A 144,179-nucleotide genomic window follows, 5' to 3' on the forward strand; every position below is an offset into this window, starting at 1 on the left:
TTAAAATGAGTCATGTCAATCTACTTGTTTTTCCAAGATTATACCATGTAGGCCTCGTAGTGATCAATAAGCACCTTTGGTACATATCTCATTTGCTGGGAAGGACTGTTGACACGGACAAAGTTCTAAAGTGGCAGGAGGGAAGGTAAACATGTACTGCCACAGATTCAGATAAATGGTTAAAGCGCTGGTCCCAGTGCTGGGCACGTTTTCAAGTCCCTGGAAGGAGTGGGGGAGCATGGGCCTAGGGAGCAGACCCAAGGAAATGGAACATAATCTACTGAGTGTTTATTGTGGGTCTGGTGCCTTATACGACTATATTTAAACAATAGTATTCTTATTTCTTGAATAAGAAATTAAGACTCGGGATCACACTGGGTACGACACTGCCCACCGTACTAGGTAGCCACCTAAAAGGGGCGCCTGGAAGACTCAAGTTCTGGAAAAGGCCAGGAACACCTCATGCAGTCTGCCTAAAGGCCATAAAGCTGCTGACAGCACTGGCGAGGGTGAACCGAGACCAGTGCCCGGGCAGCCTCCTGGCCCAGTAGCTGTATGAGGTTGAGAGCATCATGGAACTCAAGGGCAGACACAAGGACGACATGCAGCTGCTGGACCAGCAGAGACACCAGGATGCAAGTGTGCCGATGAAGCACGTCCAGTGAGAAGTGGGAATTGGCAATGAATTGGGGCCTTTTCTTCTATTGAGTCTAGGAATGAACTTTTTCAATGACCCAGGCCAGGCAATCAGAAATCACATGCAGCTCTTGAGGCGTATTTCTGAGGCAGACCTAGAGGACCTAGATTTGCCCTGCCAAGCCAGGGCCCGTCCATAGAGACCTGAGAAGCCAGCCGAAAACAGCACCTGGGAGCCTCAAGTTCTGGGGAAGCCTGGGAACATACCACGTCGCCTGTCTGTAGGGTACAGGATGGAGGAGTCTGGACTGCTTTGCAAGGGCATGGCTTACTAGGCGGCAGGAATATCCTTTGCTAAGAAACACATGGGAGACTTGACCAATCAGCCTTGCAAGGGCTGATTCCAGCATGCTGACTGTCAGTAAGAGACACTCGGAGTCATGTTTGTTACAGAAGCCTGGGACTTCAGGAACTAGGCAGACCTGAAGTGCTTGGATTGCCCTGCCATGTTGGAAACAGGAAAAAACCGAAAATTTGAACAGACCAATTACCAGTAATGAAATTGAATCAGTAACCACAAACGCCTGAGAAACAGAAGTCCAGGGCCAGATGACGTCACAGGCAAATTCTACCAAACGTTTAAAGAAGGGTTAATATCTATTTGTTTTTGGTTTTCATTTTTTGAGATAATACCTATTTGAAGTACGAGAGCTAGGTTCTTGTTTCACAGAGTTGAAAAATTAATCTCCTGGACAAAGGAGAGTGAGCAAAGCAATCTTATTAAGTAAGGATACAGACAAAGCTCTCAGGAGTAGGAGGATCCCTCCAGGTTTGTCCACGTAGGACTCCACTGACAGGCTTTTATCTAAAATTGACCAGGGAGCTTGTGGCCTTAACATCCTTGTGACGTCTCAGCCTGAGTAAGGTCTGGCGATAACATCTTGAATGGCTTACTTCTACTTTCAGGTCTGGTTATTCTTTGTTGTGCACAATATGACTGCCATAAAAAGACCCCACCTCCAATGCCCAGGGCAAGGTGGTCTGATTTGTACCCTTATCTCTGATTTCACTGTGCCTCAGCATTTCTGGGGTTTTGAGTGAGCCTGACCATATGGCCCCTACCCAGCCCTGCCTGCCCCTTACTCATATTCTCCTCAAACTATTCCAAAAAATAGAAGAAGAGAAACTTTCAAATTTATTCTATGAGGCCAGTATTACACTGATACCAATACCAGATAAAAACACCACAACCATGACAGATTGTGGACTCTGAGAAACAAATAGAGGGTTTCAGAGGGGAAGGGTGTGGGGGATGGGTTGGCCTGGTGGTGGGTATTAAGGAGGGCACATATTGCATATTACGTGTTACACGTAAACAATGGATCTTGGATCACTGCATCAAAAACTAACGATGTGTTGTATGGTGATTAACACAACACGATCAAAATTAAAAAAAAAAACACGATAAAAGAGAACTCTAGGCCAATATCTCTGATGAACATGGATGCCAAAATCATCAACAAAATACTAGCAAACTGAATCTAACAATACATTTTAAAAAATCATACAACACAATCAAGTGGGATTTATTTCCAGGATTTAAGAGTCATTTAATGTTTGCAAATTAATCAACATGATACATCACATTAACAAAAGAAAGGATAAAAGCCATGCAATCATTACAACAAATGCAGAAAAATCACTTGGCAAACTACAACATTCATTTATGATACAATCCCACAACAAAGTAGGTTTGCAGGGAACATACCTCGTTGTAATAAAGGCCTATTATCGGGAAAAAGACAAGGATGTCCACTCTCACCAATAATGAAGCAGGAGACAGAGAAATTAAGAAAACAATCCCATTTACCACTGCACCAAAAATAATAAAATACTTAGAGGAAACCTAACCAAAGAGGTAAAAGACCTATACTCTGAAAACTATAAAATGGTGATGAAACAAATTGAAGATGACACAAAGAAATGGAAAAACATTCCATGCTCATGGATTAGAAGAGCAAATATTGCTAAAATGTCTATACTATGCAAAACAATATATACATTTAAAGTAATCCCTATTAAACAGCATTTTTCACAGAACTAGAACAAACCATCCCAGAATTTGGATGGAACCACAAAGGATCCCAAATAGTCAAAGCAATCTTGAAAAGGAAAAACAAAACTGGAGGTATCACAATTCCAGAATTCAAGTTATATTACACAGCTGTAGTAATCAAGATATGATAAGACTGGCACACAAATAGACACACAGATCAATGGAACATAATAGAAAACTCAGAAATGAAAACCACAATTATGTGGTCAATTAATCTTCTACAAAGGAGGACAGAATATGCAATGGGAAAAGAGTATCCTTGACAAATGGTGTTGGGAAAATTGGACAGCTGTATGCAAAAGAATGAAACTGGACCAGTCTCTTGCACCATACATAAAAATGGACTCAAAATGGATTAAAGACCTAAATATGAGACCTGAAGCCATAAAAATTCTAGAAGAGAGAACAAGCAGTAATTTCTCTAACATCGGCCATAGCAACATTTTTCTAGATATGTCTCCTGAGGCAAGGGAAATAAAAGCAAAAATGAACTATTGGGACTATGTCAAAATAAAACTTCCCTTCATAGTGAAGGAAACAATGAACAAAACTAAAAGGAAACCTACTGAATGGGAGAAGACATTTGCAATGACATACCTGACAAAGAGATAGCATCCAAAATATATAAAGAACTGATAAAACTCAACAACCCAAAAAACAAATAGTCCAATAAAAAATGGGCAGAAGACATAAAGAGACATTTCTCTAAAGAATATATCTAAATAACCAACAGACACATGAAAATATGCTGAATATCACTCATTATTAGGGAAACGCAAATCAAAACTACAATGAGATCTCACCTCACACCTGTTAGAACGGCTAAAATGAAAAACACAAGAACAACAGGTATTGGCAAAAACATGGAGGAAAATGAACTCCTATACACTGCTAGTGGAATGTAAACTGGTACAGCCACTGTGGACAACAGTAGGGAGGTTCCTCAAAAAATTAAGAATAGAACTAAACTGTGATCCACTAATCACACAACTGGGTATTTATCCAAAAAATTCAAAAACACTAATTTGAAGAGATAAATGCATCCCTCTGTTTATTGCAACATTATTTACAATAGCCAAATTATGGAAGCAACCTGAGCGTCCATCAACTGACGAATGGATAAAGAAACATGGTGTACATATATGCAATAGAATATTCTTCAGCCATAAAAAAGAATGAAATCTTGCTACATGAATGGAGCTAGAGTATAATGTTAAGCAAAATAAGTCAGAGAAAACAAATACTGTATGATTTCACTTGTGTGGAATTTAAGAAAGAAAACAAAACAAACAAAGGGAAAGAAAGAGAGAAACCAAGAAACAGACTCTAGGGAACCAGCAGACAGTTATCAGAGCGTGGTGGGGGGCGGATGTGAAACAGGTGAAGGCGATGAAGAGTACAGTCGTCATGACGAGCACGGAGTACTGTACTGAATTGTCGAATCTCTCGATTGTCTCCCAAAACTAATATAATACTGATATAATAATATAAACTAATAGAGTACCACATGTTACCTATATTGGAATTCAAATTTAAAAAGATATTTGAAAAATGATCAATAATGACCAGAAACTCGGGGTCATATAATGTGCTCATGGACTCATGGGTAGAAATCCAGGTTTGACTTTGGAGCCCACAGCGCTCAAGAGCGAGTACAGAAAACTGAGGCGTCAGCATTCCTGAACAGTGTCACTTCCACCTAACACCCAGTTTGGAAGGTAGGGGAAGAAACAGGCACTTACTGATTAAATAAAAAGTCTAAGAAAAACGTGAAAGCCGAAAGTTTTGGAAATGTTTTGGAGATCACTGGTTACTACTTGAACAGTTCCCATCCCGAGTTGCCTTATTTGTATATGGAGGGTTTGGACCAGATAGTATCTAAGACTGACAGTCCATTGTGTGATTGTGCTACCCATATATTCTTATTTCTGGTTTCCTAGACAAAATATATATATATTTTTATTTAATACTAATTAATTAATAATTACTATATATGTATATCAAGTGAGAAAGATTTATCTGCCTGAAAAATAATGATAAATCTGTTCTTGTTTAGCTTTAGGACATGTTGGCTAGGGATAAAGAATATAGATCATGTGTGATGATCTATAACTAGGGTCAACAAATGAAAAATTATCTTTGGCAGGTTTTCATTACTTTTTTAGGTCCTCTAAACAGTGCTAATGCTCAGCAGCTCTTCCGTTGCGCATTCTTAGAGCTGCGTCCTTGAGCTCTTATTCTGAGCCTTATTCAGCCTTACTCTAAAGCCTTACTCGGGACAATTAGAACTGGACCTATTACTCTAGGGATGGCCAACACTTCGGATGAGAGATGCCAGACTGTCACCCACTACAGATCTTACTAAGGGATCACTGCCTCGTTTCACCACTCAGTGCCACAAGAAGGCCACTATTAATTGATTGCAGATGACACTTAAAAAAAAAAAAAGGAACCATTGCATGTGTGCTGAAATAATTCCTCTTTTTATTAAAATAATGGACAAAATTTACATCCTATTTGAATTCTCATCTCAGAGTAAAAGATTCCTGGAAACATAAAATGATGTTAAGTCCTTTATCAGTGACTGAAGGCAGAATTTCAGACCAGAGGAAAAACAAGTAGTGAGGATTATTTAAGCAAAGGCAAGGGGATGGGTTTCCTGGTAAGACTAGAAAAACAGCACAGAACTTGTTCCCTACGAGAGTGAAATCTTTATCCTGACCTTTAAGAGGAAACATGGAAGGTATACAAGACACAGTGATGATGTTTAATGAATATTATTTCACCACAAACCAAATTCTTATCTGAGTCATAGAAACAGAGTTGGAAGGAACCTTAGAAAGACCAGGACTAGATTCCTGGATCCCACAGAAAACCTGGACGGGGATTGCTCATGCCTGTGCAGTTTGACACTCATTGCTGTACCATGAGGCCCACCCCGCTTAGAGTTATCATTAATACTAGAAAATTCTTCTTGCACTGAATTCTGGTATGGTCTAGTCATTGGTTTGAGTTCTAAGCAATACAGAGTGATGTGCCCTCATTCCAAATCCTCTCTTTTAAGGCAAAATACATCTTTTTAATAAACCGTTCCTCCCCTTCCTTTTCCCACATCAAGTTGATTACATGCTTTTTAATAGTTTGTTCTCTGGAATATCAGTAGAGAGTTGTAGGGTAAGTTCCTCTGTGATTATAGAGTCTTATAGTTGAAGGCTATTATTAAGTATCTAGCATTTACCTGAGTGAGTATGCATACTGAGGCCATGGAAAGGGAGGGATGAAGTCACTGGCAGTTCATAAAAGACACTTGAAGAAAGGGTGCTGGGCACCTGGGTGGCACAGTCAGTTAAGCCTCTGCCTTCAGCTCAGGTCATGATCTCAGGGTCCTGAGACTGAGCCCTGCATCGGGTTCTCTGCTCAGCGGGGACTCTGCTTCTCTCTCTCCCTCTGTGCGTGCTCTCTCTCGCTCTCTCTTGCTTCCTCTCAAGTAAATAAATAAAATCATTTTTTTAAAAAGGTATTTATTGTCTCCCTGTACAATATGGAACTGATATCATTTTAACCCAGCAGATTCCTGGGCCTCTTGTTTCGTATCTGTTGTGTCTAGCCCAGTATTGGACACATAGCTGAATCCACTATTAGGTACCAAACTGAATTACCTAACTGGGCGCTGATTCACTTCTGTTTGTTAAACTTACTATCCAATATCTAAGTGAAACTTTCTTCCTGTTCTCCTCATTAATAAATGGAAATGTTTGGCAAAATGGCAAAAGGACAAAATAACTTCCCAAAATAAACATCTATTATCTGCTGGCCATGGCATTGGGTACTTTGTATAGTAATTCAATGCATTTCTCTAAAGCCTTTGTGAGGTGGAGATTATTCTCCCACATTATACAAAGAAATGAAGGTCTCCGATTATAGGGAACTTGTCAGAGGCCGTACAGGAAGTTACCGGCCGCAGGAATTTGATGCCCCACCCCCGCCAGTACTTCCCCTACAACTTCCGCTTAGGTTGTAGTGCCAGTGTGCTCCCACAGCAGGGGACTTCTTCTATCCCTATGACATCATATGTCATTGCTTGTTTACTATCCTTCCCCCTGCCACGGGGAACCATCTCTGATCACCTCATATTTGTATGTGCAGTGTCTGACACACAGTAGGAATCTAATAATAAATATTTGTTGATGAAATAAAGGAAAATCCCAAAGACTACACCATAAATGCTGTGCTAAAAGAACTCTGTGACTATTCCCCTGCATTATCTCTTAAATGGTCATCATCTTCCATTCCAGATTTTGAAGCACTAAAAACTTTGGAAGTTTAGAAAACAGTCAGGATAATCGGGCCACAACCCCATGACCAACCTTCCTTTCCCGCTTCCTAGTTCCCCCAGCTCCCTCTCCCTAGACATCACCGACGAGCACTTACATCTCCAATATTAACAAAAATCCCGGCTTGGAAGAGTAAGACAAAAGAGCCACTGTTGCTGATGCCTTAGGTGCTCCTCCCTCTCTGTGAATGACATCAACATCCACCCTAGGACATCGGGTGTACAGAGGTCAAGAATACTGGTCTGGGATTAGAGGAGTCAAATGCAAACCCTGGTTCTGCCACTTACCAGTTGTATGACATTGAACAGATGACTCTACAAACAGTTCCTGCTTGTAAAATGGGAATTAAAATGAGATCTACTTCAAGGGCACCTGGGCGGCACAGTCAGGTAAGTATCTGACTCCTGGTTTTGGTTCAGGCCATGATCTCGGGGTCATGAGATCAAGCCCCACATTGGGCTCTGTGCTCAGCGGAGTGTCTGCTTGAGGAGTCTCCCTCTCCCTCTCCCTCTGCCCCTCCCACCTGTGCTCACTCTCTCTCTCTCTCAAATAAATAAATAAATAAATATTTTTAAGGTAAGCTATCTACTTCATACAGTTGTTAGGGTTCCATGCATTAAAAAGTACTTTGAATGACGTTTTGTACATTGAAAACATTCAGTGGTAGTGGGGGATGCTGGGAGCAGGAGGGCTGCCTGGCCTTAGCTCCCCATGCCCTGTCCAGCAGCAGCAAGAACAGGCATCTGTGAGGCGTCCGCCCACACCACTGCTGCTGCCCAGCCCCACCTTCCCTGGAGCAGTGTACATCTGCCAAGGAACCCATGATGCTGATGGGACAAATACATCCTGATTGACTGATTTTGTTATCAAGCTGACGCACGACATCAGTCTTTGAGACATAACTTTATGATGTTGTTTATTGCTCGCTACAATAAAATGATTTCAGTAAAGGTTACAGAAGAATCTTTTCACCGCGTTCTTCTCAGAAAACAAGACCCACCGCAGGAAAGATAGGAAGCAGGGAAGTCGGTGTTCCTCTCTTTTCCCCACAACCTGGGAAGCAAAAATAGTATTTAATGCAACACACGAATGTGAAATCGTATAACTTGGGTGATGCGAAGTCATGTATATAGAAAAGTATGGGTGGTAAGGATGTTGTGCTTCTCGTAGACCCAAACCTGGACTACTGTGGTGGTCCAGGCCTCTCTTCTCAGATGCTGAACATCATTTGTTCCTAAAGTTTGTGTACGTGTCTTACCTAAACTGCGGAGAAGAGAGCACCTTTTACATAGTTTTGTGAAATCACAAACATCTCGCTTTTCACTTAGGAACACACTGGTGTGGCAAGACTCTTAGGCCAGGTTACTGAGGCCTCTCTGCCCATCACCAGCCCTCTCCTCCTCCTGTGAATGGAATATTCACAGATTTCCATTGCCTTTCCACTCTGGTCCAGACCGCTGAGTGCGGAAGCAGAGAGGCAGAGGAGAGCCAAAGGGACTCCTCGGAAAGCTGCTTGAACATCAAGAGAAGTGCTGCCACGAAACAGGCCACACAGAGTGGTCGAGACCGAGGGATGGGAGAGGACCCAGACGGGCGCGTGAGGTACAAGGCACGTGGAATGTGCTAGAAACAGACACTGAAGCACCAGAAGGGAAAAGCCCGAGTGACCACACCAGCCACATGTACATTTGGCACTTGACTCAGCGGGGATTACCTTTGTTGGGTTTTATTTTGTGCTTCTCAAGCAGCCTGGCTTTTGGCCGCCACCTTGGGCCCCTGAGAGAGGAAAAAAAAGAAACAAAAACACATAGAAGAATTTAAGACATGATTATTTAAATTTGGAGACACATGTTGCCTTGAAATTTGGGAAGAAAAATTAAAGCAGCCCCATCTTGTAGAAGGGGAGGATTCAATGAACACCCTTTCTTCCAGTGCAGTTTACGGACTGCCAGGGACCTCATCCCTCCCTTTCCATGACCTCAATGTACATACACACTCTGGTAAATGCTAGATACTGATTAATAACCTCAAATTACATTAAAAATATTTGTAAAAGCTAATAATTTGAAACACACACACACACACACACACACACAATCCCCATAGACTAAACACTCCCTTGGAAAAAGTAGAGGGCTATCCACCAGAATGAAGACTGGGTGTGAGTGTGCGTGTCTGTGACCAGGCAGGCAGGATACGAGGGGTCCGAGTTTGCGTGTGTGCACGCGCATTGTGAGTCTGGGGTAGAGTGGGAGTTGCTGGGAATGAAAAGGTGAGAAAGGAAGCTGGAAATCAGTGAAGAGCTACTTCCAAGCATTCACCTGTACCTGAGAATCCACCTGTACCTGGGGCTGGCATTCACCTGTACCTGAGAATCCACCACAAGCTGGCAAGACACACCTGTCCCTGGAGTGAGAACCCTCGGGGAGGGCGTCTCCTCTCTTCCCCCTCACGGCATGCAGCCCCCACCAACGCCTCACTTCACACACATGCATGTTCACCTGAGGGACGCTGCGGCAGGGCCCATGAAGGTGAGCCTGCCACCCCTGGAGAGATTTCGCAAACACCCTTCGTGCTCCCATCCAAGAATACTGGATGAATTTCAGGGGAAAAGAAACGGAACTACCTCTTCATGAAAGCAGGTTTCAGGGTCCTCAGCTTTGCAACATTTTGCCACCACGTCCGTGAAGTCTGAGAGCAACGGCCGCAGCACTGCTTCTGGAAGTTCAGGCCCTCGCTTCACTACATTCACTAGGAACCTGTGGCCCAGAGATGCCAAACACAATTAATTCAAGACTCCTTTCTTAAGCTCCTCTTCCCCAAAACGCTTGTCACAATTTCACATGTCTTAGGGGGGACTTGACTTGGGGGGGAGTACAAAAGTTAAAATAGTCCACTTCGAAGGAGTCTCCTGAAGCTCTCCTGTTCAACTTGTGGGATGGATTTCACGCTAACATTCTTCAGAGGGGGAGATCATTGTAAACAAAAATGATATAAAAAATGTGAACATAAACTACATCTTTCTTATGTGCAGTCCTGTGGGTTATGTGATTACTTTTGGTCTTTCTAGAAAATTCATTTTCAAAACAACCTCTATTCCCTTTTCCTCAGTAGCTGAATGCTGTTTCCACTGCACCTGATACAGATACTACCTAAATCCCCCTTTGAAGTCTTACTCTTTTGCATTTATAACATTGCCTGAGAAGACAAAAGTGAAATTCTTGTCCCTTTTAGGTCTCTCATTTTTTTTCAAACAGTAAGCAAGATTCTCAGGGAAAATATCTATGATATTCCCTCAAGAAAGTCCAGCTCATTATGAACTTGCCTATGAGCCTTTTTGCTGGCTTCCCTCAGTCACCTTTTCAAATCACAATGTACTGGACACTCCATGCCTAGGAAAAGAAAAGACTAGCGAGGTATTGACTTTCCAGCAACAGCCATGAAAAGGCCCTGGTGTTTTTCTGGATTGGAGAGAGTGGGCAATTTGATGGCAGTAACAGGATTAGAACACCAAAATCCGATGTATTACAGTATGCCTTCTCATTAACACATGATATGCCTTCAGGCTGAAGAAAAAGGTGAATGGAAGAGAATGTTTATACCTGTCCTTCTTGCTTTGGAGCTCCTCATTATGAGACTGACATAAGTCTGTATGAAAGACAAATAAATCCTGAGGCGTAGATGGAGGTCTATACGTTTTATCAGCTTCCAATCCCTCAAAGCAGGGTCTTCTGAAGGCAAAGTTGGTTTTACAACAGTGGTCCACATCTGGGTTGATGTTCCGATTTTCATTTAGTCCACATAACTCTCCAAGAACTAAATCCATCTGTCCGAGTGAAAGTCGGAATTTAGATAAGAGTTTAAAACTTGAATAGAGTTTTGAAATATGGTTAGAAAAAACATTAGATTGTTGTAAGATGACTGTTAACTCAGAAAAACCCACGCACTTGTAAGCATGATACTACGTACAAAGTAGAAGCTTGCGTTACAACAAAATTTCAAGCCATTGTAATGTAAGTGCTATAGGTTAATTTCTTGCTAGCACATATACAAATCTGTAATTATGAGTCCTAGAGAGCTTCAGATCAGCCAGCTGAAAGTGGCAGCCAAACACAGTGGCCCTTTGATTTATTCCTTTCCTAGGGTGTTCCAGGTTATCCTCCAAGATAATCTCCACCGCAGCCCTGAAGAGATACATCCAAGTTGTGATTGGGCAGAAGTATCAATTCTCTTACTGAGCAGGTGGGACAAGACTGAATTTGTAACATTAAAATTACAAAATTTCTTATATCATTCTGAAACTTTTGCGCTAACAATTTACAAATAACAAATTAGTAATAAGAAGTAAGAGGAGTGCCTGGGTGGTTCAGTCGGTTGAGGTTGAGCGTCTGACTCTTGATTTTTTTAAAAAGATATTTATTTATTTATTTGACAGAGATCACAAGTAGGCAGAGAGGCAGGCAGAGATAGAGGGGGAAGCAGGCTCCCTGCCGAACAGAGAGCCCGACGCGGGGCTCGATCCCAGGACCCTGGGATCATGACCTGAGCTGAAGGCAGAGGCTTAACTCACTGAGCCACCCAGGTGCCCCCTGACTCTAGATTTTGACTCAGGTCGTGACCTCTGGGTTTTGAGATCAAGCCATGCATCAGGCTCTATGCTCAGCCTGCTGCTCCCTCTCTTTCTGCTCCTTCCCTTGCTCTCTCTCTCTCTCTCCTCATCTCTCTCTGTCTCTCAAAAATTTAAAAAAAAATAATAATAAAGATGATTTGCAGAACCCCCAAGAAAATATTTAATACATTCTCCTTTGCTTTTTAGGATTGTGACGCAGTGAGGCCCTTAAAAACTTTGACATTCCTTGCTCAACAATGTTGAAAACCATGAAGAAAGGCATGTAACTGCTTATTTGCTATAGATCAATGAGTACGGTACAGCAGATGTCTTTTTTTTTTTTTTTTTAAGGAATAGTTAGGTAGATGGGCCATGCTCACCAAATTGTCAACACAGGCAAACTCTTCACTCAGTGTGCAGCAGGTGGCCAGAGCTGTCACCATTTCCTTGCCAAGGAAGGTCAGTTCTTCAGTGGAGAGCTGGGGAGCTATCTTTGTGAGTTTGATAAGGTAGCTGAAAGAACATTTGTCTGTTTGGTTCTAAACAAACACAGATACCCATTTTCCCTTGTCTAACTACTTGAAACCCTAACTCTTCAAGGCTAGGGACAACCAAGGTAAGGACAACGTGAACCTCGGCTTTCTTATAAAATAGCGGAGAACTGTCTCTTCCCTCCCTATTCCCCACACCCTGTCTCCTAGATTCTGCTTTTTTGGTTTCCTCCTAATTTCATGGTAATCTCAGAAATTTTCAAATTTTCTCATCCTGTCTTACCTGGGAGCATAGGAACTCCTGGACTAGGTTGTAAAATATCTTGGTTAGTATGTAAAATTCTGCTTGAAATCCCTTGCATAGTAAATAATATTTTAAAGGGAGAATTTAATTAATAGATCCATGTTGGAAAATGATAATCTAAGGTGAAGGAAACTTATATCTTTAATGGGCTGAGTTTGAGTTCTCAGCCAACAGCCAGATTGCAGAAACAGTTATTTTTTAAGCTCTGTTTTGTTTCCAAGATGTTTGGTTTAAACACACACTATATTACCCTGGTAATTCATTAAGAAAATCCAGAATAAACTGTGTATCAGTCATGAATGCTCAACAAGAGCACTAAAAAACAAATATTAACATGTTAAATAAATCCAAAATTATTCCTATAAGCTCAATAAGCTGGGTCTAAAATCTGGGCAAACCATCTTTTCCTTGGGAAATTGCAACAACCTGAAGTTTGCTCTTTCCCCCACCTTCCTAAATGGGGCAGAATCCAGGGAGTCTGGCGAGGTATTGACAAAAGCAAGTCCAAGTGAAAACTAAAACGTTAGAGAATCAATTTTCTGGAATCTTGTATTTCTTTCATTTCTAGCCTCATTCTATGGCAGCTTGATGCACATTCTTGACTTCTGTGTTTTCATTCTTCCCCAGTCGATGGATTTGCCCAGAACTAAAAGGCTGAGCTGAATTTTTGACACTTTGTGGCACTGTTTATCTTACTTATTCTTGTCACAAGTGTTAACCAACTTGAACAAGCAACTTACTAGTATTTCAAGTCATCTTTCCCCAAATTCTGGAAATGTTCACATTCTCGCTGTACTATCTTGAGGCTTTTCTCAGTTGTTTCATTGAATTTGTATTCCTAAAAACAAGAACAATCATAATTATGAACATTTTCTCTAAAATTTAATCATAAGCTTCATGTCAACTTGTCAAATAGCTTTTATTTGTATAGTAGTTTGAAACTATCATTACCATATATTGTTTACTAAATGGAGAGTAGTTTTCTTTATCAGTTAAGAATTTAAATCTTTTCAACTATAAATGTAGAGATGGCTTTTATTAAATTTTGAAGCTCCAAATTTTTCATTATGATCCTGTACATTTTTTAGAGCTTTCCAGCTTGCAAAGTGTAACTCAAATCTTATGCTGACAATGATCACATCTGATAATCACTTTCATGAGGCCAGAGTAGTCTCTCATCTTTACATATAGGAAATCAGCCTTATGAAGTCAAATGTCTTGCCTAGAATGACCCAGCTGGTCGATATTGCTACAGAACCTTTTTAATCATATTTATCTTTATTTCATGTCTTCTTTTCCATCATTTAGAATTGGAACTTAAAACCCCCAATAATTGTCTTCAAATATTTGACAAACTCCAACTCCTCAGCATAAAATTGGATATCTACTGAGCGGCAACCAGAAAGAAAACTACACACCAGTAAATGGGTGTGTGGGACATACTGCACCTCCATATAAAAAGAGAATTTTCTAGCACTATGATTCATTTAAGGGTCAGGAACAGATAGTGGCAGAGCTAGTCTGAAAGTCAAGTTCTTTTGCTTCATTGCTCAAATATGAATGGGTGTAAACTGGCTTTTATGGTAAGTGGAAGCAATTTTTTAAATAAAGCAAAAGCAATACATATCAAATGAATGGGAAATAAATCAGAAATGTCAAATAATTAATTTATCTAATACATTAGGGATGCTTATGAGTTGACACTAAAACACACTAAATTCAATTGGAAAATGGACAATGGGCATGACAACTTTTCACAAGAAATTTATAACTACAATAGCTAAAATCACATGGGAAAAACCTATGTTAATTATGGCTATTTCTCAGTGACACTATCAAAGCTTTCACTTTTATCTTTATAACTTCTGATACTTTCCTAATCATCTTTGACAATCATTTATTACTTTTACAATCATTAAAAAATTCTATATGGCTTAATAAAATGCAGAGTACATAAATAAAGATCTAAATGTAAAATAAAGAATCGGAAGATTTCTTCTTTTTGCATCAACCCACAGAATTAGTAGCTCAAAACATTGTGCAGAAACCTAACACATTATCAGTCTTCCCAAGGATCAGCCTGCACCGAATTTGAGTACATTCAAATGGGTCAATTACATCTCCTACTCCCTAGACTAGAATAAATCTTTGATGTCAGTTATGAAGTGTTTGTTGTTAGGCTTTGGTTTGTCCCGTTCTGTGAGCCCAGAACGGTGGAACCTACTGCATGGCGGTAACAGTCGGGAGGGTTTTCTGTGCGGCAACACTCCTTCAGAAGATTCTCATACACCCCAGCAATTCTTAAAAGTTCCGGTACAGAGAGTTCCAGATGCCTCCTTGAGTGTTCATAAAGAAACCTGCGATGTGTACAAGGTTTCTTGCATTAGACCTTAGAGAAAGAACAAAATATCAAATCTTGCTATCTCTTAAGCTAGTCTGATCTTATAACACTGAGTCTGCTTTCAAACGCTAATTTCCTCCTCCTGTTTGCTCAGGGAGTGATTTCAGAGGATATTTTGACTACAGGACATCATTTTACAAAGGTTCTCTTCTGTAGTATATTTTAAACCAACCGTGCCTTTACTTGAGAGGATAGAATGATGAGTTATTCTGAGTTAATTATTGGGAAGATCTATGTGTAAAACATCGGAAATAGTATATCATGCCACCAATACTTGAGAAAGTACATAGCGGGTTGGGAACTGCATTCAAACCTCCAACTTGAGATGGTGGAAATGTAGCTTGCTCCCCACTCCAGGGCCATCTTGGGGAGAGACTGGGAAGCAGTTCTGCCTGGAACTTCATCCCACCACTTCTCAAATACGGGACTCCCCACCCCTGGAGCTCCAAGTCATTGGCAGTGGTTTCCATGGCCTCAGTGAGAAGCTCCAAGGACACAGGCTGTGTGATTTGGGGAGAAATGAGAAATCAAGTGGAAAGAGGCTAACACTTATTAAGCCCTTAGTAGGTGCTAGCACTGGATCGAGTTTTGGGGCATAAGAGATAAAGAAATGCTCCCTACCCTCTGAAAACACTTTTCTCTTTAACTGCACTTAGTCTTCAAGATCAGTACTAATTTTTAGCTCAAGAAAGGAAGTCTCAGACTGGGGAAGCACCTTGCTATTAATGGGAAGTGTAATATGTGAACCCAGGTCTAGTAGGATGCTTACTTCATTCTTCTCTAAACCAAGCTGACTCTCTTTGCAGGAGAGGGGTATCTTCTCTAAGCACCAAGCTGTGCTCTTTACAATCGTCTTCATAATAAAATCTTATGGGGGCTCCTGGGTGGCTCAGTTGGCTAAGCGTCAGACTTTGGTTCCGTGATCCCAGGGTCCTGGGATTAAGCCCCCCATGGGGATCCTTGTTCAGCAGAGAGTCTGCTACTCCCTCTCCCTCTGCCCCAAGCCCTGCTCACTCTCTTTCTCACTCTCTCTTTCTCTCAAATAAATAAATAAAATCTTTTTTAAAAAATCGTATTTACCCATCCATTCAAAATAAGTTGTAATACCTCACAAAATTTCTCAATTCCAGGGAAGTCTGCATCCCTTTTTGGTTCGCAGGCTTTGATTCTCTGATTAATCTTGGTGTTTCTAACATTGTCTCTTCTGCTTCCCCACCTGCCGTCTCAATCCTATTGGTGTGATATATTCCCAGACCCTAACACAACTGCATTTACCCTTCAGAGAATCAAGGGCTATTCTTAAAATCTGATATAAGCCATGAACCTTTCTACAGGAATAAAATAAAATAATAAAAAAAACTTCCAACAAAAATTCCTAGAAGCGTACCCTAGCCTGGAAGTTCCATTGTGATTGTGTATCAAGTGCACCATTGTGATCTTGCGTCAAATGCTGCACCTGAAAACTCTGTCTCTGGCTCAGAATGCTTCGGGTTGCTCTGTGATTTCTCCTCAAACACTATGTTGTAACATGATGGTGATGATGATGATGACGATGGTGATGATGATTTATAAAAAAAATTGCTTCCATTCGGTGAGCTCATGTGCCAGATAGAAGTGAGACACGCTACCTCTAACATTTTGTTCAGTTTGAGTTAATAACCGAACTCATGAGAAACAATAGGACACAGTGGCTGGGTTCTAAGAACAAGAGTCTGGAGCCAGGCAGCTCACGTTTGAATCCTGGCCCCACCACATATTATCGGTGTCACTTGGGAGCAAGTTACTTAACTTCTGCATTTCCATCTCCTTACCTGTAAAATGAGGAGAATAAAAGCATCCTAACAACAGAGGGTTGTTTCAAAAATTAAATTGGTTAGTAGATGAAAAGCATTTAACATTTGGTAAATTTTCCCTAATCTCCATCCTCCAGAGCTCCGGGTTCACATACAAAATTGTCTCATGATACTTGGGACCACATGGATGGAGCTGGAGGGTATTGTGTCAAATGAAATAAGTCAGACTGAGAAAGACAAATACCATATGATTCCACTCATAAGTGGAATCTAAAAAAAGAAAAAAAGGACTACAAACAAATGAATAAACAAAAAGTGGAATTAGACGTATAAATACACAGGACAAACTGATGGCTGTTGGAGTCAGGAGGGATGAGCAAAATAGGTGAAGGGGAGTGGGAGCTACAGGCTTCCAGTTATGGCATGAATCCGTCATGAGAATAAAAGGCATGGCACAGGGAATCTAGTGACCGGTATTGTAATAACGGTGTGCAGGATCCGAGGACAGCTGCACTTGGTGACGAGCCTCGTATAATGTGTAAACTTGTCAAACCACTACGGTGTGCACCTGAAACTAATGTAACATTGTGTGTCAACTATACTCAAGTAAACAGAAATTGTTTCACAGCCTTCCCAGTTGCTTACTTTTTGTGTACCTCAGAGTCAGTGCCATCAGATCCAAACATATTCTCTTTCCACAAAACCTTCAACCCATACTTCCCATCTCATTGAATCTGAAAACTACTTACCCAACCACCTAAGCCCCAAACTGGGATTCATTCCAGATGAAGTTTCTAAAAGACAAAAGTGATTTTGTCCTTCCTTATTCTTCAGGGAAAGCCCTCAGTGGCATCTCGTCACTTAGCACGCCTGCATGATCTGACCGCATGTACCTCTAACTACCCTCCTCTCTCACTGCAAATACCCCACACAAAGTCACAAACTCACCAAGTGGTTTTATACTTCTATCCATGATCTCTCCCTTCTGTCTAGATTACCAAAATGTCTTTAAACACCTCTTCCCTATCTAGCCTTTCCATGTTTCCCAGGTAGAACTGACCACTTCCTCCTCTGTCTTTACGTTATGGATTACACAGTGCTCTCAGAAATAAAAGGACGTGTCGTGCACTCATTTATTTATAAGTCTGTCTCTTTCCCCATGTCATTCCCTGTTGATGAAAGCTTACTGTGGATAAAAGCCCCGTCTAACCTCGTATAGTGCTTGGATTAGGTTTCATTACCAATAAGCTTGGAATGAATGAATATTCTTATATGAATTTTATGTATGATGATTAACTTGTTCTAGTGACCCAACCAGGTCTCAAATCCTGTCCCTTTGGCTCCAAGTCCACTAGATTTCCTTGAATAGTTGTGGAGTGACCTACCATGGCATTTCAGCCCACAAATTCCTAGACCAGACCTCCTCTGGTCAAATCCTTACTCAGCCAGCTTTTAGCTGTGACCCTTCAACAACCGACTTAGCTGTTCGGTACCTTCATTTACTTATCTGAAACAATGGGGGAACTCGCACTGGTGTCACGTGACTGTTGTGAGAACTCAAACAGATCATCCACATCGAGTATCGAGCCTATTGTCTGGCACATATCAAGTACTCAATAAATGTTAGCCATCCCAGGAATCACACAGTTGCATCTCCTTAAAATCAGGTGAAAATACCATAGTCTGTAACCATCATTTTTTAAAATTATGTGGTACCCAATGATTTGAATGGTTCCCCATTCCTTTCACCCAAATTAGCCAAAATAGGTCAAATCATAAGTTTCTGTTTGCCTTAGAAATTTCAGTATAGATTTATGTTACTCAGCCATGAAGATCGTTTGATTAGCATCTCGCTCTTCACACACATTTTCGCTTTCAGTAAATTTCGCTTCTCTTAGACCTAAGTCCTCTGGTCTATTGTCTTTATTCGAGGCAATGATGCACTCGCCACGCTCTGGTATTTTCTTTTTGCAGCACTCTTTGATTTTGCTGGAGATGGAATCTTGTTTGGAGCAAATATGGCTCATAACCTTGCTCTGTATGACAGAAGAATGAAAAATTACTTTATTCTCATCATTCCTTCAGGGCTGGATTTTCCTTCATAATGAAATGATTGCATACACAACCAACTGTGAACCTCACATCTGGATTTGCATCAACACACAAAATTATTCATCAGATAATTGGAAAGTAGTATTTAAATTTTGTCTTAATGTAATACACATGAAGTTTTCACAGGAAGGCAAGTTTTATTGCTGAAGATTTTAAATGATATAATAATGAAAATAGACTCTCCTATAAATTCCCATTTTATTGTTAAATATTAATCTTTTAAATACTTCACTCCAATACCCTGATATATTGGCATTTTAAATTCTGTGTTATTTCTTTCCTTTTAAATGAAGACCACCAAAAACATGTGACTAGAACATCTATAATCCTAGATGTCTTTTCTCGTGCCCTGGAACTATATGGCCAAGCACATAGCAGAAACTCAATAAGTATTTCCTAAGTGAATAACTACTTATAAGTGAATGACAAAATGATTAACAAATGGACTATCAGAGCAACTACCAGATGGTGACTCTCAAACATAAGAAGCTATCCTACTCACAGTTACCATTTCCCCATGGTTATTATTAACCTGAAGCTGTTCAAATTGCAAAATGATATACAAAACAAAAACACTTACTGTATCCTCTCTCCGCTCTTCAGCCTAATTCTGACCTCCATGGCAAATGGTGGGAATAGGAGAAGGTGAAGTTTTCTTATTTACACATTAGTTGGATAATTTTTTAAAAGCTGATCTGCCCCCTCATCTCTTCTCCAGACTCCCCGAGATGAGTTTGCATATTTTCCTCCTTCCTGTTCCACTTTCACATGTACTATGTTGAGTTTCAGAAAACACTAATCTATTCCAGGCCTCTCTGACTTTGCCTAAGCTGGTCTGCCTCTTCTTCTGGTGAACACTGAGGATGAAGGATGGGATAAAGCTCTGGGTTGAAGCAAAAAAACGGGATGTGGTATGTCACACCACGTTTCCAACAGACCAGGTAGAACCAGGAAGATGATCCTTGCAAATAGATATACATTTTACTGAAGGCCATCACTCTTCTGGGAAGCACATCTCTTTAATGTCTGGAATTCACTTCTGTTTTAAACAAACTACAATTTAATAACTCTTATTTCCCCATGAGGGCATTATAAAGAGATATCAAGGTCATCATACGATCTCTTAGTTTCAGCTCCAAGCTTCACAGAAAAATCCTCCATTATATTCTAATTCAGTATATAACATTTAATATTATAAACCACACATTTCCATAGCCAAACAATACAAAAATACTGAATGAGGTTGTTTTTAGTTGAAGTCCGATTAAGGACAAAATAATCTTTGGGGACATCTGTTGTCCACTGCTTGAAATAAAATGTATATCTCTTCATATTCTAAAAATCAAATTAACATACAGATTTGCTGTGAATTTAAAAAAGTAAAACTAATTAAAAGTCACTAAGAAAAAGTCTCATTTCAACTAAGAAGGCAAGATTTTTCTCATTTCTGTTCAAAGATTTACTTATTTATTAATTTATTTAACAGCTGCAGGGAGAGAAAGAGAGGGAGGGAGAGAGAGCAGGAGGAGGGAAGAGAGAGAGGGAGATAAGCAGACTCCTTGCTGAGTGGGGAGCCCGGGGCAGGGCTTGATCCCAGGACTCTAAGGTTGTGACCTGAGCCGAAATTAAGAGTTGGAAGCTTAACTGACTGAGCCAGCCAGGCACCCCAGAAGGTGAGATATTTTTAATGAAATTGTGTTACTTTTGTGTGCATGAACAACTTAAAGTAAGTCGATGATATATTTACCAGTATATGCCCTTAGAAAATCACTTTAAGGAATAATGTAAGAGTTATTTTAAATTAACATCTCCACTTATTTGACAGGACTTCTCTGAAATTGCTTGAGGAAACTCAGAGAAAGCAGTTCTTAAAAATATGATGGTAAAAACTGTTCTCTGAGTTTTACTACTTAATGCTGAATATCTCTAAAAGAAGATGTGCAATAGTAAAGAAAACTTCAATCTGCCTTAAGTGATTCTAAATTCCTAAAGTTTTATGGCAAGTACATTTAACTGTGTAAAATAAAATCTGTTGAGCAATCTCACAATAACCCCATGTAGAAAAAACCCTCAAAGTTTTATGTGAGATTATTTGTTAATATTTTATTTTTTATTTTATTTATTTTATGTTATTATTTAACAATGTATTAACATTCTTTCTTAACATGTATTTATTTATTTGAGAGAGAAAGCAGGGGAAAGGGGCAGTGGGAGAGGGAAAGAGAGACTCCTCAAGCAGAACCCTGCTGATCAGGAAGCCCAAAGCTGGATGGCAGGGGGTAAGGGGAGGGGGTAAATCCCTGGACCCTGAGACCATGATCTGAGCCTCTGAACTGACTGAGCCACCCAAGCATCCCTTATGAGCATTCTTGTTTTGTGTGGTAAATGAAGTAGCCACATATCAGGGCAACTTCAGAATTTAAAAAAAAAAAATGGCTCCCCCAAATCACCATTTGCACTTGGCTCCAGAAAATATTTACCCTGTCACGGATACACTGTACAGCATCCCCTTCACAGCATCCATCGTAGTTGGAAGAAACATCTTCTAGGAGGGAGATAAGTTCCTTAAATTCAATCTTGGGAAACTTTTGACTAAGTATAGCAACATTTCTGGAAAAAGAATTGATAAACCACTAAAACAACTCGAACAGCAAGTAAGGTAAGGGGGACTTCTTTGCTGGCAAAATATAAACAGCTGCAGTGAGAATTGGAACCCTTGTTTTATTCACAGATATCTGTACCAAAGAGCTGTTCATGTGTGGCACAGCCTGCAGGATCACTGAGCATCTCTGAGGCTGATATTTTGAGTCCTAGACCAAGAGCAGGATAAAAAGTCCTGAGATATATATTTGCCTTCATAATTTCTTAGAGCAAAACACACTTTTGTCAGGATCACAGCTTCCTGCTGTGAGCCCATGGCAGAGATAGATAACCCATCCCAGAACTCTTTCCTGTTGATCTATTTGAGATCCCGGAGTTTTTCTCAAAGCATTGCAATTATAGCACCATTACTAATTGGTCAAGATGAGCACTGGAGATAAAATGTATCCTTTTAAGGTTGTCTCCGAGTCATTAAAGTCAAAGATTGGGGGTACATCCCATCAAAGCACTTGGAGGTTTTAAAACCCTCGTTGGGAACTCCCAGACCAATTCAGATTCCCAACGAATCAAAGAATATCTCAGAAGTAACCCTCTTTCTCCCTAAAGTCTCTCCACCTCCCAGGTCTTCTCTCTTTCGGATCTAATGTCCTGGTTCTAGGTTACCCATGTGGACTGAGAATTCCCTCAACACCCGTGGAGAAGAATAAAAATGAAAATCATCAAAAATTGTACAAAAATGGGACACAGAGGAGAAAATATAAGAAAAGACAAGATTCATATTAAAACTCACATCAATCCTAAGACTTGCGGTCCAAACTTCATAAATGCCCCACAAACATTTTTTTGAAAAGAAGATGATGCTTTTAAATATTGTATGACAGGTTCTGCCTGAAGGAGAAAATTCCATTAAAAGAAAATTCCATTAAAGCAAAAACAAAATCCCACTATTCTCTTATTTCTTAACTATATCTTAACCAAATTTTCAAAATTAGCTCAGAAACAGAAAAATCTATGGGATTTTTATCCTAATACCTTTATATATCAAAAGACACATGCATTTGTGGCACATTATAAAGTTAGGCCTGCCTTCCTGACAACTGAATTATGCTCGGTAGGAAGGTAAGTGGTACACTGTGCTGTGAGTTTGTCCATCTAATGAGATGATTAAATTTTATGGATACCCAAAAGAGTTTGTCCAGAATAAAAGATAAATGCCATTTTTAGCCGACATATTCACTCACTAGGGCTCTCTTCCAATTTACAAGGAAGACAATGCTAGAAGAAAAACCCTGGCAATAGGCGATTGTCTTTCAAGGGTCTCAAGTATTAAGAAATTTAGACCAGCAGCAGGTGGACAAAGGGTTGAAATGTGGCAAGAAAATGGCTGATAAATGGGAACATCCCTTTGCTATAATTTGAGTTTAACTAAGGATCTACAGTGTGGGGTGACTCCTCATCATTTTAATGAAATAAATGCAATACTCACCTTTGTCCGAAAGCAATTAGCTTTGTCTTGTTCTTCACAACAAGTTTTAGTCATCTCCTCAAAACGAGCAGCAACAGTTAGAAGCGTAGGGGCAAAAACAAAGGGGTTCCTTCTGGAAACTTCATAGACATAACTAGAAAAGAAAAAAGAGGGAAGGAGGGAAAGGGCTTTAAAGCAGGAAAGAAATTTTTTTAAAAATGGTAGACAAGGAGTGGGAAGAAAAGGGAAGGGAATGAAAAGATAGGAAAAGACGAGAAGATCAAGTTAAAAAACCAAAAGAGGAAGGACTTCAATATAAGGAGGAAGAGGAAGCCTTTAATATAAGGCAGGATTATCCACTCTCTAGTAAAAGTTTTGCCAATTAAGTTGCCAACCCCCAAATGAGAGTGATGATTACAGTTTCCATCTGGAACACTGAACTAGGGCTGCTACCATACAGTCTGTAGCTTTTCCTACCACATTCAAAGAATAGCTACCTGTGCACATGCCATCTGAGATTTGGGGACTTTATTGACTTATGTTCAAATCCACTTGTACTTTAAGTTTCAGTGAGCATACCAGCTTTCCAGAAAAAGTCTCTGCTTCTGTAATTACTGCACCATTCCAAACAGATTCTTTATAGACTCCCATTGATTTAATGTTTACCATCAGTAAAAGTTGTACCTTCCCTTTGGGAAAAGTAGATCATTTCCTCCAGGAACAATCTGGCACCATGCACACACTCTGTTCTAGGGCTTACCGCATTCGGAAAATATGCATCTTTATTGAAAGGAACTGGAAAGTAGATTTCATATCTTATTCATGTTTATATCCTCAACACTGAACACATAATGTGACCCACAATGCACACTGAATGAATTAATCCATCAATGAAACTAGCTATGTTCCTTTGGAAGAGATACTGGACTCGGCCTAAGAATAATTCTTCAGTTAGGTAATTCTACTGCTAAAAGAAAACTTACTTGTTTAGAAAAGATTCTCTGTTATTTTTATAAGTCTGGCATTTCTCTTCAGGATCCAGGGTAGGGAGAGGAGGCAGAAATCCTACATCAGCTTTCTTATTATGGAAGAAACAAAGTTTTCTTTCCAAGTCAACCTTACTGCAGCAGTGTGAAAAATTGTGTTTTTGTGGCAGTCCCTCCAGAGCACATATATTTTCCAATAAAACATCATTCTGGACAATGGAAAAGTAAAAGACATCTTTTATTCATTGTAAAGTTTTTCGGCCTTCTGGGATGACACAGTGACTACAATGAGTGATGAGTGTCACCCTTCAGGAGAGAGATTCCAATTTCCCCAGTATTACCAATAAAGCATTGTTACCCACACCTGTGACAACCATCCCACCCTTTGGGGAACTTTTTCTACCCCATCCTGGCTCCCTTTAATCTCTTACCCCTTCTTTGCTACTTACATTTCCCTTATATGACAGCTTTTTCCCTTTTCTCTCAAGGTGAGAAGGTCAGGGTGTGACTGTGTTGGTGAAGTATTAGCAGTAGTGTTTCATAATAGTCTTCTAGAAGTGCAGATAGTGGGGGACTTGGGGGGCTCAGTCCATGAAGCATCTGCTTTTGGTTCAGGTCATGATCCCAGAGTTCCAGGATCTAGCCCCATGTTGGGCTCCCTGCTCAGCAAAGAGCCTACTTCTCCCTCTACCTACTCCCGCTCTCCCTCTCTCTCTCTAAAATAAATAAATAAAATCTTAAAAAAAAATTAAAATGCAGATGGTGACTCTATTTGGTAGTGGCCCAGAAAAGAGGATGTGAAAACTGAGCATATATGGAGACAGGCAGCTAAGGAGGGCACCTCTGTACTTCTGTGCACGTTGTCAGACTCTTCGCTGCCTCCCTGCCTGTACACCCATGTAGTGGACTGCAACCTCATAGTCAGTTCCTCCTGTGCACCATGGTACGGAATTGCATCTCTCCAAGGAAAGTGTCTTATCTTAAATCCCAAAGTCAGGCAAAAAAAAAAAAATGTGGGGGCATAGAGCATCTCTTTCTTTTAATAGTTCAATCCAAAAATTCTCTGTGTAACAAATAAGCGTATTTGTTTAAGAAATGCAAACAATTTACTTACAGCTGATTTGGAACACATTAGGAGAGTCCTGTCACCCAAGCATTTATCTCGATATTCCGTCATGGCGTTTACCAACACTTCTACTTCTTCAAAGGAGGCCTCCTGAATATGTTGAGCGAATTCTATGATCGTGCTACAAGAGTCCACACAGAGTACACGATGACCACCTGTAGAATTTCCACTTCGGTCCAACAAAAACTCATAGAAACATTCACTTGCTGACCAGACTCGGGAAATTATCAAAGTGTGAGGGCTACAAATTTTACAGTTTCTTGACAATTTAGATGCCTCATCTGAATTTTATGAGTGATACTGTATTTACTTTTTTTTCTATTTATTTATTTTTTTATTTATTTTCAGCATAACAGTATTCATTATTTTTGCACCACACCCAGTGCTCCATGCAAGCCATGCCCTCTATAATACCCACCACCTGGTACCCCAACCTCCCACCCCCCGCCCCTTCAAAACCCTCAGATTGTTTTTCAGAGTCCATAGTCTCTCATGGTTCACCTCTCCTTCCAATAAATATAGCTTCTCTTTAATGGAATTACTTTTGAGAAGCATTAACATTTCTGGAATATATCAGAGAAGATCATGTAAACACCATCATCATCAGAAATAGTTTAAGGAAACTCACATATATCCAACATTCTCCTCTATAAATTTCTGGGTGATACTGACATCATCTGAAAAGCAAAGATATATAGGTTATTATGTATCCTGGTATTTGAGGATTTTCCCACCAAATAACCATACGTGATGTCTACATTTACAAAGTATAAAATAGAAAACTAACTGTAGAAAGTAATTTGGCATACTTAGCAAGGAGAGAAGTCCTATGAACCAAATTTGAGATCTTTATCATAGATTACTATATACTCAAGAGATATTCATTAAGTTGAATTGGCTTGAATTAGTCTCAAACAGGCCAGACTCCAGATTTGTCACTGATGGCTCCCCAGTATAAATGTCAAGTCCAAGTACCATTTTCATACTAAGTACTTATCACGTATGAGTAGGAAAGAAGTATGAAGATTAACCGAGACATGATGCACTGTTACTACAGGGTCCAACAAGAGATGCCATCATGTGCTAGTAGTCAGTATAGTTTATAGTGTTAGTTAGACACAGATATTTAGATAATCTCTGGTCTAGGCTAAAATCACTGATTCCCTGCCAAGGAGCATATATTAATCAGAGCACACTTATATTTGTCCACGTAGACTACTTTTAAGGAGTCTCTACTTTTGCAAGGTATTGTGCTAGACAATATGAGGCAATCAGTGATAAATAAGACATCTTCTAAGTATTCTCATAGTGCAAGATACTTATGAACATGACTATAATCAAATTTAGAATGTACATGACATTCTGAAGGAATATGGGTAAGTTTATGACAGGTATGCCTTATGATGCTTGGATGAGAAACCAGAAAAAGATTATAGCAAGAGCAGCATAGGAGTTGAGTCTGAAAAAATGTACAAGATTTCAGCCAGTAGAGAAATAAGGAGGTTCATCTCTTTGTGTGGAGAGAATAATGTGAGAGAAATTACAAAGGTAAGAAATCTTGGGGTGTATTTAGAGAAAGTCAATTAATCCACTTTCATGAGAGAGTGGGTCATAAAGAAGAGTGGAAACTAGGATAGAAGGGACTTGGATCCATATTTTGGGGGTCTTTCATATAAAGCCCAGGAGTTTGGGCTTCAATTAGAAGCTATGAAGAGCCACTGAAAATGTTTATATAGAATATTAATATGATTATTTCTTTTTTTAATTGAAAATCATTAACATACAGTGTTATATTAGTTTCAGGCATATAACATATTGATTTGACAATTATATATGTTACTGTGCTTGCCACAATAAATAGAGTCACCATCAGTCACCCATACAGCATTATTACCATATTATTGACTATATTCTTGTGTTGTGCTTTTCATCTCCATGACTTATTTATTTTATGACTGAAGTTTGTACCTCTTAATCCCTTTTATTTATTTCACCCATTCCTTCACCCACATCTCTTTGGCAACCACCAGTTTGTTCTCTGTATTTATGAGTCTGGGTTTTTTGTTTATTTTTGTAGGAGAAGAATCCATGAAACAAGATGGGATAGGGAGGGAGACAAACCATAAGTGACTCTTATTTTTGTATTTTATATTCTACATTAAAGTGAAATCATATGAAGTTTGGCTTTCTCAGTCGGACTAATTTCACATAGCAAAATACCCTCAAGGTCCATCCATGTTGTCACAAATGGCAAGATCTCATTATTTTTCATGGCTGAGTAATTCTCCATGTTTAAACACCACATCTTTATGCATTCCTCTATTGATGGACACGTGAGTTGCTTTTATATTTTGGCCATTGCAAATAATGTTGCAATAAATATAGGGATACATATATCTCTTCAAATTAGTATTTCATTTTCCTTGGGTAAATACCCAGTAGTGGCATTACTGGATCATATGGTATTTTAAATTTTTCAAGGAACCTCCATACACTGTTTTCCACAGTGACTCTGCCAATTTACATTCCCACTGATAATGTATCAGTGTTTATTTTTATCCATATCCTCGCCAACACTTACTAATTTCTTATCTAATTCATATGCAACCACGAAAGACCCTGAATAGCCAAAGCAATCTTGAGAAAGAAGAACAACTGGACATATCACAATCCAGATTTCAAGATATACTACAAAGTTGTGGTAATCAAAATAGTGTGGTACTGGCACAAAACAGACATACAGATCAATGGAACAGAATTGAAAGCCCAAAAATAAACCCATGTTTATATGGTCACATATAATACGTGACAAAGAAGGCAATAATATAGGGAAAAGAAAGCCTCTTCAATAAATGGTGTTGGGAAAACTGGACACTACATGCAAAAGAAAGAAACTGGACCTCTTTCTAACATCACACACAAAAGTAAACTCAAATGGAATAAAGACCCAAGCTATAAAATCCCTAGAAGAAAACATAGGCAGTAATCTCTCTGACATCAGGCTTAGTAACATTTTTCTAGCTATATCTCTGAAGGCAAGGGAAGCAAAAACAAAAATAAACTATTGAGACTATATCAAAATAATAACTTTTATACAGAAAAGTAAACCACGAACAAGATTAAAAGGCAGCCTACTGAATGGGAGAAGCTACTTGCAAATGACATATTCAGTAAGGAGTTAATATCCAAAATACATAAAGAGCTTATACAACTCAATACCATAAAACTCCCTTGCAGCCCAAGTAAAAAAATGGGCAGTGAATCTGCATAGACATTTTTCCCAAGAAGACATACAGATGTCAACAGATGCATGAAGATTTCCAACATCATTAGTCATCAGGGGAAACACAAATCAAAACCACGATGAGGTATCACCTAATATGATTATTTCTATATGCTAAGAAATACTGGCCAGGTAGTGGTATATCTAATATGCAGGGAATTAGAACTAGACACAGTGCCTGACAAAGAGAAAGTGACAAGAACTATTTGCCAAATAGATGGGTGGGAGAAGGAATGGTTGGATAGGGGGAAAAAAGCCCATTAGGGGACTTCTCCAATTGTTTTCTTAAGAAATCAGCAAGACACAAATTTTGTTAGGAGTAATGGAAATGTAAAAGAAAGCATAGATAAAAAATATATTGGAGAGACAAAAATCTACAGGGAATTTGAAGAAGTCATTACAAGGGGCAAAGAAGAAGAATTCAAAAATGACCATTCTTTCAGCCCCGTGACTGGTCTCACTAGCAGGCACTGTGGGGTATGAAATTAAGTCAGACACAGATCACATCTTCAGGGCACTGAGATGCTTATGGAACTTTTGTGCAAGTTACCAAAAAGTCCTCCTCTACACAACCGAAGTTCAAAATATTCTCCCTTTGGGAAGAAAACATATATAATTTTTCTTCCCTAGGCTGACACTGTCTTGGCCAGATTTATCAGTATGTACAAACTTTAGGATATCTATAAAATATATAAATATTTTGATATTTATATGTAATATAAAAGGGTCTTGCATAGGTTTTTACCACCTAGTTGGGAGATACATTGGACAACCAAAGAATATAGAAAAATCCCAACTCATATCTTGTGTCCCACTGTTAACATACACTAAATACATTTGTAAGAAATACTAGTATTTTCAAATCCAAATTATATATCCCAGCAACACTTTCTATACTGCCATAAAGCTGGTGACCATGTGCTGGATGGGATAACCACTATCTCTGTCCATAGATTGGGTAACATGACCATGAAAATACAAAATTTGCAAAGGTTACTTCAGGATATGTGACCAGTATATATAAGCTCATGAGAGTGGGGGGAAAGTGAAAAATGAAATGGAAATAAAGCAAGGTTAAAAAATAAGAAATTATCCCAACCTAGACATTCCTTAACTAATACACAAGTAAATTTCTTACCTACATCTTGAGGCTGTGTGGGTAGGGTTAGGGATTCAGGCACAAAGAACAGGAAAACAACAAAACCTGTAAGTTTTAACTGTTTCATTTTTTTTTTTTTAGAAATCACATTCACAAAAGAAAGTAATGTAACTGAGGAAGATCAAGTTTTTATATTATTCTTTGACAGTATTAGTAAAAAAGTAACCTGTTTAACCTATTTCTCATATACCTCATGTTGGATTTTTATTTGATCACCTGCAGATTTTTTTTGCTAATTATTAACTAAGAAAAAAATTATCTCTGTGTTTTACTGGAAAAATCTATCGAGTTAGAAAAAAAGTCCACAGGTTAAGTATGCACAATACCTAATCAAATAGACAACCCCCCCCAAAAAAATCTTAAAACTTTGCAAATGCTAAAGTAAAAGGGACTAGAACAAATAATTCAGCAAAGAGAAAGCACACCTAGAAAGATGCTAGGTTTCATTAGAAATCAAATCAAAGGAAGTTAAATTTCAAAAGTATACTTTTTATATACCTGATAGAATTAGAAAAAAGAAAATAATTAAGATATCTAATTCTAGAAAATGTATAGTAAAACAAGTCTCAAATAATCAAAGCTTTTGGAAAAGCAGATTATCATAAGGACCAATAGTCTTGAAAATATTCATATTATTTGAGTCAATCATTCAAATTCTGAAAATCTACACTAAGAATATAATCCTAAGTATGGAAATATTTGTAAGTACACCTAGTAAAAGGACATGAGAACAGAAGTAACCAAGTATTAAGGAGTTTACTTTGTGTCCACATTTTGAGTTCTAAACACGGTTCTCTAAGGATTCTGAGCTTCTCAGAAAAATAAATAATTCCAGAGCTGGGACATGAAAAATAGAAGATGAGCTGAGAACATGGTGCCAGAAACTAAGGAAGTACTCAGAAATTGATGGGGTCATATGCCAAAAAGTTAAAAGCCAATGGGACAATTTGACATCATAAATAATGACAAGAGTACATTATAACCCATTATGTTTTTGAAAAAGTTTTTTAAGAGTTTTTGGATCTATATCCATCCAAAATTAAAAGAAAAGTAGGGAAAGGAAAAAGATCTTCTCTATAGAAGAATGCCAACTAATAAATGTAGCTAGAAACAAAGCATCATAGTTCATAACACCATCGTGTACAGTCAGCAGTGATACAGGTATGCTGGGGGTTATTATTAGTCTTTGTAACTAACAAATATAAAGAATGTTAATAACAGGGGAAATATTTGCTACATAATATTTGGAGAAAGAGTAGAAACTAAAATTGTTTATGTTATGTGTAGACGGTGGTAATGTGAATAGACCTATTACACCAAAAGAAAGGGAGAGAGAGAGAAGAGACTGGAGAGAGAGAGAGAAGACAGAGTATGTTATGGGCAATCAAGAGAGAAAGATACAACCGTTTCAAATAGTATCTATACACTAGGATAATTCCAAATAGATCAGACGTCCAAATGTAAAAAGGAAGAGCAAGCAAACATAAAAGTACTGGAAGAAACACAATCGAAGTGGGAACATTTTTTCTATGATGCGAAATCCAGAAACAGTAATGAGTTCAACTACATAAAAAGAAATTTCAAGATTTTACATGGAAAAATGCTAAGCAAAGTCAAGTCAGAGGAAAAACCAACAAATGATGGCTGCGATCTATCATACCAGGAGCTCTGGGAATTTGAGGAGGCGAGAAGAAAGACCAACAATCTGATAGAAAAGTAGTAAAATTATCTGAGCAAATAATACACAAGAAGAAAAAAACTAAAAGATTTTAAACATGAAAAAAGATTCTCCTAATAAGAGAAATCACATCTGGGGCGCCTGGGTGGCTCAGTGTGAAGCCTCTGCCTTCAGCTCAGGTAATGATTTCAGGGTCCTGGGATCAAGCCCCACATCAGGCTCTCTGCTCAGCTAAAACTGGGGATATAGTTCCAGTCATCCATTGCCCGTGAGAATGCAAAATGGTGGCAAAGATCTACAGAGAAGAATTTGGCAGTATCTAGAAATACATGCATTTGTCCCCTGAACCAACAAATTTTCTAGTAGGTACTTATCCTAAAAATACACTGCTAATATTTCTAAATGACCGAAGCACTAGGTTAGTCATCGTGGCACTATATGTAATAGCAAAAGATTGGAAATAATTCAAATCCCCATCAATAGAAGTTCAGTTAATAGACTATAACATATCCACACAAAGAAATTCTATGAAACTGTTTAAAAGCACTGAAAAAAAAAAAAAACCTTATGCATCATATGGGGTGATTGCCAAGATTATATTTTTAAGTGAAAAAAGTAAGGTATAGAACAATATAAGGACAGGCGCCTGGGTGGCTCAGTGGGTTAAGCCTCTGCCTTCGGCTCAGGTCATGGTCTCAAAGTCCTGGGATCGAGCCCCGCATCAGGCTCTCTGATCAGCTGGAAGCCTGCTTCCCTCCCTCTCTGCCTGCCTCTGTCTACTTGTGATCTCTCTCTCTGTCAAATAAATAAATCGAATCTTTAAAAAAAGAACAATATAAGGAATGTGTTATGTCTCATATCACCAAGATAGAATGGTGTCATAAGAACATATTTAAATACATACTTGCTTAGATATTAAAAATAAAGAACAGAATGACTAGACTAAGAATTAAGAAAAGCTGTTATCTGTTTGAGGAAGGGAAAAAGTGAGACTAGGTTAGAAGGCATGTCTAAGTCAATTCAGACAACTATAATGAAATGCCATAAACTGGGTTGCTTACACACAACAGAATTACATTTCTCACACATCTGGAGGCTGTGGTCTGCACCAGGGCACCAGTGTGGTGCGGTTCTGGTGAGAGCTCGCACAGGCTGCAGACTGCTGACTTCCGCTAGTATCCTCATGTGACAGAAAGAGGGTTATCAGGGTAACACTGGTCCCACAGACTGAACTGGAAAATATTCTCTTCTCTTAATTTTCTGGAAGCATTTGTGTAGAATTATTATTATTTCTTCCTGAAATGTTTAGTAGAATTCACCAGTGAAGCCTAAAGTTTTCCTTGTGGGAATAACCTTATTTTAACTATATTTCCATTGCTTTAATAGCCATGGCCATAATTAGATTCTCTGGTTTTTCTTGACTAAGCTTTGTTAGTTTGGTAGTTCATGGAATTTTCCCATTTCCTCTAAGTTGTCAAAGTTATTGGCAAAATATTTTTCAAAGTAACCCTTATCATTTTAATTTCTAAGGTGATGTCTCCTCTCTCATTCCCAATATTGGTAATTTGTCTGTGGTCTTTTTTTCCCCCCTGATAAATCTGGTGAGAAGTCTATCAACATTATTAATCTTCTCAAAGAACCAACATGAGATTTCATTTATTTTTATGTATATTTTGTGTTTTCTATTTTGTTGATTTCTGTTTGGATCTTTATCATTTCCTTTCTTCAACTTACTCTTACTTTGTTTTAATTTGGTTCCTTTTTTTTAGTTTCTGAAGGTGGAAGCTGGGTTCACTGTTTGAATCTTCCTTTTTTTTGTAATTAATGTGTTATAAAGTTCCTTTAAGCACTGTTCTACTGGCATCCCACAAATTCTGCTATGTTGCTAATTTTCATTTAAAGTATTTTTATTTTTATTCATTCATTTATTTATGTATTTATTTTATTTGACGGAGAGAGATCGCAAGTAGGCAGAGAGACAGGTAGGGGTTGCGGGGGAGCAGGCTTCCTGATGAGCAGATATCCCAATGCAAGTCTCGATCCCAGGACCCTGAGATCATGACCTGAGCTGAAGACAGAGGCTTTAGCCCACTGAGCCACCCAGGTGCCCAGTTCAAAGTATTTTAAAATGCCCTTTTTATTTTTCCCTTGATTCTTTCCACAGTTTGGTGACCGTGGCCATTGCTGCTATAAACACTGGGGTACAGATGGCCCTTCTTTTCACTACAGCTGTATCTTTGGGGTAAATACCCAGTAGTGCAATGGCAGGGTCATAGGGAAGTTCTATTGTTAATTTCTTGAGGAATCTCCACACTGTTCTCCAAAGTGGCTGCACCAACTTGCATTCCCACCAATAGTGTAAGAAGGTTCCCCTTTCTCCACATCCTCTCCAAAACATGTTGTTTCCTGTCTTGTTAATTTTGGCCATTCTAACTGGTATAAGGTGGTATCTCAATGTGGTTTTAATTTGAATCTCCCTGATGGCTAGTGATGATGAACATTTTTTCATGTGTCTGATAGCCATTTCTATGTCTTCATTGGAGAAGTGTCTGTTCATATCTTCTGCCCATTTTTTGATATGATTGTCTGTTTTGTGTGTGTTGAGTTTGAGGAGTTCTTTATAGATTCTGGATATCAACCTTTTGTCTGTACTGTCATTTGCAAATATCTTCTCCCATTCCGTGGGTTGCCTCTCTGTTTTTTTGACTGTTTCCTTTGTTGTGCAGAAGCTTTTGATCTTGATGAAGTCCCCAAAGTTGATCTTCGCTTTTGTTTCCCTTTGATTTGTGAGTTCCTTAGAAATGTATTATTTAGTTCATGTACATTCTGGGATTTCCAGAGACCTTACTATTATTCATTATCAATTTAATCCCATACTATCGCGCAATTCTCTGGAATCTCTCAACTCTTTGAAAGCAGCATCACAGGGAGAAGACAAATTTATTTTATGGAAATCCACCAGTGCTGGGGGATTGGGGGGTGGAGGAAAGAAGCTGGAAGAGCTAATTCAGGCTAGTCTATATCCACCTCTTTTCAATAGTTTGTCATCCGAACATTTTGGTCCTATCCTGATATTATGCTGTGGACACCAGGCAATCTGGGCTACTGCTTCGATTTATGGCAATGGGGCAAGTGACAGTCTTCTTTGCAATTTAGCATATAGATAAGAGCACAAGTTAAAATCTACCCCTTCCCCCAAACCCTCTTACAGTGTTTGTGGGAACGCAAACTGGTGAAGCCACTCAGGAAAACAATATGGATTTTCCTTAAAAAGTTAAAAATAGAACTACCCTACAACCCAGCAATTTCACTACTGGGCATTTACCTAAAGGATACAAAATAATGATTCAAAGGGGTACATGCACCCCAATGTTTATAGCAGCATTATCAACAATAGCCAAACCATGGAAAGACCCCAAAAGTCATTGACTGACAAATGGAAAAAGAAAAAGAAGTTCTTACATATATATATGTGTAACAGCTTATATATATATATATATATATATATATATGTAAATTCAGTCAGAGAAAGACAAATACCATATGATTTCCCACATATGTGGAATTTAAGAAACAAAACAAATGAACATGGACGGTGTGGGGGGTGGTAGGGAGAGAGAAACTGAGTCTTAACTCTAGAGAACAAACTGATGGTCACCAGAGGGGAGGTGGATGGGGAATGAGTGAAATAGATGTTGGGGATGAAGGAGGGCACTTGTGATGAGCACTGGGTGTTGTATGGACATGTTCAATCACTAAATTCTACCCCTGAAATTAATATGATGCTGTATGTTAACTAACTGGAATGTAAATAAAAACATGAAGAATAAAGAAGGAAAATCTATCCCCCTGCCCCGCCATCTCCTACCCACCTTCTTTAAAGCCAGTTGCCCTCGACTGCTACACACACCAGATCTTAAAAGTCTCTAACTTCCTCAGTGGTTTCTCATGTTTTTATATTAATTTCTCAGACCTATGTTTCTCCTTCCCAGTGTGAACTTTAGAAGATGGAGCTAGCAGCCCCTCTAGTTCACCATGTTACTTAAAAAAAAAAAAAAAAATACAGCCCGTGGCATGTGAGATTCATGCACATATTCAGCAAATATTTATACAATGTTTACTATGTTCCCAGCCCTGTTCTGTGTGCTGAGGATAACAGAAGTGAACAAAACAGACTAAAGTCCCTCTCCTCAAGGATTACACTAGTGGGGACAGACAGAAAATAAACAAGTAAAATCTGGTGCATGTCAGTTGGTGATGAGTGATGTGGAAGCTAGGTAAAGGGGTAGAGCTTAAAATAGGTCAGTCAAAGCAGACATCATCCAGCAGATGATAACGAGTTGAAGTCCAAGTTGGTGATGGAGTGAGCCCCACATATCCGAGGGCAGTTTTCTAAGCAAGAATAATCACAAGGGCAAAGTTCTGACCAGGAATTGAATTGGTGACTTGAAGAACAGTGAAGAAACAGGTCATCGTGCCTGAGCAAAAAGACCCAATGGAAAAGGGGAAGGAGAAGAGGTCAGAAAGGTATCACCATGTACGGTCAGTGCACAGACTTTGCATTTTACTCTGAGTGAAATAGGAGAACACTAGAGGTTTTAAGCGGAAAAGTGGTATAATATACTTAGGTGTAAAGGATCATTTCAATTACTATGTTGAGACCAGAGCTGGGAGTGGGTCAAGGGTACTTGAGAGAAGAGCAGTTAGGAAGCTATTGCAAGAATCCATGTGTGGTATTATTGTGGCTTACGCTAAGGGTCTGGAGAAAGTCTAATTTTGGATATACTGTGAAGGTAGAACCAACAAGCTTTGCTACAGGTTTTGCTGTAGGGGTGATATGGAAAAAGAAATCATAGATGACTCTAACGTTTCTAGCTTGAGCAAAAAGAAGAATGGACAAGATAGAAGGAGACACAAATTTGGGACGAGATAGAGTTCAGTCTAGAATGTGTTATGTTTGAATTGTCTCTTCATTATCATCATGAAGATGCCAGGGAGAAAGTGACACATGAGCCTGGAAAGAAAAAAAGAAATTGGGTGCCTGGGTGGCTCAGTGGGTTAAGCTTCTGCCTTCGGCTGAGGTCATGATCTTAGGGTCCTGGGATCAAGCCCCACACTGGGCTTTCTGCTCAGCAGGGAGCCTGCTTCCCCCTTTCTCTCTCTGCCTGCCTCTCTGCCTAGTTGTGATTTCTCTCTCTGTCAAACAAATAAATAAAATCTTTTAAAAAAAAGAAAGGAAGAAATCCAGGGTGGGGATATAAATATGTGTTGTCAACATCTAGATGGTATTAATGCACCAAGTCCAGATGAGATTGCCCAGAGAAGGAATTTAATCAGGAGAGTTGCTCTGGGGCACTCCAACATTTAGAGGTCGAAGAGTTGCAGAATATGTCGTGAAGACCAAGGAGACGCAGCCAATAAGACTGGGAGAAAATACGGATGCCAAGTAGGTAAATGTTTCAAGGATAAAGGAGTGATTAAGTGTGTCAAATTGTGCTGGGAGAAACCAAGTGAGCTAAGGGCTGAGAACTGACCGCTGCATTTTGCAACATGGAATTCTTCGTAACCTTGACTATGCACGTTTCTACTTTATGGTTTGCCCAACTTGTTTTTCCAATGAAACAGAAATGCTCTAAAATTTCCGCTTGCTATTGTATCTGTGATACTTTGTCCTTGTGTTTCCAATCATTTTTTTCCTTTATATATGTCAATGAAATGTCATTTGGCTCATAAAATTTCCTAAGAATTTTATCTTCATTGAACTTTCCTCTTAATAATAAAAAAAATTTCCTGTTTAAAGCTTTTCTTTGAATTCTACTTTTCTTTGAATTCTATCTTATTGTGAACTCTTAGTTAATACCTTTTAGAACTACACCAAAATCAGACAAGGTCCACAAATGTTACAACAGAATTGGAAGAAGAGTGTAAAGTACAAAGCAATTGAGTGAGAACTGAAAACTCGTTTTATTGTTCTAGAGCAATTGTTTTTTCTTGGAGAAGAGGCCAAAGCATGAATATAATTTTTAGATTTCTATTCAGAGCTGCTATGATAAGCAGCCTCCCTGCTGATGGGCTAATCTTCTTGCACCACTTACTGATCTTGACCCTCTGCTTCCCACCACAACCTCCCCCACCACCCCCCAATAGTACTCCTCATCCTCTGTATCTCATGAGTTATCTTGCTACAAGCTAACCATGGTGACTCTTCTCTGCTTAGACATCACTTCGGTTGGACAAAAACTCATGAGAATCTTCTCAGTCCTACAGTTCATGTATCTTGCTTCATCTTCTGTATCTATACCCTTCTTACCCACCCAGTACTATCCTGAAACCATTCATTGTGTTTTGTCCTACACTATGTTTTCCTCTCTAAAATATTGGACTTCTTCTTTACATTAACTGATGAAGGCTCACTCATCTTCCAAGACTCTTCTTAAAAGTCTGCCTGTCTCAGTGTGAACCTTTCCTCAGGCAGAATTGGCCTCATCTACCCATTGATTTGTCCCACAATTTGTTGCCATCTCTATGGTGACCATAATCTTGTTGCATTGCTATTAGTTGCTTCCTTCTCTGCTGGAGCACCTGGAGGATAGTGATTGCACCCAGAACAGGACCTGATACCCCATGAGTGCTTAGTATATACTTGTGAACTAAGAAAAATCAACTGCTAAATATATTAATAATATTTAATCAAGACAACTGCAATAAAAACTTACATTTTAGTCTGTGAATAGACAACTGAAAAAGAGTGAAAAAAAGTAGATTTTAAGTAGTATCATTCCTGATGGATCCCATAAAATCATAATACTTTCTTTTTTCATCTCCAGTGTATCTGTTTAAATACACAAGTGGTCATTTAATGAACAAAGTGCCCTGGCATCACAGTGCTTAATTTGAACTTTTTTTTTAGTGCACCGGGGAATCTAACCTTGAGGGTTGTAAGTCTACCCTTGAGTGGCTTTAATCTTCCACAACAACCAAGACCCAATGCTTACTTATCAGAATCTGCTTCAGATAATGGTATACATAACTATTTTTAAAAGCCACCTATAAATTTCCATAAATAAGCACACTAGGAAAAAGGAAACATTTGGAGATACTTTATTTATATGATAGAGAAATCTCACATTAAAGTCTTGATCATTTCATTAATTCACAAAAAGGACTATCTCAGATAAAATTAAAGGAAAAGATTCACACCAAACCATAAGGACTTATTTTGTCTCCTTTTCTTCCCCCTGAAATATGAACAAAAATATGTTAAATTCTAACTCAATAAATGGGCACAGAAGGTAACCGGTTCTATTATTTTACATCAGAGAAATACTAAATAGAAGGGAAGGTCTTCTGATGGCATTCTCTGAAAACTTAGAAACAACCCAAGAGAATTTTGAGGTTGTTGAGTCACTGATTTACCATTATGGATGCAACTTTGCTCTGGTGTTTTTAACATAAACTTTTTGTTGAATCGCATTTATTTTTAAGAAAAGAATTTAACAGTGGGTCTTAGGACATATTTCACTATGGACCAATATTTTGGGAGAATGCTCACTCTATTTATCCTTGTCTGAACTTTTTGTTACCTGAAGTAATTTAAACTCCCAAAGCAGCACGAGTCTTTGAAATCAGTTTTGGACCCTGAAAATTAAAAATGAATAAAAGTCATCAAACAAAGAGGTGAAGGACTGTGTCAGGTATACAGGTAACTCTCCATTATCCAGGGGTGAATTCAAGTACATCTCTGATGCCAACAAGCTGGGACAATGGAGTCAGAGAAAAAAAATCCATTCATACTACAGCAGAGAGAGTTTGTTCTAACAATGCCATTCTCCAAATTGTAACCAATCGCCACCACAACCTTCCTCCACTAGTCAGTCATGGAAGTTGGAAGGTTTGCAGACAAAGTACAGTCACCACGGGTTAATGGTCTCTATACCTACGTGAATGTCTTCTCTCGTCAAGAAACATTTATCCGAAATGGTTTACATCAAACTTCTTTTACCAGTTTTGTCTTATCTGATTTAGTTACCTGTGTTCCATCCCCTTCTACTAAAAACACAGCCACACTGGTAAATGTACACTTGGCAAAAAACGCAGTATCACAGGATATCTTTTGAAATTATAAAGATGCTGCGCCCCAGGTGGCTTAGTGGTTTAAGTGTCTGCCTTCAGCTCAGGTCATGACGTCAGGGTCCTGGGATCAAGCCCCCATTGGTGGGGGGGAAGGGTGTCCCTGCTCAGTGGGGAGCCTGCTTCTCCCTCTCCCTCTGCAGCTCCCCCTGCTTGTGGGCTCTTTCTCTCAAATTAATAAATAAAATCTTTTTAAAAAATAAATAAAATTATAATGATGCTATATTCAAATATATTTAGTAATATAAACCTAAATGTACCAATTACAAATCCAGTTAAAATTGTTAAATGATAAGCTTAAGATAATTCCTAATCACTAGTCTGTTGGAATACCAAGGCATACTCCTAAATGAGTTCAAAATGTTTTTTATAAAAAAATTTCCCCAATACCTTGTTTGCACAATTATTTTGCTATTAAATCCTTTTAATCCATTTAGCTGAATTGATCAGTTTTAGGCCAGAGACTGTCTAAATTATCATCAGTTAATTATATGTTCACTTTATAGTTTCCTCTACCAGGAAACAAATCAAACTTACTAATTCTCTTAACATATTTGAAAATTACACTTATTTCTAATATTTAGTGAGAAAATTGGAATTATTTCTTACATAGCACAAAATCCTTCAATCTACTTCTTAATAAATTAAAATCCTCTGGCATTATTTTCAAGGTCTAGATTAGTGAACTATTCTTTTCATTATGTATTACAGAAAACACACTAACAAGGATTTCAAGTGTGAAAATGACCTGCACATACCTCGTCCTCAAAGCAGGCATCCTGCTCTTGGCCTTGGCAGCACTTTTCCAGTAGAGCAGAGAAATCTGCAATGACAGCCTCAAGTTGTTCTTCTGTTATTTGTGGCTTTTGCTTCACAAGGTTAATGAGAAATCTGTAATTTAAACAAAAGAGAAATCTGTTATGCAAAGGCACTTTTCTAAAGCCTTCCTAGTGCAAGGAAATTTTCCTAGTGCAAATTTTCCTAGTGGAAAATTTTTAGAGCCCTTGTGACCCTTCACCACAAACCCTCATCCCATCAACCCCTACCAGACTTACAAGTTATACTATGTCCAATGCTTCATCAGAAAGACAGAGGCTAGAAATAAGCAGGTGCTCCACTGCTCTGGGTTTGTGCAGATTGTAGGTGAAACATGATTTTATAGTTGTACCATACTTAGATGTAGTAAGACATGGTCTTTTTCTTACTTGTCTCCTTTCCAGTTCTCCACTCTAAAGAACATCTTGTCTATACTCAAAAGCCCAGATCTCCAAACTCCTGCCATCCATAATTATCACACCCTTAACTAAGCATTGGCTCCACCAAACACCTACACTACTCAATTAGCAACACCTTCATGTGGGAATTAATGTTGACCAGGGAATAGGGAAGACTTGTCAGAGGAGGCAGCATCCTTACGGTACCTTAGAACATGACATAGGTTGTGACAGCGGGAAAGGGAAGAACAAGATCTCCGAAATGAAGGGAGAACAAGTGAGTATTAAAATGCATGGGAATTGGAGAACATAAGTTGCATTGACTTGGATTACCATTACCATTACAGAATGCCTCCCACAATGAACTGAAATGTGCATTTCATCTCACAACACCCATACTTTATGGTTGAATCAAATATTATGCTTATTCTCTTCAAAAAGTAAACAGAGTGGGGAAAAAAAAAAGAGAGTCAGTGGTGTTTTTCCAGTGTTTTGGAATGGAAGTACCCAAACTTACTGCCAAGACATATCCTAATCTCCAAAATAGATTGCCTGCTTTCCCTCAGTCCCAACACATAAAACAACAAGAGTTACAATGGAGACTATTTTTACAAACAAAAAATCGCCTGCCCTTGTGAATTTTTCCAGATCTATGTTCCAAGGAGGCTGTGAAGACACTGAAACAGAACTATTTTAAAAACCACCTTCAGTGTTTTGAGGCAGTAATGTTCTCCTAAGAAGCCCAAGATTGTCGGGTGTGTAAGATAGAAATCTCAACTACTATTTCATGTCATTGGTCTTCTCCATGCTAGCAAACGATGATTTCTTACTGTTGCTTCATTGTCTGCAGTGCTACACCCTGAGCTTGGCACAGATCCTTATGGAAGATGAACTTATCAGCAGAGAAGGGTGAAGGGGTGTATGTTTCGTCCACCACTAAGCTGCTGAAACACGGCCTCCTGTTGGCGTATGAAGAAGTGCAGCACTGGCCGACACCAGGGTTTACAGGAGTCTCCTCATGCCTGATGCACAATTGTCCAATAATAAGATCAGCCTGGTTGGGAGAATGCGAAAGAAGACAGCAAGGCGATTCAACATTAGCCACTAAGTGACTCCGGTTTCCAGAGAAGCATTGCAATTTTTAATGCGCAGTAATATATAATTAATATTACAGAAAAATTTGTTATCTATGGAGGGTCATGTGTTGCCACATTGCGGATTCATTTTTACCCGTCTGTTTGGTATCAACCTCACCGTTCAGAGGCAGGTATTCCCAAGGTAACGTTGGAGATATCCCTTTCACATAGTTGTCGGCTGTTTGAAATGCATTTCCAATTACGTACCTACTTCCAAAGGGGAAACAATTATCTGCCCTGACCCAAGAAATCAATACATGGCTTAAATATTTCATGTATATCTAGCTGAGCGTTCCATCTTATTTTGGGGATCCAGAGACTTGCTTTCTGAAGGGAAGAATTGAGCAAGCCTAGCCTGTCCGCATACATACATATATATCCACATGCATGCATATGGCTAATATATAATCTTAACTGAAAAAATGTAAGTCTGGGGTGCTGGGTGGCTCAGTCAGTTAAGTGTCTGACTCTTGATATTGGCTCAGGTCATGATCTCAGGGTCATGAGATCATCCTGGACTCCGTGATCAGTGGGGAGTCTCTTTTGAAGATTCTGTCTCTCCCTCTCCACCTGCCCCTTTCCTGCCTTCGCACGCACACTCACTGTCTCTCTCAAATAAATAAATAAATCTTCAAAAAAAAAAAAAAGAAGGAAAAGAAAAGAAAGAAGGCTAAAGCGTGTTTGTGTGTGTGTGTGTGTGTCTTTTAGGGCTTTCCTAATGTAGACTCCTCCTACCTTCCACACTTCAGAGATATTTCTTAAACACCTAGCAATAACTCGGAATAACGCAAGATGTTTTGTGTGCACACTGTGTTTCAGGCCAGTGCTGAACGAGTTACAAGGATTACCTCATTTAAGACAGTCATCCTATGTGGGTGGTACGATTCTTATTCCTAAATGTCAGCTGAAAAAGCTCAAGCCTAGAGATAAAACTCGCTTTCCAGAGTGACACTACTAACAAGTGGTGCAAGTGGGAAGCGGGTGTGGGCAGGAGGCTTCCAGAACCGACACTTCTGATCGGTTACAACATCCTGTGTCCCTGCAGCCTCTCAACGTGTGGAATTCAATAAATGATAAAGAAGGTGCTGAATCACAGGGATCTTTTTACTCCTCACTTTTGGTGGAAAATTCCGAGACATGATGACTAGCTAGCAAGTAATTCCTCAGCATCAGAAAGAGGAAAAGGGCAACAATAAATGTACAATTGTATTCGCCATTGTGATTTTAAGGGAAAAAATAATGAAAGAAAATTCAGCCTGCAATCTTATGTATGATGCCAGTGACACTAGAAAGTCATGCTACTATTCAGAAGGACTTTCCCTGTTCTATACTCTTTACCTTGTTAAAGGGGGGGAAATACCCCTAATGTAATAAGATGATATTACAAAAGGCAAACATATAGGTATGGCTGAAAATAAAGTGACTAATTTTCATCTCTCTGAAGTGAAGCTTTCATTTTTTTAACCCAATTCACATTTTTTTTCACTGTGTCCATTAGACTGAACTCAGGGCTCATGGGTGCAAAGCGGCGTAACTGAGATATATGTGTGAACTGGATGTAAGGGGTTAACAGCACAGCAGCAGCAGAGGTGTATGAGACCGGCAAGGAAACTCTGAAGAAGGTATGGCCTTGGGTGCTGGAGCTTGGGCTATGGAAAGACGTGCATATGCATCCAAATATCAGACCCACCATTTCCTATCTGGGAGAGCTTGTCCTAACATAACTTCTTTGAGCCTCATTGTCTTTATCTATAAAGTGAAGATGGTAATGAGGCATATCAAAAGGGAGTATTATAATCATTAAATGAGATAATACTTTAAAAAAAAAAAAAGTACAGCATGGGTCTTTAGTGTAATCCTGAAAAATTTCTATGTTATTAGGGTGAAGTAACGGTCTCCGTGTTGGTTTAGGAAAGGTGACGGTGAGAGGCAGGGCCTCAAGGTGTAGGGGAGTTTGAAATCCAATAGACTCACTCCTCGGCTTTCCTTTTCTTCTTCTTAGTCGTCTTCTTTTTCTTAACAGGAGAGTATTTAGTGAACCAAAAGAAGAAATCACAAACGGGATGACGTGTTGGTTGTTCTGTCTCTCTTGTCCATAAAGCTTGCTGGAACAGTGTTGGGTACACTGGCTGCATGCCCACCGGCCCTTCTAGAGGGACAGGAAGGCTGGCCACACGCCCGCTGTTCAGAGCTGAGTGACAGCCTCTCCACCTGAACGAGTTGAACTAGTGTGGAAAAGCCTTCTCCACAGCAGTTTTTACCATTTCCTCTAAGTGGGAATCCCGAGACTGTTTCAAGCCAAATGGGGCAGAAACGGGACTAAGCGAAACACTCACCGCTCCTTCGCCACAAGCCAACTGTTTGTCCTCATTAAGTTGGCAACAAGTCGCTGCTGCCGTTGCCATTTTTCTGGTAAGGGCCATCAGCTCAGGTGGGGTCAGCTGAGGGGCCTTCTTTGTGTACGCAACAAGAAACCTGGAAGAAGCATTTTTCATCAAATCCTGAGTCATTCGTGAGTTTTGGGGCTGCTCACTCCTCCAACACCCTTTTTGGTATCAGAAGCCCTGAAATCAGCTCATTTGTTTTATGCACATGATACTAAAACCACCTTTCAAGATGCATTTACTCTAACACCACCACGGCACTGCTTTTCGACCAACATATCTCAATGTGAAAACAGACTCGGGATGGTAGGCTGACTTCCGCTGCCGACGTCAAAGCTTCAGTGATTTTAATTTTGATCTACTCCTTGTTTCAACAATGGCAGACTCCAAAATCTGCACCACTGGGGGAAGCCAAAGCCAGTACCAAAGATCATTCACAAGTCATTCTTTTTCCTCCCTAAAAGAGGGAAATGGGGGTGCCCACCTCCTCCCAAGGGAAACTGGGTGATCAGAGTACACTGATTTTCCATCTGAAAAGGGGCCTGAAATTAGAGTAGTGTTGGGTGACTAATCAGGTTGGTATTTCCCTCACTAGCTCATCATTTTAAATCACGAAAAATACTGTTTAAAAGAACTTACGCATTTTGTAAGTAATATTCTCCTAGTTTCTGGAAGAGGCCACAGCTTCTCTTTGCCAATGCTTGGCTTTCTTGGATATATTTCTCTAATTCTTCTTCCTGAAAATACCAGCATTATTACATACTTTTTTTCTCTTCCTAGACACAAAACTTTGTATGTAAAAATGAATCAGTAACATTGTTTTATTATGACACCAACCTTAGAAAAAAGTAATTTCAGACATTTTTTTAAATACTGAAGATAATGAAGTATGAATTGTGAGAATTAAAACAAATGGACTTTGGGGAGATTAAAACTTTGTGAATCACACAGAATTCAATCTTTGGATAAAGGACTACAGCTCTTTCTGTACAAATTCCTGCTCAACAATGAATATTAGTTTTATTCTGTGTGTCAAGGAAATTTTGGTTACCATTTTTACTTCTAAAGTAGACCACTAGTTGTTTACTACTATTTAATAACTACTTAATATCTAGATGACTACTAAATAGAATAGGTAGCTACTAGTTAATACCTAGATGCTTTCAAACAAAAAGCATTTTTGATGGGTAACCTCCATGAAGTTTTTCAGACTTTTCTTAAAGCTAGAGCAATTTACCCCTTTATCCCGGCAATCAAGAGGGTTTTCAGACTGGGAGCACTTCTCCAATAATTCCTGGTATCCTTTAGCAACTCTCAGAATAACTGGGACCGCAAGTTTCGTATGTCTTCTTGAATATTCATAAGTAAATCTGAAATATGTGTGAAAAATTTCCTGTTACTGGAATTATGAGAATTTATTCCCATGTTATATGGAATGCAAAAGTGAAAATTCAAATACATAAACCTGGAAGTCAAATTATCACTTGTACTATACGCATGGTAAAACCATTAATACAAATAACAACCCCTCCAATTGTTCTAAAATGGTATTTGGTTTTCTTCTGCATTCTTTTCCTGGGTTTTTCAATTATGAACTTCACAGTCATTCATTCAACAAATATTTTTTCCAGCACCTACTCTATGTAAGTGTTTCTCCAGGCAGTAAGGATTCAATAATGAATAAGATAAAATGCCTGACCACTCAAAAGCATACCTTATAGGGAGACAAAAGCAATCTTTTCTTAAACAAGAAATAGGTCATCAAATTCAGGTGGTGATAAATCAGTGAAAAGAAATGAAGGAAGATACGATAGAGGGGGAAAGTGACTCCTGATTGACAGCATTGTTTAGGAAATGTCACTTTGGGCCTCTCTTTCGGAACAGAACCCTAGGTGAGGGAAACCACATAAGGATCTGGGGAAAGATCATTCTCAGCTGAGAAAATTTCTACTGCAAAGAACCTTTCTAAGTGAAGAACAATTTCTGTTAAACAATTAGCGTTGGATGTGCAGGTGGGTCAATTTAAAAATAATTCTTGGATTTACTAATTGTATTTCCAAGTTATAGAAGTAAGTCATATTAATTCTGCCACCAATAAATCGTCAATGCAGCTTTCTTCAATCTGGACTTTGCTCTTGTGTGCGTAATTTTACTGAGCAGTGCAAACAATGTGTGAATGTCCAGTCTGAAAGCAACGATAGAGTGATATCCTTAGGGAATATTAAAAAGAAAATTGGGCCTTTTTTCATTATCACATTAGAAGCAGACTCTTAAATTTATAAAGGCCTTTGGTGATCACTGAGCATCATATCTTTAGAGTTGCACAAATCCCTCCTCTGATGATGTCCATAGACACACACTGTACACTAAAGGACAATGTCTTAACTTGACGGTTTGCTTCCCTTAAAGGCAAATAGAATGGGAACACGTCCTATCAGTTACAGTGATACAATCAACCACTATGCTGCAAGTGTCTCAACATATGTTTTGATTTTCTTACAAAAATAAAACATACATTAAATAAATAGCAAATAAACTATTCTAATGAAAGCCCTTCTACCTATCACTGAGTTACACTTTGAGGGAAAGTTCTTAAAATATGCCCAATGAAAAAGCACATTCTTCACCATGAGCCCTTCTTATCACAAAACATTTATATCATATTTGGTAGCTCAGTGGTGGTCTTCATATGAGTAATCCATACGAAGATGGCACGACAATGCTTCTGATGCCAGAGAAATTGATACAAAATAAAATATAACTTCAGGTAATTACAGCAACAGTGAAAGTTTCATCGGTATAGGATAGATCCCATTTCCTTGTTCCCTACTTACCTGCTTAAATATATTTTGGCTCAGAACATTCTAGCATCAACCTCACATACTAAGCTCAAAAACCATAGCCATCATTCCCCATTTCAGCCACCCAAAGCTGTCAGCTACATCCTAATCTTTACTTATGTGAACATACATTTACAGAGTGTGTTACCTTGCCATGAAAAGATCTTTTTCCCTTGAAGAAAATTGGTTGAAATCTCTCTCTCCTAAAAACCTATTTAGATTTGGAGATAAGCCTTCAGGTTTGTCATCATTTTCTGCATGAATTATGCATTGACCAAGTTCAAGTATGGGCAATTTGCAGCATTCTGCTATTTTGCTTGACAGAATATCTTGTTGAGAACATATGTAGGACATAATTTTTTCCTGTAATAGGAAAAATAAAGTATAAGTTTTAAAGGTTTATTCTTTAATGCAGGACCTCAGGGCCAGTTTTAGAAAGGAAGGAAAGGAGGGAGGTTGGGAGGGAGGTTGGGAGGGAGGAGAGAAAGGAGAGGTGGGAGGGGAAGGAAAGAAATAAGGAAGGAATAGAAAAAAAGGCATTCTACCTTGTCTCCCATTTTAGTGCTTTTTCACCCTAGTTTGCCTTTCCTCACTCCTTTTCACCTAACCCTTTTTTTCGATTCTTCTTTTCATAGTTATCAGCTAAAACCTATTTTATTGTATTAGGAAGATTTTTAAAACAAGAGAGAAATATCCTCTTCAAACTGGATGACATGCACGTTGGTGTATATCTTCTATTCCTATTGAGATTTGCTACTGGACAACGTTTGCGGTCAACGTCCTAATAATACGGAGAGCAAACTTTCTGCTCATTGCAACAGAATGGTCTGCAGTGACCCGCTGTGACCTCCAGAGGGCAGGCTATAGATAATGAAATGGCAGCTCATCTAGGGGGCCGGAAGGAAGCAGAGTGGCCACATAACTGTCAGGGGACTAAAATGCTATGTATTCTCAATAAGGACAATTAGAAAGCATTATTCAGTCATTAAAATCAATTTACATGCCGTACTGAAATTAATTTTTCCATCTTAAAGGAAAAGGGTGGTTATGAGCTCCAAAAATGGAAAAATAATTTTTAAGTGCCTATAGAGATAATAGTAAAACTGTCAACTAAAACCAAGAAAACTAACTTCAAACAAAAACAAAAGAGTTCTTTTTATGGTGCCTGCTATGCAGGTAGAAACTTCTAAAAAGAAAAATAAATGAAATTGGAAATTTGTCTTTGGGACTATTCCCCCGTTCCGCATACCAGGATCTCTGCCCAGGCTCGGACACTGTCCCCTTGGGGCCTCTCACAGCCTCAGCTTCTGGATGCCTTCCAGGACTCTTTCAGCCAAACTGTGGAAGGACCAGCTGAAATAAGCATTTTATCCTCACATTTGACCTTTTGGAAACCATGTTCAAGCCCAGAATTTCAAGCCATTTGAATATCTAAGAGCAATGATTTTAAACTTTCTTGGAGAAGAAGGTATCCCACCAGGGACTGGAGAGGGAGTAATCTGGGGATAGACAGGCCTCTGGCACAGTAGGTAAGAAGCCCAAGATTGGCCCAAAATAGATGAAAGCCACACTGCTTAGTTGGTGACCAACTATGGCATGCTCAAGGGTTCTGTGTTGGAGGGCTTGGGGCTTTGGTTTTTAATTCTCCTAGAGCCCTCTATCCCTACTTGTCTTTGGCATGTTTAGCTTTGTGCCTTGTAGAACAGTTTCTTGTGTTCTTTTTGTTTCTTGTGCTCCTTTGCTGTATTCACAGAATAGATCTATCTATCTGATGGATATAAAAGAGCCCCTTCCATGTGCCAGGCATCCTGCTCTCAGCCTGTGGAGATAACAGTAAACAGAAGACAGTCCCTATGCGTCTCATCTCTACCAGACTAGAAACTCCCTGAGCGCGTGCCTTCCTAACAAGTGTTCTTCACAGCGTCTAGCACACAGAAAGGATTCAATATGTATTTTTCAAGTGAAATAACAAGTGGATGGAAAAACAAATTTGTTGTGAATGAAGAGTCTGTCCCTCCCCCACCCCAAGATCCTATGTGGAGTTTACAGTCTACCTCAGAAGGAGGAAGGAAGGAGCACTGATCAGCTCACAGGAGGAAAACATCGCTTACGTGAAGGTAGAAGATGGTTTCAGTGTCACTACCAAGAAGTCTACCTTTCCTCAGCCACCGGGTTACCCTACCCTGGGACCGGCTCAGACAGCTTTCTCCCATCTAGAATGACAGTCAAGGAAGGAAGAGGAAGTGGAATCATCTCAGGAGGCAAGACTCTTTACCCCATCCTGCAGACATTCCAGCACATTTCCTCTGCAACATTCCTCATGTATGTGGGCCACATCCAGGACCAGTTTCTGAATTTCAGTAAAATTCGCTTTGGAAAACTTTTGACTCAGTTTTGTAACCGTTCTAAAGGAGGGAAGGAAATGGAAGTCAATCCTGGTTATCTACCAACATTACATAATAGAGTATTAGTGTAGTTGCTGCTCCCAAGAGAAAGAACTGAAGTGCTCTGGCTATCTCAAAAGAAAAGGTAAAGGGGTCTAAGTCCTGTCAGTTCCAGCCCGATCTTTCATGGCAATTGCTTTCAAAATTGACCTGTCCCCACAAGTAGTTTGGACATGATTTATTTGTCTTTAACACCTTTTCTGTGAATCTAGAGGAAATCTATCTTTCCACTGTTCATCCACGACGCTGGGTGTTTGGAGTTACCATCGTGAGTTGGCAGGAAAAAAATAAAAGGACAGACAATTAAAAAAATAGAAAATTCCATGAGAATAACAATCATTTTTTACTTAGGAGAAAAAAAAAATTTTGTGGGAATACAGGAAAGGGTGTATATGGGCAAATCAATGAAGTAAGACAAGAAAGTACAGCAGACTAAACATCCAGACATGTCAACATGCCAAGCCACGTCATGTGGCCCAAAAGGGATGTTAGAAGTAAAAAGTCTTGTAACTTCTACATATTTCCTTAAATTTTAAGAGATCTCTAGATGAAGGAAGCAACTGTAGTGTTGCTGCTTCTGACAAGGGTAGATTTTCTTTATGAATGAATAACATTTAAAGGTAATCACTTATGGATAGTGATTATAATATTGTAATTTATGTTTTATTAGTAAGATAAACTGAAAGCAATTTATGAATCAATTCATGAATCAATCTAATAGCATTGGAAGGTATTTAAAGCAACATCTGACCTATTCCAAGCAAAAAAATTTCAGTCTTGGAACTAACTCCATGACTACAAACCTTAATCTAGATCTCCACTGTGTATAATATGCTTAAATGCATAATTTACCAAGCAAAGAAACAAATAAACTTTGAATGCATGGACTTAATACTCTTCCATTGACATTTCAGATATTTTCCCCAACTAGAAATGTCTCATCATAAAAGCTGAAGCACTTGAAGCCAGTTATGTAGTATCAAATTTTCTAGTGGCCACATTAAAAGGTAAAAAAGGAAACAGTTAAATCCATCTTAATAATATTTTTGACCCCACTATGTCAGAAATAATACCAATTCAACCGACAATTTCATTCCTCTGTGGAAGCTAAAAAATAAAACAAATGAGTAACAGAATCAGACCTACAGACATAGAGAACAAACTGACGGCTGCCAGAGAAACGGGGCATGAACACGAGCAACTTGAGTGCAGGGAGTAGGAGACACGGGCTTCCACTTATGGGATGAAAAAGTCATGGGAATAAAAGGCACAGCAGAAGGAGTACAGTCAATGATATTGTGATGGTGTTGTCTGGTGGCAGATGGTAGCAACACTTGTGAGTATACCACAACTTACGGAGAATGTGAATCACTATGCTGTATACCTGAACTATTATAACATTGCGTGTCAACTACATCGGAATCAAAAAATTCTTTAAAAAAATTTCAGTATGCAATTAGCATAGAAACCTATCAAGAAGATATTAAATGTTCTCTTTCTCATACGAAGTCTTTAAAATCTGGTATGTCTTTGCCACCTGGAGCACACACAGTTCCTTATTCACTGCGTGGGAGCTGAATACAGGGAGCGGCAGCCGTGCCGTGTAGCGCAGCCTAAACCATTGGTGATTCTGATTCTGAAACACCTGATGTCAAAGTCTCAACTGTCCGCATACAGACAATCCAAGATCACTGGCCTAGCAGACAAATAGGTGTAAGGAAAATAAATCCCAATCAGGACCTAGAAAACTGGGTTCTGCTGACAGGCAGTGTGGGCTTGAGTAAAGGGCTCTAATCTCCCTGGGTCCCAGTTTAGTCATATGTAAAAATGAAGCAGCTGAACTAGATGATTAACTGTTTGGGTTTTGTTTTTTTTTTTTTTTAATTCCTCTTTATCCTACACCAGAGATTGAATATGAGATAGGGGTCAATTAAGTAGACTTTAACAAGTGTTAAGCAGTAAAGCAGGATTGGAAGGAGACTTGTGGAGGACACCTGCTGTGCCCGGAGAGGCGGGTGGGGTTTGGAAGGGAGGTGGGACAGCATGGTAGTGGGGGCTAAAGTAGATGACTGTCATGTGAAGACATAGGGAAGGGATGCTTGGGCTGAGTTATCATAAAATCTCTTTTTTTTTTCTGAGAAAGGGTAATTTTTCAGGTGCCTGGGTGGCTCAGCTCAAGTCATGATCCCAGGATCTTGGGATCGAGCCCACATCGGGCTCTCTGCTCAGCGGGGAGCCTGCTTCCTCCTCTCTCTCTGCCTGCCTCTCTGCCTACTTGTGATCTCTTTTATGTCAAATAAATAATTAAAATCTTTAAAAAAAAAAGTGTTAAGCAGCAAGTCCGTGGGTTAGCTTCCTTCCAATCCTGGGGTTTCATAATCCTAAACCATGAGCTCTTATCAAAGGAACTTTCATTCTCTACCCCGGTGATAAAGAGAAAAATGAGCTTAAACAGCAAAATGGTAGTTTTGCAGATCTCACCTTCTTCCCTAGATACAGCTTAAACTTACATGGCTCGGAAGGTTCGGGGTCCAAAATTTTTCATCACTGCACATATATGTTGATTTACCAAACTGTTGTCTCTTAATTCTTTTGTAATCAATGCTGTCTAGATACAGAAGAAACGAGGTGTTAGGAAAGGATGTATTTTCCTTCACAGGTGCTGATAATTAGAAAAACAACCTATACAGGTAAACCATCAAACCATAAGAAATTTTTACTAAAATTTAAATGTGATACATTTTTATGGACCTTTCTTCATTCTTTCTTGTAGATTGGTTTATATACATCAAAGCCAGACAGATGAATTTAGAAGACCTTAAAACAAGGACATTATATCTTTCTTACTTGGGATAATGAGTGAACATCTGTACTTTTAAATGAATTGAAACCTGATAATTTCTTAAACATTTATCACCAAAAAAAAAAAAAAAAAAAAAAAAGGTCACAGCCTGACATTCTGGGAATAGTCACAGTTCTTAGGAAGTTTTCTTATTAGACTTCTGGTGGCAAGTGATTAATTGTGGGTGTTATTCTAGCTCTCAAACTTAAGCTACTCACTTCTCTAAACCTAAGTTTCCTTTGGTTAGATAATGATATTTACACCTCAGATTTGTCCTGGGGATCAAAAGAAATAATGAGTGATAAAGTATTTGTCATAGTTTTCTTCTTTCCTCTGTCCTTTTGTGCCTCCTTTTCTCTTCCTGCTGATTCTACCCAATCTTTTACCTCCTATTCCTCTCTCTTTCATTTATGTTACCAGCCATGCACACCCCTGTCTTCTTTTATCTCCAGCCCCCCAAACCCATGTCTTTTGTCTTGTAATAATTATTGGTCAAAAGAATGAATACAAAACAGCAAGTCCAGCTGTTTTAGCCCAAAGAACATCAGACTGCTGAAATATGCTTGATTCTGAAGATGGTATTGTGCATGCAAAGCATATTCCATTTTTAACTTTGTTTGGTTTTAATGAGTCATAGACAGATTAAAGTATTGCTTCAGATATCTGTACAAATAGAATACCTTTGTTTGGAAGCATTCTACTGCATTTTCAGCTTTGCAGCAAGCTGGAATTATTTTGCCATAGTGGTCAGCCAAAGAAAGAATCGTGGGTGCATACAGAAAGGGGTGCCTTCTTGCTATCTCATAGATGTACCTATGAAACAAAAAAATGCTGTAAGATTTGCAAACATATTTTTTTTTAAAAAACTACTAGAACTGGACTCTGGAATTTGTTTAAAGAGTCAAAAAACAGTCATAATTTTTTCCATGTGCTGACAAAAATTTTACTTACTACAGATCCCCAGGGGGAGAAACACTCTGACCACCAATACTATATTTTATCATGAGAATCAAATAGGCAGAAATGCTGACTATAATTCCTATCAAGGTGTCCATTTCAATAAACACACTCACACATGTTTGGGGGTCAGGAAATCCAGACCACCACTAAGTAAAACAGAAAAGTGGAGTCTTTTTTTTCTCCTCAGTACAGAATGGAATCATCCACGGTGACAGTCTCCATAGCAGAGATGGTCTAAGGGCAGGCTCTCTAGTTCTCTGGCTCAGATGTATAAGACAGATGTGATGGAGAGTTCAATATAGGATTCCCCAACAGAGAACCTGAGATCGAGTCCCTGCTTGGGAATGCACTAGCACTGTGCCCTCGGCCCTCAGTTCGAATTATCTTAACTTTCTAAACTTCAGTTTTCTCATCTGCAAAATGGGAGGAAGAAGAATGATGGGAAAGAGGACAGGAGACTTCAAAGGCAGGCCATGAGCATTAATCTGATCAGACATGCCAAGAACCCATGGTCCTGTAACATCTTAACTGCTTGGTAATTGCTAGCCATGCTTCTGTACCTTAAACCTTCCTAGAGCTCTAAATTGTTTTATTTACAGGAAATTTGGTAAACATGAAACACCAAATATTTGACTCCAGAAGGAGTCACTTTGTGTGGTACTAAAATATTCTTGGGTGAGCTAAAATGGAGAGATTAAATGGGGTTAAAAAAAAAAAAAAAGGTTCATCTCAAGATACTAAGGGCACAACTGGTGGGTCTGGTGTGTGGTCTCTACCACTTCTACCAGGCGTGCTATGGAAACAAAGTTGCACTGAAAATGGCTCCCCTAATTGCCCAGGGCCTCGGCAAATGCAACACTATTACCACTTCTCCGTGGTTTAGAGTACTTCCATAAATTGCAGAAATATAGATTCTGCTTGATACTGCTCTCCTACAGAAGTTTTAATCTACCTTTAAATGGGATCTTTACCTGTTCATGAACATATCTCTGCTTTCTTCATATGCTTTACAACTGGTGACAGGTTCTGGAACTTGGAGGGGCGGGATGGATGCTGGCGCAGCCTTTTTGTGTGCTAGTAAACAGTTCTGTCTCTCCTCGTCACTTTGGCTGCAGCAATCTGAAAGTCCGTATTTTTCAGAAATTTCCTTCTCATGGCAAATTTTTTCCAGAAAGACAGACAGCTAGAAGAAAGATTAGAATTTTTTATTTGTTTCTTAAATGTATCTATTTTAAAGAGAGAGTGACAGAAAGAGCTCATGAGTGGAGGTAGGAGCCGAAGGAGAGGGAGGACCACACTTCCTGGGAAATGGGGCTGGATGTGGGGCTGGATGTGGGGTTGGACATGGGGTTTGACATGGGGTTTGACGTGGGGTTCGAGCCCAGGACTCTGGGATCATGATCTGAGCCAAAGGCAGATGCTTAACTGACTGAGCTACCCAGGCACCCCAAGAAAGGTTTGCTTTTAAGGAAGGCAACTGAGTTTACCGTGAAATTCTGTAAAACACGTATTTCTAATATCCCAGATCAGAATTACAGACTAAAAAAACAATTCCCTATACAAATCCCAGTATGTTTAATCTTAACCTATGAGAAATTCCTTTCATGCCTTTTGGGAAATGGAATTTTAGTTTTCAACCTTGAGAAATACATATGACTGTTAGATAAAATTACTTTCTCTTAAAAAGAAAAAGGCCATACAATATTTTATTTTCCCCCAAAAAAAATGAAATAGTTCTTCCCTTTTATATTACAAGCAGTTTGCCTCCATGATGTCTATAAGCTTTTTTAAAAACACATAAACCACTTTTTTTGTTGCTTTAATTTTACCAAAATCAGATGATGGCATCAAGAGTCTAAAGAATGCCTCTGAGAGGGAGGCTGGGTGGCTTAGTCTGTTAGGCAACTGCCTTTCTCTAAGGTCATGATTTTGGAGTCCCGGGATCAAGTCCCACATTGGGCTGCCTGCTTGGTGGGGAGTCTGCTTCTCCCTCTGACCCTCTTTTCTCTCTCTCTCATTCTCTCTCAAATAAATAAATAAAATCTTAAAACAAACAAAAAAGAATGCCTCTGAGAAATACATGTTTCATTCTTCTCAGGAAATTTTTATTTGGCTTTTATTAACTGCTAAAATTTAAGGAACCCTAGAAATTTTAAGTAAGATTTTCAATTCCCAATCCACATAAAAATTATGCCTTTAAGTTTATAATGATAAATCACCAACCGGTAACATCATTGTGAACCTCTCATTGGATGTAAAATTGCAATATGGAATGTATTTTGCTTAATTCATATATATTTTTAGATTAGCAAGACAAGACAAAAAATAGAGATGCAAAACAAGGAGCTTTACTAAGTTATTAATTTCAGAGTTGGAAAGTATTCTGTATCTTTTAAAGGGCATCTCCTCTGCAGTATTCCAGATATATTGACTTTTGGCCATTCATCAACCCCACCATGATAGAAAATTCTTTGGCCTTTTATTCCATAAGTGGCTAACTCTAATCATTATTAAGTTCCTAGTTTTTCCCACTGAGATAAAGTAAACAATCATAACTATGATTTATTGATCTTCTACATTAAGATACACTAAAAAAAAAAACTATTCATTGTTTAACTAAAATTCAAAGTTAATTGAGTTCCATATTTTGTTATTCTCGTTTGCTAATTCTGGCAGTCTTCAGTATGTACTATGCTGCTCACAGAGTGTAACGAACCCACGAAGTGTGGCTGTTTGGAGCTCGATGACCTAGTTTAAATCCTCGCTCTCGTCTCCCTTAAAAATGTTGCCTAACCTCTCTGTATCTCAGCTTCCTCAACCAGAAGAATAGCATTTACCTGCTGGGATTATTTTAACGATTCAATGAATTCATATTTGTAGGCGAAGTGGATACTCGACCAGTGAGCCCAGCAAGGGTCTCTCGGCTCACTGGCCTTCGACTGATTCATCCGGGCTGTGCTTAAGGTCATAAACTATTTTTATTATCAATAGCTATGTCACACTCTCTAGAATAATGCCTGTCACGTTGTGTGAGTAATAAAAACTAACTTCTACTATTATTACGTCTATTTTTATGACAACCCTGAAATGGAAGCTATTATTATTCTTTATTTTATAGATAATGCAACTAAATCTCTGAGAAGTTAAGTAACATGTTCATGGTCACCGAGATACTGAAATTTCAGAACCTTAGCTCTTAGTCCCTGTGCTTCTATTGTCTCTTTACAACAGGTACCCACTCTTTTCTGCCCTCCTTAGCAATTCACAGTTAATTCGACTCCTCCTTCATGTAACAGCTCCTCAAATATTTAAATATGTTTCTCATTCCACCCCTGAGTCGGCTCCTCTGCCTGCTAAACTTTGGTCAAATGTCATGGTGGGATTTTACTACTACTACTACTACTAGTAGTATTGGTATTAGTATTAGTATTATTAGTATTCACTCACCTGGCCTTCTAAACAACCTACAGGCTGCTCACTGCCAGTCGATTTCTCAATTACAGTCAGTGTATCTTTCACCATTTTGCTTACATCTTTGTAAGTGGCTTCTTGAACAAACTGAGCAAAAAATATGGTAGCTCTGAAACAAATTACATAAGAATACTTAAGAAACAGAAATGTCAAGCTGCTTTTTCTCAAGAGTAGTTTTTGTTTTGGTTTTCTGTTAAGTGACCCGTGTAGGGGGGAACTTTTGCTAAAAATTTATGTGAAATTAGGTTCTAGTCATCCAGAAAGAAATGTCCATCGTCTGGCTTCCTTGACCCCAAAATATACACATATCCATTAAAAAATCAAAGTGGAATTGCAGGAGCACTGAGTGTTAGATGCAAACAATGAATCATGGGAACACTACATCAAAAACTAGTGATGTACTGTACGGTGACTAACATAATGCAATTAAAAAAAAATCAATGTGGAATTCCCATAATAGTGGTTCCTGCTTTTGTGGTCACCCACTGCAATGTACCTATAACTCAGGGCATCTATATTCTATAGTTCCTTTTAAATTTAAGCAAAGAATTTGTCATTAGACCTCTGCATATAACTACTCCCAGTCTGAGCAAGATCTGATCCAAGGTGGTGTTCCTAAATTGATTCAAAGAATGGTTTTAACAGGTTTCTGGGCGCAAGTAGTAGCAATAACATACTATTTCAAATTCCTTATTAGAAACTTCAGTAGTGTGGAATAGACAGCAATCAAAAGAAAAACACACTCTCTACAAATAATAGAAAGTATCTGCTACTAAGATTTATATAGTATTCAGAATAGAGACTATTGTAATATCCTCTCATTGGTATTCATTTATATATATATGGTGGTTACCACTGGTATGATACTCATCTTGAGTTGCTAGGATCTGATTTGGTTTTTCCCAGGGAATTTCAAGGAATCAAGGTTACTATCTAAGGCGTGGACCAACAGCTCAACCTCTTCAAAATCAATTTGATATTCAGTATAAGAAATGTCTTCAATTTGTTTTTATATCTTTTAGAACTCATAGGGCTATCCAGCTTCATTTAATTACCTCACTAAAATTATCATTAGTTCATATTTGAAGTGCATTTATATGAGCAAAACTTACAGGTCGACTAAATTCACCTCTGCAGAACATTGGGAATAATCCAAGATGGAAGCTGAAAGGCAAGACAGACTCCATGAGAAATGGCATTTTCAACCGCAAGCAGGAAAACGATGGTTATTTCGCAGAAATGTGTGTGTTTAAGTTAGAACTATGCAATTCTGGAACAATTTAGAACTATACAATTTTGTATTTCAGTTAAAACTATACAATTTCAGAACAATGCAACTGAGATGATATCAAGGAGCATCTATCCAAACACCTTCATTTTTAACTTGAGAAAACTAGGAGACCAAGGAATGGCTAAGTTAACAAGAATAATTGATGATAGAGTTACCACTAAAATCCAGTTGTTTGGTTTCCTCCTGTACTGTGGTGTTCTAATCAGCTTGGAAATCAAAGGATTAAAAATACATTTCAGTCCTCCTTTTGAACGTGGTTACACCATAGTTCGCTTGCCTATTTATATCACAGTCACACCATTTTTTTCTTTAGTCTAATAATGGTCCATTTTTCTGAAGTGAAGAATTAAGATATTACTTACTTTATCAGTCTGAGGAGGTTTTATATGTGAAGGAATCAGAATTATAGCCTCATATATAAAGTTAGAGATATAATATAGATACATATATTTCAAAGTTAATGTGTATACCAATTAAATAAATGATATAATGTACAAAATATTAATTCCATGTGGACTATATAAGCCATTCAGAGGTAACGTTAAACACCGCTGTGATTTTGTAAACCTCTTGTAAAGTCACAAGTTTATCATTCATTTAAAGATGTTTATCATTAAATATTTTTCCTTTGTGTGGAACAGTAAATATAAATAAATCATGACAAATGAATAAATGAAAAATTAAGAACTTTGATAAAGGGAAAGAACAAAAAAGAAAACACAAAATATCTTACCTATTCCATATGCATTTCTATGCACTGTTCTGGATTCAGAAAAATTTAGTAGGAAAATTAAAGGAATTGTTACCACCCACTTCATGGTTGCTATTTTGTTGTTGGCAATGATGGGGGGAGTATGTTGAAAATCATGCTGTAATTCTTTTATACCCTTCTCAAGCAATGCCTGTTAATTAGTAATCTTTTGTTAGTGTATGGGGATATCTGTTACTTTATTTCCTTAGGTTGCAAATGGGACAACTTGTCGATAATTAACAGCCCAGGGATTATTTGCATTTTATGTTCAAGGACACAGACTTCTTTTGGGAGGGAAAAAAGAGAAAAACTTGCAAATTCATCCTATTTTGCAAATATAACAAGTACTCTTCTCGATCTACAGCATATTTAAAGAAATATTTTTCCTAAATTGCACAATTATTAATTTCTTTCAAATTAAAAAGTTAGTGAAGCCATAAAGACTCCAGACTTTATATGAAATTCAACTAAATGCATTCATTCATTTAAAGAATATTCAGTGAATACCTGTCATATGCCAGGCACAGGACACTGTATTTGACCAATTCAAATTTCAATGAAGAATACATTGCTTGATTATTACGTTTAGCTCAAAAATCCTTTTCACCCGATTTTATGTCAGCAAGGTCCCATTTTTAGTATACTGTGTATGGCTTAACAGAAAACTTTGAGCACACACTCTGATGAACCAAGCCCTGTAATAATTTTGTTACAAAATAGTCTTGCATGTATATCCAAATGGAAGTGGATCAGTTGCACTGTTCATTCAGCAGCTCAAAATGACGATGTTAATACTAAGGAGCACTTACAAAAGCTGCCTGATTCTAGGAGTCTTTCCTTCCCGTCTGCTGTCATGGCTCTTCATCTTAGCAGTAAATTTAGAGAAACTTTTAAAATCTCTGTTGCCTAGACTACACATACACCAATTTAATCAGTACGTTTGGAGGTGAGACCTACACATCAGTATTTTCTAAAACTTCACAGATTATTCACTCTTCCAAAATTAAGATGACAAAAAAATAATGAACTTCAGGCAAAAATAAATAATAAGGTGTCTTCTTTGAGTGCAGTAATGCGAAGCCATCAACCTTTTGTGGAAGAATATTTAATGATATGGACCTAGGCTCATATTAATGTCGCCAAATTAAAAAAAAAAACAGGAAAAAGATATCAAATAATCCCATTTTTTGTAATTCTCCTGTCCTTTCCCCTGCTTCAAAAAAAGTGTAGAAGACAGAAATAGTAGATCACAAATTTCAACACTGGGTTTCTCTAAGTAGTAGAATTACAAGTGAATTTCTCTTTCTCACTCTTTCTTTCGAAACTTGTCCTATTAAAAGTTGATTATATAATTTAAAAATAAAGTTTCAAAAATTGAGTGTATTTCTTAAAAGTAAATTATATTGCGTAAGTCAAAGAAAGACAAATACTATATGATTTCACTCATACGTGGAATTTAAGAAGCAAAACAAACAATCAAAAGGAAAATTAGAAGAAAGAGGCAAACCAAGAAACTGACTCTTAATTATAGACAACAAACTGATGGTCACCAGTGAGGAAGTGAGTGGGAAGATGGATAAAATAGGTAGTAGTTGAGAATTAAGGAGGGTACTTGTTCCACTGAGCACTGAGTGATGTGTGGAAGTGATGCATCACTAAATTGTACACCGAAACTAGTATTATACTGTATGTTAACTATCTGAAATTTAAATTAAAAAACTTTAAAAAATAAAATTTACTGCAATTCATTAGGGCAAACATGTAGGCAAAGGTTTATCAATGCCTTTTTATATAAACTTCTAGCACTTCCAGGAGCTACAATGATTTAACATAGCATGGATAAGTTCTTCATTGCTGGTTAAGTAATTCCCATTCGTTTGATAGTTTTTGTTTATTTTCTGCTACACCTTGCCACCTTAGGTTTTTGTCTCCTAAGGAACACACTGCCAGGAACAAACCATTTTCCTTCCTCTGTAGTGAGAGGTGTGGCTGACCTTGTCTGCCCACTTAAGTATGAATGGGTCACTACTCTCCCATTATCCCATGAAGAGGGCTCATTACTCAAATATATGAAAGAAACAGCATTAATTATGAGGAACTGAACCCATTTTATGGATCAGACTGTAAACAGTGTTGCTGAGCAGGGGCAAAAACATCCCAAAGCCTTTCACAGTGCCTGGTTCATAATCAACCCTTAATAACATTTACTGAGCGAATGCTGAATGTGTATGTTCAAAGATAGGAATTGAAGGTAGAGGAAGAGGTTGCATTTGGCAAATCTCAGATTCTATAAGCTCTGTTATCTTTGTGACTTGATGAACCATATTTCAAGTTTTATGCTAATGTATAGATATAATCTGCAAGCCTGGACACTCTAATCTCCTCCTTTCATCAAAAGATTAGAGGGGTCATATGCAAAACTCCTGGCAAGTAGTAGGCATTTACTAAAGCGTGATTACTTCAATATAATAAATCGACACATAGACACACCGCTACAAATAATATGTACACATCAAGCCAAGATATATTCTACCAGCCACCCACTCATCAGGACTGACGAGACTAGAGCAGGGCTGACAACCTTGCTGTCAGTCCAGGTCCTATTGGAATCTTTCCTCTGATAAGGAGCTGGTTTTGTGCCATCCTTCCATCTCCATCCACACTTCCTTACGGAGCAGGTCGCTGCCATTCCCTGCCCTGGGATCAGAAAGGCAGGAAAGTGTCACTGTTAGACAAGCAAGTTCAGGCACCTGGTTTGAATTTTTTCCCTACCCCTTAGCCCAGCACGACTTCAGTGAGCTATCAAATTCTTCTGAGCTTTACTTTCGTCATCTATAAAATGAAGGTAATGATCATACCTCCTTCATGACTGATGAGAATTAAATAAATTAATGAGTGTACATGGCTCAGAATAGGGTCTTGTACCAAGTAGCACTTAATAAATGGAAGTTTTATGTATTCATTCAAAAAGTTGAAGTCTGTATACCAGACACTGCTCTTTGATGGGAATCAGCAGAATTTCTCACTGGGCGTAAAGAGCAAGGACTCTTTCTGTTAGCCTGTTCCCTAGGAGATGAACCTAGGGTGGCCACATGTAGCAGAAAATGAAAGGAAACCATCAAATGAATGGGAATTTTACTTGACAAGTAACAGACATCATCCCTGCTCTCATGGAGCTACACCTACTAGGAGAGACGGACCATTATGTCAGCAATCACAACGAGGTGATGATACAGTGATGGACGGGGTGAAAAGAGGAACAGCTGACATTTTTCAGGGAGGTGAAGGAAGGCTTTGCAGAATAAGTAAACTCTCAGTGGAGACCAGTAGAAAAAAAAGGAGGTGGGCCAAATAAAGGGAAGGAAGAATGTCCCGGACAAATGTAAAAAGCAGTGCAAAGGCCCAGAGGTAAGAGCATGGCATATTTAAGAAACTAGAGAAATGCAATTTCAGAGAAATACAAAGATTTAAAGATAGGGAAACTTACCCTGTAAAGGGAATTTCTCGCACAACTTGCAAGGTCCCATCTCAAAGACCTTTTAAATCAAGTTTACACCTCATCCCAAGGGAATGGCAGACAAAAGAGGGAACTGATAAAAATCACGTTTGTGTTTTGCAACCATCTCTCTTGTTATAAAAGGGAACAAGTTCATGAAGGAGACCACTTACGAAGCTTTTGCAATAAAGTGGTCCAGGAAGTAGCCTGGACAAGAGTAGTGCTAATGGAAAATGACAGTTGTGGGTAGAGTCCAGTAATATGAGTGAGACAAATCCACAGGGACTTACTTATTGAGCAAACATACAGTTTGGGATACACTGTGCTTAAGACAGAGTGGCCAGTTTACTCAAAAAAGTCAGGGTTTTGCCCTGTTGACTTAGTGTAATTATTAAGCAGAACACCTTGGTTTTGCATGTGGAAGTGTCTTTAAGACCTCCAGGTGGAGAAGTTGATGCACAGGTGAATAGCGCTCCTTGTCCTTTGGGACAAGATCAAGGCTGGAGATGGAGATTCAGGAATCATCAACTTGCAGACGGTCGTTGCAGCCACGTGACTGGAGGAGAAAGAGAGATCACAGTGAAAAGAGGTACCCTGAGGAACACCAGATTTTAAGAGACAACAAGAAAGAAGAGCTTTGAACCATAGTTTGCCTACTAACTGCAAACAACCCTTGATCTATATGTGTCATGGCTCAAAGTGTAGCCCTAAGTACACATTTCAGGTCAAACGCTTTTCCGTTGCTGACCCTGTTTAGTTTTTCATAAATCTACGAAAATGAAAATGCCCTAAAGTAACATAACATGGTAAAGTCAATTTTGGTATCAGACAGATTCTAATCTCGGCTGTGCCAGTTAATTATTTGTCATATAACAGTAGACAAATAATTTCTGATTCTTAGTTTTCTATTTAATGAAATGATAATGTCTCCCCTGAATTTTTATATATAGATGAAATAATGTATTTAAAGTATCTGATACCTAAAGACATTTTTTTCAATAACAATAATTATTATCATGATTACACGGTTGTTACGAGTATTAAATATTAGATGGGCTCTTCATCCAAGCAGTTAAGCTGTACATGTGGTTACTAGAAAAATGCCTGCCCCTCAGACAATACCAGACGTGTTATTCTTCTAGGATCTGTTTTGATCTTTGTTGGTTTGAGTGGGTAGTTGCTTGAAAGTTTGTTTTTCTTCTTTTATCTTTTATGTCACTTACCCTCCTCATCGATGCCTATTAAACCTTTACCCATCCTTTAAGGTCTGTATCAAATAATTTTCCATGAATGTATACCTGATTACTCCCTAACTGGAAAAGAATCCTCTTGGGGCACCAGGGTGGCTCCGTCAGTTAAGCTCTGCCTTTGGCTCAGGTCATGATCCCAGGGTCCTGGGTTCGAGTCCCTTATCGGGCTCCCTACTCCATGAGGAGCCTGCTTATCCCTCTCCCACGCCCTCTGCTTGTGTTCCCTCTCTTTCTGTGTGTCTCTCTCTGTCAAATAAATAAAATCTAAAATAAATAAATAAATGATAAAATCTTTAAAAAAAAAAAAACCCTCTCACCTTTGACAACTTCTAACTCCCTTTAGATTGTTTTCATATGGGACTTCTTTGACCTACTATCATGTTTGTAAGCTTATGCGATTCTTCCCAGATAGATGACTTCTTGGATTCAAGGACTCCTCTCTGTCACTCCTACAATGCTTAGCACGCTGGCACAAAGCAGAAGCTTTGTAAGGAGGAAATGCATGGCGCTGAGTTAGATGCTGCGGCCAGGATTTATGCACTAAATCAGGGATTTATGCCCTCAGTCATTCATTTGACTCAAATACACTTCTCATGCTGGCATTTGTATTTTCTCTGATACTTAGCGTCCAGAAGCCCTGGGACAGATCTGCGAGGAGAACATCACCTAGGGTCTTGTGTGGAAGCTGATGAGTCTTGTTGCAAGTCCTGTAGCTTAAAGCAAACTCCACAAAGCAGAGGTGACCCACATTCCAGTAGGATGAATGTTTTCAAAGACCTCCAGCCCAACTGGGCCCTCCTGTCCCTTCATATTTAATTACATTTAGCCTCATGCTGATTCCACCTACAGCAGGCCACCAGAATCGCCACCATCACCCACCGTCCCCTCCCCATCCCCTCGCAGTTTTCTAAGAATCCAAGAGTGGGGAGGACAGCTTGCATTTATCCTCCACTGTTAAATTTTCTGTACCTGGGCTTTATCTTCTATCCTATACATGTCCTGCTTCCCTGTCCTGAACCACATGTTGCTTATCACCCAATGGCTTTTTCACAGAGCCCACAACACAGGTTCATATCAAAGAACTTGAAATCAAACATGAAAAGGACTTTTCAGCTGTATCAATATCACCTGACTCCTTGCGGAGCCCTGGCCAACCTCCTCCTTCTCTCCTGCTCTGCCCCCTCCGCCTTCTTATCTTTTCTCATCTGGCTCTGCTTTTGACTCCCCTTCTTATTACTGTTTTCAGGCAGAGTATATCATCTCTCCCTCTGTTTCATTTGAGCCTGTCTAAGTCACTCTTTGGAAGGAGGAGGCCAACTTTCACATTTGCTAACTGCCCCCCTGCCCCCGGCCCCCACATGCTCCAAGAAGCTATCAAAGTATTTTCCTTCATTCCTTCATCAAAGGGATTTTGCCTCTGGTTTTCAGGGAGAAAACATGTTTTTCTTCCCTTCTAGACCAAGAACAAAGTGCGAGGGATCAGAGTCAGAAAAGGCTGTCAATCTGCCTGCCCAACTTGAAAGGGTCACAGTGTCACAAGGTCAGTAAGGTGAAGGAAGACATCAGTGTGAGACAGGCAGAGTTAGAACAAAGTCAGTTAGTAAGACATCAGTATGAGACAAGCAGAGATAGAGCAGTCAGTTAAGGGTCAATTGGAAATACACTTCACAAAAACCTATGTTCCATTAACAACATTTCTCCTTATATGGGTCTGCTGCTCCTGCTAGGCTAGTCACGGGTCCTTGAAATAGCTGAACTGACCCACATACTCAAACAGATGATAAACAGTTTGAGGGAAACAATCGTGCTTAGAGCCCATCTCCAACAAGTCCTAGAACAATAACTTTTACAGGAAAAGCACTTTCTACTTTTTGGCAACGGCATATACTTTCTCTAATGAGGAAATACTATGACCCCTCTCCCCCTAGCTGCGATAGCCATGACACTTTATGAGAAACAGCAAAGGGGGTCTTGGGCCTTCTGCCATCATCGACATAATTGCTGGATACTCCCTTTCCTTAGCAAGTTTGGGAAGTGGCTCATTGTCATAGGAAATGTAGTAGAATCCCCTCTGTGAACCAGAGATTTCATATAACTGTTATGGACTAAATATTTGTGCCCTCTCAAAATTCATGTGTTGAAGCTCTCTACCCCCATGTGATGGTATTTGGAGATGGGGACTTTGGGAAGTAATTAGGTTTAGACAAGGTCGTGAGGGTAGGACATTCAACATGGGATGAGTGTATGTATAAGAATACACACAACAGAGCTTGCTCTCTCTCTCTCTCTCTCTCTTTATCTCTCCTGCCATGTCCTCACATTGCAAGAAGGTGGCCATCTGCAAGCCAGGGAGATAACACTCACTGGAAACTGAATCTTGGACTTTCCAAAACATAGGAAAATAAATTTTGGTTTAAGCCACCCGGGCTATGGTATTTTGTGTTATATCCCTGTAAATATACATTCTTTTCATAGGAAATACATGGAATAAAAAAACCTAGAATTCTTTATTATCTACTGTTCTTAAGCAAATTGCACTGCTTCCCAGAACATAGACCTTGTATTCTAAACAAGTCCTCTTTATTTAGGGCAATGCTGTTTGCCTTTGATGTTCCTAAAAAAGAAAAAGAACATATGTGTTTCCAGTATTGTGTGGGAGATAAGAAGCCTGTGAGTGGATTGCATTGTGGCCCCACAATTTCTGCCATGAGAAAGGTAATAAAATGGTCTAGAGCATATCTCCATTTCCTTCCACAATACCTCAAATTCATCCTTGCATTGAGTCAGTTTTGTCTCAAGCAATGACTCTGTGGTCCACCCCATCACAAAGTTAGAGAGGCCAGCTCTCTTACCCGAGACAATTTGGAATATAGAAGAGCCAATTCTTCAGCATTGAAAAAAAAGTGGTAGATCCAATATCTGAATATTTTTGGTGGTGATCTACATTTTTTTTTCTTATTGCAATTTTAAAAAACAGAAATCAAGGGATTGTCTTTCCGGTGATGCAGAGTCCTCTTAATTATGGCACATGTTCTGCTTGATAGCCACTGGAGCTAACTCTGCACACTGCTGCCTCATGGCTTCTGCTCTTGTGCCCAAGTGCCAAGCCCAAAGGCATGGGCTGGCTGTATCTGAAACTTCAGAGTGTTCTTCTGCCTTGTTGATGTCTCCTTCCATCGTTAGAAGTGCTTGTGATACTCACTGTGTGGTTCCTCACATCACTAGGCCAATTACTTTACCGGGGGTGGGTAAGAGCTTTCACCCACCCACGCAGGATGGACTTCCTCTCCCGGCCACTTACTACAACCCTGTGATACTGCTCCTTAGTTTCCAGTGACACTGTCTTTAATTCAGTTCCCCCCTTGAAATTCTTGAGACCAGCTCTTTAAGGAAACAGCCTTTAGGGTGCAGGTATCAAGTGACTGAGTGAACAAAGGAAGAAATATGCAACAGACAGAATTGAGTTAAGACCTGAGTGGAGACAAAAAGTAAATATGGAAAAAGGATCTGTTGATTTGCATGTGGTATTTTTCATACGTTGCCCTGGTAACTCTAAATAGTCTAGTGCTAAAGAAATTACATGAGGTTCACATGAATTAAGTGAACAAAATGCATCAATCTATGTGCCAACCACATACATAACATTTTATAAACAAAAATAATTAGTCAGAAAAAAGATTCTACTTTTTCTAAAAGACATATCACAAAATGCTAAAGCACTTTCTTTGGTGTCATACGACTGTTCATGTACTTATTTGTCAGTTATTCACCTGAGAGATAATTTGAATAATTTTAGATCAGTTGAGCTGATGCAAAAGTGACATCATATGGAACATCACTAGGTCGATAAGCTATAAACATTCAGTTCTGGAGTTATTGTAATTTGGGGTAATCTTCATTAATTCACATTTTTAAATAAAATGTTTCATTGTTATTATCCTAAATCACAAATGCATGATTCAAATTTGCATAAAATTCATTTTACTACATTTACTGTTTTGGAAGTTCAAGAAATTATTGTAAGCCAAGATTCCATGATTTGTAGTTTAGAATATTTATAACACTTAGCATAAATCAATTTATTCTTCTAATTTTTATTGAATATGCATTATGTACCAGGTTATGTTAAGTGCCAGGAGAGATACAGGGACTTCAAATTTGTGTCCCTTTTTGTGAGAAAAACTATCTAGTTGAAGAGAGAGACACAAATGAACTGATACCATTAAATGGGCTTGCACCTAAGAGTCCACACCATATGTGTTCAAATTCCAGGTCTAGGACTCAGATTTTACATGTTTAAAGTAGATATAAAAGCTACCATAACTATAATAAAGTATGAATGTTATAATAATTTAAGTTCAAAAAGTGAAGCAGCATCAGGGAAGGAAGTGACTAACTTAATGCAGGGAAGTTTCCTCAAAGAAGGTGGTCTTTGAGTTAGATTAAGCAAATAAAGAAGAGAGAGAAAGACATCTAAGGCAGAAGGAAAAAGCACCCATAAAAAAGCAAACCACATTGAGATATCACCTTACACCAGTTAGAATGGCCAAAATTAGCAAGACAGGAAACAGCATGTGTTGGAGGGGATGTGGAGAAAGGGGAACCTTCTTACACTGTTGGTGGGAATGCAAGTTGGTGCAGCCACTTTGGAGAACAGTGTGGAGATTCCTCAAGAAATTAAAAATAGAGCTTCCCTATGACCCTGCAGTTGCACTACTGGGTATTTACCCCAAAGATACAGATGTAGTGAAAAGAAGGGCCATCTGTACCCCAATGTTTATAACAGCAATGGCCGCGGTCGTCAAACTGTGGAAAAAACCAAGATGCCCTTCAACGGACGAGTGGATAAAGATTTTGTGGTCCATATATGCAATGGAGTATTATGCCTCCATCAGAAAGGATGAATACCCAAGTTTTGTAGCAACACGGACGGGACTGGAAGAGATTATGCTGAGTGAAATAAGTTCAAGCAGAGAGAGTCAATTATCATATGGTTTCACTTATTTGTGGAGCATAACAAATAGCATGGAGGACAAGGGGAGTTAGAGAGGAGAAGGGAGTTGGGGGTAATTGGAAGGGGAGGTGAACCATGAGAGACTATGGACTCTGAAAAACAATCTGAGGGATTTGAAGCAGTGGGGGGTGGGAGGTTGGGGGAACCAGGTGGTGGGTATAAGAGAGGGCACGGATTGCATGGAGCACTGGGTGTGGTGCAAAAACAAGGAATACTGTTATGTTGGGAAAAAGAAAAAAAAAAGAAAAGCATGGTGTGGGGCACCTGGTTGGCTCAGTGTGTTAAGCCTCTGCCTTCGGCTCAGGTCATGATCTCAGGGTCCTGGGATTGAGCCCTGCATCAGGCTCTCTGCTCAGCAGGGACCCTGCTTCCACCCACCCCACCCCACCCCGCCTACCTCTCTGCCTACTTGTGCTTTCTCTCTGTGTCAAATAATTAAATAAAATCTTTTTTTAAAAAGTATGGTGTGTTAAGGAATAGTATGAAGTTCAAACTTCTTGGAATCTTGAAGGGAAGGTACAAGAAGAGATAGGAAAAATAATCACTTTAGAAGTGGCTGAAAAAGAACAAAGAGAGTCTTCAGGTGAGAAGCAAAGGTGGAAAATGTGTGATTCCCTGTGCAATGTCCACATAGCCCACACATCGGTATAAAACAGTGCTCATCACACTGTCGACCACCCTTTCAGAATCCAAATACCTAAAATGTTAACAACAGTAATGAAAATAACTGGGCTTGTGCTTTTCAACACATCTTAGTCCATATTAATGATGTCCTCTGGGTTTATGCAAAACCAGCATGAGCCCATGGGACATATACTAATTTATTCCTTAAGATGTAAAATAATGAATAGAGAGAGAAGTGATGCATACATCTTGTTTATGGTGTAGTCAGTGTACATGAGCATTCTTCCTTATGTCCAGACAGCGTATTTTCCTGTTCAGGTCCAAATGCCATCTCTTTGTTGGTACTATCTTCTTTATTCAAATGCATCTCATTCCTGGCTAATTTTCTATCTGCCTTCTCGAAAGAAATGTAGCAATGCTGTTATTATTCATGAGGTGATGGCTCCTTGGAGTCTATTTGTATTGAAACAAATAAATCTCCCTTCTTGCCTCTGTAGTTCTCAATTATCGTCTATTTAATATAGTACTGGTTGCATCATTATTTACAATGATGCATCATTCATCATGTCACCATGAATTCTGGCTCCCAGTGATTCTCTTGAATGCTATCATTGTGCTTCTTTGATGATAACCACGAATGCAATTCTCTGGTCATCTTAAATTTATCATTATGACTTTCTTGGCATAAACATAGATCAGCATATCTTCCACCTATATTTTCTACTGAATTCTTTGATCATAATTACTGCATTTCTAGAGTGCAATCTCTTTCAATGTTAACGGCACTCCTGGTTTCCATACACAACCACCAACGGGAATGATAGATGAAACAAGAAGAGTGATTCCATTCCTGCAAGTGATATGTGGTAGGGTTTAAGAGAGTTGGCAGGGTAACATGACGGAACCAAACTGACAGGTAAGAGAAGACACCAACTGGAAGGCCCTAGTGGCCTTGCAGAGCAATTGTCTCCAAAGTCCTTGAAACAGGTAGACATGTCCACCCCTGAAGACTACATGACACTTGATGTGGAGTTTGTGGAGAGATTGGAGTGACTGCCCTGGGTGCCGGTGGAAGGAGTACATAAAGGACACCTGTCACCACCTACCACCTTTGTGTATGGTAGTCAGAAGCTATCTTATTGGAACACATACAGAAAAAAGATGCTGGATGGGCCCACGCATACAGCTCAAGCCAAAAGTCAGTCGATCTCCCAGACCCTAAATTCATCTTGCGTCCAATGTAAGTGGATGATTCAACCAGAACTCGGAAGTCACAACCTCACTGAAGAGGACAGGAGAGAAATGGAACTAAGAACCTTTGAAAAATGGGGTTTTGACTAGAAATTAAAAGGTATCTAGACAGTGTACTCTAGCTGGTAAATTTGCCTCATATGGAGGTATGAATCAATCATTCTGAAACTTCTTAATATGTATCCCAAGGTTGAACAGCTAAGTACACGCATGGTAGGTAATGGGAGCCAAATTTGTCACTTTCAAAAAGGGAAGTAACAAATATGCAAGAAAGGAAGGCTTGAATGAACTTCGTGTTTCTGGGAGTAGTCAGAGACATCAGTATGAACTCATCTGTAGATAGATGATAGATAGATGACAAATAATACACAATAACTACAGGTATATATATGTACAGGGGTTAGTACACAAACCCATATTTTTTAGCTCTCTTCCATGAAAAAGTCTAGAAGCAGTGAGACCATGTTAACAAGTGCAACCAGTGCTCAGATTATTGTTTATATACCATTATCTATTCAATAGAACTAATACTCCTTGAAGAAATGGCTGTTTCCGGGTCTGGAAAAGAGAAAACAACAAGATGAGCGTGACGCATCTCAAAATGCCAGAAAGTAAAGAAGTGCTCAAAAAACCAAGTTTGGGGGGCAGGTCAGAGGGACACAGAAGCTAAACAGAAAGGACTCACATAGGCCAAAGCTGAAATAATTTGAGCAACAAAACACATAATGTAGCATTGAATTATAACCCACAGTACAAAGTAAACATACACAAATTCATACTCATATGAAGTGAATTAATAAATAAATGCAGTAAAGGGACAAATCTTTCCTACAGAAGAATTCTAAATCATACATGTCAACACTCCCCCTTTCGGGAGCTTCATCCTCTCCCTCCCTCAGTGTGAGTGTAGGCCAGATATAGAGAAGGACTTTCAAAAATAGCATATGGAAAGGGAGAAATAGTAACTTTAGACTGGAAAAAACTTGGCAAACACTACCTTAACCAAGTGCTCAATCCTAACATTCCTGGCAATAAATCATATGAATAGCATGTGCTTCCCTCATATGAAAGGAAGAGAATACCATTTCTCTCTCTCTCTCTCTCTCTCTCTCTCTCTCTCATACACACACACACATAAACACACACATCAGTGTGTCTGCACCATTCCGGTGGCCCAAATGTTTGCACTGTGCAGCAAAGGAACACTGCAACAGCGGCCCAGCCAGAATAATGCGCTTGCCAGGCTGTCCTGTCAGATGTAAGCAGGCCTTGGGCTCCTGGACCACTCAGACTCAAACGTCTGAGCTCCCCAGGGGAATCCGAACCCTCAGGAAGCAGGGAAACTGAACTCTGGGAGTTCCATGTTTTGAAGCATCTTTGTCCAAAAGTTTTAAGTCCCCCTTCGCTTGCTGAGTGACAATACCCCCCAGAAAGTTCACGCAGACTTGTTTCTTTGTGGGTCCCATTCTGGGAAAGCATCTTATTCAAAATTTTCTAGATCTGTCTCCAGAGTCTTAGACAAGCCAGTGCCTACCATCTCCACTTCTCCCCTTCTGGGCTTTCTCCCCACTTCGTGATGATTGCATCCAATGTGGAAAAGTATTTGATATAGTCAGTGGTGAGGCCAAAGTAGGTAGTGCGTAGAATGGGTAGGGTTAGGAGTTGGAGGGCTGTGGGATACAATATTCCAGGAATGGAAGGAGACTTTTTTTTTTTCTTTTTGCAAGCTTCATACTTAAGATGAAACTATAAACATCATTATTAGGGAAAAATAAGCAGGTTGTGGATGGCAAGTACATATGAAATCAGCACTATAAAAATTTCTGAAGTACATGGGGCGCCTAGGTGGCTCAGTGGGTTAAGCCGCTGCCTTTGGCTCAGGTCATGATCTCAGGGTCCTGGGATCGAGGCCCGCATCGGGCTCTCTGCTCAGCAGGGAGCCTGCTTCCCTCTCTCTCTCTGCCTGCCTCTCTCTCTGCCTACTTGTGATCTCTCTCTGTCAAATAAATAAATAAAATCTTTAAAAAAAAATTTCTGAAGTACATGAATTAATGAGGCTATAAATAACTTTAGGCATGTAAACTCATAGATAATTGTCTGATACCAGTGTTTACCTTTGGGAACAGGGACAAAAGGCTCAGTTTTGGGTGTAACATCTCAGCTCTTACAAGAATGTTTTCTCTTCCAACTCTTGCACTTTCTCAATCCTAGATATCTTGCTCACTCTTTGTTGTGCCTTTGTCTAGATCTCCTGATCCCCCCCAACAATGCTTCTCCAAACTGCTTAAGCTTCTTAAACTATTCAAGTATTGCCATCCTAGACTGATTCACTTTTTTTTGAGGCTCAGTTTTTCTCCCTAGTTCAATTAACCATCCTTACAATCATCTCTATCCTCTTTGTCCCTCACATTTCTTAGTCTTAGTAGTAAAGAAAAGCCTATACCAGTTTACATCCTTTTATTCAGAATTATCATAATGTTAAAATATTCCTTTGAATGCTTATGATCCATAACTCAGAAGATTATTAATGTTTCTTTTAATCAGCCCCTAAAGAACTAGATGGAAGTGGGAAAAGGAAGAACAGTGGGATATTCACAGAACCTACAAAATTTTCAGGATGGCAATACATCTGTGAAAAATAACAGTCCTAGACAACAACATCAGATTCTTTTCATTTTTTTATTAATTACAGCACAGAGAAGAGGGGCAAAAATGTTTAAAGAAATTTGTGTTCTTTAGTCAAAGGGTTGGTTTCACACCAACAGAAAAGAAAAACAGATGAGTAAGCTCTAGGTCTTCATTTCTCTTTCTTTCTCTTACTCTCAGGGCAGACTGAAAGGCAAAAAGAAAAATGTAAGTACTGTTTGCAAAGCGGTATGAGTTTTTGAAATCTATTCAAATGAATGTTGAATTGCTTTGATTGTCTTCCTGCAATTTCCACTAAAGAAAATCATTCAGCCTGTCCTGGACTCTGAATTCTTCTCTTGGGCTAGGGAAGAGGACACACCAATAATATTGTAAAGTCTTCCCTTCGTCACTGGTGTCATCATCTCCTCAGGCTTCAAAGTCCCAAGCTTTTCATCATCACTTCTCAGAGTCACTTGATTAACACCTACTTCTTACCTAAATTAATTACCAACAAAACAAGTGTTTTCTCAAAGTTAGACCTTTCAGAAGAAAATCTTGCCATTTAGTATGAAAACAAAACTACATCTTGAAAAGATCAAACTCACAGGACATACAAAGTTGCTTCCTCACTTGAATGCATGATCTGTAGGTACTACCAGGTGGGCAAAGAGCAAGTGAAATCTCACAGTGGGGACACACCTCATGTCAGTTTGGAAAATATGAAAATAATTGATGCTAGAAAATAGCTGGACAATCTGATTTAAAAAAGAGAATCGATACTCTCTTTTTTAATTTCCCCCAAAATATGACAACAAAAGGGGGTGAAATATGTTTATGTTCAAACATTTAAATTTTAAAGTGGGCCTTAGTAGCAAGTTATTCACTATAAAGTGCAAGTTCATATAAGGTAGGTCTGTCATACTCTTCAATGAAATTAGTCTTCTACTGGACTGTTAGATTGAACCATTCAACTGTTTTTTACCTTAAAAAATGCACTTTCATATGGTCCAGCCTGATACCTAAAATGCCCACTGCAAAACCACTGCTCAGTTGAATGGTTCTGTCTACTGTGTCCCATTAGGTCAGAATGGGATACTGGCTAACTCTCAAGCTTTGGTTTGAATTTTGAATTGTGGATCCACCTCTCAAGAGCTGGGTTGTCCTTGTAAATTATGGAACCCATGTCTATCTGTGCCTTCATTTTCTCATCTGAAAAATGTGAAAAATAATGACACTCAATTTAGGCAACTATTCTGAGAATGAAATAAGTTAGTATATATAACGGTCTTAAACATGACTAGTACTGGTCTATGGGGCTCTTGGCAAATGGTTGTCAATATTTGCCATTTTAATAGCAACTATTATAATTACTTTTTAATTTTTTTATAATTACTTTTTTAAAACAGAAATTCAAAGTATAGTTACCTGAGATGTTTGTGATGATGTTCTTTTAGGCTAAGGCAGCTTGAGCGGCAGCAACAAGTTTTGGACCCTGAATACAGAGAAATGACAGATTTGGGGAAAGTGTAAGCATCACTATTACAATAAAAAGTTAACATTTATACAGCCACTTGTGATTACAAACTAATTTTACATGAATCCCATTCTTTAATTCTAGTTTAGTACCAGAATCTCTACAAGGAAGCTTACTGACATCCATTGTTCCCAAAGGAATAAAAACATCACCCTCGAGTCAGAGGGAAAATATTAAATGATTCAGACACTTAAATAAATTTCCTCCATTAAGCTACAACATCAAACTCAGATTAAACCCAATCACAAACCAGCACTTTTCAAGAACTTGTTTCAATAAATTGATATTTTCGTTCAAAGACTAGAGCCTTACAAATATTTCTATCTATATTCATAAACATCACAACCTTGGAAAAAGAATAAATACTAGGAACATCTACTGATATGCTCCAGTGCAATAGGAGGTAAAAAATGAGAGACATTTAAGTAATTTTGTCAGATAATTGTGTAATTCTCTGTATAACTGGAATAAGATTCTGGTCCTGAATGTACTGTGTCCTTTGGATATATAACCCCTAAGCCGTGGCCAGATCAAATGCAACAAGAAAGGAAATTAGCCATATTGCCACGAAGAGATTCCAGTACCTCCTCAGCGAAGCAGCCCTCTTTGTTATCAGCTGCGCAGCACTTGTCCACAAAGGCTCCAAAATCCCCCATAACAGCTTTCAGTTGTTCTTCAGTTGCCTTGGGTTTGTGTTTCAACAGCTCAACAAGTGCACTGTATTTGAATGAAAACAAAACAACAGCAACAAAAATCAGGAAAAAGGTTGCCTTACATAAAGAAAGACATGGAATGAGTAAATCACAGGATTAAAAGGCACAGTGTAGGGAATAGAGTCAATGGTACTGTAGTAATGCTCTTTGGTGGCAGACGGTATCTACACTTATGGGGAGCACAGCATAATGTACAGGCTTGTCGAGTCGCTATGTTGTACACCTGAAAATAATTTAACATTGTGTGTCAAATATGCATCGATTTTTTTAAAAAGGGAAAGAGAAAAACGGAGATGGTAAAGATAGCTGTATTATTGTTCAAGTTTGTAAGTCTTAGAGCCAGGCAACTCTGAGCTTGAGGCCCAAGCTTGCCACTATACGATTTAATATTCTCATTTGCTTAATGAGGAGACTAAAAGCCATCTTCATAGGGTTGGTGGAAGGATCAAATGAGATAATCAATGTCAACTGTTTGACATATGTAATATCAATAAATCTCAATAAGTCAATAGTCAGTAAGTCTTGTCAGTAAGTCTCTAGGAAGGATATGTCATTGCATTTATACATTATTCAAATTTTAGAAGCTATACCATATTAAAAAGAAAAAAGTTTATACCATAGTGAATTGAATTTTCTAGTGATTTAAGAGCTAAAACTGATTCTTAAAATAAATCAGAGGAGCAGAAAAACCATGAGAGACTGTGGACTCTGAGAAACAAACTGAGGGTTTTGGAAGGGAGAGGACTGAGAGGATGGGGGAGCCTGCTGGTGGGCGTTAAGGAGGCACGTACTGTGTGGAGCACTGGGTGTGGTGCATACACAATGAACCTTGGAACACTGAAAAAAATATAATGAAATTAAGATTTTTTTTTTTTAAAAAAGCTTAATTCTCTTGCTAGACTCCATTTAAAAGTTTCTAATCTGAAAGTTTTTATATTTGGTCCATGAAATTTACCCCATTTAGTTAATACTGGGAAGGCCATAGGTAATAAAATCATCTAAACTTATGTGAGCTGGTGGTTCTAGTTCCTTGACATCCACAGAGATAATATAGTGCTAGAGAGAGAAGGGTTTTGCAATATTATTCATAAGTCTATGGCTATGATTAGAACCCCCAAGATGATATCATATGGTGCTAAATTTCATGCACTTGTAACCCCTATTGACAGCAATAGGGTGTACAGCCTCAGAACTCATTTTTCTAGATGTTTTTCATCCAACTTGCATTCTCAAAAGTTGTATGTTGAGGATATGCCTTGTCTGTGGGTTGCCATAGAACAAACTTAAAATAATCATTCATGCCTAGAAATATATTCCCCTATGATTTCTACTAACTAATTTGACATTTGCACAAATCCATCAGTTAATTGTTCAACTTTTTTTACTGGACTTTTCTTAAGACCTTATTCCACTCTAGCCACAAGACCATTCTGAATGATTTGTAGGGAAGATTCCAATATAGAAGTTTATTGCTAAGAAAACAAAAAGCTATAAATTTTATTCTTGACATTTGTATCAGCTTACTAATAAGATCAATACTTAAATACTATTTTCCAAAAAAATATAATCACTACTTCAGAAAAAGTTACACATTTCAATGTACAATTCTCACTCTCAAGACTCTAAAAGCTTATAGTAATGAAATACTACTCACGATTGTTTCTTCACTTGTTTCTCAGCATCGGGAAGTGTGCATAAATCTGCATGGAAGGTGAATGTTTCAGCATTAAACTCTTTGGGAACATATGTCTCATCGCCTGCCAGAGCAGAAAAGCATGGTCGTCTGTTCACCAAGGACTCCGAGCAGCATTTGGTGACTCTATCACTCACTGGGGTCTTCTCATGCAATACGCACAATCGGTTCAGGACCAGGGACAGCTGAAGGACAGTGCAGGAAAGCAGACATTCAAAAGAAAAATAACAATAGTTTTCCCTTTACTTTCCAATGGACCAAAGACATATTATATTTTACCTAGCAATAGTGAATCCAAGGTCGATTGGAGGAAGTGATTTTGTTTCACTTTAGAACTACAGATAATGAGGGACTTTTTAAAGTATGTTCTCTTTATGTCTACATTTTATATCTTTATGATATTCTATCTAAAGATATTCTCTTTATATCTACATTTTAATAATTCACTTGAGAAAATAATTGATTTAAATAATTTTATGTGAGTCCTCAGATATGTACAGGAGTGGGAAGGAAACAGTCTTATACAGACACACATTTTTAAGAGACCCCAAAGAATATAAAAGTTTTTTAAGTTCCAGGATGAAACATTGAAAACTCATGGAATTTTGGTCAATTTATCATTTTGGGGATCTTGGACAAATCTTCATTCAGGACAATAGAGGTGACCAAGTCCTGGGTGCCACTACCAAATACACACACATGCACGTGTATGCGCACACATGTTAGTTCACCCCTGTTTCTGAAAGTTAGCTTCGTCCATATCTAAAGGCAAAAATTCATCATTATTAACTTATTATACTTGAAAGACTTACATAATCTTCAGCACAGGACATTCTTTCTGTTTCGGGTTTGGTACAACACCTGGTGCCCACATTTCCTAGTTTTCTTGAGACCTCCACAAGAGTTGGAGTTGACACTTGAGGGAGTTTCTTGGTGTAACGAACTAAGAGCCTGGAACAAAATTGCTCACATGTTTTCATGTTTTCTCTAATATAGCAGATCAAGCAGAGAACACTTAGCCAAAATTAACTAAAATAACTATCCATTCATAAAATCCCCTTTGTCTCCAGGTTGGTTGAATAGTATAGGGGAAGACCTTGTCCTGAGTAACTAGTTAAGCTTATCTTTGTTTCCACCTGTGCTGTATCATTCTAGGAAAGTAACTTATTATAATTCAGTGATATTAATATATTTATTTATTGCTTCTTTCTTTCCATAAAACCTACTGGGGTCTTAATATATATCAGCACCCTGCTAAATTTGAAAGGTAGTTATAAGTTTTCTCATCTATAATACGGGAAAAGTTGTATCTGACTCATAAGCATGGTGCAAGTATTAAATTAAAATAAATCAACCTGGCATGGGACCCAGCACATAATAATCACTTACTAAGAATTCCAATCACCACTGAAAGTCATTTATGGCTACAATCTGCTCAAGGGAAGAGATGATATCTGGTTCACTGTTGTTACACCTAGCACCCACAGTTGGAAGAGTGCTAACATATGTAAACCAAACAATAAATATCGACTGAATAGATGTGTCTCTTATCTTTATCTCCACAGATAAGGCTCTATGTGGATCAGGACATTAGTCCATCAGCTTATATATTACTTCTTGAGCTACTATTATTTAAAGCCTACCACTTCCTCCTTTGTAAAGCATTGCTACATTTTGTTTGCCCGTAAGCTATTCCTTAACCTTCAAGGGGCATCCTCATTTCCTACATTCCATGATTTGCTGTTTTCCTTTTCAATCTCAAGAGGCCAGTTTTTTAAACTGCACTCAAATATAGGCCTCTCCTTCCCATTAATCATTTTCTCTCTCCCCTTCTAGTCTTTCTTGATGGAGAGAGATTAGAAGGCTATAATGTATTTTTGTGATTAAAATTTCCATGATAGGTGGTATATATATTAAGTCTTAAATAATTACAACTTGACCAAGGAAAAAAACAACTGATAAACAAAAATACTTACGCATTTTGGAAGCCATACTCTCCAAGTTTTTCAAAAAGTTCACAGTTTACTTTGACTAAATTCTGAGGCTCTTCCACAAGAGGTTTAAATTCGTCAAGCTGAAAGATAAAAGAATTGTGTCAACAGAATTCCACCTGAGCACCGCACACAGGTTCTTTTTCACGACTGCAGGCAGAATGAGATCCTTCCTCCTTCTGCCCAAAGCCATGTAAATAGATCTTTGATATCAAATCTATCACAATATGTCCAAACTGTTTATTTGGCAAGGGTGTATAGTATAAGAGATTAAGACTACTCAGGCTCTGAACTGTGACTGCTGGTGTCCGAGCTGGGCCATCCAACTCATTTTCTAACTGTGTAATTACACCTCCCGTATTTCCAAGCTTCAGAACCCTCTCTGTTAAAATGAGAATTAACAAAAAAGAAAGGAGAAAAGGAAAAATAAAGAAAGAAAATGGGGATAAAGATGGTATTCACCTTTAGAATTGTTCTACAAACCATTTGAGTTAATGAAATTAAAACAGTGCCTGGTAGGTAATAAAAGCTTAGTAAATGATAACTATGGCTATATCGTTATAATTAAGCCAGCTCTCCAGTTGGATTCTGAGTTCTCTGAGATAAGAGATTTTACCTTGGTCATAGGCTCCAGTATGGTGCCCGGTGTATAGTGAGTTCTGGATAGAGGAAAGAATAACTTCCCTGTGATTCTAAAGTTTGGAAACCACTATATATGCTGGGAGTGTTAAATAGCTTAAACATGTTAAAATCCTCTTTAAAGCATAGCTAAATATGGCCCAAATCCTCAAGGTTTCCCTTCCTTACTTCATGTCTTATAAAGCAATTTCTACACTTTTTCCCCCAGATCTGAAAATATTCTAAATGAATAGATTTCATAATCATCCTTAAGATGCTAATTCTTGATATTTGATAAATCTTGGGATCTGGTTAACTTTGTATCTAAGCTAAGTCTCTTAACTTACAATTCAATTTATCTTATTTTGTCCTCAGGAGCATTAAAAAAAAAAGAAAAAGAATGATCAAGATTTGTGAAATTAGAGATTGCTCCCTTCAGATCTTTCCTTTCTTGGCTCTTCTAGGTCTTACTAACCATTCTATTCAGAGTTATTTTTCCTGTAAGGTTTAAAAGCACAGGATTGAAGCCATGTCAAGAAAAGATCTAAATTGCACTATGTAGCAATTCACATGCTTGGATTACTTCTCTTTCTCATTATTAAGGATCATGAGCGGGAGCGCTACACTGTTTCCCACTAAGGAACCTACCACTTTGCCATAGCAACTAGGAGGATCAGCGGTGGCACAACACTTCTCCAGAGTGGCTTCATATTCCTTGGCAAGTCTCAACAGCAAAGAGACAGAGTATTCAGGATGCCTTCTTGAATATTCATACAAAAACCTAGTTCAGATGAAAATAAAATAGATTTCATTGGGCAAATGAGCAAGAAAGATCAAATAACTCACCTCAAGAGTGACTCGTATCCCAAAGGTCTGAATTTGACTAGACCTCATGCAGGGAAGCTTAATGGCTAAGGGGTTGCAGTTCAGAATTAAAGCAGGTTACCTGCGTTCAAATCCTGCCTGTGGCACTTAGTTTGCTATATCACCTCAAGCAACTTGTTAAAACCATCACAACCTTAGTTGCCTTCTCTGTAGCACGTGGATGATAACAGTACCTGTCTCATAAGATGGTTTGCGGGAAATACATGACATGATCTTTATAAAGTACACGCTGTGTGGCACATATTAAATGTTTGATGAGTGACACCTGATATTATTATGTATATTTTTTGTAACTTGGACTATACCTCAAAAGGGTTCTGATAAATAAATAGAGATGTATTCTTGAATTTTTCTTTTTCCTCTTTATAGGAGGGAAATCTTGAAGGGTACGCGATTTTGTGAAATATATAGCAACATTACACTATTATAATCCAACAATAAGAATGCAAAGTTTATCACCACACTTACTGATTACATATAATCACTTATTTTGTCACTTAATTTCATGTTGCCTTGCCATGCTACTGTACTCCTGGTCTGTTCAACCAAATATAAGATACGTGGTAGCAGACCGCAAAATTCCTCTTATACTTCCTTATATAGATAGATAAATGGGAGGTAGATAGATACAGAAATACAGTGATGTAAAGATGTACTACATATACTCACACATATCTATTATAGTAAGTTCAAGGAATACTCTTTGAAGGAATAAATAAATAAATAATATGTTCATAATTAATGTATAAAAAAAATATTTCTACAGTATTCCCAAAAATATCCCAGAAAATGAATGGGGTCAGAATAAAGATAGAAACTTCTCTATTCTCTTCTCTACTGACTGAGTTTTTGCCTTAAGCATGTATTAATCTATAATAATTTTTTAAACTAATCAATTTTCCCTCAAAATTTAAAAGCTAGGAGAGGGAAGGATAAAGAAGCATTGTAGACAACATGGAAATTGTAGCAATGTCAAAGGAAAGCCTAGTTTATCTTTCCAAATCCCGAGACCATCTAAAAACTATGGAAGGATTATTCCTTATCCACTTACGTGCCCAGGAACACATCTTTTGCCTCCTGATAGTTTTTGCAAACCTCCTTATCTTCAACAAAATCAGCAGCTAATGGGGTCAGGTCACCAGGCAACTCATCTCTTTCCACCTCTGCAAGGCACTGGGATTTTTCCAACAAAGGCTTATCACAGCATTCCTTCAGTTTAGTGGAGATTGAATCCTGATTTTCACACATGTACTTGGCCAGATCCGCCTATAAGCAAGTCGATAAAAATTTTTCAATGTAAACGGACATCACTGCACTTTCTCCCCAGATCTTTATTATGTTGGCAAAATATGTTTACTGTGTTCTAAGACCATACATATACCAACATGACTTCTATAAATACTTTCAGTTCACGTTCCTAAGACTAGGGACTCAGAACTACTAAAATATTGTCAATTGATTACAAAAGACTGGTCAGTAACAGGGAGCCATCTCAGTTATTATTAGTTTTATACTTTGACTGTCAAGTCATTTAAGGTTCTAAATTAAAACTCAGTACTATTTTTCCAAATAGTCCCCTCATGCATTTTGAAACCAAATAACTAAATAAAATGTGAGAGATCTTTGAAAAATTAGTCAAAGGCCCATAGTCACAGGCCCCACTTACGCATGTAAAATTTTTGTCTTAAATTTTTCAGAAAGTATTCTGAGAGATTAAGATGCTGGTATTTGGTCATATTTTTAAATTTGGAAAAAAGTGATATCATGCTAAATATGTGTATAGTTAACACAGATGGTTAACTAAGAGAGAATAAAAAGGTGGAAAATACATAATTTCCAAAGATCTCTTTAGGTGGTAGCTCTTCTCCAACCACCCCCTCCCAAAAATGTCTGCTTAGAAATCTCCCTTGGTAGGTGCTGTCAGTGTAAGCCTTTGTCCTCACAATATGACTGAAAGGGTTACAAATTAGTGAATGTCTATGTCAGATCATTTAGTGAGTGGGATAGCCAGGTTTAAAAAAAAAAAAAAAAAAAAAAAAAAAGGTACCACAAGGCAGGGAAAGAATTGAGCAGATGAGACATAGAAAACAATCTCAACCCACTGTCGGCCCCATGGATAATACAAAGCAAATTCATCCTACCAGCTGAGGCCCGTAAGTTACTAACAGAGCAGACTGTGGATTCTTTACCCTGTCATCTGCACATTCAAGAAGGTCACCATGGCAGCATTCCTTGTGGACTTTGGTAAGATCTGTCACCAACTTGGAAACCTCTGCAAAGTCAGCTTTGGGGAATTTCTGGCTCAGGCGAGCTACTGACCTAAAATGAAAATTCCCCTTGTGAAAACATGATTAACATGCAACAGTTTATGTCAAAGTATTAGGAAAATAATACTCAAAACAAGAAAATTCATGATAAAATAACATATAGATATAATTTATAAAAATCCATTTGTTCTTATTTTAATGCTAGTTCTGAACCACATGGTTATCTGAGAGCAAAATGTTTCCTTAGGTCACAACTAGCTATTGTAAGGGTGTGTGTGGTGGATAGAAGTCCAGCAATTCATGAAAGCGGAAATCAAAGAGAGATTCTAGAAGGGGCAACATGTGGAGAGCCATCCGGTTTGAAGTCCAGACCTGACTTCTAGATGTGGTTGTGTCACTCATTAGCAGTGGGACACTAGGCAAGTTACGTAGCCTCTCTGAACCTCAGCCTCTCCACGGTCATGACAGCATGCTACACTGAAGGACTGAGGTGAGGACTAAATCAGTCAATCTGTATGATTGACTGAATGAACCAAGACATTGATCCAGCGAGGCATCTAAGCCTCCTGCCAACAGGGAGAAGGCCAATATCCACATGCTTTCCCAAATCATGTCAACATTTCCTCCATCGGATCAAAGTTCCTTCTTCCCCCAAACCAATCACAACCTGTTCAACTGCATTTCGTTTCATGTTGGGGGTGTTTTGTTTACTGATTTAGTTAGTTGATCTTGGTGGCATGGGGGTAGGGATGGCCAGCAAAGATAGCTCAAACGATGGTTTCTGGAGAGCTTAGAATGTCTGCTATTTTCATTTTATCTCTTGTCGCTGTTGATTCATTGTTGATTAGCAAGTGAGGGATGGGGAAGGGGATTTCTCTTGGCTTAGAAATTGAAGGACGCTCCTAGAACCAGTGAAGGAATATAAAAACAGAGACCCAGACAAAACCAAGGGATTAACAACAGACTAGAGCTATGAGAAAATGAGGACTAACCCTGATGGCTAGATTAATTACCAGAACATAAAAGGAAAAACATTTCCAGATAATTGGTGTTGTTTGGGGGAATCAAATTAAGGAGAAGACCCTGATAACTGCTCTATAGAAAGAGTGGATCATTAGAATAAGGTCCCTAGTCTTTCTAAAAAAGTGAAATTTAAAATATTGTCCTAGAAGGACAAAAAAAAAGATACCTTCTAAATTCTGTGACCACCTAGAAAAAATGTGATAAAAAATAATGAGGAATGGTCACTGATGCTCAGATTTTCACCACTGTCAAATTTCTACATTTTAAACAACCAGGAAGATGTATGTGAAAGTACCTCCATAAAATGCCATATAAATGTACATTTTTGTCAACTGAACCATAACCACTTACATCATTATAAAGATTCAAACTAAGTTTAAAATACCATGCTTTGAAGGCTCTATCTCCGAATTTCTGGAGGCTGGCACACTTGAATCTTTCTTTGGCAGATGAAACCAGTACTTTTTCCCTCAAAGCCTCCGTCTGCAAAAAGAAATTATTTGGGAGAAATTAGAAAAGGAAAGTTCTATGCAAAGCACTCCCTCATAAGTTCAGATAAGACTGTGCCGAATTAAAATTTAAAGAGATAATTTACACCTAAATTCCCAAGCCACCGGCTATTAGCAAATAATTATTTTGCTATACAGGGAGAGCAACCTCAGTCTGGTCCTAGTGGAAAACTCTAGGTAGTTAAGAACCAGAATAGACACATCACCAAGGAAAAGGGCGCTGACAGGAAATGTGGAAGAGAGTCCACTAATACCCCAGAAAATATAGCTTTGCTGAGTTCTCAGTTTTGCATATAATTTATCTCAACCCCTCCTCCACCAACTCTCACAATTCCCTAGAGTAGGGAGGAATGCTTTTTTGACCATGTAAAGGAGTTTGTATCAGAGACACAAATTCCCTAAATCTAGCCATGAGATGCTCAAAGGTTTGATGAGAATCGGTCCTCCCGTTCCCCTGCACAATACCTTGGGTGTCAGACAGGCAGCCTTATCCGCAGCTTGGCAGCATTCTGCAAAAACTCCTTTGTATTGCTGAGCATAGTAAAGGAGTTCCGGGGCATAAAAGTAAGGATGTCTTCTGGCAACTTCGTACAGGTATCTACATTTTCAAAAAGAAAAACGGGCAGTCATGTTTCTATAGCAAACAGTGGTATGGGAACAACTGTAATCAACATTCTCACCTAATTTACCAGCTAATCTCAATATGTACATGACGACCTTGCCTTGGTCATTCTGAAAGTCAGTGAAAGGTTGAACTTCTATATATAAATTATGTCCGGACATATATATGTTTTATATATATGTACACATATATACACACACATAGGTCTAAAATAGTTAAACTTTGGTGATGCAATGTTGTTGACTAAAATGAAATCAATTCTGAGAATAACTAAATATATATCTTCATCATATTTTATCACAGACCAATCTCTCCATTTTTGTTTTGTTTGTTTTTTACAGATATGCCCTACTTCAACGAACTCTAAAAGCTCTTTGATCCCATTTTTTTCATCCTGGATAATTTTGTAGTATCAGATCTTACTGCTTTGAAAATTTTCAGAATAAAAGCTTCAAAGCGTTCATGTCAAGAATATTTTTTACTATAGTAACGGCTATAAGTCTTGAACTTTTTTCATAATTTTTTATTTTGAAACATAAAAATCAGATGACTTACTTTCCCAGAAACTTCTGTTCACTTTCCTGAAAGGCAGTGCACATGGCCTCAGCGTCTGGGGTCACCAGCAGAGGGAAGCCTGGGTTATCATCTTTGTGGGTCAGGAAGCACTCGTTTCTCTCAGGCTCCTGTTTCTCACAGCAGTCAGCCAGCTCGCCATACTTTTCACGAAGAGAAGCAACTGTACACAGTTTGTCTCCAAAGAGAGTGTGCTAGGTGGAAGAAAGCAGGCTTCAGGTCACCGGGGGATATTTTATTTTCTTTGTACCCAGAGAGCAGTATAAAAAATTGAAAGTATCGGTAAACCTTGGTTAGGAAATCATATACACATATACTTTTTTCTCAGGGTTAGAGAGTTTCCCTTGATTTGACCATGTATGGGACTTTTGTAAGAATTGACCGCCACCTGACTACTTAGGGTGGGTAGGGCAGAAGGGCAACACAAAAGAATGAACATGGCACTTATTTCTACGTAATGCTACAGGTTAGGAGAGCTGATAAAAAAAAAAAAAATGAAGGGAAAATAATCCTCTAAGTAGCAAGTGAATTCACAGTAGGGAAGAAAGTATTCAGATAGTTTCTCATTTGATCTGCTCCTTTCTGAAAGGTCCAACTTTTAAGTAGATGCTATTCAAAAACTGAAGAGTAACACAATTTACTGTATATTAATTATTATGTAAAATGTAGATCTTTTTTATTCTAGAAACATTTGCCTCAAAACACATTCCATTAAATATATTCTTTCTGTCCCTATTAATTTTTTATTATAAAAGTAATTGGCTCTTCAGGGAAAATATACTGCTGAAGATAGAATTTATTAATTTTCTGAAAAATACATTTTTAAAAATTCATATTTATAGCCATAACTTTGTGTTAAAAGAATTGAGTTGAAGTACTGATTCTAACTGGACAGAAAGATAAATAGAGAGAAAGAAATAAAAGAGGGAGAGATGGGGGCACCTGGGTGGCTCAGTGGGTTAAAGCCTCTGCCTTCAGCTCAGGTCATGATCTCAGGGTCCTGGGATCGAGCCCCACATTGGGCTCTCTGCACAGCCGGGAGCCTGCTTCCTCCTCTCTCCCTGCCTGCCTCTCTGACTACTTGTGGTCTCTGTCTATCAAATAAATAAATAAAATCTTAAAAAAAAAAGAGGGGGAGAGATTTCAGTGATAAACACTGGCCTTGCCCTGGACAGGTATACACATGTTGAGTGGTGAGAGAAACATAAACCTCTCCTTGAATTCAACACCTACATGGAAATACCAAAAGTTCAAAGTCCTTCAAAATGAATAAATGCCTATTTTTTTATTCTATGTAAAAATATAACTATCCCTAAAATGAGGACTATATCACTGTACTATTATTTTACCTAAGAAACAAAATCAACACAGAAATCAGGTGAGCGTCTCCGGAAGTTAAAAACCACGCTCTCACCCTCTTCCACTGCTGGTGGGAATGCAAGTTGGTGCAGCCTCTTTGGAGAACAGTGTGGAGATTCCTCAAGAAATTAAAAATAGAGATTCCCTATGACCCTGCAATTGCACTACTGGGTATTTAACCCAAAGATACAAATGTAGTGAAAAGAAGGGCCATCTGTACCCCAATGTTTATAGCAGCAATGGCCACGGTCGCCAAACCGTGGAAAGAACCAAGATGCCCTTCAACGGACGAATGGATAAGGAAGATGTGGTCCATATACACTATGGAGTATTATGCCTCCATCAGAAAGGACAAATACCCAACTTTTGTAGCAACATGGACGGGACTGGAAGAGATTATGCTGAGTGAAATAAGTCAAGCAGAGAGTCAATTATCATATGGTTTCACTTATTTGTGGAGCATAACAAATAGCATGGAGGACATGGGGAGTTAGAGAGGAGAAGGGAGTTGAGGGAAATTGGAAGGGGAGGTGAACCATGAGAGACTATGGACTCTGAAAAACAATCTGAGGGTTTTGAAGGGGCGGCGGGTGGGAGGTCAGGGTACCATGTGGTCGGTATTAGAGAGGGCACGGATTGCACTGGGTATGGTGCAAAAATAATGAATACTGTTATGCTGAAAATAAATAAAAAATAAATTTAAGAAAATTAAATTAAAAAAAAAAAACACGCTCTCACTGTTAACCTCACTGAAAAGAAATCAAACCTCAGATTTTAAAAAGAGACTTTTACAAATCACAACTGTCCATTTAAATCCATTGTAACTGTTGTACGTGGTCTTCCTAAAGAAATGTTTCTAAACCTGTGAGTATAGCTGGAACATCTCAGCCATAGAAGAAACAAAGGCTATCCCCACTTCTGAGAGTCGCTTACAAATTAATAATTGAGGAAACAAAAGTGGCATTGTTTTTCCTTTGAAATGATCAGGATTACTTATAAGAAGAAGAAATAATACTCAAAATCAAAAGGTACTTACGAGGGATTTGCCGCAGTCGGCCCCTGACTGGTCAGCAGCACAACCCTTTGCAAACTCGGTCATTTCCTTTGCTAATTTCACATGGTCTTCAAATGGGCACTGCTGGAGATACTGAGAAAAGGCAACCAGCACCCTGAAACAAAGGACAAATATAAAAATGTAGCATGGGCCACGTGGGTGGTTCAGTCAGTTAAGCGTCAACCTTCAGCTCAGGTAGTGATCCCAGGGTCCGAAGATGGAGCCCAGTGTGGGGTTCTCTACCCAGCGGGAAGCCTGCTTCTCCTTCTCCCTTTACCCCTTCCCTTGCTTGTGCTGGTGTGCACTTGCTTGCTCTCGCTCGCTCTCTCAAATAAATAAATAAATAAAATCTTAAAAAAAAAAAAAAAAGAAAAATGTAACAAGGTGAAGTGTTCATATAAAGTATCTTGCTTTATATTACCTATATCTATATATTATATATTATATATATTTTATATATCTTGCTGGACAACAAACTGTGTCTGTATATGTTCTATATTTTATACATCTCACTATTAGCCAGACAGTCTATCCACATCAACTGTTATCTGAAGTCTAACCGGCATATGTGACTTTCTGAGCAAAGCGGACATGTATTTACAACATGTTTAAATACATGCGTGTGCCTGTCAGGAGATGTACAAACATAGAGCAGGCAAGTGAAATGTATTTTAAATAAATCTAATTATTAAGACTAGGGACATTACCTAGGTCCTTTGACTATTTAAAACCAAAAAAACCAAAGCCACACACACCTCTCACTTAATCGGGCTGTACCATGAGATTGGCCTTTAAAAAGTAAAATGTTTTCTCATTTTGTACCAGATCTAAAAATAGTAAAATGTTCTGAAGAAACTACATACCTCTTTGCTAGGTAAAGGAATTTAGTAAGTGAGCCGCAAAAGGAACCATATATTAAATTCTTTCTCATGCAGGTTATGGAAGAGTTCTGGAGCCACACTGTCCAGTACAGTGGCCAGTAGCCACATGTGGCTGCACAGGGTTAAATAAATCAAAATTAAATGCAACTTTAATTTCTGACCCTCAGCTGCACTTGCCACATTTAAAGGGTTCAATAGCCACATGTGGCCAGTGGCTGCCATATTAAACAGCACTGATGTAGAATATTTCCATCAATGCAGAAAATTCTATTGGATAGGATGGTTCTAGAAGATGGGCTCTGACGACAGGGGAATATAAGAACTTCAGAGTAATAACCAACACTATTAGGGACATTAAATTTGACTGTTGGGTTTTTTCTTTTTTTTTTTAACTTACAGGCCTTTGAAATGTTCTTCTCCCAAATCATTGTACCGATGAGCAATCTCACTCTGTTCTGGAGAGGAAAAAAGAAAAAACAAAACAGACTTACTTACATTCTGAAGAAAACAACTTAGTTATGATAGTACTTTTTGTGTTTCTCTCCATGTGACTTAGGTATTTATTTGCTCCAAAATACTGGCCTCGGATCCCTACAGAAAATCTTGGGTTGGTGGTGAACTACTTCTTCTGCATTAAAACAGATGAGTTATTCAATCACCAATGATACTATTTGAAAAATCATTAAAATTGTTAAATACTTATAGCTTTATATTCAAACTTGGATAAGATCTAATGTTCTTGCGTTGTCTATTAACAGCTTCTGAAAGGACATTCTAAAATGAAAAATATAAATACAAGTTCTATTTATAAGATTAGCAACACAGGTTTTTGTTTTTTTATAAATCAAGGTGCAGCCTTTGGGAATTGGAGCTATGAATTCTAACATCAACTATATTCTGCGGAGTTTGTCATTCTGCCTAAGTTCCTTCATGTGCAGAAGGAAGTTACAGCTACTAAGCAATTCTCACCTTTTTTTTTTCCACTTAGGATGTTAGAAATATATAAATAAGATAACTTCCGGGGCACCTGGATGACTCAGTCAGTTAAGTCTCTGCCACCTGCTCAGGTCATGATGGTCCCAGGCTGCTCAGTGGGGAGTCTGTTTCTCTGTCTGTCCCCCCGCTGGTGCTCTCTTTCTCTCAATCCCTCTGTCTCTCTTAAATAAATCAATAAAATCTTAAAAAAAAAAAAACTTCCTGAGGGATCACAGATGCAAAATATCATCACCATCTAGAAATGTATGCTAAAGGAAAATGCTTCTTTAAAGATGCAGGGTTTTCTAAAATTTTTTCTTACTAGGAAAATAAAGTAAAAGTTGAATAATAGGAAAATAGAATTCTTACGTGCTTCTCGACGAGTCACGCCCCTGGAATAAGCAGAGCTAAAGAGAAAGAGGAGGGAAATAAAAGTTACCCACTTCATTGTGCCAAAGGCTTGTGGGGTTGATAGAAAAGGTAAGAGGAACAGAGAGAAATTCGCACTAATATACTTCTTTAACCAATAATTGTAGATTATTAACCAGACTCATCTTTGTATTTCATTGGTCCCCGACTGATTACAAAATTCATATTATTCTTGCCAAAAAAACTGTTTGACTAAATCCGTTGCGTATGTTTGCCATTTGGAACTGTTTTCTCCACAAGACGACCTTGTCAATTCATTAGTTATGTAAAACATCTTATCAAATTTTACATAAGAGTTTAAACGATTTGTCTCTATTATTCATTACCATGTTCTTTAGCTGTGATTTACCATTTGACATTTTATTTTTTAATACTTGCAAAATTCTAACCAAACCAATGACTTAGCTTGGAAATAAGACTTCATAAAAAAGCTAAGCTCTGAACTGCATCTATTATTAACTCCAGTTATGCTTTTGTCAATAAATAATGAAAAATTCACATACACACATGAGGGCTTCCGTATCTTTTTCAGTCTCCTAAAATTGTTCTGTCTGAAAAAAGCTGATGTTTCCTCAGATGCAAACTAAGAGAAAGCCACAAGAACAGTAACAAAGAAAATGGATGTTCAGAAGTTCTACACTCCCATCCCGGCTGTGGCTCACATGTGATTCAGGTCCTCTGGTAAGATACTTAGATGTAATGTAGGTATATCTCATGGAATTTTCAGTTAAGGAGATATGGGGGAAAAAATGGATGCAATGACAGTAATGACAATCTTTACCATAAAATGTATATAGGATAGGAGCATCCAGGTGACTCAATTGATTAAGTGTCCAATCCTTGATCTCAGGTCAGATTTTGATCTCAGGATTGTGAGTTCAAGCACCGTGTTGGGCTCCACACTGGGCACGGAGATGACTGGGGGAAAAAATATATATATATATACACACACACACACACACACACACACACATATATATATATGACAGGTTGAGACTTGATTACACCTCTAGAGGTTATAAGACTCCTAAACCTTTACCAGGTATCATATTCTTTCTAATCCTGCTTCCCCTTCCTTTCTCCCTTTTAATAAAAAACAGTCACATGTTTTTCTTTAATGTTACTTTTTATTTCAAAATAAATTTAACATCATGTCTGAAAGCAAAGCAAAGACGATTTTCAAAAAAAAAGTTTTTCATACTGCTGCCCTTATTCTCCCCACCCAAGATTACGATCTCTACTTATGAAGAGCTACTCTACCTCTGCCATTTTGCTTTAAAGATAAGGAGCCACAAATTTCAACCAGTAGGAAAATTGACTTTCTCTGATACCACAAAACAATAATTAGTTTCAAACAGTCGATTCCCTTAATTAACTGAGTCAGTCAATACTGTCAGTCAATATAGGCAGAGAGACTAACAACAAATACTGAAGAGAAGCATCACTTTTTTTGTTCCGTCACATGATGAAAGGTATATACTTTCCATGATCATATTTTATTTTATGTCATTTTCAGGTATGGGTGCTAATTAAATAATTCAAACACAGAAGAGACTATAGATACATAGAAGATAGGAGATAATAGGTGATAGATGATAGATTAGAGAGATAGATACAGACACAGTTTTCTTAGCACAAAGGAGACCTGCAGAATGGAGTCTGACTTACCTTTCATGCCACAGTTGAACAGAAATAAAAGAATGTCTGCCTGTGGAATTGTTCCTGTTGGGAAAATATTTTAACTCTGAAAGCCGATATTAGAAAAGACAAAAAGGATACTATTCTAACTTTTTAGCTTTGTAAGTAGAAAAAACAATTCCTTTCTTTGTAAATTATATTTAATATATGTATTTTTTTGCTTCCAAAAATGAGTAAGCATCTTTATTTGAAGTCAGTGTCCAACCCTAGGTTTTCTTTATATAAATCCTTGAGGAAATCTTGATCAAACATGCTATTCATATCATTGAATGTAATTGTATTGCTAATTCACAAAACCAGGCCTTTGTCATGCACATTTATACTTTGTGAATGTTCTTTCATTTAACAAATGAAAATAATACTAGTGTCACCATCTACTTTGCACAACAATACTATATGGTAATACAGTGGTAAATATACAACACCAAAAAAAAAAAAAAATCAAATTCATCATTGTTCTAGAAACCAGAAATTGATTTTCCTATATTTAATGAAGATTCCAAAGTTTTCAATCCCATAACTTCAAATATAAAATTAAAAACATCTGAATTTTTCCTTATGGTACCAATAGTGTTTCCACGGATGTATCCTTATTAGGGATTAGTAGATGGTTGAGAAATAACATACTTAATTCTTAACACTATCTGCATGCTTAAAATCTATCTTAATTAACAAGAAACACCAAAAAATACATTTTGTGGATTCCCAAAATAAGAGTTCCTGTATTTATCTTCTATTAGTTCTGCATGTACATTCTATACTGAAAGAAATAAAACCACATAACTGTTAGTTATTTCTAAGTATACTGTTCTTCAACTTTTAAAATCTTATGTTTAGTTAGTCATCAAAGGATTCTGGAATGCAAGTAAATGTAAATGTTTAAACCAGGAGTTAAAAATATGGCCTACAGAATCTAGTTTCTAAGTAAATAGGGAACTATCTCCAATGACTTTTAAACGTTTTCCCATTTTTGTGGAAGAAGTTTAAAAAGAGAGCGTCATTAAGAAAATTGCGTCATATGGAAAGAATAATAATATTCTCCCAGGCGCCCCTCTGATCATTTAAAAGAGAAAAATAACTCAATTGAAATAAAAATATAACTAGAAATTATTAAATCTGAGTTTTAATCCCTTTTGTCCTGTGCTTTGCTTTTTTTGTTTTTTGGTTTTTGGTTTTTTTGTTTGTTTGTTTGTTTGTTTGTTTTTTGACAGGATAGACAAGCACAGTTGTTTTGTTTTGTTTTTTAAACATTTTATTTATTTATTTGACAGAGATCACAAGTAGGCAGAGACGCAGGCAGAGAGAGGAGGAAGCAGGCTCCCTGCTGAGCAGAGAATCTGATGCTGGGCTCAATCCCAGGACTCTGGGATCATGACCTGAGCCGAAAGCAGAGGCTTTAACCCACTGAACCACCCAGACACCCTGGAAAGACACAGTTTTGAAGCATATGAAGCATCTCCTTGGACTAGTCCCTCACTTCCTTGTTACCTTAATCATAATCTTAAACCTATGCCTTCCTACTATTCTGTGCATTCCAGAAGCTTTTCAGCAAGTCATTCCATCCAGGTTTCTCTCTGGCTGGCCAACTTCTTACTCTGGTCCTTAATACTGTTTCCCTCTGGAATAGAGCACTACCTCCGAATTACCTTCTCTTAGAAATAAAGTGGAACATGCATAAAATGTGAAAAAAAAATGTCTAATAACAGCCTCGGTATTTTAACAGACACTTTACAGAGACAACCACTGAACCCAAATTCACTCCAAAATACTAGAAATTTGGATCCATTTGGAATGAAAAGTGGAGACAAAAGAATTTTTTCTTAGCCTTCTTCCTACTATCCTATGGACACGTGCAGACCCTCGCTATCATGAAGGGCCTGGACTACTGTATAAGACATACAGAGAAGTAGACAAGTAGAAGACCCCAAAGCATGAACTAACTAGCTGAAACACTTAAGTTGTTCAATTTCTTAATTTCTTATTCACTTGTTAAGGTACATTACCCATTAAAAACAAGAAAATCAACTGTCCAAAATGTGTAGACTTTCATGGGTGTTTCTAATGTAAATTTAGAAAGTTGTAATGTGATCCCAGTATCAGCTGTCCCCTTATCTCCCTCCATAAGCCAATATTCCCCAAAATACCACTGAGACCTCACAGAAGACAAGAGGAAGAACATTTACATTATAAAAACCACACTAGATGACCATCTTTGGCTTGTTCCATCTCTAAAGTCCCTCCCTCCAAAACTCGCATGACAGAAGGATTCCTTTTTCTTGTGGTACAATGCCTTTTCTCACGGTACAATGGGACTGTGAAATTTACTTCAAATTTTTACTATGCAGTTTAATTCAGCTCAATGCCAAATGCCAACTTCTAGCTCCAAGTTTAAACAAACAGATCCATATAGATCTCCATGCCACATGGGTCAAGCTGGATGAAATTATCTTTAAGAACTCTTCACCTTAAACATTCTCTGATTCCATATTCCCACTGTCTCATTCTTATAGAATGAGAAAATGGCCTGACTGGTAGAAGGTAGAATGAATATATCAAGTTAAGGAATTGGGATCCAAATTTGAGAATTTGTTCATTGCTGACCTTAATCCAATGGCTCCTCAGGCATAACCCTCTATCTAGTTCAGGTTGACATTTTTAAGAAATAAAAAGATCTTTTAAACTTGCCTTATTACAAGTAAAATGACACTTTCCTACATCTTTTTATCATTTTTCCATTCCGAGAAAAATATAGCTAATGTCTGAAAGCCATGCTTATTCACTCTTCATATATGTTAACACCCAACAGAATCTATAACATATAAATTGAAATTGATGCTAGTAATTCTTCTCTCATAATAACATCTATGGATGGAAATCAAATAAATTAATACGCTACTGAGAGTTTAAAAGTGCTTCGTCTACTCATATTCTATATTTTTCCAAACATAATTGAAGAGACTTACTACTTAAAAAGAGGTTAATTTAAAGTTACAAAACTGGACTTTTTAAAATCTCTTACAAAACAACAAAGGTTGAGTAGCTAAAATATTCCTATGCTAAAATTTCAGTGGATTATACACCTAAAACTAATGTAACATTGCATGTCAACTATACTCAAATTTTAAAAACTAACATGGGAGATGAATGGATAAATAATACATGATACATACATGTGTGTGCACATATATGTATATATGTGGTGGAATATTATTCAGCCATAAAAAAGAGTGAAATCTGGCCATTTATATGACATGGATAGAGCTAGAGGGTATTATACTAAGTGAAATAACCCAATCAGAGAATCATAAGTACCATATGATCTCACTCATATGTAGAATTTAAGAAACAAAGCAAACAAACAAAGGGAAAAAAGAGAGAGAAACTAAGAAACAGACTCTAAAGAACAAATTCATGGTTACCAGAGGGGAGGTGAGTAGGGGATGGATGAAATAGGTGTTGGGGTTCAAGCAGACATTTGTCTTGATAAGTACTATGTATTGTGTAGAATTGTTGAATCACCGTATCACACACCTGAAACTAATATAACACTGTATGTTAAATATACTGGAATTAAAACAAGAAACTTAATTTATTTTTTTATTACGTTATGTTAGTCACATACAGTACGTTATTGGTTTTTGATGCAGTGTTCCAAGATTCGCTGTTTGCCTATAACACCCAGTACTTCATGCAATACGCGCCCTCCTTAAAAAACTAAAATAACTAACAACAACAAAAAAACTACAGTGGACCAAGTTTAGAAAGTTTTCATTAAAGTGTGATTCTTTTTCTTGAATTTGTTAGATTTTTTTTTTTTCTTAGAATTTGTTAGATGTTTTGTAATCTCCCAGTGCTAGATTCTAACCAAAACTTCTCTGGCCCACCACCCAGTTAAGCCTTGAAAGTTAAGTCTTGAAATTCTCACCAACTTTTCAAGTATCTGTGTATGGGCTAACATTAAAAGTGATTTTTTTTTAAAGTGAATTATTTGATTAAAAAAAACCTCGTAACTCTTAAGAAATGTATCTAATAAATAATTGGACTACCTTTTTTTTAAAGAGAAATTCACTTGTAGCATGATTGTAATAAACCAGATAATGTAAATGTTTTCAAAATGATTTTTAAATATAATTATTGCATATTTTGAATTTTTCAAAATTAGTTTTTCATTATATAGACACTGAAAAGAACAAAACTCTTTTACTAGAATAATATTTACAGGACTAAAGTTTTTGTGTATAAATATTGTTCATTTAATAATTTATTGCAACAAAAATATGCATTCAAGTAGCATAAAGAAATAATTTCAGTAACATATGACGTCAATAATGGCACTCTGTTCAAAACACTTTTGATTTAGTTATGATACATGCAGTATATTTAACATCAATAGCTTAAATTATAAGACAAAATACAAATAATTACAATTTTAATTAAACTTTACTTGTATATTCTCACTAAATATTCAATCACTAGAATTATATGAATTAATCTCATGGCATTTAATGTCTTAAAGGCAAATGGCTCTTATTGATGAGTCCAAATTTCTCTTTGTGGTTACATGGAAAATTGGCAAAAAAATGCACATCAAGAAAGATGGTATCTGAAGCAAACATTGTCCTGGCATCAACAAACCCACTATTTATTTAAGAACACCGGTGTTCCTGCTGACAGGGCACAATCCAGGAAATAAAGTTTTATGTCTATTTTAAGTAGCACAATCTAGTCTTTCATTCATGCAAAAAAGGTATCGACCACTGACGGTCAGGTATTTGCTAGGTTATGTGGACACAAGAGATTAATAAGACAGTGGCTGACTTCAAGGAGCCCACAGTCTAATAAGGGAGACACACATAGAAAGGTAATTATAACAAAACATTGTAAATCAGTTTATGTAGGGTAAAAGATACTTTATCCTGGGATGATAAAGTAGTAGCAGAGATGCTCTAAACACAAAGGCCATCTCATGAATAAATAAGATATGTGGGCCCTTAACCTCTTAACTAACTGTAACTCAACAAACTGCATTTGCATTCTCTCGGTTCATTTTTGCTTGTGAAGTAACTCTTCCCAAAGGAATGGAGTGGGTAGGTATAGAACTAAAGGAAATAAGGAGGGTAGAAATATATGTAATTCCTAAATGTTTGATAAAAGACCAAAGAGCAGAAAGCAAAGAGGCCCCAATTTAGAATATGATGGAAATTTTTGCAGGAGTAAGAAAGAAAAGAAAGGCAGACTAGTAGGCAAAAAAGAAAAACAGAATTTGTGATTATTTGGATTTCCAAGTAAAGCTAAGGATGAGATTGGCCATTTTAATATTACAAGCATGCACAAAAAAATTGTTCTTATGGAAAATTACAAAATATACATAGGAAAACAGTTTATCTAAGATGATTGACAAAGTTGTAGAACACCTAAATATTTAGTGATGAAAAATTGTTCTTGATTCAAGACCTATTTATTTAACAATACTATGTGCTTAGAAGTCTGAGAGGGATGTTCTAAGGATCTAACTGTTAAGCTGAGAATATTTTAAACAGACATGAAGAATGAGGGTAGGAAATAGCCTTCCAGGCACAGAGGACATCATGTGCAAATGCTTGAGGCAAGAAAAAACATGAAAAAAACTGAGAAACTAGGCAGAGTTGGAGGGAAGAACTGTGTGAGATGAGATATGAGATTAGATGTCTAGCTACAGAATTTTTGTTTTACTCTGAAAGTAATGAGAAGAAGTTGAATGATTTTATTAGCTCAATTATAAAATCTAATTAATGCTTCAGAAAGACTTGACTCCAGCATAGGGAAGAGACTAGGGAGGGCAAGCATTTATTTGGGAAGACTAGTCAGGGAACTAAATCAATAATCTTAGCAACAGATAGTAAGATCTTGAGTTACATCAATGATGTAGAAACAAAGACACGTGGACAGACTGAAGAGATGTTTAGGGGCGGTACTGGCCTTGGACCCAAGCAAGTAATCCTCTTCTCTAAAAAATCCATGCTTTAGGAGGCCTCCTCTGGCTGTGTTCTGCGTCTGGGGACATAGAGTCTATAAAACCAAGGGTATGTGCCACCAAAACCTGTCTTCCTCCTTTCCTGAACCGTGATATAGGCACCGAGACCCTAGAACTCCCTGTCTAAAAAGGCTGAAATTTTTTGAGAGCCTAGAGGGTCTCTAACATGAGTATATCCTTTCAAGGGCAGACCAAGTCCCTGATGTATTTACTTCTAGGCCTGAAGTGGCCAAGAGACAACTGTTTAGAGGAGGTATGGATAGAACGGGGACATCTGAGGAGGCATTTCTACATGAACATACCTGAGATCTCTTCATACTATAGAATGAAGCCAGGGATAGGCAGAAAGGAGAGATGGGCCAGATGTTGTGGCTATTCCTCCCAGTACAAAACTCCAAGAAGATAAAATTAGCAGGATTTGATGGATTGAAAATAAGCTGTGAGAAAAATCAAGGTGTTATAATGATTTCTAGCTTTCTGCCTTGTATAATTCAATGATTATGGTATGACTACTGGTCTATGGCACATTGGACAAAGATCATTAATATGATTTAGACATGTTTGATTTCAGACATCTTTGAGACATCTAAGAAGAGATGCCGAGTAGATGGCTACAGAGTCTAGAAGTCAGTGGTGAGGCCTAACCTTAGAATATAATTTGAGTCATCAAGCACTGCAGGATTGAGATAGCCTGGGGAGAGAATAACATGAAACAAGGAGACACCCATTATGAAGTCCTGAGAAATACCAAAGATCAAAGACAGGTAGCCAAAGAAGAGGGGAGAAAAATCAAAGCAATGTTATACCAAGGAATGTAAGGGAAGAGGATATTTAAAGTGGAAAGGTAGAGAGTTACAGATATTACTGACAGGGACAGTAGACAAGAATTGGAAAAACAACAACAACAACATCTGTTGCATGGGGGTTTCTAATGTCCTAAATAGAACTGTGTTTGATGATGCGACTCATAAGACCAAAAACCAGATTGGAGTGGCTAGAGAGGTAAATGGGAGGTGAGGATAAAAACTGAAGGATAGATAAGTCTTCTAAGAAATTTCCATGTGAAGGGGGCAAGGGAAGAGGTGGAGAGTCAATGACAAAGATTACTTGTGATCATTTAGAGGCCAGTGAGAAGAGTTCCACTGATGACGACTATTTTTTCTGTAAAAGAGTGATTTTTAAGAATGAAACATTTGGGTGTCAACTATACTCAAAAAGAAAAAAAAAATAGAATAAAGGACTTGGAGTTGAATATTTGGGGGAAATGGAGAAGTCTGTAGTCAGAAGAAATGAGGGCATGCACTGAATAGAGACTTATTGCCTTGGGATAAATTGAAAAGTAAGAAAAGTTATTATGGAACTCATCTTCCTTCCTGACCTCTCTCTAAGGCCCATGATATTCCCTTTCTCCCATTCCACTGCCCTCTGCAAACTTCAAATACTTGGCTTAGACTCACCCAGCACTACTCTTCTTCTCAGTACCCCAAGTCCCCACTGCACCCTGCCTCCAAGTTGCACATGCCCCTGCTCTAATGGACACCCCATGCTGAAACTGTCATTTCCGAACTTCAGACAAATTCATGTAGGTGTTACAGAGCTACAGTCACTTGAAAATAAATCCACAAAATCTAAGAGCCTGTCCATATCTCAGGCTCATGTTCTCAATCTCGTCGACCCTGTGTTTCCTCCACATAACCACACACAATCTTCCTAGAAATAGAGCCATTTTAGAAGAAGCTGCTGTTCTGTCAGTGAATTCCTAGTGGATGGAACCTCAGAGAGCTAACAAGTGAAGGAAAAAACCTGAGGCAGCAGTCCCGTGGTTCTTCAGCTCTCAACAGGTAGGTCCTAACTTACAGAATATTCACTGACCCTTATAAATTACCATTTGGGCTTGAACTTGGTGCTTGGACTATGGAATCTCTATTTGGTCATTCAGAAACTTCTCTCTTTCTTTTTCTCCCTCTCTCATTTGACCATTAAGACTGTTAGATTAATGTTTCCTTACAGATGAAATGTTGCAATTTGTGTCCTACATCCCCAACATAATAAGGTCCTTGAAGGCATCAACCATGTCTTATGTTCACCATATCTAACAACAGATCTGAGCATTCCTTGGTTATAGGAGTCATTAAAAATTTTCACTCAGTGTCAGTTTAATTTGACTAATCAAGAGGCAACTGCACCCATATGGCAAGAGGCCTTGAGTAATCTGAAATTCATACTCAACATCCTCCCACACTCTTCATGCTCATTGAAATTCTCCCTTGGAATTGATTTGGTTAGAGAGAGAAACTTGAGGTAAACAGGCTAGCAGATGTTGACTTACTTTGATCTTGACCAATTTAAGAAACAAAAACATTCAGTCCAGTAGGCATACCAGGTCTATTTAAATAGCCCAGTGATACACCCTGTTGGCCTAGGAGCTACATTTATTGTCCAGAATGTTGCTCAATTCTCAGCATGTGCCATACAGCTGGCATTTCTTTGCCCTCTCCATCCATATCCAACCACGTCCAAAGCCAATACTAATTCACATTTATATTCTTCTGTATTTAGTTTGGTTTAAGCAAACTTCAAATATGGAGTTCAAATCCCAAAATCTTTCCAATAATTCAACCATCCTGTGAAGCAAAGCCATCTGGAGAGAAACTGTCGGGGCCACTGACCGCATGGGTGCCACTGCTTCTTCACTAGCCAAATGAAACTGACAGCTACGTTAATCTAAATTAGTCCATGTATAAGTTATTCTTTGGTTCATTCGAACTATAACTTAAAATTCTAAGTACTCTCCTGGGAAATATATGAAATGTGTCTACCAGGTTGAGAGGGGAGGATAAGAGGATCATTCCTTTACTCGGTAGGAAAAATCTGGCTCAATCAGACGTTAATACAGACATCTTTCTTTTTTAAACTCAAACATGTTTTATAGGAAAAGAGTATCATATTTTATACTATTTCTATTATTATTTGTTATCCATACTCTGTGGTATATCCAACTAACTTATTCATTTGTTGGAGTCTATTTGTAACCACGATCATCTAGGAAGAATTTCTATATCCTGCGAACTTTAACTTATTTCTTGATGCCTAATAGCACAATCCTAAATCTATATTAGCTTGTTCCTTATCACCAGAAATTTCTGCAATCCATCAACTACTATAAGGTACTGGTTTTCAACTATCTTTAGAACAGTTTTTCAAACAAGGTCATGAAATTAATCTAGAGTATCATGGCCAGTATTTTTTAGTAAAATAAAATGAATTGAGTGGGTCAGAGTGCATTATATATAGTAGGATAAATATTATTCTGTGAAATTTTTGCTATATACATCCATATTAGGTCACCGTGTAAAATGTACTTCTTACTGTGGTCACTGTCAAAACACTTAAAGATCCTTTCTTCACCTTAAAATCTACTTCCAATAAGCTCAGTATGTCAGTTTGTTCAGAATCAATTTGGCATTTTTCCTACCAGGACTCCCAATCTAATTCTTTTCCAATTTTGTCCATGTGGCTTATTATACCGTAATTCTCCATGTCACGCATTTTATACTCTGATAGTAATTTTAACATCTCTTTCTCAATAATCTCAAGTATCCAATCTGTCCCTAGATAGTCTGATCTATCCTCCAAAATCTCACATTTATCCTTATCCCAGGACACTTACACACTTTTGGTTCCACCTCTCACCAAATCATGCTTGAGTTATTATGATAAACTCAACTAACATACATACCTCAAGTCCCTGTCGACTCTGGTTAATCCTAAAATTTTCCTTTCCGTAAAATCTTATAAAGTTTATTTTAAATAAATTCCAGGCTTCTTTTCCTAGTATTCAAAATATTCAGAAATCTGATTAGTTTATAATATCCATAAAAGCAGAGGCTCTATCTTTCCCCATCGCTGCAATGTCCCCAGTGGATAACACATGATCTGCATATAATATGTGTTCAATAATATTTATTGAATGGATGAGGAAATAAATGAACAAATAAATGAAGAAACAGTCTCCTGTAGCATATTTTCTCTTTCTCTGTTACATGTCAGTTCCTCCATTGTCAGTGATATTCACTGTAACATTTTTGCAAGCCTACAAAATATCAAAGTATGCAACACTGTATAGGTGAGAAGGCTATGCAAGGTGTGGAGAAGGCTGTGCAAGGTGTGGAGAAGTCATCCCCTTGGTTTCCTAGAATGCAAGTTCATTTCCAGACCAAAGCATCTGCGTGCTAGGTTGTCTCCCACCATGATGGTTGCCCCTTGCTTTCTATTTATAGAAATCCTCCTCCTCTTCAGAACATAACTCAGAACATTCTCTCCCTAGTCTCATTCTTTTCACTCTCTTCTGATAATCTCTATTACTTTTTTAGTTCTTAGTCATATCTTTTATATTTGTATGGTTTTATTAAATGTTAATTATTTTATAAGAATAAGGATTTTCTCAATTCATTGTATTCTCAACAAAATGTCAGTTTAGTATTAGACACTTAATAGATAGTTGTTAAACCTATGAATTAAATCAAATGAGTAAAAATTGCCAAGTTAATATATTGTGGAAAACACTAAGGAAGGTTATTGAATATCCATCTCCAGAAGACTGAAGGTTCATGTAAGTAATCACATGCACTCCTGGCATGCCGTAGGTGCTCCACAGTTATTCGTTGCATGAATGAATGAACAGTTTCCAGTCCAGTGTCCACCAACTCCTTGATATCCATGAAAGCATAATAAAAGTTCATGAGCTTATCGTCAATATTGCAAATAATAGCAATAGAAAGTTTATGTTTATTCGTGGTAAGGAGACAAATGCAAAAATCTCATGTTACGAAGAGTACGGCGTAAACATGGGGAAGCAAAAGAAAGCAAGGAAGTATGCAACTATTGAAGCGAATGCTTAGTCTCTGAGATCAGAGGCTTAAAGAAAAGGATAGATTAAAACCTTAAAAAAAAAAAAAAAGAAAGAAAGAAAAGAAAGATCCCAGTGCCCTCAAGGAAATAGAAGTCCCCGAACATCCTTACTGCTTATTCTTCCAATATAACACAAAGCTGGGCCGACCTTACCACATCCTGGTTGATACCAACTTTATCAACTTTTCCATTAAAGTCAAACTTGACTTAGTAAAGTCAATGATGGACTGTCTTTATGCCAAGTGTAAATCCCTTGTATAACTGACTGTGTAATGGCTGAAATTGAGAAACTGGGGCGGAAGTATTGAGTGGCTCTGAGGATTGCCAAGGATCCAAGATTTGAATGATTACCATGCACACACAAGGGAATCTATGCAGGTGACTGCTTAGTACAGAGAGTAACTCAGCAAGTGTTATACTGTGTTATATGGTGGCCACAGCTGACCAGGACCTTGAACGAAGGATCTGGTCGATCCCTGGAGTTCCCATCATGTACATTTCTAACCATAGGTACAACATTGAGTGGATGCCAGATGATTATGGAGCCTCTCTGTTCTAATTCTTTTTTTTTTTTAATTTCTTTTCAGTTTCCAGAATTCATTGTTTATGCAACCACACCCAGTGCTCCATGCAATACATGCCCTCCACAATGCCCACCACCAGGCTCACCCAACTTCCCGTCCCCCACCCCTTCAAAACCCTCAGTTTGTTTCTCAGAGTCCACAGTCTCTCATGGTCCATCTCCCCCTCCAATTTCCCTTGACTCCCTTCTCCTATCCATCTTCCCATGTCCTCCATGTTATTCCTTATGCTCCACAAATAAATGAAACCATATGATAATTGTCTCTGTTCTAATTCTTAAAAGATAGAGTTCCTCTGCCTTCCTTTACCAAGTTTTTCTGTTGCCAGTTCATATTAGCAACATGCGATAGCATGAATTCTTCTTCTTCCCTTTTTCCTCTGTTATGAACTGAGTATGATTTAATACACTCACTTTTTTATGTTGTTTTGAAATTGATATTTTGTTTCATTTTAAATATTGTTGCACCTTTTTATAAATAAGATGATTGCTCATAAATAAAATCACAAGTTAATTTACATTAGGTTAAAACTGTATCAAAACTGTGGTGCTAGGGTGGTTCAGTTGGTTATAGGCTCTTGATCTCAGCATTGTGAATTCAAGCTCCATGTTGGGCTCCATGCCCAGATTCTACTTAAACAAGCAAACAAACAAACTGTATCAACTCTGTTAAGCGCTGCTAAATACGTCAGAAGGAAAGTGACAGCCGTTTATTCCACATTTACAAAGTGCCTAAGATGTGCCAGTCCCTATCCTCAGCAATGAACAGCCTTAAGAGGGCAGCACCGTTGTTATCTCTATTTTGCAAATAAGGAAACTGAAGTTAAAGTAAAGAAATTGAGATTAAGGAACTTGCCCAAGGTCAAAAGTTAGTGAGCAACAAAGCAAGGATTATGAACTCATGCATTCTTCATTCAGGAGAGTATAGATCTAATCTATGTATAGATTTATTCTAACTATAGATCTAATCCATGATGTCTTTCAAAAACTAGAGCAGCTTTTCTCTACTGATAGTCCCTAAAAACTGTCATTCTTTTCACAAAACTACATCCCTTGGCACTGGCAGCCGAAATATGTTTTCCTTTGGTCTGAGCAGTAAAAATCTGGCATGAGGATCTATCCTTTTTGTTTTATGCTTTATTCCTCACTCCCCTAAAACAAGGTCTCCAAGTGTCACACAGGCCTTGCGTTTTATAATCCCAGTGGCTAGAACAGCAAGATAGATCGTTGGTAGAGGTAACCATGTAAACCAGAGAGGAAGAGAGACACCAGCTACCATGCTGGTCACCCAGCACTAAAATATCCATGAGTATTTCAAATTTCAGGTAATCTGACAAAACGTTAAAGCTGGATTCCACTATTTCATATTATTTAATTCTACTCTTTTTAAAACAGTCATACAAAGCTTAATTTCAAAAATACCTGAACCAACATTCTCTTCAGTTACTGCTTTCCCACTTCTAGAAGACACGTAGAAAGAACACTCTTTCATAACTCTAAAAACAAAGTCCTCTAACCCACACAAAGACCTGGTCCTCTAGGAGATTAGGTTTGAGTTTGTTTTCAGTTTAACTGTACTGACGATTGCCTTTCAAGCTGAGTAGGTTAGATGAGACATCTGTGGAATTTGTTTGAAGACAGATGGGTGCTCAGATACAAAAATGCTGGATTAAGCAGAGGCAGAGTGGACTGGAATGATAAATACAAATTTAAGCCACAGCAAAGGCAGCCCCCAGAAAAAAAACAAGGTACTCATGGTAATGAGTATCCTTTTCATAATTATCTAAAAGTGTTCTGGATGAGATGTACTGACACTTCATAGAATTGCTACTGCATATTTTTGCTCTCTTTCTCATTTTTAATCAGATCATTTGAATGAATATCTGGCATCTATTAGATTTCTCATAGATTTCTAGTCTCTATGCTAGATAGTGTATGAGACATTATCATACCTTCATAAAGAGCGTTATTTCAACTCTCTGTGCCTTGATTTTCTCTCTTCCATATTGGGGATAATGTTAATTCATGGGTTTCCTATGAGGATTCAATTAATTAAAGCATGTCAAGTGTACACTGTGCCTAGCACATAATTGGCACTCGATGAATTTTAGCTAGCATTCTCATTATTGCCATGAGAAAAAATAAACTAAGTCTCATACTAAAGAGTGTTCAAATGAAATTGTACATATAAACACACAGATGAGAGTACGTTAACTAAGAAGACAAAACAGCATGCTTCTGACCGCGGTCTGGCTGTCAGAGACACTGCAATTGTCCACATAGCAAGGGCTGGAGAGAGCTCTGAGGACAGTGTGTCAGAGACATGACTTGATCTAGGTCTAAGAATATGGGTTCAACCTAGACATTTTGCTGTCCTCATTATTCAGGCCAATACAATTTTAAGACACTAGAGCAAAATCATGGGACTGGAAAAGTCCTTAGAGATAATTGGCTCTGGACCCTCTGATTTAAAGGTTAAGAATATAGCACTGAATAAATAAATAAATAAATAAGGTAAGAATATAAAGACCAGTTAGACAGCCCATAACCACTATTTTTTGGTGGCCTCCCACCATCAGCCTTCATTCTAGGTGCTAGAGACTGAGCATTGGGTAAAACATACATATTCCTTGAATTCAGAGAGATTATATTCCAGTGGGAAAGACAACAAATAAACAAGTAAATAAATGAATAAAGAGCTAATTTCACATACTGATAAGCTGAAGGTCATAAAATCAGGTACTGAGAAAGAATTTGACCAGTGAAGAGCTACAGCTTTACAAAAGGGTATCAGACAAGGCCAGCCTGAGGAGGTGACATTTCAGTTGAGTCTAAATGATGAAAAAGAGACAGGCATGGTGAGATTGAGGCAGGAAGCAAGGGATGTTCACAGGAAAAAAGGTTCTAGAGGGGCTGGAAAGGAGGCCGGCATGGCTGTAGTGCAGTGAACAAGAGAAGAGTAGGAGATGAGGTCCAGAAGGAAGCAGAATGTGGGCTCTCTTGACCACAGGAAAGAGGCTGAACTTAATTCTGGCTGTTGCACGAAGTCATAGGTCAATCTCTAAGCAACAGAATGGCGAGATCTGATTTAAGCTTTAGAGAGACCTCTGTCTAGATGTCCTAGAACACAGTGGGCAAGAGTAATTGTGGGGAAACCAGCACGCCATGGCACTAACCCAGGCGAGAGATGGTGGTGGTTTAGACAAGGATTCTAGCAGAGGAAATGGTGATTAGCGGGCAGATTCTGAATATATTTTAGGAGTAGAGCTGTCAGTTCCTACTGACAAATTGGATGTGAGGTAGGAGGCAAAAGTAGCACTTGGTAATGAATCTTAGATTTTGACCTAAACAAATGAAAGAATGATGGAGACACTTATGAAGATGGAAAAGGCTTAGGGAAGGGATGAAGAGAGGAAGACAGGAGAAGGAAGGTAATTGGTGGTGCCATTTGACCCATTAAGTTTGAAATACCTGTTAGATATCTTGGTAGAAATATCATTGTTCAATACGTGAATCTGGAACTCAAGGGAGAAGTCCTAGCTATAGGTGAAAATTTGAAAAAATAATACAGAGATGTGTCCGAAGGCATGGATTTAAGTGAGATTATCTGATCGCCCAGGGGGAGAGTGTGGACAAAGAAGAGATGGAGGACAGAAACCTCAGTGCTATAAGATGTAGAAGTCTGAGGGTGGAGGAGGAAACCTCATTAACGGCTATGGAGGAAGAGGAGAACTCAGGAGTGTCTATGATGTAGCAATCTGGGAAAGAATACCCCAACATTTATGCAGTTGCTGGTAACTGTCAGTTAGGACAGCTATTGTTACTTTATGAGTACCTTGAAGGCAGCAGAGGTCTTGAGTCTCTACTTCTCTTATTTCTGCATCAACAGCATTACAGAGCTAAATATATGGTGAAAATATGGTGAGAACTCACTAAGTAATTGTTGATTGATTATACATATATGTGACATGATCAAAACCAAGTTTACCTTGATAGGAAAGATAATAAATTTCTATTTTTACTGTAGCTCCATGAATTGTAAATGGATATCTCTGTATAATCTCGTTTGGCTATCTTCATGAACAACTATTAATTGATTAGTCACACCACACTCTCTGATAGAGGAAGCAATTGGTATCTTGACCCTAAGATTTAGATAATCTTATGCAAAAATGAGATTGATTTATAGTTATGCTTGATTTGGACAAATAGTTAATTCAAAAATTTTTCTTGAGAATATATACTGTATTAAAATTCATTTGGGGCCTTTTTGAAAAGCACAAAAATATAAATATGCACAATTTCTCACAACAATTTTACAAATTAAAAAACTAATATGGGCCAAACAAAATCTATGATACAAAACATTAGGCTATGAATGCTAAATAGAGATACAAGTAATATGCACTTTCACTCATTCATGGTACCTTAAAATTTTAATATAGAGAAATATTCAACCCCTTAAGCTTTAGAATCACATCTGGATCGTTTCCTAAATCCTTTTGCATACAACAAAGTATCCTGAAGAAATCCTTCAACGTATTAAACAATAAATTCATTTAAAGATTTTTAAACTATACTGTCAGACCATCCATTGCATTGAGGGTCAATGACCTGATGTTTACACTTTAATCCTTTACCACAGATAATTTGCAAAACTCAGGCGGACAGCAAATACTTTACAACTCTAATCAACAAAGAGTGAACTATGTTCATTGAAAAGTATACTCTGAGCAAATGAATTACAGAAAGTCCACACGAAAGAATGACCTTCAGGGAGTAGCCTAGCTTTTGGGAGAAAGAGAAATGCTGAGTTCAGTGTTTGTATTATCAGTCAGGGAGATCTTATGGGCAGAGATTCAACAATTGAGTCCCAACATTCTATAATGTGGGTGACAGCTAACAGCTCTGAAAAGCACAAGTGGTAAACACAGTAAAACAATCACTAACTTACATATGACAGTGACATAATTTTCAGAAACACTAGGAAAGATGTGTTATGTCTCAAATGTTTTGCTAAGCTCATTTTAAACATCAGTGGAAAGACATTTTTGCAAGGGACAATGTGGTAAGTAAAACTATGGATTCTAATACTAGATTTCTCTACCTGGGAAGACCACTCTACCTCTTCCAATGTGAAAAAAAAAATTATTTTTAAATATTGCAAAGAGAGGCCATAGTACGCCCAAATTAGAGAAGCAATTCCAGAGACATTAAGCTTAGCTTATAGAAATTCTTTCTCCCTCTAATCTGCTGTCAAAAACCCAGGATGTGTTATATTATAAGTAGACCACACAGATCTTACTTTTTCACTTCTATATTCAGCTAGGGAAGTTACTAAGTACAGTGACTGTCTGGATATGATCCTACCTCTGCCACTCGGTAGCTTTTGACATTGCACAAGTTACTTAACTTCTGTACGCCTCAGTCTCCTCAACTATAAGTTGGGGATATGCATTAATTTGAAAAGATTCATTGATTTAATACATGTGAAGTGTCTAGAAAGTATCAGGCACATACCATGTAACCTAAAGAGACTCCTTTATTATTATATCTACTATTATTGTTACATGTTGTTACACAAGTACATGTGCATGTGGATATTTTTGTGTCTAAAAAAATCCAAGCAAACTAATGAGAACAAAGAGTCCAAGATGTTTAGCAAGCAGAATAAACTTTAGGTGGCAAGAGGGAGAGAGGAGAAAATACACAGGTCCACTCACATATATCCTGTTCTTCATTACTGGAATGGGCAGAGTAACTCTAGAATATACTTGCAAGGCTAACCTACACGCTTCTTGTAAAGAACCTTTACATCTTCCATTTTAAAAAAATCTTAGAATGATATAATTTAAGGCAGCCAGATAAACAAGCAAAAATCCAGATTCTTAAATATAGAGAATTGGTGGTTATCGGGGGGAGCTGGGTGGTGGGATGAGCAAAATAGATAAAGGGGATTAAGAGGTACAAACTTCCAATTATAAATAAATAAGTCACAGAGATGAAAAAGGACAGCATAGGGAATATTGTCCAAAATGTAATAACATTGCATGATGACTACACTTATCACGGTGAACATTGAGGAAGATATAGAATTGTTGAGTTAGTATGTTGTACACCTGAAACTTATATAACACTCTATGTCAACCATACTTCAGCGTAAAGAAGCAGCCAAAATTAATCTAGAATTCCTAAGGAGGGGTAATTAAAAAAAAAAAACCTTTTTTATTTTATTTTATTTCATTTTGTGTTGTTTTGTTTTGTTTTCTACATACATGCTAAGTGCATAGAATAGTGCCAGACACCCAGCAGAATCCTGATATAAAATAAGTGTTAAAACAGTTCTGACTGCCACTAACAGGCTGTGACCTTGGAGTGAATTACTTCTCTGATTCAACCTTATAGCGACAAATGCGAGGGATAATAGTTACTGTGTATTATTATTCATAAGTTTCCTCTGGTGTTCAGCATTATTTAATTTTTTAAAAATAAATTAAGGCTCATTGTTAGAGAGTCCTACTTTATCATTCTCCCACTCATCACAGGAGAGATCATTTCTCTAACCTCTATCCTCATGTGACAGTTAAAAAAGACTCAGGATCCCCTTATTTTGTATAGAGACTCCCAAAATCTTTACAGTTGACACTACAATCACCGGATATTTACCAAACAGAAATAGAAATTGAAACTGAAGATGACCTCTTCCCCCACAAAATAAAATACCGGTACCTGTGCAGTGGAATAACATTTGATCTGGTAAATGTTCTTCCTTTCTCCAAAAAATGTTGATTTTTGTGTGTGTTTGGTGGGGGGAGGGGGTCATACATAGGCTAATCTGTTCTGAGTGCTTTGGAAGAAGGATATTAAAGGATAAACAGCATGGACAGAATTCCTTTTGATTCTGGCTTTTAAAACTTAAGCTCTTAGAGGTGCTGAGAGTATTCTTGAAGTAGACAAAATGCTGGGGAGAAATATTCGAGGAGAAGCAAAAGACATGAGAAGACACTAAAAAACTCTTGGGGAAAGAAGATGTGGAGGGAAGTGCAAGAATATGGTCCCTGGAGGTTGGAATGAAAGACTTACCTGAGAGATTCTCTTTTTCTTGAAGAGCAGAGGAAAGGTAAAGAAAAAATCAGTGCTTGAGAAAGAGAGGGGAGCCCTGTGTTCTACCCTAGGAAGGGCTTTGGGAGGCTGCAAGAATGTAAAAGAAATAACTGTGTGGTGTGCCTTCATCAACTTTAAATTGAAGAAGATGAAACTTTCTCCACTTCAGTACGTTTGAAATTGAAATGAATTTGACCTACGAAAAATTAAGGAAAGTTACATTCTAACACAGCTACTTTATTTACAAAACACACACATACACATACACATCTACAGGCATTTAAGTAAATTAAAACTAATTGTACTTTGAAAATTGATCTATGTCACCTCCAATTTTTAGCAAAGTCCAAGGCTCTCACAAATGCATACTTGTAAGAACCAAGATGCCACCTACAATGAAAAAAATCACTTAAATATATTTGTTCTTTCTATTATTTATAAATGATATAATTTTGTGAAAATAAATAATATTCAAACATTTTCAGAAGAAACCAGGTGTAAGTCCCATTTTCAAAAGCCCCTTCATTTTGATTACATTAATATCTGCAAATCAATCTTTTGAATAAGTAGTTACAAAAATTACATATATTTGCACATATTCAATGACTACACATAAAATCTTTCAAGTTTCTACTAGTTATTATCTTTAAACAATGAGAGTCAGATTTCTGATTCAGTCTGACAACCCGAATTTTGCCACATCTTTGTTTCTATTTTACTAAGTATATTTACAGAATTTAACCATATACTCTTAGTTAAGATTTTAAAGATTTTTATTTATTTATTTGACAGACAGATCACAAGTAGGCAGAGAGGCAGGCAGAGAGAGAGGAGGAAGCAGGCTCCCCACTGAGCTGAGAGCCCGATGTGGGGCTCAATCCCAGGACCCTGAGATCATGACCTGAGCCAAAGGCAGAGGCTTTAACCCACTGAGCCACCCAGGTGCCCCTTAGTTAAGATTTTAGAGAAATCTTTAGCTCATTTGAAATATAGGGAGCTTTCATTGTTTTAGTTAATCATCTCCTAAATATTTACTGAGTACCTGAACAGTACCAGGTATTATGCTAAAGATGTAAGTAAAATGCTTTATTCCCAACACATACTTGTTGAATAAATAAAGTTAAGAGCAAATATTTTCAACGTGAATTTTTTAACATGTTTTCATAAAATCTAGTGTGTAAGTAAAGATTATAGCTACATGAGATAAACTACCAGAGTTCTGTAATTTGCTAAACCTGTGGGAAATTGGAAATGTTAATAAAATATCATTTATTTGAAAAATTTAGAGGAATAACTGCTCAACTTGTCTTTTGAACTACATATATTTCATGAAGTTAAAATGAAAAGAAAACTGATCATTTCATATCCCACCTGATTTATATTATTCTTCCATTTTAATATGATATCAGTTATAGATTTAATTTAATAATTAAATAATAATTTAATAGTAACTTTTGAGAGGAGGGAAAGAAGAGAAAAGGAAAGCACCAAAAACACAAACTCAAAAAAATAAAATTAAAAACACAAATCAATTGATATCTCCAAATTTTAGAAACGTTACAACAATAAAACAAACACATATCAAAAAAAAAAACAAAAACAAACAAACAAAAAAAAACACTGTCTTAGATTAGGGAACTATGGTATTTTAAAGGCCATCTTTTGAAGATAGTATTTTACTTGCATCCAGAAGGATTATTTGTACTGTTCAGTTGAGTGCAGAGAATATAGATCTAAACGACCCTGTTCCTTAAAAATCAATAGACTTAACTTTCCTCAGGGAAAAATATAGCAGAACAGGAAGCTTCAGTGCTTCAAGTAACAAATCCTTTTGAACTTATCCATTGCCATCAGAGTTGCTCAACTGATTCTAATACCTAAGAGATCACACATACCCTCTCATAAACTCTAACAACTTTGAGTATACATCAAATTCATAGATCTTTGTAGTGTCTGATATTCTGGTCTCAAGTTTAAAAAATGTGAAAGATTTTATTTATTTATTCCCTTGAAGGAGAGCGACAGGGAGAATGCCAGTGGAAGGAGAAGAGGAGGAGGAGGAGAGAGAGGGGATCTGAAGCAGAGTCTGCACCCAGTGTCTCTGGGGGGACCCCAAACCAAGAGCCAGAGGCTTAACCAACTGAATCACCAGGAGCCCCATAATTTTTTTAAATTTTAGAATAAATTGTAGCAAACCTTGTGTTTATAAGCATATCCCATAAAAACCTTGCTATACCAACAGAGAAACTATAGAGCTAATGAATTCAGGACATTTTGACAATTTAATTCAATTTGATTCACATTAACACAAAAGATTCTGGGCGCTATGAAAAAGTAAACCAAGAGATGTGTGATGCCACTCACATAATTAGAGAATCAGGCAACAGAAAGAGTGTATCAGAACCCATTCATCAGATCTAGTCACAAGGACCATTCCATATTAAATATTCGTTTAAAGACTGAAATATATTAGGGAATGTACAAAAGATCTTAATTCCTTCCCCATCTCTGAATTTATTAACACCACACTAATGAGTCATTGCACAGACCCATGAAAACTGGAAACTTACAAAGCAATACTGAAGTATATGTGGGGCTGGCTAGACCTTCTCCGTGATTGACCAGCATATAGTAAATGCACAAGTCCTTGCTCAATAACGAGAAAGTGAGTGATTCATTCCACATACCAACATCATTAATTTAAATGTATGCCTTATGGCAATGATAAACTTGTATGGACAAAGGACCTTTGGAGTTGTCTAAAAATAGTTAAAACTGTGAATCTTAAATCTACAATTTCTAGAGATCTACCATCACAGATACGAATGGAACTCCAGAGAATGGCATAAAAGTAAGATTGAGATCAAAAGACTCAGCTGACTCCAACAAAGAACTAATAGCTATCAAAATTTTAGGGATAAAATACTTTTTGAGAAACGCTCCTTATAAATATTAGCTGTCCTTTACTACCACCCACTCTCTCTGCCTCTCTCTCTCTCTCTCTCTCCGTGGGTGCTTCGGCCAGGAGGGCGTATAATATCTCACATGGTCAGTTGAACCAAACTGAATTTAGTTAATTCACACTTGAGAGTTTTCATGCTGACATGAGCATTGCAGTACAGTTACTTTTCCTATTTTACCTAATACAATGAGGGTATTTTTTCCTATAGATTTTTCTTGATCTTGCTATAAATTAACACATTGATCAAGTGAATTCCTTTTATGAGATGTCTCAGATTGCTACTGCTCTATCCTCAATGGTCTGTGATTTCCATAATCCACCAATCCCTCTTGGTTTTTTGGTTTGTTTGTTTTTTGTTGTTTTGTTTTGTTTTGTTTTATCAAAGAGAGTAGAAGTATTTCATTTAGCTGATCTGTCTTCAGCATTTGTAACTCTACACTGCTCCTTCTAAACAAAGGTTCTGGTCTCAGGGCTCACATAACCCACAAGAAATACCAGAAGGCCAAAGTCAGAGTTGACCTAGGAAAGCACTACAAAGTAGGAGGTTTTAAAATCTGAAATTTTGAAATAGCATATGCAGAAGGTTCTCCTCATACTTAAAATCTAAAAGCACAAAAGAGCTTCTTGAATCAGAGAAGGATGATAAATGCATATCGGGAAACCTGAACTTGGCTTGGGTTTTCTTAGCTCCTTTGTAGCCTTGGGTAAATTGAAGCTCTTAGATTTCAGTTCAGCTTTGTAGGTTTTTGTAATCCAGGGGAGTACAAGGCATTTGGATGTTTTGTAAGCCCAGCTACACAACTATCAGTAACAAAACTCTATTGGGTTTACCTGCTTAACAGGAGTTTATTTAGTGATGTTGGACAAGTAATTCACTTTTTGAGTCACTGTTTCCTCATCTATGAAACAATGAGGTGGAGCTGGATGATTCAGAAGGTTCTTTCTACAATTTTGATTCCCCTGAAACTACTAAAAAGTGAAGATCTTTCCTCTCTGTGTCTAAAAGCTAGTCAGTTCCTTAGAGTCAAAACTGGGTAGCACTGGACAGGGGAAATGAGATTTTACTCTTAAGAAGAAATAATTAAAAAGCACTTAAAACAGACCAGACCCTGTACTAAGCACTTTCCACATATACATGAATTTAGTCTTGACAATGGAGATGGGTACTATTTTTATGCCCATTTAACAGATGAAGAACTTGAAGCATCAGATTAAGTAGTTTAGCTTATTCAAGGGTGTACACTGGTGAGTAGAGGGGCCAGGAAGCAAATCCAGGCAGTTTGGCTTCAGGAATCAATTCTCTCAATCACTCCACTTTGCTGTATGCCTAAGATTTACAGAACCCACAGGTTAATTGGTTATTAACATGCACAGAATTTTTCCAGATTCCCTACATTTTAACCAACATCAAGGGGCAAGGCTGATTTCGCATGGGTTGTCAGAACTCTAGAAGGAAATATCTCAAAACTCCTGATGTTACAAATTTGATGTAACTATTGTTAAAAGTAACATATCCTTGTAAAAATATCATAACCCTGAAATTCCATTCAACATTATAATGATATTGGCTATTATATTTTGAAAATGAAAGTCCCATGAGGAATTCAGCTCTTGGCCGTTCTTCTTATTACAGCCTGAATTTCATCTGAATTTCCACCCTGCCTTTTAAATGCACTCTTTTTTTTTTTAATTTTTTCCCCAATTTATTTATTTTCAGAAAAACAGTATTCATTATTTTTTCACCACACCCAGTGCTCCATGCAAGCAGTGCCCTCTATAATACCCACCACCTGGTACCCCAACCTCCCACCCCCCCGCCACTTCAAACCCCTCAGACTGTTTTTCAGAGTCCATAGTCTCTCATGGTTCACCTCCCCTTCCAATTTACTCAAATTCCCTACTCCTCTCTAACGCCCCTTGTCCTCCATGCTATTGGTTATGCTCCACAAATAAGTGAAACCATATGATCATTGACTCTCTGCTTGACTTATTTCACTCAGCATAATCTCTTCCAGTCCCGTCCATGTTGCTACAAAAGTTGGGTATTTGTCCTTTCTGATGGAGGCATAATACTCCATAGTGTATATGGACCACATCTTCCTTATCCATTCGTCCGTTGAAGGGCATCTTGGTTCTTTCCACGGTTTGGCGACCGTGGCCATTGCTGCTATAAACATTGGGGTACAGATGGCCCTTCTTTTCACGACATCTGTGTCTTTGGGGTAAATACCCAGGAGTGCAATTGCAGGGTCATAGGGAAGCTCTATTTTTAATTTCTTGAGGAATCTCCACACTGTTCTCCAAAGAGGCTGCACCAACTTGCATTCCCACCAACAGTGTAAGAGGGTTCCCCTTTCTCCACATCCCCTCCAACACATGTTGTTTCCTGTTTTGTTAATTTTGGCCATTCTAACTGGTGTAAGGTGATATCTCAATGTGGTTTTAATTTGAATCTCCCTGAGGGCTAATGATGATGAGCATTTTTTCATGTGTCTGATAGCCATTTGTATGTCTTGATTGGAGAAGTGTCTGTTCATATCTTCTGCCCATTTTTTGATGTGTTTGTCTGTTTCGTGTGGGTTGAGTTTGAGGAGTTCATTATAGATCCTGGATATCAACCTTTTGTCTGTACTGTCATTTGCAAATATCTTCTCCCATTCCGTGGGTTGCCTCTTTGTTTTTTTGACTGTTTCCTTTGCTGTGCAGAAGCTTTTGATTTTGATGAAGTCCCAGAAGTTTATTTTCGCTTTTGTTTCCTTTGCCTTTGGAGACGTATCTTGAAAGAAGTTGCTGTAGGCGGTAATCTCTTTGATAAATGCACTCTTAATTATAAACCAACTCTCACTCTTGACTGTAGGCTCCTTGAGAATTAAAACTTTATCTGTCTTGATTCTCACTCTATCCCTAGTGTGTATGGTACCATGACATTTAATAAATATTTGTTAAATGAATGAGTAGATATTCAACAAGTGTTTGTTGAATTAATAATATAAAACATGTAAAATTATTTTTAGACAACTAACCAGTTTATTCTGCTCCCTCTTCTTAGGACAAAATAACTACATTTAATGGAGATCAATATTACCTCCAGTATTTTATTTATCAATTCACTTCTTTTGGAACAAATGATTTGATCCCTCTGTATGGCAAATCACTACTTGAATTTTCTGAGACAAATTCTGTTCAATATTGTCTTCACTTAAAAGAATAACTGAATATGACTTAATACATTTTATTTTATTTTATTTATTTTTTTCAGTGTTCCAAGGTTCATTGTTGATGCACCACACCCAGTGCTCCATGCAATATGTGTCCTCCTTAACACCCACCACCAAGCTCACCCAACCCTCCACTTTTCTCCTCTCCAAAACCCTTAGTTTGTTTCTCAGGATCCACAGTCTCTCATGGTTCATCTCCCCTTCCAATTTACCCCAATTCACTTTTCCTTTCCTTCTCCTAATGTCCTCCATGTTATTCCTTATGCTCCACAAGTAAGTGAAACTATATGATAATTGACTTTCTCTGCTCACCTTAAAGCTTGCTATTTATACTCACAAATAAAAATGAAATTGTTATACCATGAGTATTTATTTTGGGTTCAAAATATGATACATATAACTTGATTAAATATGTACTAGTCTTCTATTCCAGCACCTTTTAATGATTCTTATAATGCTATATATCAATGCAACATGATTTCTTAAATAATTTTAAATATCATTCTTTCAACAACACTGGAGACAATGAGAATAGCCCAGAGAGAAAAAGAAACTTGTTTAAAATGAAAATTCAAATAGGTGGTAGAACCCAGACAAAACACTAGGTTCTTCTAGTTGGGGTCTAGTAGTTTTCCATTATCCCATTTTCATTTAAAATACCTAAAATAGATAATCTATGAAAGAAGAAATTGGGGAGGAAAATTTTTTCTCTACCTTTTACAGATTATTCTGGCTCATCTCAGAATTAAACTAACATGAAGCAGACTAACAGAAAATAAAGTTTAACTTCTAATGTATGGAACCCCACATACATGAAAGGCTTAAAGATAAGAGAGGTAAAATGAGGTATATATGCATCCTGAACTAAGGAATGGAACAGTGGCCTGGGCCTTCAAATGGGAAGAGGGCAATTCATAGGGTAATAAGTAGAGATGTTAGGTTGTTAGATGTTTGTCTTGCCAAACCTTGAGATGGGGCCTCTCAGATAAAATTTCTCTGGTAATAACTCTTCTTCTTCGAAAGATCCCCAGTTTAGATCCTTCTAGGTAGTTAGCTAGATAAGCAAAAGTTTCTCTTGGCTCCACAGTGTCTCTCAATGCCTTCAGCTCAAAATGGTTCACATGCCAGAGTCATACATTTTGGGGATTCTTGTTCTGAATCCCTTCAAGAGGAAGATTAACCAACTTCCATTCAAATATCCAAGAAATATACATTTTAAATATATATGTCAAATAAAATATTTTAAGAGCAACAGTTTTAAAAAAAAAAGATTTACTTTTGTGTCTTGTGAAAGGATGAAATCAGAAGATAACTGTGGTTTGGGTATACACTGTAGAGTAGAAAGGCAAATTTGTTCTTTTGGGAACTTTAAAGAAAACACAGAACCTATCACATTAAAACTGGGAAAAGGGAAACCCGAATGAGCTTTAGGAGGTACTCACAGAATAACTAAGTGTGCTTGCATACTAAGCATCTATTAAATGATTTTTGTTGGCAAATTCAACCCAAACTAATTACTGTGGGTATGTTTTCATTGAAAGATCAGTCTTGGTTAACCAATGCCCCAAAAATCTCTTCATTTAAAACTGAGATATCTGGTTTACAGAATAAAATCAAGTTCAATTTCTCTTTCAGCAACTCAGAAACTAAACACCAGAAAGCCTAAACTTGAGTTCAGCAATTCAGTTGCAAGCCTAATCCTATCGTTTGTACAGAGACTGTCTAAGACTCCTAATAACTGTTTTAGGCCACTTGATATTGAGTTGAATAAATTGCATTAAAATTAAACTCTAAAAAGAACCATCTAACATGGCAGGCCTGAAACAATGCAAACACAAATTAAAGGCACCCAGCTCTAATAAACCAAATAATCCTTAGCAGAGTAGGATTACCTGACTCTTGAGGTGAACATTAATGATTAAATTGTGGATGATGGGTCTCAGAGGAATAAATTTGTACTTTCACTGAAAGAGAGTGAAGGTTATCGCTGCTTCTCTGAACAAATTCTAAAGCCCACGCATGGTAACCTTTGAAATTTTAACAGCACATCATCAGTCTTGCACTGATTGCTTCAGCTTACATGCCGCTGGTCATAGAACTTTGAACTGGCCATTTTTGTTTGGAAAACTTGTAGATACTGTATCTCTTTAAGTTAAACAAACCCTTGGACGTACACACATGCTGTTTAATGAGGTTGTCCCCTACAAATGGAAAATTTCACTGGTAAGGAATTGAATGAAATAGTACAAGTCAAACCAAAGAGTCCTAAACTGGAAAAAAAAAAAAAAAAAAGGAAAAGAAAATACATTTCCTGTCTTTTCTCTCACCTACACTTTATTTGAAAAGACTGACATCTCTACCTTTCTGCTGTCTTTCAAGAGAATGATCTTGCATGATCTGGACTCACACCTGTTTAAAATTAATCTTAAAATACCTTACTACAATATCATAAATATCATAAAACTCCATCATTTTTGCTTTGCAATATCTTTTATTCAAATACAGAGATGTTTCCTAAGTAAACTTCTGGCAGTGTAATTCCATTTTTTGGTTGGATTTCATGAAAAATCATAGGCAAATTTTCTTTAAGATTTTATTTCTTTATTTGACAGAGAGGGAGAAATCACAAGTAGGCAGAGAGGCAGGCAGAGGGGGAGGGGAAAGCAGGCTCCCTGCTGAGCAGAGAGCATAATGTGGGGCTCAATTCCAGGACCCTGAGATCACAACCCCAGCCAAAGACAGAGGCTTTAACCCACTGAGCCACCCAGGCGCCTCTCACAGGCAAATTTTTATAGTGAAAAATATAACCCCTTGACAAACTAAAGCCACATTTAATTCTATAACAAATAAAACCTGAATTACTTAATTAAATAAAAGAAATTAGTTTCCCATAAACATTGACAATAATGTTCAGAATATTAATAACATTAATATTTATTCATTTATATTTTTGTCTTTCATTAAGGTTTTAAATACATTTGCTTTTATTTTTTATGTAGGTTTTTCTACAGCTTCAGACTAGGCTAGAAGAAGATGGAGGTTAGAATAAATTCCAGGATTAACAGTGTAAAAATTAACATATTCCAAGCCCTAGCATAACAATGTGGCTAATTATAATGACAATTCAATGAACTATTCTTATTGCCTTTTCATTTCCTAAGCTTTTAACTCAATCACAAGCTAAAATGTAATATAAAAGCTGAAGCCTCAGGGAGCCTGTGAGGCTCAGTCAGTTAAGCATCGGGACTCTTCATTTCAGCTTAGGTCATGATCTCCGGGTCCTGGGTCGGGTTCTGTGCTCAGTGGGGAGTCTGCTTGAGATTTGTCTTCCTTTTTCTCTGCCCCTTCCCCTTGCTTGTTCTCCCTCTCTCTATCTCTCTTTCTTAAATAAATACATACATACACACATAAATCTTAAAAAACAAAAGAAACAAACAAAAAAACCCCCTGAGGTTCAACCTATATATCCATTTGCTATAGGGCAAGTTGTATGACTAGCCATAATGTCACAGTAGCAGAAAGTCAGCAGGAAGTCCTTTCCTCTACATTTCAATCCAACACAAGCATTATTAAAACATATTGTTCAGATGCATATATTTTCATGTTGTTTACTCTATAGTAAAGAGCATTTTAAAAGTATTTTAAATTCATACATCATTGGGTGAGGCTCCCCTTATGTAGTTTACTGCAGGATAGCCAATACCAATAATCTTACTTCTGTTCTAATTCAGACATTTGGGTCATATCTGCCTACTTGATTTTCTAACTCTGTGTTAAACTCACTGGTATTCCATCAAAGCAAAGACAACTTCAGGTTTTGATGAAATCCCAAAAGTTCATTTTTGCCCTTGCTTCCCTTGCCTTTGGCGATGTTCCTAGGAAGATGTTGCTGCGGCTGAGGTCGAAGAGGTTGCTGCCTGTGTTCTCCTCAAGGATTTTGATGGATTCCTTTCTCACATTGAGGTCCTTAATCCATTTTGAATCTATTTTTGTGTGTGGTGTAAGGAAATGGTCCAATTTCATTTTTCTGCACGTGGCTGTCCAATTTTCCCAACACCATTTAAATCAAAAGCTTTTGCACAGCAAAGGAAACAGTTAACAAAACCAAAAGACAGCTGACAGAATGGGAGAAGATATTTGCAAACGACATATCAGATAAAGGACTAGTGTCCAAAATCTATAAAGAACTTAAGAAACTCAACACCCAAAGAACAAATAATCCAATCAAGAAATGGGCAGAGGACATGAACAGACGTTTCTGCAAAGAAGACATCCAGATGGCCAACAGACACATGAAAAAGTGCTCCATATCACTCGGCATCAGGGAAATACAAATCAAAACCACAATGAGATATCACCTCACACCAGTCAGAATGGCTAAAATCAACAAGTCAGGAAATGACAGATGCTGGCGAGGATGCGGAGAAAGGGGAACCCTCCTACACTGTTGGTGGGAATGCAAGCTGGTGCAACCCCTCTGGAAAACAGCATGGAGGTTCCTCAAAATGTTGAAAATAGAACTGCCCTATGACCCAGCAATTGCACTACTGGGAATTTACCCTAAAGATACAAACGTAGTGATCCAAAGGGGCACGTGCACCCGAATGTTTATAGCAGCAATGTCCACAATAGCCAAACTATGGAAAGAACCTAGATGTCCATCAACAGATGAATGGATCAAGAAGATGTGGTATATATACACAATGGAATACTATGCAGCCATCAAAAGAAACGAAATCTTGCCATTTGCGACAACATGGATGGAACTAGAGCGTATCATGCTTAGCGAAATAAGTCAAGCAGAGAAAGACAACTATCATATGATCTCCCTAATATGAGGGAGTGGTGTTGCAACATGGGGGCTTAAGTGGGTAGGAGAAGAATCCATGAAACAAGATGGGATAGGGAGGGAGACAAACCATAAGTGACTCTTAATCTCACGAAACAAACTGTGGGTTGCTGGGGGGAGGGGGGTTGGGAGAAGGGGGGTAGGGTTATGGACATTGGGGAGGGTATGTGCTTTGGGGTAAATTGGAAGGGGAGATGAACCATGAGAGACTGTGGACTCTGAAAAACCATCTGAGGGGTTTGAAGTGGTGGGGGGGTGGGAGGTTGGGGTACCAGGTGGTGGGTATTATAGAGGGCACAGCTTGCATGGAGCACTGGGTGTGGTGAAAAAATAATGAATACTGTTTTTCTGAAAATAAATAAATTGGAAAAAAAATAAAAATAAAAAAAAATAAAAAAAAAAAGACAACTTCAGGAAGATTCTCCTTCATCATGACAAGTAAGAAGAAATTGTTTAAAAATCTAGAAACATTCATAATTTTTTAATTGCTCCAATTAAATATATATATGTATATGTATGTATACATATACATGTATACATATGTATACACACGCATACACATGTATACATATATGTATATGGACATATATGTATATGGACATATATGTATGTATGCATGTGTATGTGTGTGTGTATACATATATATGTATGTATACGTATACATATATATAGCCACAACCAACAAGGGGAGTCTCAGAGAGCCTGGAGCTGTACAAAGCTCACTACTGCTCTTGGAAAAGGAATCCTGAGAGTACAGGATGCCTGGACAGCAGCAGAGGCAGTGTTCACTGAAGGTGACAGATTACCAAAATGGGAAGCCTTTAAGGCACTTGAGTCAACACATGGTACTCAGTTCTGTACAGGAATTTTCAGTTCAACGTGAAGTAAGATCTGACCAAAAGAAACATGTGTCACAGCCATGATTCCTGCATGCACAATTACCTGCTAATGACCACTACATGACAAATATTCATTCCCTCTTTAATTTCCCCCAAGTGGTTTCCGTCACCACAACTGCTCTGAAATTGCATCTTATGCCAAGTGGTCACCTCCCGTAGGAAAGTTTTGCTACGTGTTTCATGTCAATGAAAGGACTCGGCCAGTGGCATCTGATTTGCCTCTTTTGTGTTGACCCCCATAAAACACCATTTATTCCAGTTCCTTATCTTCTTGAACCAACTGTTTGGTATGGTAACAGCTCTTCTTTTTATTTTCCAACAAAGGACTTCTTTGCCTTCTGTTGAATCAATCAGAAGTCATTTAGCTCTTTCTGCTTTCAGTCTCTTGTTCGCGCTCATTTCGGTTTTGCTGTTGCAATGCATGAATGGGTGGATATACTTCAAACCACAAGGAATTCTCCACATTGTCTCCACAAATATCTTCCCAGAATGTCATGTGTTATCATTACTCTTATGTGGATCAAAAATTTGTATTGAATTTCCATTGCCTATAAAACAAAATCCAAACTAATAAGGCGCTGAGCCCTGTGTTTGGTGCACAAAGAAAAGCTGTTTCTCTTTGGCCTACGAATGAGACCCTTTCATGAGTGATCTGAATCACTCAACCAATTTGGGATAAAAATGTAGGCTTTTTAAGGCAGTGAATGCCAATGGATTGGTGACATACAACATGCCGAAAAGAGAAGACGGTTGAGATTTGTCAACATGGTTGGTGTTCAATGAATCCTCATCCATGAACTGGAGAGTCAGGATTCAATTAGGGGAAGAAAGTACATAGAAGAGATAAGAAATAGGCTTGGGAGAGAAAAGCTGAGGATCCAAATGTGCCAAATAGATTTTAAAAGGGTGTGGGAGTAGATCGGAGGAAGTAGTGAACTTAGAAATGGCATGAGGTAAATGACAGTAAAAGAAGTAATATCCATAAAGATCTGGATATCAACAGTAATCCACAAGTATCTCACAGGACAGGGAGAGGAAAACCTGAAGTGAGAGCATACAATTATTTCTGAAGCAAGTGTTAGGGAATACTGAAGGCAAGAAAGCAGAGATAAGACAAATAGACATAAACATGAATATATACATGTATTTTAAAAGATGATTTTTTTAATGCTTTCATTTTTTGCTTCCTTGTATATGATATCCCTGTTCAATGCCTTGGGGAGAATTAAAACTGTGATAGCAGGAATGCAAAGAGAAAGAAGTGTTAATATGCATCTGTCATTATTACATTTTCAAGTGACACAATAACCTTGCGAGATTTTTGTTCAGAGAAAAGATTTACTTTAATCTTGTTCATCCATCTATTAAAAGCAAAACTTGAATGGTCTCAACCTACATTGTCTTTTTTTCCTTCTTCTTTGTTTACAGGCTTTAGATAGAGAGAACTCTTGAGTGTGAATAAGGAATGTTCCATTCTATCCAACAATAAAATGTGGAGCAGCTTCCCAGCAGGAGAATAGAAGGAGCAAAAGGAAAATTCGAAAGGAATGAAATTAGGATTAATACATGACTAATGTCACTCAGAGAACCTTTCCCCATCAAGGGTAATAAGATAAAGGTAGAAACACAAATAAGTTGAGGAGAAATCCCAAAACAGTTTCTCCTGCTTCCCATTTGGAACTCTTAGAAAGAAGATAGTGTTCTCCTGGCCAACCATGAAGCCCTTGTGAGCAGAGATTAACACAATAGCACAGTGACAGAAAGATATTTTGCTGTGATCTACAACATTGTTCTGTTCATTATTACATTTTACATGCCTATTTCATGGGTTTGAAGTTGGGGTAGGACAATCCTATTTGGTGAATTCATCTGTTACTGTACCTGAGTGCAGCAAATATGGCTTTCACAGAGCTTTATCCTAAGTACATAGGTTGAATTTAGCATTTTTTTGCCCTGTGTGGATAACACACTGTAGAATCTCGTGGAATAGGACAATTAAATTCAGGAATACTAGAGGAAAAAAAAAATCTGCAAAAAAAACATTTGGGAAGCTAAGTCCTAATCACTCCTTTAAGTCAGTTCCAAACCAAAAAGAAATGGCGTTCCAAATAGTCACCATCATTTTGATCATCAATACTGACCTTCTTGAACTGCCTTGTGATAAGAACATGTTGTTCTGGGCAGGTCTCAAGCAGAGTAACCCAAACTATTAGAGAGTAATAGTCCCTTTGGCAACAGTTTAGTCACTAAGTCCAATGTCACAAAAATAATCGAGAACATTCACAATGTGTCTTACTGCAGAGAACTCACCCACACATATTTGTCCACTATGTGTTCAACCACAAAATTTTACTACTTCTACAGATAGCCTATTGATTCTGGTCATGAAATACTAACCACAGGGTTAGAGGTCACATAGTACCTCCAGGTAGAGCTCACTCATTCACCTCCACCCTCCACCACCTGATTCTGAACACATACACAAACACACACACACACAAAAAAAAAAAAGGAAGGAAGGAAGGAAGAAAACCACCTGGGACAGACATCCCTTTCTTCTGCTTTTCCTACTCTTTTCCCCAATATTTTCCTCTTCACTCTGCACAAAATGCCATATCTCCATTATTTCAAACAGACTTTTGGTATTTACTTCTAGGCAACCTATAAGAATTACTGACTTTCTTTTTTGTATGACTAAAATATACTATACCAAAAATTAACTTTTCCTATTTTCACTTGCATGGAGAGAATTTTCTCTGTCTGACCTTTTATTTACTTCTAAGTTGATATTCAATGGGGTTTTTAAAAATCTGGCCACACAGGAGAGTATAAATGGAAATAACCAACAGCATTTGCCATTCTGAAGCCTCTAGATATATGTAAACTAAAGTAACACATGTATGATCCCAGTACCATTTTAAGGAATAGGTCTCAATTTTTCATGTGCTTACAGTCATCAATGGGTGATAAGACATCTCTTGGTAAATCATATTTCCCAATAATATTTACACTAATAATGCTTTATTCCTGATTTTAAAATGATTGTCCATATCTAAAGGTAACAGTGCATCCGTTCAATGGAATATTATGCCCTGTAAAAGAAAGAAGAAGAAAATCCTTATAAAAATATATGAAGTAATATCTAAGGTATATCATTCAGAAAAAAAAATGTGTGATAAAATAAAATAAGGACAGATATTAAAAAGGGGAGATATATATAAAATAAGAGCAGTGTGTAACATCCCACCACTTGGGTTAAATAAAAGGGGAGGCATATTGGGAGGAACATACTTATAAATACTGACTAGTTCGAGTCAAAACAATTTGTGGAAGGATATGCAACAAAATGGTAACACTGACTCCTTGGGGAGGAACTGGATGACTATGGAACAGCTATGGAATGGGCACTTTTTATTGAACACTCATTTATAACATTCTAAAATCTTGAATTGTATTAATGTATTCTCCATTCAAAAAATCTGAAACTAAAATTGACCAAATATTTAAGACAAAAAGAAGATTGAAATTAAAATTAAATCAACATTTGTCATAAAGTAGTATTTTACAAATCTAAGAACTGGCAAATTTTCTTCCACCATCACATTAATCCTAGGGAAATATGGGTGATGTCTGAAATCACATATTTTGGATATCTCCTCATATGATTAACAGAAAAAAAATTCTGGTCCCCTACTTTTGACAAAAGCTGCTGGTGGGCTTGGTCCACACATTGCCCTTTTATAACCCTGGTTATAACTGGGGAGCATGAGAAATTTCAGGAAGAATTTTCAGAAATTACTTCTGCCTTTGAAGTTTTCAAACCCATTAAATCTCAATCATGGCACATATATATTTTTTTAATTTTATAAGCACTGTAGGATGGTAAAAATGATGTTTTAAGAGAGAGGAAAAACAAAACAGAAACTGTACCTTTTCACTCTAGTTGGAAACTAGCCATCATGCTATATGGACGGGCACTGTATTGAGCAGCTCTCTAGGACTGTGTCATTTTCTCAGGCAGATACCACCTCTGATTCAACCCTGTAGAACTAGTACCCAAAAATGTAATTTTTCAAATTCTGTTCTATGGAACACTGGGGTATTTATTTTGCAAATACTTGACTTGGCTTACTTCTTTTAAACTATATACAGTTTTACACATATAGAAATTCATATATAAGCATATATATGTAAACATGTTTTATGTCCATATATTGGAGACTTTGGAGACAATGATCAATTAACTTTTATGGCAAGGAAGCTCATTTTTATACAAGCTGAGGAAAAATCTTCTCTTTGCATCTATTTGAACTTCTTGAAAACATCAATGCTTAGGAAGGGTGCAACTTTTTAATAGTATTTTTCTAAAATTCATAATTGAACATATAGTTGTATATAAAACTCTATGTAAAGGATTTATTCTCTCTTCTGTTCTCCCAGCTAAGCAGGCAATTTCAAACTGACTCTACCTAGTCCCTCCTGGGTCAAGAAGATATGGCTTCAAGCCATCATCACTCCCAAAGATGGCTAAAAATCTTCACCCTTTTTGAAGCTGTGTGTACTGTAAGTGACCTGGGCCACTTTCAGGCAGAAGATTATCTGATTGGAGGCTGAATGGAACCTTAAGGTACAGAGGATGTCATTCCAAACTGGACAAATGTGGAGAACAGATCTAGTGATTTTAATAAGAACAAGATATAACTCACCCAACCTCTGTGCAGCTTCCTGATGCTGGAACGTGTAGTCAAGGATATCGTTTTGGCTGGTTGATGGGAGTGAGTAGTGTGTATGATTCCTTCTCTTTCCTCTTCTCTGGCTGCATTTCTTCTCTTAAAGATAAGGAAATTTACTCTTTAGTTACCCAGATTTTTCTATATTCTGCACCTCACTCCCCTCCCCCCCAATAATAGTGTACTGGCTGAAGGGAAAATATCCTTAGTTATGAGCAAAAAAATTTTGTGAGCCTTGGTTCACATATCTGAGAGGAAGGTAGACAAAAATTAATACTTAGAGATGCACATGCCATGCTCAAGTAAATGTCAATCAACCTTTAGGTATATTGGCCTGTTGCATACTTGTCTCAAATCATAATAAACACATGTGCAAAGACCAGTGAATGATTAGCAGGTAGCATTTTGAGGGTATCATAGTTTTATCACTTACTGAAAACCTGGTTGATTCTTATATAGCATTTATTATAAATAATATAAACCGTTATTAATATTATTGGTGATAAAGCTATGAAATAAAATTATTGCTATTCCTATGGAAGATATTTACTTTGAAACTGAAAACTATTTTATTTTTCCTTTTGCTTTTTGTTTTTATTTATTTATTTTCTTTTACAGAAAAAGAGAGAGATGGGGGGGTTGGGCAGAGGGAGAGGGAGAGATCAAATCTTAAACCTTCATGATCTGAGCCTAAATCAAGTGGCTTAAGTGACCAAGCCACCCAGGCACCCCCATTTTGTTTTATTTTCAATTATTGCCATTTGCAACTACTTTTCTTTTTTTCCAACTTTATCAAGGTATAATTAACAAAATGATGATATACTTTAAAGGTATAATGTGATGATTTGATATGTGTATACATTGCAAAAGATTCCTGCAAAAAGTTAATACATCCATCACCTCATATAGGTATGTTTTTTTCTTGTATTGGTGAGAATGCCTAAGATTTATTCTCCTAGCCAATTTAAATTATACAATATAATATTATCAACTGTCGTCAGTATTATAGTCATCATGCTATACGGTAGATCCTCCATATTTATTCACCTTAAAACTCAAAGTTTGTACTCCTTTACCAATCTTTCCTCATTTTCCCCCCACACACCCCCATCTGGCACTAGCAACCACTATTTCACTGTTTCTATGAATTTCATTTTGGGGGCTATTTTTGTTTGTTTCTTTGTTTTTTTGTTTTTAAGATTCCACTTATAAGTGATACCAGGCAGTGTTTGTCTTTCTCTGCCTGTCTTATTTCACTTAACATAATGCCCTCCAGGTTTATTCATTTTACAGAAAATGGCAGGAATTTCTTCCTTTTTAAGGCTGAATAAGAGTATGCATATATTTTATTATTATTATATTTCTGTTTGCATTTATATATATCACATTTTCTTCATCCATTCATCCACCAGTGGATACTTATCTATGTCTTTGCTATTGTAAATAATGATGCAGTGAATATTGAAATATAGATAGCTCTTCAAGATATCTATTGTTTGGGAGCCTGGGTGGCTCACTGGGTTAAGCCGCTGCCTTCAGCTCAGGTCATGATCTCAGGGTCCTGGGATCGAGTCCCGCATCGGGCTCTCTGCTCAGCAGGGAGCCTGCTTCCCTCTCTCTCTCTCTCTCTCTCTGCCTGCCTCTCTCTCCATCTGCTTGTGAGCTCTCTCTGTCAAATAAATAAAATCTTAAAAAAAAAGATATCTATTGTTTAATGTTTCTTTGTTGTTTCAAATTTTTATTTAAATTCTAATTAGTTAACATACAGTGTAATATTGGTTTCAGGAGTAGAATTCGGTGATTCATCATACAACATACAACACCCAGTGCTTATCACAAGTGCCCTCTTTAACACAGATCATGCATTTAGCCCATCCCCACTCACCTCCCCTCCAGCAACCCTCAGTATATTCTCTCTTAAAGTCAAGCAGCCACTTTGGAGAACAGTGTGGAGATGCCTCAAGAAATTAAAAATAGAGCTACCCTATGACCCTGCCATTGAACTACTGGGTATTTACCCCAAAGATACAGAAGTAGTGAAAAGAAGAGCCATCTGTACCCCAATGTTTATAGCAGCAATGGCCATGGTCGCCAAACTGTGGAAAGAACCAAGATGCCCTTCAATGGACGAATGGATAAGGAAAATATGGTCCATATACACTACGGAGTATTATGCCTCCATCAGAAAGGACGAATCCCCAACTTTTGTAGCAACATGGACGGGACTGGAAGAGATTATGCTGAGTGAAATAAGTCAAGCAGAGAGAGTCAATTATCATATGGTTTCACTTATTTGTGGAGCATAACAAATAGCATGGAGGACATGGGGAGTCAGGAGAAGGGAGTTGGGGGTAATTGGAAGGGGAGGTGAACCATGAGAGACTATGGACTCTGAAAAACAATCTGAGGGGTTTGAAGTGGTGGGGGGGTGGGGGGTTGGGGGAACCAGGTGGTGGGTATTATAGAGGGCACAGATTGCATGGAGCACTGGGAGTGGTACAAAAACAATGAATAATGTTATGCTGAAAATTTAAAAAAAAAATTAAAATAAATAAATAAACTACAAAAAAAAAAGAGTCTTTCATGGTTTGCTTCTCTTTCTCTCTCTCTCTTTTTAAAATTCCCATATGTTCATCTGTTTTGTTTCTTAAGTTCCACATATGAATCAGATTGTATGGTATTTGACTTTCTCTGACTTATTTTGCTGAGCATAATTCCCTCTAGCTCCATCCATGTCATTTCAAATGGCAAGATTTCATTCTTTTCAATGGCTGAGTAATATTCCATTGTGTATCTATACCACATCTTCTTTACATACTTGTCAGTCAATGGACATTTGGGTTTTTTCCATAGTTTGTTTATTGTTGATATAAGATAATGATTTCATTTCCTTTGGGTATATACCCAGAACTCGGACTGCTGGATCATGCAGTTTTTCTTTCTTTAATTTCTTGAAAAATATCTACACTTTAGTGGCTGCACCAGTTTACCTTTCCACCAACAGTGTACAATGGTTCCCTTATTGTCACATCCTTGCCAGTACTTATCTCATCTGTTTCAATAATAGCTGTCCTAACACATGTGAAGTGATATCTCCCTATGGTTTTTATTTGCTTTTCCCTCATGATTAGTGATTTTGAGCACATTTTTTGTGCATCTTTGGTCATCTGGATGTCTTCTTGGAAAAATGTATATCCAGGTCCTTTGTCCATTTTAAACTGAGTTATTTGGGTCATTTTTGTTTGCTTTTGATTTGTTTTGATTTGGTCTTTGCTATTTAGTTCAATGGGTTCTTTCTGTATTTTGGATATTAACCTCTTATAGGATGTGTGTTTTGCAAGAATTTCATCTCATTCCACAGGTTGCCTTTCCTTTACTATACAGAGGCTTTTTAGTTTGATTTATCCTACTTGTTTGTTTTTGCTTTTGTTGTCAAATCCAAAACCTCATTGCCAAAACCAATATCAAGAGACTTACCCCCTGTGTTTTCTTCTGAGAATTCTATAGTTTGGGGTCTTATATTCAAGTCTTTAATCCATTTTGAGTTAATTTTTGTGTATGGTGTAAGACAGGGTTCTAATCTGTTTCCTAGAAGTGGCTATCCAATTTTTCCAGCATCATTTATTGAAGAAGTTGTCCTTTCCCCCATTGTATATCCTTAGCTCTTTAACTGTAAATTAATATTAACCATACATGTGTGGGTTTATTTCTGGGCTGTCTATTCTGTTCCATTGATCCCTGTGTCTATTTTTAATGCCAATATCATACTGTTTTGATAACTATAGCTTTGTAATATAGTTAAAATCAGGAAGTGTGATGCCTCTACGTTTGTTCTTATTCCAGATTGCTTTAGTTATTTGGGATCTTTTGTGGTTACATACAAGTTTTAGGATTGTTTTTTCTATTTCCGTGAAAAGTGCCATTGAAATTTGTTTAGGAATTGCACTGAATCTGTAAATTACTTTAGGTAATATGGACATTTTTAACAATACTAATTCTTCCCTTTCATGAAAATACTCTCACAGAAAATGCTTGCATGCCCACTGAGAAACTACTTATTTGATTCTTGTGGTCCTGTGGGACTTGTGAGTGTGAAGCTGCATTGGCTACCAGAGCTAAATTATTCTGCAACCCTTTCCTCTGATGGCAGCCATAGAGTTGGGGCAGTAGTTATGTGGACAGACTCCTTCCAGGAAGAAGTTGGTGAGTTGGTTTAATCGCTGGAGTGAGCCAAGGGAGAAGGCGGGAGAAGTGCCCACCTGCTCTTTTAGGATAGTAGGACGATCTCATCGAGCAACTAGATACAGGCTGATTAGAGGTCAAACTCTCATGCAGCAGCTAGGAAAGTATGGGTCAAACCTCTTCCAATTAATTTGCCTCTTTCCTCTGTGCTGACAGGTAGCAGAGAAGAAGACCAAGAACTGAGCTCTGGATTTATAGGACTATGTCAAGCCCAGATATAAGGGAGCAGTCCAAATAAAAAAGAAGTGGCCAGTGAAGTAGGATGAAAATTAGAAAAGTGTGATATCCAACAAAAGCTTAAGGATAAAGAAATGATCAACCATGTCATACTCTCTCCAGAGTTTGAGGAAAATGAGGTCTGAGATTTGGCCATTGGTTTTGATAAGATGAGGGTCATTGTTGACATTGACAATGATGGTTTCAGTGGAGTCATGTGGCTATCAGCCTGAGTGAAGCATAGAAGAGAGAAGTGGGAGTAGGGCTGAGGAAGGAGGAGCGGAATAGTAAGTAAAAACAACTTTTTTTGTGGTTGTTGTTATAAAGGGGAAAGGATAAATGAGGCTGTAGCTGGAAGAGGTCTTGGGTCAACAGCCAAGGTCACTCTCAAAGATGGTGGTGACATTTATATTTTGATGGAAATAATCCAAAAGAAAAGCAAATCTGTTGATGCCAGAGAAAGGAGCTAAATAAAGAAGAAATTCTTGAATAGGCCAGTTGACATGGGATCCAACATGCAAGTTGAAGAATTGGCTTTAGACTGGAGCCATAATAGTTCAGTCACTGAAGAGAAAATAAAGTTTAAGGGCAGGGGCACGTGGGCTGGTAATTCCTGAGTTGGAAAGATGAGGTAGTTCTCCAGAAAGGATTCACACTTGGTTTAATGGTCTGCCGTCACAGTCTTGAAATTCTTAATAACTTTGGAACAAGGAGCCCCATATTCTGGTTTTTCACAAGGCTGCACAAATTATTTATCTATCCCTACTGGGAGCTCTTGAAACTCTGTCACCAATTTTCTAAAATTTCATAAAGTATCTTGATATGGGTCTTTTTCAACTATTATGTTGGTATTAATGTCCTCCAGGTCTAAGAAACTTCCTTAAATTGCTTCATTGACAACTTCCTCTTTTCCTTTTTCTCTTTCTACAATTTTTATAATGTGAATATTAAACTTCTTGTACAAATCTTTTGGCTTTCTTCTCACTTTTCTCCCATTTTTCATGTCTTTGTAGTTTTTGTTTTAATTTCTAAGCAAGTTCCTCAACTTTGTTTTCCAATCCAAATTCGGTTGAGTTTTTTTTTCTCTTCTATCATATTTTTAATTTATTTTTAGTTCTTACATTCATGTTTCTGTGGCTACCTGTTCTTATTTCATAGATTTTGTGATATCCCCCCTCTCTCTCTTTTTTTTTTTTTTTTTGGATTTTTAAGTTTTTATTTTAATCCCAGTGTAGTTAACATACAGTGTTATATTAGTTTCAGGTGTATAATATAGTGATTCCGCACTTCCACACATCACTTGGTGCTCATCATGACAAGTGCAACCCTTAATCCTCATCCCCTGTTTAACCCATCCCCCACCCCACCCCACCCCAGCCATCAGTTTATTCTCTATAATTAAGAGTCTGTTTCTTGATTTATCTCATGTGATATCCTCTCTTATCTCTGTAAGTTTAACTATAGTTTGTTTTTCTTTTGCTATTAGTATTTTCTACATCCTCTGAATTATGTTTGTTTGTTTTTCTCATCTCCCATGTAAGAGATTCCTCTCAAATGCATAGTGATTCTTTGATTTTTCATACATGTTCTAAAATAAGACAGAAGATATTACTTGGAATTTTTATAGGATTTGTGGGACTTATTGACTATGGCTTTTGCTGCAGTGTGATCATAGGTCCAGATATTTTGCTGGTCTTTACTCTTAGGTCTACTGATTTCCTCAAAGAGGAATATCTTAGTTTCCCATTTAGGTATAGAAGTTTGGCAGCCAGTGCTCTGGAGATCATTGGACAAAGCGGGGGGCAGTGGGATCTCACTAATTAGAGTACTGACTTTCATTTGTTTTCCCTACTTTCAGTACGGTGTCTCATCCTAGCTTTTTCCTGAGTCCAGAGATTTCCTGGTTCAACAATTCTACCAAGTCTTCAGTCTCCTCCTATCTGAAGGGAAAGGTGGTCATCTGAATGCATAGAGAAGAAGAGGGACCTGAAGAGGTAAGTGTCCTTTCAATTTCATTTAATCTTGCAGTTAGAGCTACCATCTTTCACACCCACCTTTGAAGTTAGCAGTTTCTTTGATTTATAATAAAGCCTAAATTCTGTAAGTAAAAATTCTTTAACTTGATTTAAAAAAATTTTTTTTAAATTTATTTGACAGACAGAGATCACAAGTAGGCAGAGAGGCAGGCAGAGAGAGAGGGGGAAGCAGGCTCCCTGCTGAGCAGAGAGCCCGATGCAGGGCTCGATCACAGGACTCTGGGATCATGGCCTGAGCTGAAAGCAGAGGCTTTAACCCACTGAGCCACCCAGGCGCCCCTTAATTTGATTTTCATTGACCTTCACATTAGTTCACTAGGGCTGCCATAAAAAGTATCAAAAACTAGGTGGCTTGAAACTACTGGAATGTATTGTCTCAAGAATAAAGCCAGAAGTCTAAAATCAATACATCAGTAGGGCCAGCTCCTCTACAAAGACAGTAGGGAAAGAACTGTTCTCTCTTAGCTTCTGGTAGCCTCAGGCATTTTTGGCTTGCAGATGTATCATTCCATTTCTTCACATGGCACTCTCCCTGTATGTTCTCCCAACTCTTTTCCTTTGTATGTGCCTGCCTCTGTGTCCAAATTTCCCCTTTTTATAAGGACACGAGTCATGTTGGATTAGGGTCTATACTAATGACCTCATTTGCCTTAATTTGGTTAAATCTGCAAAGACCTATTTCCAAATAAGATCACAGTCCGAGGTGATAGAGATTTGCACTTCAATATGTCTTCTTCTGCAAAGCACAATTCAACCTATAACGGCTTTTCTCCCTATGTCTCTTAGGTTTCTGCTTTCTCTAGTTAAATGTTACACCTTTTCTGTTCACTTTCCAGATCTCAGAATTTTGTTACATATTTCTTCAGAGATGTTACTTACTTTCCAGTTCTCTTTGTCCTTGTAAGTTTATGTTTTTTTTTTATTTTTTTATTATTTTGATGGGGAATATAGATAAGTGTGTGCTCAGGGTTACATATAACAAGAATATCCAGAATAATCTTCTGGAAACTTAAATCATATTACATCATTACCCAGCTCACACTATCCAAAGACTTCCCGTTACACGTATAACAGTCCACAAAGATTAGCGCCAGCCTAACCCTCCAAAAACATCACCTACCACTCTCCCCTCAAATGCCTCACTCCAGCCAGACCGTCTCCTTGCTATTCTTCAAAATTTCCAAGCAGGTCTCTACCTCTGGCCCTTTAGATCTTCTCATTCCTCTTCCTTCAGATACTTACAAGGTTTGCTCCCTCACAATACAAAAGTCTCTTCCTGAGAAATAAACTCTCCTGGACAACTGTCTGACTTTGATTTACCCCCCAAACAGATTCAGGGACCAGGACTGGATGTAAAATGTTTATTTGGAAGGTGACCTCTGAAGCCAGAGTGAGAAAACTGGAAAGTAAGACCAGAAAGAAAGGAAAGCTAATGAAGGATGTGGATGGGTAGGTTTGCTCCTGTGAGGACCACAGCCTGTCTCACTGGAGACTCCTTGAGAGACTGAATGGAAAACACTTCAGAATTGTCATCTCTGTCCCTCATTGAATGAAGATTGGTTCTGGAGACATGAATGCCTGGATGGCTCTCGTATGCACTCACAGCAAGTACTTAAGGAAGCAATACATAATGGGCTCCAAATAAACACTTATCAGATGAATAAATGGGATGTGTAGAATTTCCAAAGACACTGGATATGATAATAGAAAAGAAATATGAAAATATTTTTTAAAGTTTTTTAATAATATAAAAACTCAAGATATAGAATAGTGTTAGAATATGCTTCTTTTTTTTCTTTTTTTTTTAAATAGATACGTATAATATTATTTGGAGTACTAATCTTCTAAAACAAAAGGACCTCAAAATACAGTGATTTAAATAACATATTAACTTTATCTATCTGTAAGAAAGCTTACAGATAAATCTGTAAGATATAGGCAGTCTGGGAGTGATAGGGTAGCCCTCCTTGACATGAACTCAAGATAATTGTTCCACTCTCTCCATCCTCCAGCTATAGGAAGAGGGGGAAAAAAGCTAAAGGGAAGTAGCCCCTTTTCTTTTAAAGGCATATCTAGATGTACGTATTTTACGTACATCCCATTGGCCAGAGTATAGTTACATAGACGAACCCAGTCCCAAGATTGGCTGGAAATGTAGTTGTTACCTAGGCCTACCCTGCTGTACTTGGGAGTCTATTATTAAGGGAAAGAGGTATTGGTGAACTACTGGCAGGGTCCCTCCCATAGATTATTTATCTTCTATATGAAAGGGGATCTTAGAAGGTAATTTAGGGTCTAGTGTAGTTGCTTGGTAAGCCATTTCGCATGACTTGGAATAATTGCCATACATGTATATCACTATAGCAGTATTAAAATAAACGCATCATCCGGGTTCAGAAATTATCAACGTTTTGTGCTGATGTTTCATCTGTAATTTACATTTTTCTTCTGGGTTATTTAAAACAAATTCCAGATATAATATTAATTTTCTTTTCCTTTACATCCTTTCTATAAGTCCAAACTCTACTAAAAGTCCTCAAAAAATAATAGGTGCCTTAGGCTAAGATGAAAATTTTGAGCATGGAAATGCAAGAGAGAAAACTTTCCTGGCAAACTGGAAAGTCACCAAAAGACCCATGGTTTTCATTGTTAAGTACTTTACATTAAAAAAAATACTTTTTATTTCATTTTTACTAGTAAATGCTGTTTTGTAATAATTTTCTCACTTGGGCCTAACAAGTGTCACTTACAAATCTTTCACATTTAAAGCTTTGTCATCCTCTCAGTGACCAATTTGCAACTGACTCACAGTTAAACAAGAATTTTCTGAAAATGCAATTTTCCCTTTTGAATTTTCTCATTTGAAAGTATAATGCTCATTATGTTATGATATTAAGTAAAGGAAATTCAGAATGGAAATTTTGTGTGTCCTGTGAGTATAAGTGTATTTTTTTAAAAAAATAGATATATAGAAGAAATGTGTGCATAAACTAGAAGACAAAATAGTGATATGATTACATTTCTTGAATTGAGGCAGAATTTTTCTCCCATTGAAGTTTCCATAGATTCTATAATGTAGCTATAGTACTTCCATAGAGAAATATTATTTTTTAAATAGAAAAGAACTATAGATTCTAAGGACTTTCTTGATGTAATTCCCTAGTCTCTTTGTTTTTCACTTCATCTGATGTCTCGCCAAATTACAAATTATTTCTAATGTTTACCCAGTTATGCAATGTATACTGAGAACTCCAGGTGGCTTTTTACAACAAAGTTAAGGCAATCTTGTTTCTATTAAACACACTCCATGAAAAATTTCAAAAGATAAATGATGCAAATATATTTTGACAGGAAGACCAAACACTTTAGAATACTTAAATCTCTTATTTGCACTCGAGGGTATGTGGAAAGGCTCTGTACAACTATTCATGTGGTGAGAAAATTCTGTTGAGTATACAAAGGAGACAGAACAGGGAGTTAGGGAACCTGAGTCCAGATCTCTGATCTGCTCCAATTTGCTCTGCAATTTGATGAGTTTTCTAACCCATTTGGGCCTCAGTCCTCATCTGTAAAGCCAAAAGCTTATCAGCCTCTCCCACATCAGAGTGCTAGCAGGCAGACAAAGTTAGAGAACATTATCGTTATTTTGACATTATTGGTTGGGAATCACAATCCAAAGGCAGCTGAAAAGATAATTGGGGAAAGTGTCTCATTAGCAGCCATCCTCAACAGGCCTCACTGAATTCTACAAGCTTAATGTAAATCAAAGTTGTGAGAGAAAAAACAGCAAGTCTAGTGACGAAGGCATAAGAAGGAGAAAGTTGGAAAATACCACAGAGTACTCCAAAGAAAAGCATGGAATTTTTCAAAAACATTAGCTTTAATTAACCAAAAATGTGTATATTAGTTACTTATAAATTGTGTTTGCTCAGAATGTCTCCCCTTCACTAGACTGATTTCCCTGATGTGGCTTAGACTGGTACGCTCTGCTGTCTTTGTCCATCAGTGCACGCACATGGGTGCTAGCCTGTCCGCAAGGCTCTTTGGCCTGTTTCATGTACTCAGATCACGTTTGTGGAAGAAAATTGAACTAATTATACACGTCTTTGTAGTGTAGCATGTAGGCTTGTACAAAGAAAGCTACCCAGTTCCAACAAAAGGGTCCAGGAGAATTGCTGCCACTTCTTAAGGACTATTATTTGAATGTCTAATACATTTTAAGTGGTACATAAATTAAAAGGCAAGAAATTTACAAGTAACATAACTCACATAAAAGAAAAAGAAATAACACTGCACTAAAAAAATCTTTCTCTTGGGTTTCTAGGAATCAAAAACTCTCAAGGCAAGCAAAACTCATACACTTAAAATATAAATATATCTTATTTCCCTAATCATTAGGCACTTTAGAAAGAACCTAAAGGTAAAGCTATCACATCTCTAAAAAGAGTGTTTTGCACTGCTATTGTACACCATTGAGCAATTCGAATTATGTTGTCAGCCAGCGAATATTTCAACCACCTCTGGCTTTCTTGGTGTTTATCCAAATATTTGCTTTTTCACATAAAGTTCACTCCATGGCCGTGATAGCTTTTAAACATTAAGTTCCTCTACCTTTGGACTTCAGGGCATGAGTAGATGATAGTCATTTGTACAGTATTTTATATGAGAGGAAAAAATATTCCATAGTGGTTGAAAATGTAAAATTACAATAAAAAAAAACTAGCATTTACTGAGCACTCATCATGACCCAAGCACTGACGTTTTACAGATATTATTTCATTCAAGCCCTCACAGCAAATAAGGACATACGGCTGGGAGAACATAGGTAACTTACCCAAGTCCATAGCCCTAGTTAGTAAGCGGGTCAGGATTCAGACCCAGATCTGACTTAAGCACCTGGCTCATAGCGCTCACCGTGCTGTTAGTGCAGGAGCATTTAATTAAATTTCGCCCCAACGCAGTGTTACAAGAATGCCAGGTATGCAGGGAAAGACTTGGATGGCATAACCTTTCCAGTCCTTCTCTATGTCACTATTATTTCACCTGTGTCTAGAACTAGGACAAAGGAAGAAACGGGAAGACAGGAGGGAGGTGGGGACAGAGGATGGGAAAAGAATAAAGGGAGTTGTGGAGGGGTGGGGGGGAATTCTGTATTTTCCTTCCCGGAAAAGAAAAGTGAAATTCCAAAAATACATCATTTGGATCATATTCGTTGGCTCTTATGGGATTTCTCTCAGATCCAAACCCATTCCTCTGTTCCCCGTTTTGTAAAGCTGGGACTATGACTCTGAAAATTTCATTTCCCCTTTGCAAGCAAATTCCTGTCTGTCAGAAGGGGCTGCAGAAGGAGTTTAAAAGGCAGGAAGAGGACATAGAAGAATACAAAGAATACATAGAAGAAAGGGACAACATGGATGAAGAAGAAACTGATGGAATAGAAAACAAAATGAAACAGAGAAATTCAATAAACACACAAAACATGGTTCTTTGAAAATATAAATAAGATTTTCCAACCTCTGACACAACCAGTCAAGAAAAAAGAGAGGAAAATATACACACAGAGCGAACAGAAATGAAATGATGATAATAATCATAGGGGCTTCTGCCTCCCGGCACGATGCACAGGTGAGTTAACTCTTATAAATCATCAAAATTCCAACAGCAGGGGAAAATGGACTAGAAATAAAGGGAAAATGTGAGATCATCCAAACATGGGATAGGAAACTTCAAACATATACAAAGTAGAAGAATAGTATAATGAATCTGGGACCCACACGTCTAAGGAGAGGGCACCACCGTGGCTGCTCCTGCTTCTGCAGCGGCACAGTAAGGCTGGTCCTGGAAATAAGCAAAGATGGACTCCCATCCAAGTACAAACCAGGCCCGACTCTGCTTAGCTTCTGAGATCAGATAAGATCTGGCACTTTCAGGGTGGTATGGGCATAGACATAAAAAAAGACAAAACCAGAGAAAGAGACAAACCGTAAGAGACTCTTAATCATAAGAAACAAACGGAGGGTTGCTGGAGGGGAGGGGGTGGAAGGATGGGGTAACTGGGTGATGGGCGTTAAGGAGGGCACGTGATGGATTGAGCACTGGACATCATATAAGATTGATGAATCACAGACCTGTACCTCTGAAACCAATAATACATTGTATGTTAATTAATTGAATTTAATTTTTTTTAAAAACAGGGGAAAAAGAAAAGGTGGAAACTGGAATCAATTGTTGTTCGTGAAAATGGCTCTAGTGAAACTGACCTGAACAGTCAGCCTAACAGGAAGGAGCAAACAAAAATTGGAAAGTATCAAAAATATGTTATTCACAGTAATAGCGAAAGCATGTGACATTTGTGTACAATAATGTACAACGTTTCTGAAGGCAGTGTGGCAATATGTCTCAAGAACCATAAGAATGTTCATACCATTTGACATAGCAATCCAGACTTTGTATTTTACCCAAAGACAGATTCAGAAATGTTCCCCAAAATTTATTCACAGTGAGTGGTTTACGAGAGTATTAAAATTTAGCTACATGCACAAACATGTCCAGTGAAGATAGAGTACTCCCTTTTACCCTAGTTCCCTGATTACTTGCATAAGTAGGTTCCACCTACGTAGCATGTCTTTAGCCCAGCTCCTAATTAAGCAATTTTAAAAACACTAAAATTTTCCCCAGTAAAATTAGTCAAATAAAATAAGATCACAGTGGTATTCCTGGGTGGCTCAGTTGGTTAAGCAGCTGCCTTCGGCTCGGGTCGTGATCCCAGCGTCCTGGGATCGAGTCCCACATCGGGCTCCTTGCTCGGTGGGGAGCCTGCTTCTCCCTCTGCCTCTGCCTGCCATTCTGTCTGCCTGTGCTCGCTCTCTCTCCCTCTCTCTCTGACAAATAAATTAAAAAAAAAAAAATAAGATCACAGTGGTATTCCAAGTGAAAGATGACAAAAATAGTGCCAGAGATTTGTATTGTATAAATTGCTGATCTCCATTTCAAGCAACTAGTAAAGCATAAGTAAGAACTAAGAGGCTAAAATTGGAAAAGAAGCAAGAAAAAAAAAAACCTCATAGCCAAATAACTGAGTATAGCTCTTTGAAGGGTTAAACAAGAGTTAAATTAATATGACGAAAAAAGGAGAACCTAAATAATTAAACTTGACCAAGGAATTTGCCCAAATAACCTCCTCCAGGAAGCCTTCCCAGATAACCTGTAATCTGGGATAGTCACCATGTCTGTGAGCTCATACTCCCCCTGTGCTTTCCTCTAGTTCATTATTGCTTACAGTGCTCTGTAAGATAAAGGTTTGTTTATTTTCTTATCCCCCACCTGATGGTGACCTTTGAGACTGAACACTGTGTTTATTTCTGGGCCCCCAAAACCTGCTCAAAGAAGGACTGATGAATGTTGATGGAATGAATTATGGATGGAAGTAGAGAGGAGAGGCTTTTCTTTCATGAAAGCAGGGACAGACTTACAGACAAGACAACAAAGTGCAAGGATAAATTCATATTTCTTTCAGTTTCAAAAATATGAATCACAGCATTTCCCCGTTTCTGAACAAGGCCTGTGCTGAGTTCCTTCCACCTGCTCCTCCAGGTCCGTGCAACACCCTTCTCCACCCTGATCTCTGGCAGAGGAGGCTGGCCTGTGTGACCTGCATCAGCTGAGTCTCTGATCCTCTAGCTGCCAGGGGTTTCTGTCAATAGGAAACCCTGGGGGCAGACTGGGATAGGTAGGAGAATGAGGTTATAAATTTCCCAGGCTCCCTCCCCACTGGTCACCATAGACGAGCTGCATCTCCCCACTGGAAGTTCAGCTCTAAAAATAAATAAATAAATAAATAAAATAAGAAAGTTCAGCTCTGGTAAGACAGCACCCCCCCCCATAGCTCGCCTTTTTGGGTCCCAGTATGTGCTCCCTTCTTTAACTTCTTGAGGCCTTAGAGGAGTATTGTCCCCCCCCCCCCATGTTGCTAACCTGGGAAGAGTGTGTTTTCTAAACTCTGCCCACACCCTTATAGCAGTCCTCCTCTCCAACTGCCTACTTCGAGGTGCCTTCTGATTCTTCCTGGCAAGAATCCTGACTATTCAAGGGTCTTGGTTCATAATCTTGCACAGAATCTTGAAAAGGGGACAGATTTTATGGTTGACATTAGGGTCCTCTAATGGGTTTTGGGAGGTTTTTTTAATCAAAAGATATAATAATGACTATGAATAGTCTATTCTAAGGCAGCATTAATTAGCAGAAAAGTGTTAAGAGAATCACTGTGACCAAAGGTTAATGCATTTGGGTGTTATTAACATGAGCTATTAGAAACTATAACTGTAATTACAAAATACTGGGAAAAAACCTGTAAGTTATAATCCAGGAAAAAAATCATTATTATAAGTATACCATCATAATAATGATGCAATTTAATTTTGAAATTTTAAAGAACAATAAAATATTAAAGATCACTAAGCAATAAGCTTCTCTATTATGCTATCCATTTTTAAATCTTACAATCTTAGTGTTTAGAACAACACCTTGTACGTAGGAACTGAGAAAGCATGTATTGAATGAACTAATCAGGAAGAACACTGAAAACAAAGTAGAAAATGCCATATTATACTTGCATATTGCATTTTGCTCATTATCTAACAATAAAAACATAACAGACCTAAAAATAAACCCAGAAAGTAGTACACGCTTACGAATAAATAAATAAAAATTATTGGTATGTGAATAAAATTAAATTATTGTACCTGTAGCAGAACAACAGGTACCATTTATTAGGTATCTATACTCTGTTAGGTACGTTAAGTATGTTAACTTCATCCTCACATTCCTATTCACTTGAGGTGGTCAAGGAAGTCTTGTAGGAGGAAGTGATACCTTTGTTGAGGTAGGAGCAGGAATCATCCATGAAGGTGAAAAAGCAAAAACAGGTTTAGGTAGAATAATAACAAAATCACAGAGACAAGAGAGCAGAAACTTAAGACATTTCAGTAATGAAGAAAGAGTAAAGATTGGAAACAATGTGGAATTTTATCCCAAATACCATGAGGAACCATTACTTCTACCTAGAAATGTCATTATCTAATATTTGTTTTAAGTATGCATATAGAGCGGCAGTGAAAAGATGATTGTTAAAAGGATGAAAATGCGTAATAAAGGTAACTAATAAGTATATTATAAAGCACTGTCCAGACACTAGGTCTCATATTACTTAACCTGTCACCATACTAAGTGACCCTCTGCCCTACTTTATTAGTTTACTTTCTCAAGCCCACCTATGGCTTTATGCTGGTTGACTGTTCAATCAGGCAGACTTCCAAACGCACTCAGGCCAACCGCGTCTTTGGAAGTTGTGTGTCCCTTGTCTAATGCACTGCTTTGGAAGTTGTGTGTCCCTTGTCTAATGCACTGCTTTACAGAACTCGATGGGACAAGAGTGCCACCTTGTGTTGCATCATTGACCGTTCACAATCCCCAACATGCTTTGTTTTCGCTTGAGCTACTTGTGGATGAGGCTATTGGAGTGTCTTGTAACTTGTAAAAGAAAATTGTTAACAAATGTCCTCACAAGTACAGCAGAGCCCAGGACCTTTTCAATACAGTGATGACGCTAATGCTTGAATTTAGTAGATTAGTTGCTACATGCCAGAAAATGCTTAGCCTTTTGCTTTAAACTCCTGCTATTGTTTTCTACAAATATATGGGTCTTTAAAAACTTGTGTTTAAAAATACAATGGGAATTATAATGTAGGAACTGAGGTAGGTTGAGTAAAATCCTGCCCTGCTCTCTTTCGTAAAGGCCCATATTCAATAATAAGTTCTGAAAAGGGATTCCAAGAGATTGTTTGAAAGTACATTCCTTGATGTCTGCAAAAGAGGCTGCAAGCCCTTGCAGGCAGACCAACTATTTAAACTATTTTAAAAGAATTATTGGAGAAAGAGTTTCCTTAAATTCCTGGAGAAGGAATGCATGGATTCAATTTGCCTCCTCCTCCCCACACTTCTCCACAGGCCATTTTACTTTATTTTTCTCCTATTCTAGCTTCATTTTTTTTCTCATATTTATTAAAAATGAGTTCCCAAAACCTGGGAGTTTGTTGCCATTTCTTGATCAAAAGATAAGCCAATATATTGCTGCTGTACATGCATGATGAACATGTAATGCAAATTAACATCTGTCCAAGAAAATAAAAACTATCTTTACTGAGTACTTTCCATACATTAATTCATTTAATCTTCACAGAAGTCCATGAATGTATTACTGTTCTCATTTTCATGTGAAAAATTGAAGAGAGGGTTATGCAAGTTCACACATCTAGGATATACTACAGTCAGTTCAAATCCAGGTTTCTCTGACTCTATATACCTATGCTCTAACCATTATGATTTATTGACTCTAACCATAAATGCCCAAATCATAAGCATAAACAACCCTTTAAGTACAAAAGATAATCAAATCATGTGTAAATGTCAACACTTCCAAAAATTTGGAAGCATGATGATCATTCAAAACTTATTGCGAAACTACAGTAATCAGGATAATGTGGTACTGGCGTAAAGATAGACATATAAATTAACATAACACATTAACATAATAGAATTGAGAATTCAGAAATAAACCCACATATCTATGGTTAACACATTTTAGACAAGAGTCCGGTGACCACTCAGTGGGGTCTGCTAAATAGCCACATGCAAAATAATAAGATAGAACCCTTACCTCACACTGTACACAAAAATTGACTCAAAATGTTCAAAGACCTTGATGGAAGAGTAAAAAC

At 37.8% G+C, this 144,179-nt stretch overlaps 3 protein-coding genes and 1 pseudogene across 3 annotated transcripts; 1 reads left to right on the plus strand and 3 right to left on the minus strand.

Annotated features, from left to right (window-relative positions):
• Positions 1–8,811: 8,811 nt before the first annotated feature.
• Positions 8,812–29,483, minus strand: AFM (afamin). Its single transcript, XM_044224812.1, has 14 exons — positions 29,396–29,483; positions 25,603–25,651; positions 24,963–25,095; positions 23,846–24,057; positions 22,884–23,016; positions 22,188–22,285; positions 21,277–21,406; positions 18,506–18,720; positions 14,715–14,847; positions 13,231–13,328; positions 12,076–12,208; positions 10,689–10,912; positions 9,713–9,845; positions 8,812–8,862 (listed from the first exon to the last, which is right to left on the minus strand). Exons 1-14 carry the CDS (start codon positions 29,481–29,483, stop codon positions 8,827–8,829), a joined length of 1,815 nt encoding a protein of 604 aa, XP_044080747.1. The 3' UTR covers positions 8,812–8,826.
• An 8,696-nt stretch (positions 29,484–38,179) lies between these two features.
• LOC122919276 (alpha fetoprotein) lies at positions 38,180–58,715 on the minus strand. The gene is made up of 15 exons (XM_044268216.1): positions 58,540–58,715; positions 57,628–57,679; positions 56,492–56,624; positions 54,016–54,227; positions 52,765–52,897; positions 51,753–51,850; positions 49,074–49,203; positions 46,947–47,161; positions 45,196–45,328; positions 44,598–44,695; positions 43,911–44,049; positions 41,269–41,492; positions 39,983–40,115; positions 38,678–38,732; positions 38,180–38,332 (listed from the first exon to the last, which is right to left on the minus strand). Exons 1-14 carry the CDS (start codon positions 58,622–58,624, stop codon positions 38,688–38,690), a joined length of 1,830 nt encoding a protein of 609 aa, XP_044124151.1. The 5' UTR covers positions 58,625–58,715; the 3' UTR covers positions 38,180–38,332; positions 38,678–38,687.
• Positions 58,716–74,263: 15,548 nt separating this feature from the next.
• ALB (albumin) lies at positions 74,264–89,965 on the minus strand. Its single transcript, XM_044223981.1, has 14 exons — positions 89,887–89,965; positions 88,940–88,997; positions 87,644–87,776; positions 85,231–85,442; positions 84,519–84,651; positions 83,930–84,027; positions 82,444–82,573; positions 81,306–81,520; positions 80,018–80,150; positions 78,737–78,834; positions 77,573–77,711; positions 76,722–76,945; positions 74,939–75,071; positions 74,264–74,312 (listed from the first exon to the last, which is right to left on the minus strand). The coding sequence occupies exons 1-14, from the start codon at positions 89,963–89,965 to the stop codon at positions 74,271–74,273; spliced, it is 1,827 nt and encodes a 608-aa protein (XP_044079916.1). The 3' UTR covers positions 74,264–74,270.
• Positions 89,966–102,504: 12,539 nt separating this feature from the next.
• Positions 102,505–103,127, plus strand: LOC122889631 (annotated as a pseudogene).
• The last annotated feature ends 41,052 nt before the right edge of the window (positions 103,128–144,179 follow it).

This window comes from Neovison vison, chromosome 11 (assembly GCF_020171115.1).
Source record: "Neovison vison isolate M4711 chromosome 11, ASM_NN_V1, whole genome shotgun sequence".
In the NCBI taxonomy this organism is placed as follows: domain Eukaryota; kingdom Metazoa; phylum Chordata; class Mammalia; order Carnivora; family Mustelidae; genus Neogale; species Neogale vison.

Excerpts from the sequence above, each read along its gene's own strand:
- AFM (XM_044224812.1), bottom strand. The coding sequence starts at position 29,483 with ATGAAACAGTTAAAACTTACAGGTTTTGTTGTTTTCCTGTTCTTTGTG. Across the intron at positions 25,652-29,395 it reads CACACAGCCTCAAGATGTAG|ATGATGTCAGTATCACCCAG; the intron begins GTAAGAAATTTA and ends TTTGCTTTTCAG. Across the intron at positions 13,329-14,714 it reads CCGACTGTTACCGCCATGCA|GAATACAAATTCAATGAAAC; the intron begins GTAGGTTCCACC and ends TCTTGTTTTTAG.
- LOC122919276 (XM_044268216.1), bottom strand. The coding sequence starts at position 58,624 with ATGAAGTGGGTGGTAACAATTCCTTTAATTTTCCTACTAAATTTTTCT. Across the intron at positions 40,116-41,268 it reads CTGCAGACAATGAAGCAACA|ATTTCTCATTAACCTTGTGA; the intron begins GTAAGAAATCAT and ends TTTAAATTACAG. Across the intron at positions 38,733-39,982 it reads ATGCCTGCTTTGAGGACGAG|GGTCCAAAACTGATTTCAAA; the intron begins GTATGTGCAGGT and ends TTTAATTTTCAG.
- ALB (XM_044223981.1), bottom strand. The coding sequence starts at position 89,965 with ATGAAGTGGGTAACTTTTATTTCCCTCCTCTTTCTCTTTAGCTCTGCT. Across the intron at positions 87,777-88,939 it reads GAAGAACATTTCAAAGGCCT|GGTGCTGGTTGCCTTTTCTC; the intron begins GTAAGTTAAAAA and ends CCTTTGTTTCAG. Across the intron at positions 75,072-76,721 it reads AAACAAGTGAAGAAACAATC|TGCACTTGTTGAGCTGTTGA; the intron begins GTGAGTAGTATT and ends ATTCAAATACAG.